General features: G+C 41.7%; 5 protein-coding genes and 1 long non-coding RNA gene across 11 annotated transcripts; 4 read left to right on the forward strand and 2 right to left on the reverse strand.

Moving 5' to 3' along the window:
* Nucleotides 1-13668: 13668 nt before the first annotated feature.
* LOC106605124 (CD2-associated protein) lies at nt 13669-34334 on the reverse strand. Of its 2 annotated transcripts, XM_014200457.2 has the most exons (17): nt 34149-34334; nt 32786-32943; nt 32442-32499; nt 31788-31897; nt 30706-30796; nt 30533-30594; nt 30377-30422; nt 29409-29503; nt 27784-27885; nt 27209-27260; nt 19488-19538; nt 19156-19279; nt 17524-17689; nt 16288-16341; nt 15849-16039; nt 15383-15446; nt 13669-15061 (listed from the first exon to the last, which is right to left on the reverse strand). In XM_014200457.2, exons 1-17 carry the CDS (start codon nt 34150-34152, stop codon nt 15023-15025), a joined length of 1467 nt encoding a protein of 488 aa, XP_014055932.1. In that variant the 5' UTR covers nt 34153-34334; the 3' UTR covers nt 13669-15022. The 2 variants fall into 2 exon arrangements, with proteins under 2 accessions (XP_014055932.1, XP_014055933.1); XM_014200458.2 differs by lacking the exon at nt 16288-16341.
* Nucleotides 34335-36599: 2265 nt separating this feature from the next.
* On the reverse strand, nt 36600-66718 carry LOC106605126 (thyroid hormone receptor-associated protein 3). 4 transcript variants are annotated; one of them, XM_014200459.2, is made up of 11 exons: nt 66221-66706; nt 58896-59017; nt 45043-45984; nt 43581-44315; nt 43033-43205; nt 42353-42464; nt 41809-41893; nt 39487-39668; nt 38924-39116; nt 38491-38640; nt 36600-38276 (listed from the first exon to the last, which is right to left on the reverse strand). In XM_014200459.2, the coding sequence occupies exons 2-11, from the start codon at nt 58985-58987 to the stop codon at nt 38010-38012; spliced, it is 2931 nt and encodes a 976-aa protein (XP_014055934.1). In that variant the 5' UTR covers nt 58988-59017; nt 66221-66706; the 3' UTR covers nt 36600-38009. The 4 variants fall into 4 exon arrangements, with proteins under 4 accessions (XP_014055934.1, XP_014055937.1, XP_014055936.1 ...); XM_014200461.2 differs by having other exon boundaries at nt 36601-38276; nt 38924-39104; nt 66221-66702; XM_014200463.2 differs by having other exon boundaries at nt 38023-38276; nt 38487-38640; nt 66221-66718.
* A 2334-nt stretch (nt 66719-69052) lies between these two features.
* On the forward strand, nt 69053-97048 carry LOC123743119 (uncharacterized). 2 transcript variants are annotated; one of them, XR_006769906.1, is made up of 2 exons: nt 69053-69112; nt 96197-97048. It is a non-coding gene; the product is annotated as an uncharacterized lncRNA (long non-coding RNA). The 2 variants fall into 2 exon arrangements; XR_006769905.1 differs by lacking the exon at nt 69053-69112 and adding an exon at nt 74919-75488.
* A 19647-nt stretch (nt 97049-116695) lies between these two features.
* Nucleotides 116696-122120, forward strand: LOC106605127 (complement C3). Its single transcript, XM_045718374.1, is given in 2 exon segments — nt 116696-117607; nt 117610-122120. Coding segments are annotated over 2 exon segments (4992 nt in total). The 5' UTR covers nt 116696-116737; the 3' UTR covers nt 121732-122120.
* Nucleotides 122121-127527: 5407 nt separating this feature from the next.
* LOC106597357 (complement C3) lies at nt 127528-132952 on the forward strand. The gene has a single exon (XM_045718375.1). The coding sequence runs from the start codon at nt 127568-127570 to the stop codon at nt 132560-132562; it is 4995 nt and encodes a 1664-aa protein (XP_045574331.1). The 5' UTR covers nt 127528-127567; the 3' UTR covers nt 132563-132952.
* A 5397-nt stretch (nt 132953-138349) lies between these two features.
* Nucleotides 138350-143777, forward strand: LOC106595495 (complement C3). The gene has a single exon (XM_014186867.2). It carries the CDS (start codon nt 138393-138395, stop codon nt 143385-143387), a length of 4995 nt encoding a protein of 1664 aa, XP_014042342.2. The 5' UTR covers nt 138350-138392; the 3' UTR covers nt 143388-143777.
* Nucleotides 143778-144179: the final 402 nt, after the last annotated feature.

Raw genomic sequence — 144179 nt, forward strand, 5'->3', positions numbered from 1 at the left:
AGAGCATGGGATCTCAAAGAATAAAATCCAGGTGGTTTTTCTTTGGATTGTCTTCTACCGTATCAATTGTGTTATAGTCTCATGCATTATTTTAACATTTCTACAAACTTCAAAGTGTTTTATATCCAATGGTACCAATTATATGCATATCCTGGCTTCTGGGTCCGAGTAGCAGGTAGTTTACTTTGGGCACATCAGTCAGGCGGAAATTCAGAAAAAAGGACCCTAGCCCCAAATAAATACCTGGCCCTCCAACTAAATATAATTATCAGTGTACCAACTGGGCACAGACATCAATTCAACATATATTCCACATTGGTTCAACGTAATTTCATTGAAATTACATTGAACCAATGCAGTAATTTATATTGATTACTGCATTGTTGGGTTTACAGCTTGCAAGAAAGACATTTCACTGTACTTGTGCAGGTGACATTAAAACTTGAAACAACATAGATTCAACCAGTGTGTGCTCAGTAGATATGTCTTATATCCATTAGACTTTTTGACCAACCTAGCAGCCAGAAGCCTTAGTACTGGAGTCTGACTGTGCTGGACACCCATGTATAAAGAGGCCAGGCTAACGTTGCGAGGAGGAAGGCATTGCTTGTAGAGGGAACCAGCCAAGAACTTCTGTAACATGTCTTAAACCTCCTCGAAGTACACAATGTGCTGGAAAAGCAGACAGGGTAGCAGGTTTGCCTTGGCGAGGTTTTCTCTGTTGAGGTCAGGGCTAAACCCTTATGTGGTCCAGGCTGTAGCTACATATAATGACACCGAGGTCTGGACCTCTGGAATTTTTTCGAATTAGAATTAATAATAATTGGGGTCTCAACTTGCTGTTGAGAGTTATAGTAGAATTCACAAGGTGCAATTTCGAAACTTCGTGGTGCATCAGCAGTTTTCCTCTTGTTATATGCCACTCACTGACAGTCACTCAATTAGCCCATATCAATAAAATAAAATGTAGATTGGTAAATTAGTATAGTTAGTCTAGCCAGCTACCTAAACTTGAAGTAATCATGTTCAAATTACCGACCGGGCACGAAGGGCACGTCCCCAGGTGCCCTGACCTCCAGAGGGCCCACATTGTTTTTGTTAGTCACTCTCACTCAGATATCATATTAAGGGCTGGATTCAACCAGTATCGCCGAAGTATCGCAGAAAATCTGCGTTAAAATGTTAAGGTAATATCCAACAGAGCTGACCGATTGAGCTCTCCGCAACTGCGGGAACATTGCCTTAACATGGCATAAGTCATTAGTCTGGCTGACACCTAACTCAAAGTCCTCCTGACTTCAGAGTCTGGAAAGGCTCTTTTGATGTTGTCAGCAGGATGTGTCGATAATGAAAGGGGCTGTGCTTCTATACTGATTGGTGCACCCCTGTGTCTTCCTCACTCAAATACCCACATGGACAGCCACTGAGGGGCACCCCCTTCCAATACAACTGTTGGATTTTCAAATCCAAACAATGTGAGGTCTCAACCCCTCTGAAAAACCTGAAACAACCAATCAAAGCTCAGCCAGAAATAAGCAAAACTCTGCCTGAATACTGCATATACAACGGCCTCCTGTCCATACCAGTGTCAGCTCTCCCTCGCCAGGCTAATACATCATCATCAAATGTGTAGAATTGCAGGAAATTAGCCTTAAAATTGCAAAAATGTCTCCCCACCCCACAGACCTCACTAAAACTCAGACCCTGGCTACGGCCCTGGGAAGGGACTGCAGAGATTTTTGAGAGAGGTGTTTTCTATCTTCCCTTGTTTCCAGTTGAGAGGACAAGATTCTAAAGACAGGTAGGCCTAAATTCCATTTCAAATAGGTAAACTGCTTAGCCTAAATCGAATTTGAATTAGGTCTGTCTTCAATACACTTTCCATTTAAAATTGCATTGCATTTTTATTAAGCTATTACATTGATGATGATTATAAAGCCATAACTTACATTGCTGGACAACACTTCTAAATGATAATGCTGACCTGGAGTGGGAGGAGTCTCTAATATCCATTCGGGCATGCTGATTGGTTGAAAGACCTTTTTTTACAATGATGATGATAATGAAGTTGATGATGATGATGGTAGTGGAGGTGGGGATAATTAGGATTAGGGATGAAGAATGTGATGGTGATGTCGTGATGATGATTATTGCATTGCACTATAAACAAATTATGATTATCCCCATTGCACTATAAACAAAACATATTATTTTCACACCCTTCAGTTATGGTTTGGGCTATTCCTCAGCATTGCGGTCGCATCCCTGCGTTCACCACTTCTGCCATGAGTGCATGGATTAGATGAAGGGGCTTGGCTCAAGTTCCAGTCCACAGTGTAAATCAGTATATTTGCTACTTTTGCTAGCTTTTCTATTCCAATGCTATTTTATTTTTAGTTTTTGGGATAGCTTACTGTGTAGTAGACCTAGAGGTCACAATCAATGAAATGAATATATCTTAATATAGCAATTCAGCTAAACTCCATCCAATATAAGCAACTACTTCAGAATATTAACAAATAGGCTTAAGCTATATGATGGAGTGGCCCAAAGGTCAGTATATCAAAAACAAATACTGCTTGAACTTCAATAAGCACTTCCAATCAAATTCCGCCCAGAAATTAATCTAATTCCAACCTCATAACTTGACCTTTAACCTTCAATAATTTACATGGCAGTACACAGGTCATTATTTTCATCTGCAATGTGCCCACGTGAACTAAAAAATAAACAATCACAGACAAAATTGCCACCTTTCAACCCCTTTATTGGTGAAATTTTGGCATAATTTCAAGATGATGTCAAAAGGAGTTAGATGGGCATGACACAGGTGAAACAGACAGAGGGGAAAGTTTTTTCTCATCTATGGTCTGAACCCAAGCTAGGGGGATGTTACGTTAGCTTTACTGGGGGGGAGGAGAGCCTTGGTCTGGTCAACCACGTTCTGGAAGACCTGCTCCATCTGGTCCTGGAAGTCATCAGCCAGAGGCTTGAACTGGGCCTGCATCTTGTCGACCAGGGCCATTAACTGGGCCTGCAGGTTGTCGGCCAGAAGACTGAACTAGGCCTGGATGTTGTCAGTAATGGGGTGGAAGTGGACCTGCTTCTCGAGTTCACTGATGAAGGGCTTCTTCTGCTCCTGGATCTTCTCAGCATGCTCCTGGATCTTGTCGGTCAGAGGCTTGATCGGAGCCTTACCCTCTGCCATGTAACCCGTATGGGGAGAGTGACACACTTAGTGAGCCATTTTCCAAAAGCTGTAGGCCCATGGAGCAAGCTAGCTTTATAGCGGACTCTATGGTACTGATGTGAAAACTGACATGTTGATTAAAATGTAATATCCCTGTTGAGTACAATGCTATGAATAAATAAAATGAATAGCAATATAATTTGAATGAGTAATCTATTTAGAATGACTTGATATCTTACTGTGGCTGATACAAGTTAACTGAAATTCCAATTCAATAATTGAAAAAGGGCATCTATTGTCAATGAGTTCTCAATAAACTGAAAAGAAGACACTATTTATGCCAAACGTTATAGAATTTTGGGACATTAAATTGAAATCACTTCCTGAATTCACTGAGTTTAATTTGAATTGACCCCAACCCTGGTGTAAACCCTCTTCTAAAGAGCTAGGGCTCTATTAAATCTGTAACAATGAAGCATTACAGAGTCCGCGACAGAAATGTAAAGGTAATTTCAGATGAATGTAGTCTGGTAAAGCGAGAACATTGCCTTTAAATTTCAATCACGCTGTAAAGCTGAACTTCCGCGATGCGGATTGAATAGAGCCCTTAGTCTTTATTACACAGCCATTGAACACACATTTCTCAGAAAAAGACTGATAGTAACACGACTAACAACGCCTTTTCTACTTTTCAGACTGGACATTCTCTTAGAACAGTAATGGAGAGTGGGGTAAGCTGAGCCAAAGGGGTAAGTTGAGCCATCTTTGTTTCTAGGAAACCATACACAAAATGTATATTTTGAACAAGCATTTAGGAACAGGTCATAATTTCATGGAGTCTGCGAAGGAAGAGGTTTCATGATGCTTGTATCTAAACCAAAGTAGATAATTGTAAGATTGTTCTATACATTAGTTGGGGTCTCCAATATGAGCTCCTAAACCTAGCATACAAGTGCATCCTTGTATCTGTGTAGGCTAATGTAGTCAAAGTGTTTGCCTTGGGGTAAGTTGAGCCAATGGCAATGGGGTAACTTGAGCCAATGGTTGAGCCAATGGCAAGTTGAGCAAATTGAAGTTTTCTTCACAGGAATAATGCAAAGTATTATTGCTGGGATATTAGGTAACAACAGGACCTGATCTAAGCAAAATGTTTTTTTTAAGGTACAAATGATGAAAATAAAAAAAGTGACTGTGATTGTGTTGAATTGTATTTGGGAAATGAAGATAGACGTGGTTTTGAAAAGGTAGTGGTAATATTTCATTCAGTACAGATTTTTGTAGGTGGCTTAACTTAGGCTGTCCTGAGTCTCAATACCCGGGGTAAGTTGTGCCAAGAGACTACTTTTATTGGACAAGCTATTTTTTCTGAACTGTAATGTTTACATCAATTCTGATGATTTCCAGGGATACACTTTATCCTGAAATATATGTAGATATCTTTGTTAGAAAGAATACTATGAATCAAATCAAATCAAATGTTATTGGTCACATACACATGGTTAGCAGATGTTAATGCGAGTGTAGCAAAATGCTTGTGCTTCTAGTTCAGACAGTGCAATAATATCTAACAAGTAATCTAACAATTCCCCAACAACTACCTAATACACACAAACCTAAAGGGGTGAATGAGAATATGTACATATAAGTACATGGATGAGCGATAGCCGAGCAGCATAGGCAAGGTGCCAAAGATGGTATAAAATACAGTATATACATATGATGTGAGTAATGTAAGATATGTAAACATGATTAAAGTGGCATTATTTAAAGTGGCATTGTTTAAAGTGACTAGTGATCCATTTATTAAAGCGGCCAGTGATTGGGTCTCAATGTAGGCAGCAGCCTTTCTGAGTTAGTGATTGCTGTTTAGCAGTCTGATGGCCTTGAGATAGAAGCTGTTTTTCAGTCTCTCTGTCCCAGCTTTGATGCACCTGTTCTGACCTCGCCTTCCGGATGGTAGCGGTGTGAACAGGCAGTGGCTCGGGTGGTTGTTGTCCTTGATGATCTTTTTGGCCTTCCTGTGACATCGGGTGCTGTAGGTGTCATAGAGTACAGGTAGTTTGTCCCCGGTGATGCGTTGTGCAGATCACACCACCCTTTGGAGAGCCTTGCGGTTAAGGGCGGTGCAGTAGCTGTACAGCCTGACAGGATGCTCTTTTTCCCTTGATGGAGGGATACTGAATGTAAAGAATGTCTCAACCTACCCCACTTTCCCCTAATATCTGGCTATCAGCCATTGCCTCACTACACCAAACTAATGTTACAGTACCTGGCAGAAACACGGAAGGCCTCAGAACGGTAGTTCTAATATTTCTTAGTAATACTCCTTGAATTACTATTTGATGTATGGTCTAATGATAAATGTTACTCACACTACACATAACATATTATGCGGAGGTTCTATTTTTTTCATCTCTGGCTAAGATAGACTTGATAAATTAAAGCTTGGACTATGATTGCTATAGACAGCTCGTAAGTCCCATAAGTCTAAACCTTTTACTGCAGTGGGCTAAATCAGGGACACACAGAGTGTTTCTTGGTAGTCATTAACAAATTTACTTTGAAACAAAAGCATGCACCTCACACACATGGTTATGGGCTAAAACAAAAGAAGAACTGTGTACCATGTCAGATACAGTTGAAGTTGGAAGTTTACATATACTTAGGTTAGAGTCATTAAAACTCATTTTTCAACCACTCCACAAATTTCTTGTTAACAAATTATTGTTTGGCAAGTCGGTTAGGACGTCTGCTTTGTGCATGACACAAGTACCTTTTCCAACAATTGTTTACAGACAGATTATTTCACTTATAATCCACTGTATTACAATTTCACTGGGTTAGAAGTTTACATACACTAATTTGACTATGCCTTTATACAGCTTGGAAAATTCCAGGAAATTATGTCATGGCTTTAGAAGCTTCTGATAGGCGAATTGACATCATTTGAGTCAATTGGAGGTGTACCATCATACCGCTCAGGAAGGAGACGCGTTCTGTCTCCTAGAGATGAATGTACTTTGGAGGATAAAGTGGGAGGCTTGCAAGCCGAAGAACACCATCCCAACCGTGAAGCACGGGGGTGGCAGCATCATGTTGTGGGGGTGCTTTGCTGCAGGAGGGACTGGTGCACTTCACAACATAGATGGCATCATGAGGATGGAAAATTATGTGGATATTTTGAAGCAACATCTCAAGACATCAGTCAGGAAGTTAAAACTTGTTCGCAAATGGATCTTCCAAATTAACAATGACCCCAAGCATACTTCGAAAGTTCTGGCAAAATGGCTTAACTTGTTATGGATAGGGGGCAGTATTTCCACGGCCGGATAAAAAACGTACCCGATTTAATCTGGTTATTACTCCTGCCCAGAAACTAGAATATGCATATAATTAGTAGCTTTGGATAGAAAACACTCCAAAGTTTCTAAAACTGTTTGAATGGTGTCTGTGAGTATAACAGAACTCAAATGGCAGGCCAAAACCTGAGAAGATTCTGTACAGGAAGTACCCTGTCTGACCATTTCTTGGCCTTCTTTGTCATCTCTATCCAAAACAGAGGATCTCTGCTGTAACGTGACATTTTCTAAGGCTCCCATAGGCTCTCAGAAGGCGCCAGAACGTTGAATGATGACTCTGCAGTCTCTGGCTGAAAAACAGTAGCGCATTTGGATAGTGGTCGATCTGAGAACAATGAGACGGGTGCGCGCGTGCATGTGAAGAGGCCATTTTACATTTTCATTCTTTGAACGAAAACAACGACTCCCGGTCGGAATATTATCGCTATTCTACGAGAAAAATCACATAAAAATTGATTTTAAACAGCGTTTGACATGCTTCGAAGTACGGTAATGGAATATTTAGAATTTTTTTGTCACGAAACGCGCCGGCGCGTCACCCTTTGTTACCCTTTGGATATCTTGAATGCATGAACAAAACGCCGCTATTTGGATATAACTATGGATTATTTGGAACCAAACCAACATTTGTTGTTGAAGTAGAAGTCCTGGGAGTGCATTCTGACGAAGAACAGCAAAGGTAATCCAATTTTTCTTATAGTAAATCTGAGTTTGGTGAGTACCAAACTTGGTGGGTGTCAAAATAGCTAGCCTGTGATGGCTGGGCTATCTACTCAGAATATTGCAAAATGTGCTTTCACCGAAAAGCTATTTTAAAATCGGACACCGCGATTGCATAAAGGAGTTCTGTATCTATAATTCTTAAAATAATTGTTATGTTTTTTGTGAACGTTTATCGTGAGTAATTTAGTAAATTCACCGGAAGTGTTCGGTGGGAATGCTAGTTCTGAACGTCACATGCTAATGTAAAAAGCTGGTTTTTGATATAAATATGAACTTGATTGAACAAAACATGCATGTATTGTATAACATAATGTCCTAGGAGTGTCATCTGATGAAGATCGTCAAAGGTTAGTGCTGCATTTAGTTGTGGTTTTGGTTTTTGTGACATTATATGCTAGCTTGAAAAAATGGATGTCCGATTATTTGGCTGGGTACTCTCCTGACATAATCTAATGTTTTGCTTTCGTTGTAAAGCCTTTTTGAAATCGGACAGTGTGGTTAGATAAAGGAGCGTCTTGTCTTTAAAATGGTGTAAAATAGTCATATGTTTGAAAAATTGAAGTTTTCGGTATTTTCGAGGAGTTTGTATTTCACGCCACGCCCTATCATTGGATATTGGAGCGGTGTTCCGCTAGCGGAACGTCTAGATGTAAGAGGTTTTAAGGGCAACAAAGTCAAGGTATTGGAGTGGCCATCACAAAGCCCTGACCTCAATCTCATAGAAAATTTGTGGGCAGAACAGAAACAGCGTGTGCGAGCAGGGAGGCCTACAAACCTGACTCAGTTACACCAGCTCAGTCAGGAGAAATGGGCCAAAATTCACCCAATTTGTCATGGGAAGCTTGTGGAAGGCTACCCGAAATGTTTTCCCCAAGTTGAACAATTTAAAGGCAATGCTACCAAATACTGTCACGGTTGTCGTCGGTGAAGGAGGACCAAAACGCAGCAGGTATGTGCAGGCTCATCTTGATGTTTATTTGCTTTCAAAATGAACGTACAAAAATAACAAAACACGAACAATCAACAAAAACAGTCTGGTAAGGCACAAGGCGAAACACAGAACAATCTCCCACAAAATACAAGACAAACACACCCAACTAATATAGGACTTCCAATCAAAGGCAACACCAAACAGCTACCTTCAATTGGAAGTCCAACCCCAATTAACTCAACATAGAACCAGACACACTAGACTAAACATAGAAATACCTAAACATAAACCAAAACCCGGAAATACTAAATCAAACACCCCTTTTAACAAACACACCACCCCGAACCACATAAAACGAATACCCTCTGCCACGTCCTGACCAAACTACAATACTAATTAACCCTTATACTGGCCAGGACATGACAAATACTAATTGAGTGTATGTAAACTTCTGACCCACTGGGAATTGTGATGAAAGAAATAAAAGCTGAAATAAACCATTATCTATACTATTATTCTGACATTTCACATTCTTAAAATAAAGTGGTGATCCTAACTGACCTAGGACAGGGAATTTTTACTAGGATTAAAGGTCAGGAGTGTATTTGGCTAAGGAGTATGTAAACTGCTGACTTCAATTGTGTATCGTTGAAATGTATTCAATATTGAGTTTACATCCCAATGTTACACTTTATATACATCACAGAAGACTGAAATATAACAAAACTGTTTACCATAGAAACACTGGATTTTCGGCATTTAAAAACAATTCATGTTTATTAATTATGAAATATTAAACATTTTAATAATATTCCACCCATGAGGGCTCTTGGTCATTTGACTGCAGGAAAGGGCTACTTAATAGTCACGTAATGGTTATCTTATAATACATGGGAATTGCATTGTTTTATGGTTGTAGTGGTGATGGCCTTTCAGCTGTCAGACTGTTGTTATTGAATTTGCAATGTTTCTAGGCATTTTTTCAATGATGTTGACTAGCGTTTACTGTAACTACAATTCAATGAGAGGGTATGTCAGTACATTACAGAACATTAAATTAGATGAAATAGTATGGCAATTAAACTGGAAATATATGAACGTTATTCAGTACAATTTTCACGGTCCAATGTTGATCATCGAAGACACTGAGGTATTTATTTTCATTTAATAAGGCCTTAAATGCTTAATGTATAACGAATGTCATACCATATAAAGGGTGGCAGAATGGTCATGCCACAATTCGCAATGTACCAAATGTGCAGACCAGTTATATCATCACCCTTACTGTATATAGTGACATTTGCTTGTAAATGATTCGTGAAGCATCTACGTAGGGCTTCATCAAGCTGAATAAGTTATTGTGTGACTAAATGTGAGTCAATTGCTATTTTTCTCTCCATCTGACATGTTATCAATCTCAGTAGTAGTAATCGAGTTGAGTTGAGAGTAGAGGTTTTTCACAGCAAATCTTCCCAGCAGACAATTTCTGGTTACCTTCTTATTCCCAGAACATTAGCAGTTTTGAGAATGTTAAAATGACAACGTTTGACAGAGGTTCCCAGGGATGATCCCATGACATAGCTATAACGTTTTCTCCATTAATGTCTCTAATGTTGTAGTTGTTATTGTTTGCTGGTTATGACTCATTCCGATTATACAACTGTGAAGAAAAACATGAAAAAAAAACAATGAATGAGACAAAGAGGAGTTTCAAAACGCTAAGATGAGGAAACTCCAATCAGGATGGACCACACAGAGAACCACAACACTGTGTGGGAAAAGTTTCTGACTAGCACACCGAGAGGATCTGAACATCGTAGAAAGGGTAAAACTGCAATTTGTGGTTCAGCGACCGATTTCGGAAAACACCACTTAAAAAGTAATTACAACCACAGTGGCGCACACGCTCTATTCCTCCCCAATGTAACTGGTTAACCCCTTCATATTGTTCACTGAACCACAGACGATTCTATAGACTAGCATAATAGGCAAATTTGCAATTGAGACACAAACCATACATCTCTGGAGTTCCATTGTTTCCTTGGAAAAACAAACCATGGCCCTGTTTGAATACTTTAGAAATGCATCCTTCCTTCCTCGTTTCCTGGAGCTAAACACAGATCTATAAGTGATTGGATAGGTGGAAGTAAGGTTACCACCCTATTAGTTTCACCAATGCAACCAAGTCAGATCTGTGATTACTTCAATGAAGATACGAAGGAATGTACAATTTTTTTCTTTTTTTGGGGGGGGGGGGGACTTATTCTAAAATTGATAAAATAAAAAAATCCTCAGCAATCTACACACAATACCCCATAATGACAAAGTGAAAAAAGGGTTTTTAGAAAAATAAAGTATTCAGACCCTTTGCTATAAGACTCAAAATTTAGCTCAGGTGCTTCTTGTTTCCATTGATCACCTTTGAGATAATTCTACAACTTGATTGGAGTCCACCTGTGGTAAATTCAATTGATTGGACATGATTTGGAAAGGCACACACCTGTCTATATAAGGTCCCACAGTTGACAGTGTCAGAGCAAAAACCAAGCCATGAGGTTGAAGGAATTGTCCGTAGAGCTCCGAGACAGTATTGTGTTGAGGCACAGATCTGGGGAAGGGTACCAAACATTTCTGCAGCATTGACGGTCCCCAAAAACATAGTAGCCTCCATCATTGTTAAATAGAAGAAGTTTGGAACCACCAAGACTCTTCCTAGACCTGGCTGCCCAGCCAAACTGAGCAATCGGGGGAGAAGGGCCTTGGTCAGGGAGGTGACCAAGAACCCGATGGTCACATCTGTGGAGACGGGAGAACCTTCCAGAAGGACAACCATCTCTGCAGCACCCCACCAATCAGGCCTTTATGGTAGAGTGGCCAGATGGAGGCCACTCCTCAGTAAAAGGCACATGACAACTCACTTGGAGTTTGCCAAAAGGCACCTAACGGACTCTCAGACCATGAGAAACAAGATTCTCTGGTCTGATGAAACCAAGATTGGAAGTAACAAAATGGCTCAGATTTTATTAGATTTTGATTGAATTATTTGGCCTGAATGGCAAGCATCGCGACTGGAGGAAACCTGGCAACATCCCTACGGTGAAGCATGTTGGTGGCAGCATCATGTTGTGGGAATGTTTTGACACTCTAATGTACTTGTCCTCTTGCTCAGTTGTGCACCGGGGCCTCCCACTCCTCTTTCTTTTCTGGTTAGAGTCAGTTTGCGCTGTTCTGTGAAGGGAGTAGTACACAGCGTTATACGAAATCTTCAGTTTCTTAGCAATTTCTCGCATGGAATAGCCTTCATTTCTCAGAACAAGAATAGACTGACGAGTTTCAGAAGAAAGTTCTTTGTTTCTGGCCATTTTGAGCCTGTAATCGAACCCACAAATGCCAATGCTCCAGATACTCAACTAGTCTAAAGAAGGCCAGTTGTATTGCTTCTTTAATCAGAACAACAGTTTTCAGCTGTACTAACATCATTTCAAAAGGGTTTTCTAATGATCAATTAGCCTTTTAAAATGATGAACTTGGATTAGCTAACACAACGTGCCATTGGAACACAGGAGTGATGGTTGCTGATAATGGGCCTCTGTACGCCTATCTAGATATTCCATAAAAAATCTGCCATTTCCAGCTACAATAGTCATTAACAACATTAACAATGTCTACACTGTATTTCTGATCAATTTGATGTTATTTTAATGGACAAAACATTTGCTTTTCTTTCAAAAACAAGGACATTTCTAAGTGACCCCAAACTTTTGAACGGTAGTGTGTGTATATATATATATATATACATCTTTTTTTCCTGTATTATTTTCCTCTAACCCTACCACCCCTCCCTTAATTGGAGTAAAATAATGAAAAACAACACTTAGGCTTCTACTTCCAGCTTATACATACTATATACATTTTACGGAAACAATCTATTTTCCGATAGTTATATTTTGTTCGTTTTTAGTCCTATTCTTCCTCTACCCTCAACCTCTCCCATCTATTTCTAATGTTTGACATTTTACATATATTTTTAACTATTCTGTTTCACAAAGGTTCTGAACCTATATAGGAAGGAATGATTGATTGATAAAGGCATCCAAAAAGGGCTCATGTCTTTTGAATGAAATGACAGTCACCAGTGACAACTGTACTATTTGTGACTTGTGGCTCCTTATCAACGCAATGACACATTTAAAAAATGGCTTTGTTGTCATTTCCTGGAGGTTAACCAGCTTATCTATGTAGCTCGTGCCCTCTCCTCATCCCTCATTTCCTCTCCACAGAAGAGGAAAACTGTTCTCTTTCTGTCCGTATCAGACCCTTTTTTTATGAAGGCTAATTTTAGTTTACATTTGACCCTCTTCCAAATCTTATTTCTGGCTCCATGCCTCCTGCTGATACCATTTCTCTCCTCCCAAATCCCTCCTTTTTTACAGTAACTGTTTCCCTTTAAAAAAGATTGTTCTGGACTAATGAAAAGGCTGTCTATTGTCTCTTTGGTTGATTATGGAGTTTCAAGAAGTTGCAAAATGTATGTGTTTAATGGAAATGCCTGTGCCGTAACAGTTATGATTAATGACCTATCAAATATGTTACATGAAGTACAGTTTTCAGTTGTCTTTGCAGGTCCATAAGGATGAAGGATCACTTTCAATAGGCCTTATGTGAAAGAAATTATGAAAATACTGCCGTACCAACAAACCCTATTTATTTACTTTAGTTTATTTCATGTTACACTAGCAGTTTAGCCCGAGAGGGAATATGCACTCCATCATGCATATTCAATGCCATTTTTAAAAATAGTTTTTTCCCATGGCAGTTTCAGAAGCCCACTCTCTCTAATGTGTTCCAGATGCTCTCCAGATGTGCTTTCCAGCTCACAGACTTCCCGGGCCATGCCAGAATCATGTCGCCAATGCCGAGACGGGGGAAACAGATCTATAGGGCTCACTCAAGAGAAGCCAAAGGCCTAAAATGGTACCAACAAATACTGATATCTTATCAAATATCCAACAGTAAATCTCTCCTTGTTTTTCTTCCTTCATCCTCTATTTTTGTTCATTGTGCTGAGTCAACTTGTTTTCAGTTTCAGTATGCTATAAGTTAATGTTCTGGTGTGACTGACGCAACCACTTTTATCCAGCTGCAAAAGTATAATACCGACATGTTTCACTGGCGGATCATTTAATTTCAGTGTGTTTGTATTTTCAAGGTTTTAATTAGTTTCACTTTACCCTTTATATCACTAATTTAACATTTAGATCACAAGTGTGACCCCCTGGCACCTATTCTAAAAGACACGTCCAAAAATGAGAAAAAGGTTAATTTATACGGAATTAACAAAATATAGTTTTGTTTTTGTGGACTGAAAGCCAACTACAATGCAGCACTGAATTCAGAACAATAGTACAAAAGTGCCTCCCAATGGATGCATGCAGCATTGCAGAATAATTGCTGAGTCACTGGAGTATTTTGGACAGGTTATATTTTATATTTTAAAAAAGAGACAAAATAGTTACTCTTATATACAATGGCAGTTTACACAAAAGATACAAGTAATTTGTTCAGTTGACTCATGTTCCGCAAACACTTATGCTTAAAATATTCCCAAACATGCTTATAAAAATAAGAAATATGCTTTTACAGGAAAATAATCACTGAGAAACGTGGCCCACATTCAATGTATAAAACCAGTCCTCTGTATTTTAGGTTGGTGTTGTTCTTTCAATGAAATATACAATGTCATCAATATAAAATAAAACATATTTTCTATCCAAAGGCCGGGATTCAATGCAAGACATTGAGTGCGCCGTGTTAAAGCACGGCACACTATAACATACTTTTAAAAGTGATTTAGGCTTGGTCCAACGTGTGCAGTGTTTACCATGTAAATATTGGGGAAAAGTCCTTTAAAAGACACATTGTCAGTTGTATTGTGTGCTGTGCTATAACCCACCTTGAATTGAATCCCGGCTACAAAGTATTTTGGTCGATATATACAAAGCATTTTGGCCCCTTGCCAATTTTGGTCCCTTGCCAATCAAGTCCAGAATGTCCTCAAACAAAATGGAAGACTACAATCTAGGGCTGTATTCAATCGTTATCGCGAAAGTATCGCGGAAGGTCCATGTTAAAATGTAAAGGTATACTTCGGGATTTTGGCAATGAAGCCCTTTATCTATTTCCTCAGAGTCAGATTAACTCAATGTTAGAGGTAGTTTTGTGAGCCAATGCTAACTAGAGTTAGGGCAATGGCTAGAAGTCTATGGTATCTACTAGCATTAGCACAATTTCTAACTAGCGTTAGTGCAATGACTGGAAGTATCTACTAGCATGCTATGACTGGAAGTATCTACTAGCATGCTAGTAGATACTTCCAGTCATTGCACTAACGCTAGTTAGAAATTGTGCTAATGCTAGTTAGCAAATTCTTTCAAACTGCACACAGAGACATAAAAATGGTATCCACGGGTTCATCTGACGCCGGGGAAGTAGATAAAAGACTTCATTGCCAAAATCCCAAAGTATCCCTTTAAAGGTCATTTCCGATGCAGCGTTTACCTTAAATGCAAACGCGGGAACATTGCCTTTACATTTTTAATCGAGCTATAAAGCGGATCTTCCGTGATACTTCAGAGATACGGATTGATTCCAGCCCCTAATGTGGCCTCAGCTGGTATGTCTGCAGAGGAAGCAGACGTATCCTTTCCATCTGCTCTTGCACTCCAATGCCAGGAACATTTTAATTTCACTTCAAGTTTGTGTTCAAGGGAATGACATTACAGAGCCTTACTTAGATGTACCGCCCGGTCACGGTGTCAGTTAGAATGAATGTTTAGTCCTAAGACCATGTACCTCCTCCTGCATAGGGGAAACATTGTGTTAATATTCAGTTAAATCAAAAGCTTGTGTTATGCTCCAAACATTGTATGTTTCCACTGTATGTTCAAAACTAGTCATGCTAACCTCTCACTATTACAATAACAGGGGAGGTTAGCATGTCTTGGGGGTATGCTATTTGTGCGATATTTGTGCAATATTTGTGTGATATTTAACAGTCTGCACTTTAACCTCAGTCATGGTATCATTTTAAATTCAAAGTGCTGGAGTACAGAGCCAAAAGAACCAAAAATGTGTCACTGTCCCAATACTTTTGGAGCTCACTGTAAATATTCCACATACCTGCAGCACCACACGTTTGTTTCTCTCGTCTCTCAGTTCCTCTTTCAGTTCCTGTATGTCTCGTCTACAAAGAAAGAACAGAAAATATATCAATCGATGCACTAAGAGGTCAAAGAAGAGTTCAAAAATGAAGGAATGGTTTACATTTTTGGCAGGAGAGATGTAGCCTGGTTAATCCATACTGAATTGTTTCAACAATGGTGAGCCCAGCATTCAGTCTGGTTTAACCAGGATATGTGAGGTCTGACTGGAAGTGTGCAGAGACGTTTTCCTGTCTTTCCAGTTTTGCATTTTGCCTTCAGCACCTTCACTAATCATTTTTTGGGTGCGCTGTAGATTTTGCCTATTATCAAAATCGTTGAAAATAGCTTGGTGGAACCATTGAACAAACGGGTTAATGTCCCAGATTCCTCAAGTTTTTAACCTGGTTATCTAGAAGTCTGAATAAATGTGTAATGCCACTTACTCATGTCTGTTTTGCAGCAGCTCCAGAGCCATCTTCAGCTCCCTGACCTCAGCGTGTAGGCTGTCCAGAGAAGGCTTCTCCTCCTGGGTTGCCCTGGTCTCCACTACAGCCTTGGGAAGCGCTAGCCTGGAGGGTACTGGATTCTTGGTAGGATGCTCAGGCTTGGATGGTGGTGAATGACTTTCTGAAATCTGCAATGTTTAGGCAAGGTATCTCTCAGTTTGATTGTCAAGGATTGACAGGTCCAGAATTCAAGCCCTTTAAAATCTATTCAATCTCAGTAAGCTTATTTCAAGTCAGTTGTTACTTTGTGGCTAATTGATACTTTGAGAGAGATACATTGCCGTTATGTTAATTTTGTCTTCTATGTTCGTGCCAGCAAGGCCTAACATGATGATAGATTATTCATGTATATGGAATCAAAGTCAATTTTGCAAACCTCCAGCAGTTTAGGCAATTTTTCTGCTTCTGTCTGGTCCCTGCCACTCAGAGCCTAGGGTTAGAACAACAACAATGACCTTAATGACTTTTTAAGAGTCATTCCTCACATCATGGCCTCACTAACCCTTCATGGCATGCAACTTGTCAAGCCACTTATGAACAGGCCATCTCTCTCTCTGGGCGGGTGAGTTAAGACTTAGTGGGCCAGATGGGCCACGTCATACGAACGAATAGTCTTCAGGGGAACTCTGGAGGAATGTAATCTAACAAGGGCCACTATTCTCCACTGATATTCCCCTATGACTGTGATGACAATGATTCCTCTAGGCAGATATGTACTTGTGGCGTGACATCAGAAAATGACATCAGACTAACCAGAGAATGTATCATCATCTCTATGTTAACCTGGGGTTGTGGGTTCATAATGTCACTACATGATGAGTGTTAGGCCACACTGCCCCCCTGTGGTTTCAGAGGGGGTGTGGAGTATAGTGTGCACCTTTGGGCAGATATGGACTGGTAGCGTCATGACAATAGACAAATCAGGGATTGTATCATCATCTCTATGATAACCTAAGGGTTGGGGGGGTCTACCCATCATGTGATGTGTCATGCGTCATGTGATTAAGCCACATTGTCTCCCTGTGGTTTCAGAGGAAACATAACTGTGTGTTACTCAAAGTAACTCTGACAGCTTCCATGGATGTGTGACTCTGTTCTAATATGTGAGCTGTCCTAAATCAAATCAAATACCATTCTTTTGGTTGCATACACATATTTAGTAAATGTCATTGTGGGTGTAGCGAAATGCTTCTGTTCTTAGTATGTCATAACATGTACACTGTACAGAGGTGCATTCTGTACCATAATAATGTAATACATTCACATTTTAGTCATTTAGCAGACACTCTTATCCAGAGCGACTTACAGTAGTGAATGCATACATTTCATAAATATTTTTCCTTCTGTACTGGTCCCCCGTGGGAATCAAACCCACAACCCTGGTGTTGCAAACACCATGCTCTACCAACTGAGCCACACGGGACCAAATATATTGTTGCCATACATTTTAGTAATTTAGCAGACGCTCTTATCCAGAGCAACTTACAGTAGTGAATGCATACATTGCATACATTTTTTTTTCTTCCCCGTACTGGTCCCCCATGGGAATCGGACCCACGACCCTGGCGTTGCAAACACCATGCTCTACCAACTGAGCCACACAGGACCATACCTGTGGACTGGTGACGAGGGCTGACGGGGGTCGTCTCTGTGGGGGTTTGGCTCTGTTGGCTGTGGGGTGACTCAGTTTCTCAGGGGACACCTCCACTCCGTCAAACTGGTCCGAGTTGCTCTCCTCTGAACATTTTGGTGAAAGGGGAGGGAGATCGCCATTGGCTCTAATGGGGGAAAATAGGTAGGCATTTTTTTTCAGAGAAATTAAACATTCATTATTTCAGGCCAACTGCTGTGATTTAGAGGAAGAAAACTGAAAGATATGCTTCATTTTCTACACTTGAGATGTTCTTTTGATGAAAATTGTTGTGGTTCAGTGTGGAAAAAGTGGCATCCTGTTTCCTGTTGCGTGCTTTTAGAGGCAAGTGCTGATGTACTGCATATTGAAACCTCAGTGAGTTAATGTTAAGCCAAGCATTAAGACTTCCCCTTTTAACGTCCACACCCTCACTAGAACAAAAAGACGCAATAGCTTTTAATAAAATATACAAACTTGTTTGACCTTTGCAAGTATAATGATTTAATCCCAAGGGAATTTTACAAATAAGCGAAATGCTTTTAGCCAAGGCCACACTATCATTGCATTGCCTCCAACATGTGACAGTTACTCGGAAAGAACATTCCGAATGGCTTTTTCTTTGTCAGTTGCCCCTTGGTAAAGACGGCCTTTTTTGTTTTCCCAGTCGTGTTTGTGTGTGTGTGTGCGCGTGTGTGTGTGTGTGTGTGTGTGTGTGTGTGTGTGTGTGTGTGTGTGTGTGTGTGTGTGTGTGTGTTGTTCAGGAAACAGGAAATGGGCTGCTCTCGTCTGTTTAGGCCCACACTGACTCATCCCAGAGTTTCCAGTGCACCGCTCAAGTTTTGGGAATCCTGGCAATTCAGCATTAAGACATGAAGACTATGTGCTATAGTAACCTAGGCACCAACCAAAACTCTCCTCCACACTCGCCTTCCTTGCCAGTTTAAAGAGAATCAACAGTTCCTGTCTTGACATAGACCTTTTGCTTTTCTTATTAGTGGCTTTTGCAATTATATAACTACTAAGGCTTCCATATGAGTGCCCTATTTGTCCATTCTGATCAGTAACAAAGTCTGAAAGCAATGCTTCATGAAGCAATCCTTCATTTACAAGTCTCACTATTTACGTTCATACTTGATACTATGGAGTGATATTAGTGTCAACATTGGATTAAGATTGCATTCATGTTGGCACTACTATACCTCCATACTTTACCTAAATAGTTGGTGTTGACTGAGAAAAAAATGTAGTTTGAGAAACAGACGCCTCACAAGTCCTCAACTGGCAGCTTCATTGAATAGGACCCGCAGAACACCAGTCTCAACGTCAACAGTGAAGAGGCGACTCCGGGATGCTGGCCTTCTAGGCAGAGTTCCTCTGTCCAGTGTCTGTGTTCTTTTGCCCATCTTAATCTTTTCTTTTTATTGGCCAGTCTGAGATATGGCGTTCTCTTTGCAACTCTGCCTAGAAGGCCAGCATCCCCGGAGTCGCCTGTTCACTGATCAATTTGATGTTATTTTAATGGACATAAAAAATGATATTCTTTAAAAAACAATGACATTTAGAAGTGACCCCAAACTTTTGAACAGTAGTAGATATTGTAGAATCACTCACTTGCTACTACCAAACTTCAGAGGCTTGTCCTTCACTGGAGGTGGTAGTGCAGGTCTACTTGGAGCAGGGAGCTTGACTTTGGTTGGGGGGTTGCTTCTCAGGTCTTTACTCTCTGGTTTCTCATCTGTGCGCACATGTGCACATTTAAGCATTACTAGTAAGCAAACTGTACTCGTACGTACTTGTTAACAACGCACACACCTTGGTATAATTGTAAAGCATCATCTCCTCTGTATTTTAAAGTATAATTTAATACAACATCTGGTTAAATGAGACTACAGACACAGTAAAACTGTACTTTAATTGAACGGTATCAACATACTGTATATTACCTTTTGCTTTTGCAGGGCTGCTCTTCTCCATCGCTGAACCCTCTGCCTTGACTAGAAGACCATAAGAGCACAAAATACACACCATATTATACACGGCCACAGCTATCTATCTTGCTACTGGTGTGTTGTTCTCTTCGCTATGACAACGGTGAGTGTACAACAGCATCAAGACGCAGACCCCCAGGGTTAATAATTCTCTGCAAAAATGTACTTAGCATAATTTCATTAAAATGCAAATGAATATTCATGTAGCGCAGAAACTTTGTTAATTTTCTTCCATTTGAGTTGATATTAAATTCTAACCAGCATAGTGGCATGCGAAGCCAAGATTCTGCATGTCATAGGAGCAGGCTAGTTCACAGCTGTGTCCAATAGAATCCTACAGAATCCAACATACTGTAGTTACTGCTCCAAATAATCTCCCTTGAGAAGGCCTTGGCTTGGGAGGTGAAACTAACTTATTTATCACAAAGGAGATCCCTCAAGTGTGAACAGCTATGTATAATAGACTTATGGGAGAGTCTTTTGACAATGCACAATATTCTGCCTTTCAATTACCATTAAGAGTTTACCAAGCAATCATAGTGTTTAATAAAAGAAGAAATGATCAACCAGAGTGCAGTTAAGGGAACGGACCACAATACAGCCAAGTCAATAACAACATGAATCTGCGTTATAGCTTTTAGCACATCTCTCAAGATACAGAGGAAGAACATGATGAGTGTCATGCTGACATTTAAGACAATAAACCACCGAAAGAGACTGGTGATGATGAATTCCACAGACTGAGTACCGATGGTAAATGAATGAGAATAGAGCCTACCTTCTCAGTTCAAAGCACATGTAAAACTCCCTGACCAAGCCCTTGCACCAATGTGAAGCACTAGTGTTGTTGCAGAGTTGGCTGCTTGGGCCGCTTGTGAAAAGCCACTGTGACAGACAGAGCTCTCTACGGTCCCTCACCCCCTGGCTTCCTCCAAGGCATCTCAGCCAGGTCATGTGACCAACTGTATTACATTCCCCTCTCCATCATGGTGTATGACTTCCTGTGACATAACTGCAACCCCCCAGTGACACTAGACGCCAATGGAGTAGTAGGAGCGATGGGGTGGGGTGGAGGGATTCAAGTGCAGTTTTGAGTTGGGATGATATTATCTCCAAATGACTGTTAGGCCTTTTAATGTTTGAACTCAAACTCAAACAGCAAGATATGAACGTTTGTTATTGTTCAGCAAGGGCCAGTGCCTCAAAACTTCAATCAAAGGGGTCTTGTAGCAATAACAAAATTCTTTGAGTATTTGTGCACAGATTTCATTATTAAAATACATTATGTGATTGAAATATTGCATCTTAATGTTGTGTACGCTTTGTATTCAATTAGAAAGGCTTGATTTATTTAAAGCTGGGAAGAAACATCCAGCCTAACAGCTAACTAACAGTTAGCGTCTTAAACACAAGTTGTACCGTCAGCAGAAGTGTGTGTTTGAAACAAGATCTGGTGCACTTAGATAAAAAAACCTGCTTGTGAACCACATCCTGCTATGTGTTCTACTGACAGTCTCAAGATTGGACTCCCACATCCGCTTTACCGTTTAAAGCAAAACATGTGTTACATGCTGTCTATCCCTCCCCACTGGGAACAAACTGGTTGAATCACCGTTGTTTGAATGTAATTTGTCAGCGTATTGTGACATGGAATCTACATGGAAACGACATTGGATTTCAAAGAAGCAATCCACGTCAACTGTTGTTTTGAGGGTGAAATTACAACCACAGGATTATGTCATCACATTTCAACATCAAATATGTTGCATTTGTATCTTTTAAACAATGTCAGATCATTAGGCTAGGCAGCACCTCATACTGGATAACTTATTTATAGCTCCCCTTTGGTCTCCCATCCAGGGTTTTAACCAAGCCCTGCTTACAGTACCAGCCAAAGTTTGAACACTCCTAATCATTTAAAAGGTTTTTCTTTAGTTGAACTATTTTCCGCATTGTAGAATAATAGTGAGGACATAAAAACTATGAAATAAATAACACATATGGAGTCATGTAGTAACCCAAAAAATATATTTTAGATATTAGATTCTTCAGAGTAGCCACCCTTTGCCTTGATGACAGCTTTGCACACTCCTGGCATTCTTTCAACCAGCTTCATGAGGAATGATTTTCCAACTGTCTTAAAGGAGTTGGAAAACATATGTTGGCTGCTTTTCCTTCACTCTGCAGTCCAACTCATCCCAAACCATCTCAATTGGGTTGAGGTCAGATGATTGTGGAGGCCAGGTCAACTGATACAGCACTCCATCACTCTCCTTCTTGGTCAAATAGCCCTTACACAGCCTGGAGGTGTGTTTTGGGTCATTGTCCTGTTGAAAAACAAATGACAGTCCCACTAAGCGCAAACCAGATGGGATGGCTTATCGCTGCAGAATGCTGTGGTAGCCATGCTGGTAAAGTGCCTTGAATTGTAAATAAATCACCAGCAAAGCACACCCACACCATCACACCTCCTCCTCCATGCTTCACGGGGGGAACCACACATGCGGAGATCATCCATTCACTTACTCCGCATCTCACAAAGACACGGTGGTTGGAACCAAAAATCGCAAATTTGGACTCATCAGACTAAAGGACAGATTTCCACTGGTCTAATGTCCATTGCTCGTGTTTCTTGGCCTAAGCAAGTATTTTCTTCTTACTGGTGTCCTTTAGCAGTGGATTCTTTGCAGCAATTCGACCATGAAGGCCTGATTTACGCATTCTCCTCTGAACAGTTGATGTTGAGATGTGTCTGTTACTTGAACTCTGTGAAGCATTTATTTGGGCTGCAATCTGAGGCTGGTAACTCTAATGAACTTATCCTTTGTAGCAGAGGTAACTCTGGGTCTTCCTTTCCTGTGGCGGTCCTCATGAGAGCCAGTTTCATCATAGCGCTTGATGGTAGAAACGTTCAAAGTTCTCGACACTTTCCGTATTGACTGACCTTCATGTCTTAAAGTAATGATGGACTGTCATTTCGTTTTGCTTATTTGAGCTGTTCTTGCCATAATATGGACTTGGTCTTTTACCGAATAGGGCTATCTTCTGTATTTCACACCTACCTTGTCACAACACAACTGATTGGCTGAAACGCATTAAGGAAAGAAATTCCACAAATGAACTTTTAACAAGGCACACCTGTTAATTGAAATGCATTCCCTGTGACTACTTCATGAAGCTAGTTGAGACAATGCCAAGAGTGTGCAAAGCTGTCATCAAAGTGTGGCTACTTTGAAGAATCTCAAATGTTTTGATTTGGTTAACACTTTTTTGGTTAATACATGATTCCATATGTGTTCATAGTTTTGATGTCTTCACTATTATTCTACAATGCAGTGGTGGAAAAAGTATTAAATTGTCATACTTGAGTAGAAGTTAAGGTACCTTAATAGAAAAGTAAAAGTGAAAGTCACCCAGTAAAATACTACTTGAGTAAAAGTCTAAAAGTATTTGGTTTAAAATATATGTAAGTATCAAAAGTAAATTGAATTTCTAAAATATATTTAAGTATCAATAGTAAAAGTATAAATCATTTCAAATTCCTTATACTAAGCAAAGCAGACGGCACCGTTTTCTTTCTTTTTTTCTTTCTTTTTTTTCTCCAAATGAAGCATTTGTGTTTAGTGAGTCCGCCAGATCAGAGGCAGTAAGAATGACCAGGGATGTTCTCTTGATAAGTGTGTGAGTTGGACCACTGTCCTGTCAAAATGTAACGAGTACTTTTCGGTGTCAGGGAAAATGTATGGAGTAAAAAGTACATTATTTTCTTTAGGAATGTAGTGGTAAAAGTAGCCAACAGTATTTTTACTTAAGTACTTTACACTACTGTTACAATGTAGAAAATAGTAAAAATAAAGAAAAACCCTGGAATGAGTTGGTGTGTCCAAAATTTTGACTGGTACTGCAGCTATGTAATTCATCACTGACTATTACCAATGTGCTATCGTGAGAACGATGGTTGAGTGTTCTCCACTTAGAAAATGAATAGATTCGCTGTTGCTATCAAAGTCATTCCAAAGGGTAGGTTGAACAGAACAAATTAAATGTGACCATACTTTACCACTCATTTAACATCAATGATGCTATTTAGGCCTATAGCATTTGCAAAGTCATCAACAGCTATTGTTGTTTATAATAGGCTTAGGGTTTCAAGCTCTGGTTGATTTCAAATGTAATGTAATATTGAATTGAATTGTGTTTGGTTGTCAACGCAACCAAATATTAACATTTGAAGGACAGTTTTTGCTTTGCTTCCATCTGTACGACTGACTCAATATGACTTTAATTCCAGTTTGTCTGATATGTTGGATTCACGACTCCATCTCAACCAAAAATCTAAGTTAAAGAATAGGGTTAAATCAAATCAAACTTCATTTAGTGCATTTAAAGTTTGATTTAATTTTATTTAGTCCTATTTTTAAATGTAGATATTTGGTTGCGATAGAGACGTGAATATAACATATCAATTATTAATTTGTAGACAAACTGGAATTAAAGTCACAAGTCAGTGGCACAGATGGAACTATCCAGGAGTTGACAACCAAACACAATATCATTTTTGAAATATAATAAATGATCTTGTCGACAAGGTAACAAATTATATGTTGGATTCACATCTCCAATTAAAAAATCAAAGTTAAAGAATGGGATTAAGCCAGTGACTCAGATGGAACTAACCAAGAGGTAGATGCATCTTTTTTAAATGTTAATGTTTGGTTGCGTTGTCAACCAAGCACAATTCAATATTACTTTTTTAATACAGTAAAAGTTAAGTCTATCTTACAAATGAATGTAACATTCATCCTAAAAATGATTAACACATCCATGGCCACTGTGAGGTTACTGTAGCTATACATTTCTTCTTATGTAATCATATGTTCAAGATAGCATGCAAAGGTTGTCGCAGGTCTGTGGAGAGCTTCACAATTGCTATAATCTTCTGTTCAGAATCTTGAACGCCATTGATAACTTTATTATCCACATTGAAATGATGTGGTGCGCCCAGTGGGTCTATTCCTTCATTGAACAACACGCAGTCATCAAAACGTTGAGACTAAATATACCACATATTAAAATGCTAGGACTTTAGGCCTTTCTAGGGAGTTTTTCCTAGGGAGTTTTTCCTAGCCACCGTGCTTCTTTCACATGCTTTGCTTGCTGTTTGGGGTTTTAGGCTGGGTTTCTGTACAGCACTTTGAGAATATCAGCTGATGTACGAAGGGCTATATAAAAATAAATTTGATTGATTGATTGATTTGATTTGATTGATTTAGACTTGATCAGGTCAAGAGAGGTCAAATTGAAACATTTGAACGGCTTTGAAACTTCAACAATGAACAATCATTTATGCTACCTGACTTCGTTGTATGATGTGTAGCTATAGATAACTGAGAGGCAAGAAAAACTAGTATCTGAAATAAGGATGATTGGGAGCTTCCATTTATATCATACAAACCACATTTTAGATTGTCCAAGTATCTAACCTGTTACCAGTTACATCCGTTAACCCCTGTGCGGCCTCCGTCCCTCCATCCAGCGAAAAATCATATCGCCATTAGCATAACAAAATTTTATTTAAAAAAAATTCAATATTTTTTCCAAATTATATCGTTTTATAGATACACCTCTCCTGAATCGAACCACGTTGTCAGATTTCAAAAAGGCTTTACAGCAAAAGCAAAACATTAGATTATGTTAGAGGAGTATATCGTAAAAGTAGCCACATAGCCATTTTCCGACCAACCACATGCATCACAAATAACCAAAAAACAGCTAAATGCAGCACTAACCTTTGACAATCTTCATCAGATGACACACCTAGGACATCATGTTACACAATACATGCATTCTTTTGTTCGATAAAGTTCATATTTATATATAAAAACAGCATTTTACATCGGTGCGTAACGTTGACTAACTATTTTCCCTCAAATGCATCCGATGAAACAGAGCTACAATTTACTAAATTACTATTCGAAAACATTTTTAAAATGTAATATTGTCATTCTAAGATTTATAGATGAATATCTCTTGAAAGCACCTGTAATGCCAGATTTAAAAATAACTTTACTGGGTAATCACACTTTGCGATAAAAGGGGATGCGATACTCAGAACAATAGGCTAGCAATAGCAATAGGCTAGCCATCTTGGAACAATCGCATATCACATCTAGTCTTGTATACTATTGTCAATAATCCCTTACCTTTGGTTGCCTTCATCAGAAAGCACTTCCAGGAATCCCAGGTCCACAACAAATGTATTTTCGTTTGAAAAAATGACTCCTTTATGTTCCAAGAGCTTGTTCTTGTTAACGCGTCTGAAGGCTGATCCAAATGCTTCGTCGGCCTCGGGACAGCCATTTCGAGAAAATGCATTTTTTTCCCATTTAGGTTCGTTCAAACATGTCAAACGTTGTATAACATAAATCTTCAGGGCGTTTTTCAACAAGAGAGCCAATAAGATTCGAGGGGGACGATTGCATTGTGTTTCAAAACGTTTCGAAATGGGAGGGTAACCAGGGGCGCCGGCGTCATAATGGTGATGGCCCTCTCCGTGTGACCACGTTCCACAGCGTCTCATTCATTCAGTTTTAACAGTAGAAGGCTCAAACCACTTTGTGAAGACTGGGGACATCTAGTGGAAGCAATAGGAAGTGCTCAATGAACCATAGCTCACGGTGTGATTAATAGGCAACGTGATGAAGTTGAGTTCGCAATTCAGAATTCCACTTCCTGTTTCCATCTGTCTCGGGGTTTTGACTGCCATATGAGTTCTGTTATACTCACAGACACCATTCAAACAGTTTTAGAAACTTTAGGGTGTTTTCTATCCACAAGTATTAATTATATGCATATCCTAGCTTCTGAGTTTGAGTAGGAGGCCGTTTAAAATGGGCACACATTTTTTCCAAAAATCGCTTTAGCGCCCCCTATCCTAGGGGAACGCCAAGAGGTTTTAATATAGGTGTGGTTGTGTGAATTTGACGCCAAAATAGCTGAGTATTCTGGGGCTTTCCTGCATTATATTGGTCTTTAGGGGGGGGGGGGGGGGTTTCACTTACATAAGATTTGCCTATGTGGTTTGGACTGAAGAAATTTGAGTGTGTCTGTGGTCTGGTTTGCTAATAAAAGTATAACATTTTTTGTAACATGCCTATGTTAATGTCTGTTTTCCATCTACAGGAACAGTATCTGTAAAATACAAAGACCTTGATTTTGAAATATTCAGGAAGCCATTTGGACCACGCAAAATCTCATATTCAGCTGCTAAAACAACAACCTCACACACCCCAAAACATGAACAACGTTCCAGACTGAACACCACCGCAGATGAAAACATTAGCAACCGTAGCCATTTCGTTGTGTGAGAATTCTCTAATTCAGCTCCCATTAGCATCTCTAAATCATATTGGTGTTCATATTGGTGTCACCATAGAATTAGGAATTAAAATATTAATACACTAATACTAATTATAAAAGTAATTTATTGGGAACTCTATGGGTGTCACAGTATGTTTTGTTGTACCAGCTATTCTGTTAAACCTCATTAGTTCCATCGTCAGCATCTAAATCACAAGACATTCTGTACTGTCATATTGGTATCATGGACTAACTGGTGTAACAGTATATCCTGTTGCACTGGTCTCTCTGTTAAAACAGGAAGTTGCTGTCTTTACCTGAGCGTCTTTCCGTGTCACGGCGCGCAGGTGGTTGGCTGGTGCTCCCAGACTGGAGGAAAAGGGACGGATAACACAGGTTGGCTCAGTCTCTCTTTACTCTCTATTTGCAGTAACACACACCCACTGATTAGATCACCCAGTGATGCAAGCGGCCATTCTTCTTGTCTTGTATTGTTTTATTTAAAAAAAATGATATAAAATGAATACAATTAAAAGTAAACTAACACACTCTTTCCACAGACAGAAATGTTTGTCAGTGACTCCTAAACTGCGGATGTTGAAGAGATCTTTGAGTCAGAAACCTTTATAAGCTAGTTATATAAGAAAGACCTGACTGGAAATGTATTTTTATTTTTATGTCAGCCAACTGTAGATGAAGGGCTTTGTTTTTATTGACATGTTGCGGTCTAATAAATAGCTCGTGTTCATTACTGGTTGGTGTCATAGCTGCTTAGGTCAGTGTAATGTAATGGCTAAACCCCCCTGGAATGTGTTGGGGGGAAATTCCCATTCACAGGGCTACAGCAAGACCATTGCTGGGAACATTTCCTTCATTCTTTGCTACAACTCACTTGGAGACCATCAGTCGTCGGTATCACCATGACGAAGTTGTCGGGGAAAAAACCTCTACGTCCGTTCATCTCTCCCTCCCACCAGCCCTCGTCCTCTGTTTCCTTCAGAAGAAGAGATTGTGTAAAAAGCAACTCAAAAAACTACACATAGTTCAAAAAACTACAATGTCCATGAGGACCATGGTCATTGCCCACAGTGGACACTATTATCTGATCTTCAAAGTTATCATAAACCTCCCTTTTCCACTTATAATTTGGCAGTGTGGGAAAAAAGTACTCAATTATCATACTTGAGTAAAAGTAAAGATTCCTTAATAGAAAATTACTCAAGTAAAAGTAAAGGTCACCCAGGAAAATACTACTTGAGTAAAAGTCGAAAAGTATCTGGTTTTAAATATACTTAACCTCTTTTAAGTACAGTGGTGGAAAAAGTATTCAATTGTCATATTTGTACAAGTCAAAAGTTTGGACACACCTACTCATTCAAGGGTTTTTCTTTATTTTTACCGTTTTCTACATTGTAGAATAATAGTGGAGACATCAAAACTATGAAATAACACATATGGAATCATTTTGGAACCAAAAAAAGTGTAATGATGGACTGTCGTTTCTCTTTGCTTATTTGAGCTGTTCTTGCCATAATATGGAGGCTTTTTTCTGTATACCACCCCTGCCTTGTCACAACACAACTGATTGGCTGAAACATATTAAGAAGGAAAGATATTCCACAAATTAACTTTTAACAAGGCATACCTGTTCATTGAAACTCATTCCAGGTGACTACCTCATGAAGCTGGTTGAGAGCATGCCAAGAGTGTGCAAAACTGTTATCAAGGCAGAGGGTGGCTACTTTGAAGAATCTCAAATTGTTTAACACTTTTTTGGTTACTACATGATTCAATATGTGTTATTTCATAGTTTTGATGTCTTCACTATTATTCTACAATGTAGAAAATAGCAAAAATAAGGAAAAACCCTTGAATGAGTAGGTGTGTTCAAACTTTTGACTGGTACTGTATATATATATATATATATATATATATATATATATATATATATAGGCAGTAGGTGTGACAATACATTATATTGATACTGTACATGCGTGAATTGGACAACATTATTGTCCTACCATGAACATTCGAAATGTAACAAGTACTTTTGGGTGTAAGGGAAAATGTATGGGAGTAAAAAGTACATATTTTCTTTAAAAATGTATTGGAGTAAAGTTGTCAAAAATATAAAAAGTCAAGTAAAGTACAGATACCCCAAAAAACTACTTAAGTAATACTTTAAAGTATTTTTACTTAATGTAGTTACTTTACACCACTGTAATTTGGAATATAATTTATACCATCAGATTTTTGGATGTTTTCCCTACTTATGTAATTGTGCATGCTTTGTCGTCTAGTGGCACATATTTTCACGGAATTGCTCACAAGTCACTTAACAGGTTTGTCTGGTTGAAGAGGAGAAAAAATATTTATGAAATTGTATAACCAGGTTTATTGTAGTCTGAAACTGGAGCAGAATATTCTTGATTTTGGTCCCAAAAGGCATAAAGTCATGAAGGTACAGTATATTGTATTGGGGAACATGGATGACAGCATTCGTACAAAGACCCAAACCTTGGTGATGATTGTAACAATGTCTCCCTTCTTCAGATTTAACTCATCCTCGGTCAAGGCTGGATAGTCGAACATGACTTGACAACATTCTTTCACTGAGTAGACATAAAAGAGAAGGGAGTGTTATAAAGAGAACCTAAGCAATGCATGGCTGGAATAGGTTAGTGAGTCTGCCAGATCAGAGTCAGTAGGGATGACCACTTGTTCTCTTGATAAGTGTGTGAATTGGACAATTTTCCTGTCCTGCTAAGCACTCAACATGTAATGAGTACTTTTGGGTATCAGGGAAAATGTATGGAGTAAAAAGTATATTATTTTCTTTAGGAATGTAGTGAAGTAAAACTAAACATTTTCAAAAATATAAATAGTAAAGTACAGATACACCAAAAAACAACTTAAGTAGTACTTGAAAGTATTTTTACTGAAGTGCTTTACGCTACACATCATGACTAACCAATTGACAAGGAAGAATATCAGTCCATACATCCATATCTTTTTCTGTGAAGGGTGTGAACTGTGAAGCTTTGAGATTAACCTGTTTGAACCACTGACTTCTTTCCACATTAAACTGTGACATCAAGCCAGGGTTAACGTCAAAGTTTCTGTGGGCCCACACCCACATAACCTATTGGGTAAACTGCGGGAATTACTGACTGTCACATGCCAATGATGTGGCTGTCTATTCTTTGTGGACACCTGCCTAAGTGGTAGTTTGGTCCAAAAATAGAACTTGTCACAAGCAGAGGTCTCACTGTTGTTGTAGTACGTCAGAACATGTCTATATTCAGCGGAGACATTGCTTTGCAGTTTCATTCAATGTATCAAAAAGTCTCTCCCACAAGGAGGATGAATTTGATGAGGGGTACAAGGATGGACCTTTTATTTTACAATTTAAAATGTATTTAAAAATGCAGTCCACTCATTTATACTACATACATAAAGTAGGAATAAGAACTATAAAAACTTACCATTTTTTGTTTTGTTCCTAACACTCGTCCTCTGAGGTAGCTTTGTCTTAACAAAAAAACAAATGTATTAAATTAATCAATGGCATCTCACACCTATGTTTTCAGGAGAAAAACATCCCATATGTATTGTATTTTGATTTATCTTGCATTCCATACCTCTTTACTAAACATTGTATCTGAGAGTTTGGGTCTTGTTTTGCTCTCATTATGCTTGACATCTGAAAAAGATTGAGAAGGAAGTTCTATAAGGATATATTGATTCAAGTCCACTCTCAGAACACGTACAGTAACTCCGCAGTGCAAAAAAAAAGGCCATTTGAAAATCCCACCTTTTGGAGAGACAAATATCTCTTTGGTGAAGTTTGATGGAAACGCTCCCACTTTACCACTTTTCATTCCCATCCACCACCCATCTTCAATCTGTCAGGTGTTAAAAGAGAGAAGAAAAAAAGAGAGAAGTAAAAAGAAACAGAAACAGAAATATAAGAATAGCACCGTATAACAGAGCATGTTTCACCAATCATCCACATGCATAGGAATTCTCAAAACAGGTTTGGTCAGCATAGTGTCTACAGATGTAGGATCTTAATTTGATCACCCTGTTGCAGGAGAACTTTCCTGCAATGCAGGAAATGTAAAACTCTGAGTGTATTTGAGGTTTAAAAAGGTTTCTGAAGTTTGTAATTTCTTGTGAAATATCCATGAATTCTAATCCACATCAGTGGAGGCTATATGAGGGGAGGACGGCTTATAATAATGTCTAGAACGGTGAAACCATTACCACGAGCCTGTGCTCCCCAATTAAGGTGCCACCAACCTCCTGTGATCCACATAATAACTATAATTTCCTGTTACTACTGCAGGATTATTTTCCTGCTGTAGCAAACTGGCTCAAATGAAGAGCCAACATCTGTACACACCTCAAAGTAAAGTTGTAATGTGTGCGAGAAACGTGATTGCTCAGGATAATCTTGGGGAAATATCACAATGAATATGCATTGCTGGAAATGTCTGTGCGACTTTTTGTTTTTCGGAGCTTTTGGAGGGGTAACATTTTAGTATCATATCTAGCTCGGCAAAGAAGATAAATGATTTGTGGTTGTTCCCTCATGCTCATGAATTTGCCATTAGAGATATGATACAAAGAAAGTAAATATGATATGACACTCCAATTGTTAAGTAAAAACATAAACATATCCTTCTAAATAGAGAAGCTAATGTTCTCTCCAACAACCTACAACTCATTTACACTGATACTCTATAGCAGGGGTCTCAAAATAATTTGGGTCTAGGGCCTCGTTAAATTGTCTTGTGGGATATTTGTTTGAGATTCCTTCTCTAGTATGTTTTCAAGTGTTTTCCCATCGATTGATAATCTAGTGTGTCAGTAATGATAAAAGCAGCACTTTACCTCTCTGAGGATCTCAATGGTCTCCCCAACAACCAGCTCCAGCTCGTCCTCATTCAAGGGACTGTAGGCAAAGGCCACCTCACACTTCCTTGTTGGTGTAATCATCCTTGCTGCATGAACAAAGCATTGTACCAGCCACAAAATTAGTCAAAACTGTTCTTATTATTGTAAAATAATAATTAAAACTAATGATGAATAGAAATTCAGTAGAGAAATTTAGAATTAAACAAATACAGAAGTCTCAATATGATAACTTATAGACCCCAGACTCAGAGCATGACTAGAAGAATGGAAGCTTCTTCGTGTTGTAACTAATTGAATCCCTCAAAGGGACTGTGCCATAACAGTAGACTCTGTGTGGTTTTCATCTGTTCCTTCTTTGTACATTATAATTAAGCTTGGTGCTAGCAGGCGAGGCTGTATATCTACACAAGTCCTTTAATTACTTGTTTCAGCCTGTCTTGCTGACAACGTGTGTGTATCTCGATGGGCACAAACCAAAACACTTCCATATTTCAGTACAAAACAGGGTTCATGTTTGATAGACTGGGAAACATATCTGGATACAGTTTTTGTTACGGATCAAGTTATGGGAAACACAATAAGCAGTGTATCATGGTAGTGGAGGTTTAAAGACATTGGAGAGTGACATACATTTCCGTAGACTTCTTGGTTCCCTCTTGCTGTCACCTATCAAATACACTGGCACCTCCTGTGTGGGAAATAAAAGATACAAACACATACAAGGAAAAAGCGAGTCAAGTAATACAGTATACAATGGGTAGTTCATGAAAATGCACAAACAGTAGGCTGATCAGAGTTGTGGTCAAATCGATTTCAAGTCAGTCAAGGAAGGAAGTAAACTGAAATAATGGAATTTCAGTTCCTTGACAGAATATCATTTCATCTGACTTCCTTCGTTGACTGAATTGAGATGGTATTAATCCTAATCCTGGGACTGAAGGCATGAAGGCAAACTCTTGATGGACATACCGTACCTTGACGAAGTTAGAGGGGAAGATGCCCCTCTTGCCCCTCAGTTCCCCCTCCAGCCAGCCCTCCTCGCTGGCATTGGTGACACTCGTCACTACGTCTCCCACCTGCACCGTCATCTCATCTCCCATTGTGCCCTCAAAGGCTATCAGCACCAGCACCTCTGAGACACACAAATAGGGGAGGAGGGGGAAGAGAATATGATGTTGCAAGTTTCATTCTCTTTTCAAACAGACCTAACAATATTGCTTGAGGAACTGCAGTTATTTAGAGTCATTTAACAAATAATGTGGCCCAACATCTAGAAGGTTAACACCATAGTCTGGTAACTCAAAGACACGGGGAGGGGGAGAGAGATTACGTGGACCCTTTTCACACTATTGTGCTGATCCAAACCGTACTGTGCTGGCATGGATATTGCCTTTCACATTGTTCTCTCTAGCATGGTTTTGGCAACTATGGTGGGTATATAACCAGCTTGTTTGACTCCGCTTGGCTGCATAGTGTGAGAAGGGTAATGGTATTGCAAGTTTATTTGGACTCATTAGACAGGTAATGTGCCCCAACGTCTAGAAAGGCAATGCTTGTTTCAACAGGCTATATGGTATGTTCCATGCATGGCTGGAGGACACTAGTAGAGTTGCAATGGACAACAATGTGACATCAAGATTATTGTGTTTGGAACGTACAGTAAATCACAGGCAAGAAAAGCTTTTGTTTTTTTCTGACTAAACACCAAGGCCTTTGTAAACCAAATCCGTCTCCTGCAGCATATTTGTGTTTGAACAACATGTATGTAAACCAAGGTTACAGTACAGTACTGGGGCAGCAAAATGGATACCAAACAGTACAGTTTGGAATTTGCCCTGGGATAGTGAAAAGGTTTCTGTTCAAGTAGTTTTTAGGCAAGGAATATAAAAAATGATTCAGTACCACACACACCCATTGCCTACAACCAACCTGTAAGTAAGAAAATAATGAAAAAATGTACCTTAGCCACTGCAAGTACTAGTGCTAACCTGTTTACCTGGCTTTAGGCATTTATGTCAATGCTAGCTAAGAAGCAACCCTGCAACACCAAATACAAAAGTATAGTGGACACCCAGAGACCTACTACCCCTTTGTTTTCTGGATAATAAAGAAGCAAGATCATTATCTCTGTCTGTTTTGTAACAAAGAGGGTGTATAATCTAGAACCATGAACAGGCCTACATATCTGGTACACTAAAAACACCTCCACTCGCAACTATTAATTGGGAATACAAATAATTTCCCTGAATATAACTGATTGATTGACAGACATTGTAAACATTCCCCAAAACCCTTCTAGACACTGCTGAACGGACAACACAGTTACAATGCACTTACCCATGACTTCTTAGAAAGCTTTACTCTCTCTTCTAGACTTGTATGTAAACCCTCTTCAGATCACAGAGACACATGCTACAGAAGGAGAACTGAAAGAAAGTATTGCCCAAGAAGCAAAGCTATATATGGCTAGCCAGGGCCCTCCTTCCCTCTAGTCAATCATTAACATCTACTTCGGCTAGTCATGACAAGCCACCAGCCAGGAAGAGGATGGGTCAGAGAGAGCAAGCGAGAGAGTAAGAGGAGAGAGAGAGAACAGGTGGGACAGGTTTCTATTTGGAGAGAGACGATTTTCAAGCGTGAAAAAAGAACATGACCACATATTTTCAGAAGTACAAGTAATTGTCATACATTGTATGGGAAAGAAACAAGACAGTCACAATACGTCAATGTGACGTAATTGTGTGTGTATGTGTGTGTGTACCCCTTATGGTAGAATAGGTGTCCATTCATAGAAAAGCTTACATTGGAGATTGCAGATAACGAGCATGCTTGACTAAACATGAACAACTCTGCAATGGCGTGCATGAAAAGGACATTGTTGCAGCAAAGAATAAATACATTGCATTACTCTCTCAAGGTATTGAAAATGTCTTGGAGGCTCCAGGCAGTAATATGTGAACATTTTCACCCTCTATTGCTAATAGTGTTTTACCTCATTGAATGGATTCCCGTTAAATATTATCTACCTGTATTGTCACAGAAAGAATACCACAGCAACAGAATTTACATGTTTAGTCCATAACGTTGATTGAATGGTGGTTAGGCTATTAGCTGGCCTAAAGTAGGCTACATGAACGTGCAATACTGTTAAAGACGTCCTACAGCGATTTTGAACTTTTACTGTTGAAGAGCGATATCCCAAGCATAAATACAGTAAAGTACACACACTAAAGGGTAACTGCAAACTTCAAGGAGTAGGGCATTCAAGGAGTTGGTTTGATGGGAATATGTGATGTCAACAGCCGCTTGAGGAACAATAGAGGAGCAATAGAGTAAAAGAGAAAGGCCCACCACCCCACGTGTGCCATGTCATGTAAATCAGGTGTTAAATGAGGTGAAAAGGAAACTGGAGTGCAACTGTGTTTTAGAGTGGGGTTTCAGTGAATCTATGTAAATTATGAAGGTTATCTGCAGCGCAGGAAAATTCTCAGCAACAAAAGAGGGATCGAATTAAGATCCTACATCTGTAAATCAAAGGTTTCACCACTTCTCCTCACTATACACAGAATGCAGTAATGAAAGTCAGTATAACGACTTATACGTCTCTGCACTTTTGTGTCTAGTGCATGTACTGTGTGGCCTATGCTCTGGCTCTTACAATCTTACCTTTCCAGTACAGTATAGACAGGTGTCAATAATGTAAATGTTAGATTTTCAACTCCTTATTGAATAAAGATACATAAAATAAGCAACACAGATGTACATGTAACAGATGTTAAATTAACCAAAGTTCTTTTTAATTTACATCTGAAAAACATTGGCTACAGGAACCATTTAAAAAAGTTGAACATGAATGTGTCAACCACAACGTTTATCATGTACATTAAAGAGCAGTGCCTCCCAAAGCAAGACATACAAATCCAAATAGTGCAACATTCTACTTTTTCTATCCTTTTTTTATATTTTCTTGAACAGCAAAAATGATTTCAGTTCAAATTCAAATACCTTAAAACGTATTTTATATTTAACCAAAGTTGACTGTGTTGCACCCCACACAGTCTACTCTACAATCCAAACTTAACATAGACGTAGGGTGAAAGTCCCCATTCAATTAAGAAAACCTATCACATCAAAGCATTGAGTGTGCCATGATCTAATCAATCACAATTTTTTCTTAATATACAAAAGGAAGCATTAATTGCTACAAATAATTACAAATTGTGTCGCCTAATCAAAAGTTAAATGAATGACTTTGCAAAGGTATTTCTGAGGCACAGACTTCAATGGTGAGACATTAATAAGTAGCACACACCCAACCCAAGACCAAGTTAACAGTTCTGAAATGTACAAGATATAACAATCCAATACAGGATTCTCAACAAACTAGACAAGATAACAAACGTCCAGGTAGCCCGTTGTGACTTTGCAGACAGGGTATGCCAATTTATGTATTTATTTATTTTGGTGTAAAGTACTTAGGTACTACTTTAAAAGTATTTTTATTTAAGTTGTTTTTTGGGGTATCTGTACTTTACTATTTATAATTTTGACTTCACTACATTCCTAAAGAAAATAACGTACTTTTTACTCCACACATTTTCCCTGACACCCAAAAGTACTCTTTACATTTTGAATGCTTAGCAGGACAGGAAAATGGTCCAATTCACGCACTTGAGAACGTTCCTGGTCAACCCTATTGCCTCTGATCTGGCGGACTCATAGAACACATGCTTTTGTTAATTATGTCTGAGTGTCGGAGTGTGCCCCTGGCTATCCATAAATTAAAAAACAACTAAATAGTGCTGTCTGGTTTGATTAATATAAGGAATTTTAAATGATTTATACTTTAAAAGTATATATATATTTTTAAATTAACTTTTGATACTTAAGTATATTTAAAATCAAATGCTTTTAGACTTCTACTCAAGTAGAATTTTACTGGGAGACTCAACTTTTACTTGAGTCATTTTCTATTAAGGTATCTTTACTTTTACTCAAGTATGACGATTGGGTACTTTTTCCACCACTGCTGTTTGCTCTTCTGGGGGACTGTGAGCCTCTTGTTTCACTCCACAATGCAGGTCTGTAGAATATAACCTTTGTCCCGATTTGGTCCCATTGTCAGAGGGGTCATTTGCAAGATGCTGGACTCGCAAGACCACTATAAACCATACGGTCTAAACCATATAGACCATTAGAAACTGGCCCAGTTGTCATGTAAAAAGGGGATTCGATTGCCTCTAGCTGTACTTTAGCCTAGTAGAATCCAAAAACATGCTACAAAGTTGAATGTTACGTAGTTGAATGTTACGTATTTGAATGTTACGTATTTGAATGTTACGTAGTTGAATGCTACGTGTTTGAAATCAACTACGTATGTTACGTAGTTGAACATGCAGGTTACGTATTTGAATCCGTAGGTTACATTGTTGAATCCTAAAACAGTATACTGCATTTTCTGGGGTTGACTAGTCTAAAAATATATCTACTGTATAATTGTGTACGATTTATCACTACTATAAAATAAATAAATAAAATGTTTATCTTCTAGTATAGTATTAATCTGTTTGGCCTCAAAAGTAATTTCATTAGATAAAAATGTGTCTGACATATTTGAACAAATCTAAGGCACAAAAATATCCTCTTGTCATGCTCTGCAAAAAAAGTGTGACTTTCTCGCATCAAGATATAAAAAAAGTGTTATGCAATGTTGCATCAGCCCTGTACTAAGAGGCATAACACCCCACAATGCACTGTTCATAGTGCTAACCTATCAAGCGCAGAGGTTGGTTATGTATATTTCCTATTCCAACACAGCAGTTCACTGTCTAACAGTGTTTCTACTATAAGCAGATAAAACACAAGTCAGCTATACCCTGACAAAAGTATAACATAATGTTGCGTAAAGATATTGTGTCAAAGAGAGTCCTGATTGATTCCTAATGTGTGTTTTTGTGCACGGGTAACTCTCTCCCAAGTGCAGCCATTGTGATGGATAAAGGCTGAGAGCAGGGTCTTTTCTTATTGGACAAGTCCAGGTAGTTCTTATTGGACAGTGTTCGTTACTGGACAAGTCCAGGTAGTCCTTTCCTCCCCTGTTTCAGTCTGTTTTCATCCATTTGAACACGACCCAGATGACTTGAGACAGTAGAACATTGCCACTGTGCTGGTACAATGTTTCTCTCTCCCTGAGCTCCCTCACTGCTCAGTGTTTTCCATGTCTTCAGACTTCTCCTGGTCTTTGTGGTCCTGCTCTGCTTCCTCCTCCTGGGGCTCGTCCTCCTCCTCCCCCCCGTTGACCTGGAACTTGTCATGTGTCCACTTGGGGCTGCTGTTGTTGTTGGTGTGGTTGTTGGGTGGGCCAACGCTGGCCTTCCGGATAATGAAACGGCCCCTGCTGCCACGGAGGAAGTTCCCCCGTCCTCGGTTGTCCACCCACTTCCTCTCGCCCTCCCTGTCATCATGCTGAAGGAGAAATGGAAAGACAGGAAAAGAGAGAAAGAGTTAATATCTTGAAGTGAGCTTGAAGGTAGTACCATTATTAGCAAGTTCAAAGAAGTTGTGAATTTGGTGAATTCACCGATTTGATTTGAGTAATGAATTCATTTGAGAATGGAATTTTATATATAGGCAAGAGGAAACAAAGATATAATTTATAATGGCATGGGTACAAACCTACCAAGTAGTATTTTCGGCTCTTGGGGGTGTACTCCGGGTCCCAGTCCTCATTCTTGGGGTGAACTGGTATGCCCATGTTAGGGGGATTACCGTTGGCATTGTTTCCCTGGTAATTTCCCCTGTTCCAGCCCCTTCCTCTTATTCTAAATTGCTGCAATATGAGTCAGACACAGAGAACCCAGATCATAAAAACAAGACAATTATTGCACAAATTAAAATAACTATCCATTAGTTTGATTTCCAGAAAAATCTTTCCAAGTGCAAAGCCAAAGAAGAAAATAAACTGCTATCATGGCATATTTTTCTATTCCAAATGTTTTTTTTTTCAGGTTAGTTGTGGTGGTACTTTGTCTTATTCTTTTAATGATTCTATTCTTTATCAGATCCTTTACTTTCCAAAATGAATATGAGTGCACGTCCATGAGCAGACTTACAAAGCCTCCGCGTCCTCGTCCCCTCTCCGTGGGGCCGCCATAGTCCCCCCGAGGCCCCAGCCTGGCCTTGTTAAAGCCCTCGTCTTTGAACTCAGGCTCCTTGTGGGGATAGTCTCCTCCCCTGTGAGATTCGGCAGATGAAGAGGAGGAGCGAGAGCGAGATTGCTTCTTCTTGTTTTTCCTGGAGGAAGAGCTTAAGGTTGAGGGACCAAAATAACTTTAAAAGTCAGTTTATTGTTAGCTCCATTGCGTGTCTTGTAAGACCCTGGCTAGTTGTAGATATGTACATGACTTGTAAAGTAAATGTAGTAAATGGAATGTAGTAAAGTGATAGTGTGATAGAGAAGTGGTTCTAAAACCTTTCAGGGACCATAAGACCTTTCACAATTTTGCTGTAGCTCTGAACTAACTCACCTGATTCACATAGTCAAAGGCTTGCTAATTAGTTGACAAGTTGAATCAGGTGTGCTTGCTATGTAATAAATCAAATACATGGAACTGTTGGGGGCTCCGATGAGAGGTTTGAGAACCACTGCTATAGAGTGTGAGTTGGTTGAACATACTTGGACTTCTTGTGGTGCTTGGAGGATTTCTCAACGGACCTCTCCCTGCTAGCCTCTGGGGAGTCTCCTGAATCTCTCCCCCCATCCTGTTTATAATCTCTCTCCCGGGTGGAATATTTTTTACGGCGCTCAATATCCAGACGAAGGTCCATTGAGTCACCCTTCATTTTTTTACCTTCGTCCTGTGCAGGTAAAAATAAAAACAACACGAGAACGTGGACATGCTATGGGTTAGCATTGAGAGGTGCTGTCAGTCTGCAATCTGTCTTGTTTGTACACTGCATGCGAGGGACCGGGAGAACTGTTAGAAGCACATAACTAACCAACAAACTCTGGGAACTGCCCGTTTAACGGCTGCTGTGTAACATTTGACCGGCATAAGTGAAAACAGACCATTCTGGAACTACACTGAACAAAAATCAAAACGCAACATGTAAAGTGTTGATCCCATGTTTCATGAGCTGAAATAAAATATCCCAGAAATCTTGTATACGCACAAATACGTATTCCTCTCCAATGTTTTGCACACATTTGTTTACATCCATGTTAGTGAGCATTTCTCCATTGCCAAGATAATCCATCCACCTGACAGGTGTGGCATATCAAGAAGTTGATTAAACAGCATGATCATTACACATGTGCACCTTGTGCTGGGGACAATAAAAGGCCATTCTAAATGTGCAGTTTTGTCACACAACACAATGCCACAGATATCTGAAGTTTTGATGGAGTATGCAATTGGCAGTCTGACTGCAGGAATGTCCACCATAGCTATTGCCAGAGAGAATGTTCATTTCTCTACCATAAGCCGTCTCCAACATCGTTTTAGAGAATTTGGCAGTACATCCAACCGGCTTCACAACCGCAGACCACGTGTAACAACGGCAGCCCAGGACTTCTACATTCGGCTTCTTCACCTGCGGGATCATCTGAGACCAGCCACCCGGACAGCTGATGAAACTGTGGGTTTGCACAACCAAAGAATGTCTTCACAAACTGTCAGAAAACATCTCAGGGAAGCTCATCTGCATGCTCGTCTTCCTCACCAGGGTCTTGACCTGACTGCAGTTCGGCGTCGTAACCGACTTCAGTGGGCAAATGCTCACCTTTGATGGCCACCGGCACGCTGGAGAATTGTGCTCTTCACGGATAAATCTCGGTTTCAACTGTACCGGGCAGATGGCAGAAGGCATGTATGGTGTCATGTGGACGAGTGGTTTGCTGATGTCAACGTTGTGAACAGATGGTGGTGGTGGGGTTATGGTATGGGCAGGCATAAGCTACAGACAATGAACACAACTGCATTTTATTTATGGCAATTTGAACGTACAGAGATACCACGATGAGGCTTTGAGGCCCATTGTCGTACAATTCATCCGCTACCATCACCTAATGTTTCAGCATAATAATGCACAGCCCCCTGTGGCAAGCATCCGTACACAATTCCCGGAAGCTGAAAATGTCCCAGTTCTTCCCTGGAAACCCATTTCATGAAGCTCCTGACGAACAGTTATTCTGTATATATAGTGTCTCTGTGACCAACAGATGCATATCTGTATTCCCAGTCATGTGAAATTCGTAGATTAGGGCCTAATTCATTTATTTCAATTGACTGATTTCCTTATATGAACTAGAACTCAGTAAAATCTACAAAATTGTTGCATGTTGCGTTTATATTTTTGTTCAGTGTACTTTCCCAGGTCTGCACAACACAATGTTGAACCTCTGCAACACAACTGGACATAATGCGGTTTGAAACTCCTGAAGGCTGAGTTCATTGACTCTCACGTTGTTTTATTCCCCTTAAAATGTTTCCGTTTTGAAGAGAGTTCAATTTAGCCATACTGCAAAATGGTCTCAGTCAGATGTCATCAAATGACCGAAGTTATAAGAAGGCCTAGAGACTGTATAAGCACTCTATAAGTACAACAGGTTTTGCTTTTGACTATATTTCCCCTTATTTGTTGAAGAAGAATACTTACTATGACATTTGTTTAGAGTCCTTTGAATGGCTTGGACACAGGAGCAATTGGCCGTTTCCATTTCTGACCCCTCATGTTTTTCGACTCAATGGCCTCAGGCAGGCTTGTACCCACAGTATAACCAAATCATCATATGTGGAGGGGGAGTATATAACACACAACAAATTGAATGTGCCTTGTTTTGCATTTGCTTTGCTTTTAGACGTTATGCATCTCCCTTCAAAGAAAAGCACAGGCTTAGACAGAGAACGCAGTCTAAAGGTGGAAGGCTGGCTCACTCGCTCGCTTGCTGTTGTCTCACTTTTCCCAAAATACTTCATATTTCAAAATGTTCAGTCACCTTGTAACTGCCATCCCCGGAGCTTTTCATCCCCTCAAACAGGTGAGAGTGTTTCTTAAAAGCACTGAGAGAAACATCAATTATCCTGCAAGAGAGAAATACACAAGGTCTAACTTTGCCACAGCTCAGGTGGCAAATATAACATAAGCAAGGGATTACTCTAAAACATTTTAGGTCAGTGCTGTTCAGATGAGGACTGAAATGACTGCAATGAATTACTCTTAGTTTCATGTCTGTGCTGCTCAGGTGAGAACTGAAATGAATTACTCCTAGTTTCACGTCTGTGCTGCTCAGGTGAGTACTGAAATGACTGCAAGGAATTATTCTTATTTTCAGTGATGATCAGATGAGGACTAAAATTAACTGTCTACGAGCAACGTATAGACCCGGATAACTCCAGGATATCACATAGCAAACAAGACCACCATTGAACGTGCACTGGATGACAAAATGTAAGATAAATACCTTTGCAAGCTTTGATAAAAACTAAAGGTGATGCCACAGCACACTGAAGGTGAGATGGTCACTCAGAAGGAGACTATACCTGTGTATCTCTGGGCTTTTTCTTGGCTTCATCATTTCCTTTTGTGCAGCTCTTCTTTGGTACATGGCAAATCGCTCATTTAGAGTAATTCCGTTGGATGGAAAGTGCTGTGCTGTAATCAACAGGAACCAGAACTTGTGTTACACAACAGATATGACCGTACATTGTGCCAATGCACTTTCCTATTACTTTAAATTCATAAGTTACGCATAGTGTTAGCTTGTGACCATAAAAACAATATTTTCAGCTGTATCAAAGGTTATATATATATTTTTTTTAACGTGAGTTTATTAGCCACAGAGTCATACAAGGTCTAATAACCATGCAAATGTTTCATAGCAATGAAAAACATTTTCGGAAAACTTCTCGAAACCAAATTCAATTAGATAACATTTGTGCCTGAAAAACGACTCCATGTTTTTTTGGTGTACAGCAATATTTTTCCATAATCATTCCCACACAGGATTGCAATGTGTGGCAGGGCTAGATAGGCATACTGGCCAAGCTATTTCACAAGCATTTGGCAACCCTTTTCAGTTTGACCTATCAAATGATATACTGTATAGGCTATATAAACCTTTTGATATCGCAATTGCACGTTAACTCGCACCTGTGTTAAAGCACAGCTAGCAGAGAGACTGGTCAGTTGCAAAGGATCAGGGGTGAGAGAAGTCAGTCACCTTTTATGTAGTGGACAATGGTGACAATGTGCTGTGCAAACAGCTCTGAGGGACTCCTTTGTAACTGTGTGGCCTGAATGTGCTGGAAGACAGAGCGAAACTCCTGCTCCTTTTTAGTAGGATGCACAAGATCCCGTGATAACCTTCGCTCACCAACCATAACACCAGAGGAGCTGGGGAAGAGACAAAACAACAACAAAAACATTTCATTTGATGTTTCACCTTTTCCCTTTATGGTGAAAATAAACAGAGAACAAAGAGAATGGGATCTTTCTCATGAGACTTTAATAAACAACACCTGAAAGATTTAATCGGGAGGAGTAATTTCATTATCTCAATTGTCATAGCACACATCTTTATTCATTTTGATAAAGCTCCTGGTTTCATAGAACTATGACTCAAAGAAGCTATAAAACATGGTCCAGGCCTGAGCCAGAGTGTGTCTCATGATTCATGGCTTCCTGCTAATGGAGATTGAAATCTATCCAAGGCGATAAGGCATCAGAGTCTCTATGTGAATCTATGTGATGATGGTGCATACTGCTTACCTTGCCACGTCATCTCTGAGAGAATCCATTCTGACACTGAACTCCGCTCTTCTTTTCCCAGAGGCCCTTGGGGGAGAGTCCTCCCGCCTGACTATGAACATCTCTCGGTCAGAGTTCCTCCGTGGTGCGGGTGTGGGGGACGGGCTGGAGGCTGCTTTCTCCTTCCTCCTGTCTTTGCTGACGTTCTCCGGGGAGAAGCCTCTGAGCATGCCCGCTATGGCCTCTCTCTTGGCCAAGGCCGCAGCTATGGCCGCAGCCTTCTCCTCCTTCCGGCTGCGGTAAATCTCCTCCGCCATGGCATCAAGATCATCGTCTTTGGCAGCCACCTGCAAGTAGGCCAGGTCCTCCCACTTGCCGAAGCGCTCCTCAAATAGCTCACGGGCCGAGAGGGTGACTTTGCTCTTGGGCTTGGGCGACTCGTCGTCCTCCCGGTCATGCTCTTTGCGGAGCACCTTGGGACGGGGCTTGGGTATCAACTCCTCTTCCTCCCCATCGCAGGAAAAGAAAGGGGAGGCTTTCAAGAAATGGTTCAACAACACGTTCCCTTCATCATCAAAGTCTTCCCTGTACTTGTACTTCTCATTCTCCCCTTTGTCGGGCTCTCTGTCAAAGATGCCCCCAGTGGCCTTCATGCCATTCCCTTTCTCCCACTCCACATCCCCACCATTGGTTTCCATCTCTCTGCCATTCTCCCAACCGGACTGCTTTTTCTTACGATTGTGCTCTTCCAAGAACCTAAACAATGGCGAAGAGAGAAAGAGAAACAACTGTGTTTAAATGCATCTTGAACAACAGTTCAGGTGAGTGCCCTGCAACTGTATTACAAAACAATGCGAAAGAAATAACGATGCTTGTCAATGGTGTAGGTAAAAATCCCACTTATTGTGGAAGACTTAGGGTAATGGATGATGAAGTTATAAACACAGAATATGACGGCCAGCAAAAGATCTCCCTTCTTCAAAGGCCCAGGCCATGAGGGATTTGTCATGGTTAGTGCAGCGTTGACTGGCCAAGAAAACACACATCTCAAAACTCCCAAGGGTCTGTAATGCCTTCTCAACTTACAAACTCCTGTTTCAGCATGCTATGACGACCACAACTTCCCCAAGGGCTTAGGGCCAAGAACAAATACCAGGGACAAATTATTCTATGTGGTGCATGACGCATTGGGAAAGAACCATGAATTCTAAATACAAATAAGAGACTCATACAATTGGCACATTACAACTATCTACTAACCTCACTAAATGAAAGGTTTTAAAAAATATGACAGATATTGCCTAGCCATGAAAAGGGTCTTTGACCAAAATGTTGACAATAATCGTGTGCTACAACGTGAACTTGGGGGCAGTAAATTCTTGCACCAAAAATGAGAAAAATATGGTAGTGCGTGTGTTAACCTTTCACTTCTAAAGATATTTCATAAGTGGCAAAGAGAAAAGGAGACAAATATTTGTATTACCTTTTGAACACTGAGGAGATAGCTGCTTTATCTCCTGCCAGGTTGTCGTCTTTAGAGAAGAAGCCAAAGCCAGAGAACACAGGTGTGGGGCTTTTCTGAGAAGGGCTTTTGGTGGAAGGTGAACTGTCCACCGTCTGTATCTGCCATGAGGGGGCACCATTGTAATTGGGGCCATTAGCATTAGTGCTTTTAGGAGAGGGACTAGACTGGGTCGAAGCTGGAGCGCCCTGACCAATGATAACAGCTGAGCGCACCTGAGGACTTGACCCCTTTGGGCTGCTGCTGTGATCCGTCACGCCCTGCCAGTCAGCCTTAGGCTTGTCCCCACTGGCGCCCCCATCAGGCCCTGCAGACCCCCCTGTGATCTCCACGGGCTCACCATGTCCTCCTCCTCCTCCTCCTCCTTTCTTCTGGACCTCCTTGGAGGCAGAACGCTCCTCCTTGACATCCTTAGAGTTCTGCGTAGTCGACCCAGAGCCTGACCTACGTGTGGGAGAGGAGGAATGTGAGGAAGAGGAGCGGTGGGAGCGCCGGGATCGGGGCGAGGAAGAGCGGTCCGAGTACTTGGAGTGGCTGTGGGAATGAGGGCTACCAGAGCGCTTTTTAGGGGTACGGGATCGTCCCCGTCTCGGGCTGTGGGGTTGTTGCTGCTGCTGTTGTTGTTGCTGCTGTTGTTGGGGGTGCTGTTGTTGGGGGTGCTGCCTGTAGTTCTGCCAGTTATTGGGGCGGTAGTTGTTATAGCCGCGTCCCCCACCCCTCTGGAAGCGTCCCCGTGGGAAGTAGCCACGCCCTCGGCCTCTGAAGTAGTAGGGCCTCCGGAAGCCTCGATGGTAGCCCCGGAACTCGCGGTTATTATTCTGGTACTCCCTTGGGTAGTTCCGCTCTCGGTTATTGTGGGATGGAGAACGAGATCTGGAGCGCGAGCGAGTGCGGGACCTAGAGCTATGAAAGTGGGAGAAAGAGAGAAGGCAGAAGGGATAGAGAGATGAAAGGGAGGGAAGACGAAGAGAAGATGACTGATTACACCTTCCTTTGTATAAATATCGTTAGAAAAAAGTACTTTGAGGAATAAAGTGTGCAATGCTGTTTTTCTCAAGACTATAAACAACCTTATAGCCTGAGCAATACATTTGTTTGTGTTGCTTAAGAAAGTGATGCTGTTCTCCTTCCAAGACCTTTGAAACAATTAGGCCAACACATTTTGTTTTCAAGTTCACATTGGGTCTACAGCTTAAAAAATAATCAAGTGCCTGCTGGTTACAGAAAAAAAAAAAGTGACAGATACTCATGTACTTAGTAGTTTTGTTTCTGTAAAGTACATCATAATCCCATGTACATGGCACACTGTGACGCATCTGTGTGCATCTGACAAATATATTAACAGAGGGAGCAAACCACATCTTAAAATGTAACTGCTGGGAAGTGGGAATACATGGGTGCACAATGGAGCAATGGAGAAAAACAGACTTCTCGATTCGTCTAGAGACATGGCTGTGAGGTCTACCCAGTCCACATGGTGGCTCCATAGCACCATGGACACTAAAGCATAACAGAAGTAGCCTTCAGTACCACTAGACACGTTTCTACAGTTCCTATAAACAATCTATCGCCTCTGTAAGTACTAAGATTTAGTTGACACATTTGGTCCATCTTAGCTACAGTAAAGAAAACAATCTCATTTAAAGAGGATGCATCTGAGACTACTCCTATATCAGCACGATCCGACAATAAATAGCCTGGTAAATAGTCAGAATCCTTTGATAATAATATGAGTTAAAAGTCATTCAAATCCCAAACTGCTCAGCAGCTTTGCACTGCAGTCAATATCCCTACGCAGGCAAAGATGGATAACTTGCACAAATAACAATGAGAAATTCAAACTACAGTCAGCATTACAGAGAAATACCTAAAATTACATCACTTAGACTAAAAGCACTCAAAATCGAAAAAGAAAACCACCATTGACAGAACAATCTAGTACTCCTAAGTAAGACCCATCTGGAAACCTTTGAAGAAAATAAAGCCCTGCAGTACTACTCACCCAGTGTGTTTTTTCATTGGAATAAAGAGTGAGTAGAAAAGGTAGTGCACCGAGCAGCATGGCACACTCACATTGAAAGCAAGACACTCTGCATCTCTTATGCTGAGCACTAGTGGAAAGAGGCAGTCACATGGGCCATATGGGAAAAATGTCTACTCTAATCCTTCTAAGCAAAAGGAGTGGGCTTGGCTTGCCAATTACCCTGGCTGGCCAGCCTGCCCAGAAACCTAGGCTAAAAGAAGAAATTCAGTCAGCCAGCTACTATATACAGGGATTTAGGACAGCTAAAATCACAATTTTATGATGGAAATGGTAAATTTCACTTGAAATGCTAAAGATCTGTGGGTAAATGCAGTAATTTTGATGAAGGAACATTTCACGGAATGCTTACATCTAAAATAAGTCATGCTTGTACTGCGAGAGGGTTACATTTCATACACTGTAAACAGTGATAGGCCAATCCAGGTCCAGCATTGACTTGCAGGTTCAAGCCATCTCTTTTCTGAACTCACAGAACTCAAGACCATGGCTTAATAGTGCCATGCAGCGCCACTCCACAGAGAAGAGCTGCCATGCATTTTAGACTCCACAAAACAATTCTGCCAGCAGCAAGAGTGGCCGGTGGCATCACACTCAAACAGGTTTCCCTTTCAAATGAATAACATTGCAGCCGACTGACAGATTCATTTCCATTTAGGGCTACCCATCCTAGTTAAAGCACTAGGTAGATGTTGAACATGTAGCCTATTAGGGAATGCCAATATCGTAGTAAGGGAAAAGGGGATACCTAGTCAGTTATACTGAATGCATTCAACTGAAATGTGTCTTCCGCATTTAACCCAACCCCTCCGAATCAGAGAGGTGCGAGTGATGCAAATAATTCTGAAATGTTTCTAGTGCAAGTCAAAGGTCTGTGTAGTAGTGGGAGAGCTCATAACAATAACCAAGAACCAAGTCTCACTGAGGCAAGTGTGCCATCACAGCACCAGAGCTCTTTCCCACACACATCAATTTCCTTTGTATAAAGTACACCAGACCCTGGGTAAGGCCAGTAGAAAGCCGTTGTCGCTCTGCAGTTAATATGAGCGCCAACTCACCATAAAGCACAGGAAATGCATGGGTTGAGGCAGGAAATCAAAAGGTGTATGCTTCAGCACCACTGCAACCCCTTCCAAGCACACTCAAATATTACACCATGAACATCGGCAGAAAGAATGTGGTGTCAGCTATGACATGACACCTTGACTGTAACGTGTCCACTGAGAGTCGGGAAGCAAGATCAGGGAGTGAGTGTTTTAATAAATAATCAAATAAACAAACCAACAAACACGAAACACAAACAACGCACCATCATGAAACAGAGTCAATAACACCTGAGGAAAGAACCAAGGGGAGTGACAGATATAGGGAAGATAATCAAGGAGGTGATGGAGCCCAGGTGAGTGTATTTTGGTTATTGAACTACAGTAAGTGAAGTGGATTTACACCCATTAACAGAATTGCGTTAAAGGAATTTCATCGTGGGTCTCTGATCTGACCTACACATAAATGCATAACTATGGATATGAATGTCATTCTCTTCATGGTGATGTATCCTGAATAGGTACACAAAGGTAGAAATATGCAATATCCTCCTTTGCATATTTGGATATTATTTTTAATGAGCTCCGCCACCAAACAAGACCCTATTTGGTTGGTCCGGACCAAATCTGAACCAATCATTGACATCTATGTTTCACAAGTTTGGACATCAAAGTACAGCACAGTAGAGCTCAGTAGAGTATAGTAGAGTACAGCACAGCACAGTAGAGTAGAATTCAGTGCAGTACAGTAGAGTTCAGTAGAGTAGAGTATATTAAAGTAGAGTAGAATTTAGTAAAGTAAAGTATAATTCAGTTCAGAACAGTATTCGGAACTGTACAGTTCAGTACAATTTATTTGTATTTATTTATTTCACCTTTATTTAACCAGGTAGGCAAGTTGAGAACAAGTTCTCATTTACAATTGCGACCTGGTGTAACGATCGTCTGGAAGATGGGACCAAGATGCAGCGTGGTAAGTGGTCATAATTATATTTAATGAAACACTTTAAAACAAACAAGAAAACGAAAGCCAACAGTTCTGCCAGGTGAACACACACAAGACAGAAAACAACTACCCACAAAACCCCAAAGGAAAACAGGCTGCCTAAGTATGACTCCCAATCAGCGACAATGGTCTACTTCTTCAGACAGCCGTTACACCTGGCCAAGATAAAGCAAACAGTTCGACAACATACAACAACACAGAGTTACACATGGAGTAAAACAAACATACAGTCAATAATACAGTAGAAAAATAAGTCTATATACAATGTGAGCAAATGAGGTGAGATAAGGGAGGTAAAGGCAAAAAGGCCATGGTGGCAAAGTAAATACAATATAGCAAGTAAAACACTGGAATGGTAGATTTGTAGTAGAAGAAAGTGCAAAGTAGAAATAATGGGGTGCAAAGGAGCAAAATAAATAAATAAATAAATACAGTAGGGGAAGAGGTAGTTGTTTGGGCTAAATTATAGATGGGCTATGTACAGGTGCAGTGATCTGTGAGCTGCTCTGACACCTGGTGCTTAAAGCTAGTGAGGGAGATAAGTGTTTCATTCCAGTCATTGGCAGCAGAGAACTGGAAGGAGAGACGGACAAAGGAGGAATTGGCTTTGGGGGTGACCAGAGAGATATACCTGCTGGAGCGCGTGCTACAGGTGGGTGCTGCTATGGTGACCAGTGAGCGGAGATAAGGGGGGACTTTACCTAGCAGGGTCTTGTAGATGACCTGGAGCCAGTGGGTTTGGCGACGAGTATGAAGCGAGGGCCAGCCAACGAGAGCGTACAGGTCGCAGTGGTGGGTAGTATATGGGGCTTTGGTGACAAAACGGCACTGTCATAGACTGCATCCAGTTTGTTGAGTAGGGTATTGGAGGCTATTTTGTAAATGACATCGCCGAAGTCGAGGATCGGGAGGATGGTCAGTTTTACGATGGTATGTTTGGCAGCATGAGTGAAGGATGAATTGTTGTGAAATAGGAAGCCAATTCTAGATTTAACTTTGGATTGGAGATGTTTGATGTGAGTCTGGAAGGAGAGTTTACAGTCTAACCAGACACCTAGGTATTTGTAGTTGTCCACATATTCTAAGTCAGAGCCGTCCAGAGTAGTGATGCTGGACGGGCGGGCAGGTGCAGGCAGCGATCGGTTGAAGAGCATGCATTTAGTTTTACTTGTATTTAAGAGCAGTTGGAGGCCACGGAAGGAGAGTTGTATGGCATTGAAGCTCGTCTGGAGGGTATACATTATAGTGTACTCAACTCTAGTGTGGTCTACTGTGTACTGTACTGAACTCTACTCCACTCTATTCTTGAGTACTGAACTATACACTGCTTTTCTTTACTTTTCTGCACTCTACTGTGCTCTACTGTACTGTACTGTAATGTACTGTGCGTTCCAATTTTGTGTAACACAGATATTTATGATTGGTTCAGATTTGGTCCAGTCTGGGCCAAATGAAGGATGATGCTGCTGGTTACAGTAAATGGAAAGAGAGGGGGCTCATGGGTAGGTGTCAGTAAGAGCAGTGAGAGGTGACATTAATTGGAGGTAGAGGAGAGAGAGAGGGACGGAGGGGTTGTCTGTGTCATGTCCTGACCAGTAAAGGGGTTATTTGTAATTAGAGTTTGGTCAGGACGTGGCAGGGGGTATTTGTTTTATATGGTTTTGAGTGTGTGTTTATGTAGAGGGGCATTTGATTTATGTTTCCGGGGTTTTTGGTTTAGTTCTATGTTGTATAGTTCTATGTCTGTTTCTAGGGTGTTTATTTCTATGTTTAGTAATTGGGATTGGGGCCTTCAATTGGAGGCAGCTGGTTATCGTGCCTCTGATTGAAGGTCCTATAATTAGGAGTATGTTTGTTTTGGGAATTGTGGGAGGTTGTTTTGCACTGCTAGGGTTAGCCTGCAAACTGTTATGTTGTCGTCCGGTTTCTTGTTTTCTTGTTTTTGTGAAGTGTTCGTGGTTATTTAAAATAAACGTCAGAATGAGCACTCAACCCGCTGTGCCTTGGTCCAATTCATACGACGGCCGTTACAGAACCTCCCACCAACAACGGACCAAGCAGCGGGCCCAGGAGGAGCAAGGATCCTGGGCCAGGGAAAGAAGGGAGCAGCACCTGGAGTGGAGAAAGCAGTGCGCTCGGGAGGTGATGGCATCCTGGTCGCTGGAGGTATTAGAGGCAAGGATAGACTGGACGTGGAAACAACTACTGGACCATTGTGACAGCCTGCCTGGGAAGCAGGTAGAGGAGAGGCACCCCCAATAATTATTTTGGGGGGGGCACACGGGTAGTTTGGCTGGGCCAGGGTTAAGCCCCAAGCCAACTCCCCGTGCTTATTGGAGGCAGCTTATTACTGGTCAGGTCCCGTGCTTTGGAGTGATGCGCACGGCGTTGAGGCCAAGTATTCACAGGCCAGTGTGCGCAGTGCCAGCTCCCCGCATTTGCCAGGGGGAAGCGGGCATCTAGCCAGTAAGGGTGGAGCCAGTACTGCGCTCAAGACCGCCAGTGCGTCTTCACGGCCCAGTGTATCCTGTTCCCGCTCCTCGCACTAGCCTTGAGGTGCATGTCTCCAGTCTGATACCTCCAGTACCAGCCCCACGCACTAGGCTTCCAGTGCATCAGCCCAGTCCAGTACGTCCTGTTCCTGTTCCTCGCACTAGCCCTGTGGTGCGTGTGCTTAGTCTGGCGCGCACTAAGCCAGCCCCACGCATCAGGCCTCCAGTGCACCAGGCCTCCAGTGCGTCAGCCCAGTCCCGAGCTTCCGGCGACAGTGCCTCGTCCAGAGTGTCCGGCGACAGTGCCTCGTCCAGAGTGTCCGGCGACAGTGCCTCGTCCAGAGTGTCCGGCGACAGTGCCTCGTCCAGAATGTCCGGCGACAGTGCCTCGTCCAGAATGTCCGGCGACAGTGCCTCGTCCAGAGTGTCCGGCGACAGTGCCTCGTCCAGAGTGTCCGGCGACAGTGCCTCGTCCAGAGTGTCCGGCGACAGTGCCCCGTCCAGAGCTTCTGGCGACAGTGCCCCGTCCAGAGCTTCCGGCGACAGTGCCCCGTAGAGAGACGGCCCACTGTCCTTAACCAAGAGAGATGGCCCACTGTCCGGAACCAAGAGAGACGGCCCACAGTCCGGAGCTCCCAGAGTTGCCCTACAGTCCGGAGCTCCCAGAGTCCAGTCCAGGGTCTACAGTGACAGGCTTCAGGCCGAGGTATTCAGTGGGGGTGGACTGGTCAAGTAGGGGACTAAGGCTTGAGCCTAAGCCACCTCCACTGTAGGAGGTTTGGGGAGGGGGGGGGGTGTAGCACGGGAGCCGTCGGTGACGGCAGCCACCCTCCCTTCCCTCCCTTTTAGTAAGGGGTTTATTTTTGTATTTATTTTTTGTCAGGTGCATCCGGGGTCTGCACCTTTGGGGGGGTACTGTCACGTCCTGACCAGTAAAGGGGTTATTTGTAATTAGAGTTTGGTCAGGACGTGGCAGGGGGTATTTGTTTTATATGGTTTTGAGTGTGTGTTTATGTAGAGGGGCGTTTGATTTATGTTTCCGGGGTTTATGGTTTAGTTCTATGTTGTATAGTTCTATGTCTGTTTCTAGGGGTGTTTATTTCTTTGTTTAGTAATTGGGATTGTGGCCTTCAATTGGAGGCAGCTGGTTATCGTTGCCTCTGATTGAAGGTCCTATAATTAGGAGTATGTTTGTTTTGGGAATTGTGGGAGGTTGTTTTGCACTGCTAGGGCTAGCCTGCAAACTGTTATGTTGTCGTCCGGTTTCTTGTTTTTGTGAAGTGTTCGTGGTTATTTAAAATAAACGTCAAAATGAGCACTCAACCCGCTGCGCCTTGGTCCAATTCATACGACGGCCGTTACAGTCCGACTCTTCACACTCTTGCTTTGACCACATGACGACAGAAATAGAAAGGAAACCGTTATCAGCTGAACATAACCATATTCCAGTGGAAGGAAGGACAGTAGCGGGTGACCCAACTGTGGTTTGTTACTACTATGATTTCCCATTTTAGCCTATTAAAATAGCAGAAATTCTGTTACCGATCTTTCTGAAATTCTGTTACCGATTTGGTAGCTGAATTACAAGTTTTATCCACTTAATAATTCATAAACAAAGTGTATATTAGTAAAAACACTAACTAATTGATAGGTCTACTTTTACTTGTTATTTCTGTGAACGTTCATTATCCTCTCTCCTCGTATTAGAAAATTTCTTAAAGATAGAGTATGTGGGATATTGGTAACAATTTTAAGCCACAAGGCAATGTTTCTTAACATGTTTTCTGCCTTCAGTAAGTTTAAGTGTTGATATTATTTGGCAGGGGTCTTCAACATTATTGTGTTTTTATGTATTTCTAATACCTTTTACGACTTTTTCTGGTAGATGTTTTATAAGACCCCTTTTCCATGTTTGACAAGAAATCAAAGCCTTCGCTTATTCCACCTTTAAATGACGTGCAGCTTATAAAGGCTTCATAAAGCCTTCATAAAGCGTTCATAAACACTACATAAATGTGTTACAAATAATCTATGTCATGCCTTATAAAGGGTTCATAAATGTGGCATAGCTATGTGACATAACCACCAATGTCAAATGTGACATAACCCCACTATGTCAAATATGACATAAACCTGTGCATTATAAAAGGTGGCATAAGCACTGCTTAATAAAGGCCTTATATATCATATTCAATTGCAGTACAAGTCAAGTCAAGCATCTTGGTAGAGCATTGCAATGCCAGGATAGTGGTTTCGATTCCCGGGGCCACCCATACATAAAAATGTATTCACGCATGACTGTAAGTCTCTTTCATTAAAAGCATCGGCAAAACTTGATATATTACATTATTCTAAAACATTTCTAGGATGGCCCAGCTTATTTCCCTATATTGGATCTGACCTCCCACAAAATGCAGTCATGCACAGCCAAAAAACATTGGTGTGGCCTTTTAAAATCAATTTGAATTTTCACCTCATTCCATTTTCTCAGTTTAGTTTATCCAGGTTTCGGATTTCCACAATACTTTCAAGTTTTCCCTCAGTTTTTTCCCACTTTTTTAATAGAAAAACAACAAACTTAGATTTTCTGTGTCCACAACAATGCTCAAACCACATCAGGGGATGAGTTTTTAGATCTGTGAAAAATCTAAGAAACTTAGATTTTTTTGGTGTAGTTGCCCTTTAATTCAGCGCTCATGCCCTGCACTGTTGTTTGGTTAGAGGGTTTTCTGTAGTGCAGTAATCGCACATGTGATGATTATGTATTCCATATACAATGATTCGTATTGTGACCGCCAATGGAATGGGTGTAGTAAATGGCCAGCAACACTTCATATTATTCAGAGCCTCAAGAAATGACACCATATATACAGTACCAGTCACCTACTCATTCAAAGGTTTTTCTTTATATTTACTATTTTCTAAATTGTAGAATAATAGTGAAGACATCAAAACTATGAAATAACATTGTGGTAACCAAAAAAGTGTTAAACAAATCAAAATATATTTTATATTTGAGTTTCTTCAATGTAGCCACTTTTTTCCTTAATGACAGCGTTGCACACTCTTGACATTCTCTCAACCAGCTTCATGAGGTAGTCACATGGAATGCATTTCAGTTAACAGGTGTGCCTTGTTAAAAGTTCATTTGTGGAATTTCTTTCCTGCTTAATGCATTTGACCCAATCAGTTGTGTTGTGACAAGGTAGGGTTGGTATACAGAAGACAGCCCTATTTGGTAAAAGACCAAGTCCATATTATGTCAAGAACAGCTCAAATAAACAAAGGAAAACGACAGTCATTCATTACTTTAAGACATGAATGGACATTAGACCGGTGGAAATCTGTCCTTTGGTCTGATGACTACAAATTTGAGATTTTTGGTTCCAACCACTGTTTCTTTGTGAGACAGAGTAGGTGAATGAATAATCCATCCATGTGTGGTTCCCACCATAAAGCATAGAGGAGGTGTGATGGTGTGGGGGTGCTTTGCTGGTGACACTATCAGTGATGTATTTAGAATTCAAGGCACACTTAATCAGCAGGGCTACCACAGCATCTTGCAGTGATATGCTATCCCATCTGGTTTGCACTAAAAATGGTAAAAGACTCCATACACCCTAGTCATACTCTTCTCTCTGCTACCGCATGGCAAGAGGTACTGGAACGCCAAGTCTAGGTACAAAAGGCTTCTCAACAGCTTCTACCCCCAAGTCATAAGATTCCTGAACAGCTAATCAAATGGCTACCCACACTTTTTGCATCGCTACCACAGCAGGGCTACCACAGCATCTTGCAGTGATATGCTATCCCAACGCCAAGAGTGAGCAAAGCTGTTTAACACGTGCTATTTCATAGTTTTGATGTATTCACTACTATTCAACAATATAGAACATAGTAAAAATAAAGAAAAACCCTTGAATGAGTAGGTGTGTCCAAACTTTTGACTGGTACTGTACATTCTATAGACCCTGCCAAGTACTCCCTACAATACCTTTACTGCGGCACCCAGAATAGTTCTTGCTCTATAAGCCAATATGTATTCCATAAACAGTGATTCGCATTGGGGGAATTTAATTGACCTTGGAACATGTTAAAAACCCAAAATTAATGCATATGTCACTTAAATATGAACAAATATTGTTAATGTTTAGACAATAATCTTTCATATATCATTAATAACATGTATGTTGTTGACACTTTTATACTGTTATGTGGGAGGACTTTTATTTTTAAACTTTTTGATATTCAGTTACCCGGAAGTACTTTTTTAGTGTTGCTGATGAGACGCTGGTCATGTGATGAGTTCGCAAATCAAATGCCCAATTGTGGTGCCAACCGGGCAGCAAAAAACAAGCAAATTAACCTTTATTTACTGTAATTTAAAGTAGTTAAGGGTCGTGTTAGATTATATACTGTAGCTACCTCAGTCGTTATTTAAAATAATTTCGGTAACTTTACAGCAATTGCTAGCTAGATTCAATTTAGCAAGCTAGCTAGCAGGCTCAGCTAAATAAAAATCCCCTTAGATACATCCACGTCTCATAGTCACGTCATGAAATTTGTCAATGAAAGAGGAATATAATAATATGAATCGAATTTCCCATCTCCCCATTTAGTTTCTGGCGCTGCACAGAAATGCCCTTATCCAGATGGTGTGACAAAGGCATTTCCTAACAGACACGCTAACAGACATGCTAACTTTTTGTTGTTGTTACTTTTAAGGTTGGAACCAACATTCAGTACCTCCATGAGGCACAGAGGCAAGAACCATTTGTCCGCCATCTCAGGGACAAGCTGCACTATTCACAGTTCTGTGTAATGTTCAATGTAATTGCATTGCTGGACTTGAAACTTTAAGTATTTGTATTGTTAAAAAAATATGCATATGAAAGGACATGTATGGGTTAAACATGTCTTTGATGTTAATTTGTTAGTGATAATTCATTTTGTGTTTACATCATTAAGCCTTGATGTATGTGTTAGGAATGACCAAAGGTGTCTGACTTTATAGTAAGTACAGCATCATATTACTTTATTTTTCTTTAACTAGGCAAGTCAGTTAAGAACAAATTATTATTTACAATGACGGCCTAGGAACAGTGTGTCACGTCCTGACCAGAGTAAGATGTTATTTTCTATGGTAGAGTAGGTCAGGGCGTGACGGGGTGTTTTGTGTTTTTCGATGTTTTGTATTTCTATGTTTAGTTTCTAGTTTTCTATTTCTATGTTGTTGTTTTTTGGGATGATCTCCAATTAGAGGAAGATGGTCTTCGTTGTCTCTAATTGGAGATCATACTTAAGTAGGGTTTTTTTCCACTTGTGTTTGTGGGTAGTTGTCTTCTGTTTAGCCTATGTACCTGACAGAACTGTGCGCTTTCGTTTTTCTCTTTGTTATTTTTCCTTTAGTGTTTTCAGTTCTAATAAATATTAATCATGAGCAATCAACACGCTTTGGTCCCCTCTCTACGACAGCCGTTACAGTGGGTTAACTGCCTTGACAGATTTTTACCTTGTCAGCTCGGGGATTCTATCTAGCAACCTTTCAGTTACAAAATGTGTCTGACTTTAAATTAAGGAAAGCATCATGTGATATAGTCTTAATGGATGTGCTATGAATGACCGAAGATGTCTCACTTCAAAGTGTTACAGGACACTACATAGTGTCAATAAATAGGTTATTAACGTTCTGCTGATTTATGAAGGTTCTCTCATGATCCACAGGTTACTTTGAGGTATTTAAATGGGTTAATGGACCTGCAAAGCTTTTGTGTGTGTCAGAGCCAAGATGATTTGGAGTAGTCCAACCTGAGACCACCGCAACGCTCTTCTGTTCCCATGCTGGAGACCAGGGCTTGATTACAATGGTGCCAACATTTTGTGGCTGATCTTTCAGCGGGGGAGTGGGTGAATGTGTCAAAGACCTGATGGACCCAACACCGCACGGTATGGCTCGTTTTTGTTGTGTGCGTGTTTGTGCACTGAGGAACATGTAACTTGTTTCCAGAAGAAAGACACTTTCAATTTCTTTAGGTTGGGAGCTTTCATCAAGATAAGTGTTTCTTGGTGTAACATCGTCTCCAGGCTATTGCACACACAGCACATATAAGCCTGGGATATCAACCATTCAAAGTTGGCCTTAGTGGGAGTGACCTTACTGAGTAAAGTATTTGTCATTGTCACTAGTTAACACAGTAAAAAATAAATAATTATGGCAAAACCCTGCCCACTTCCACAATTTATCTTCTTAAAATTAGATTTTAAATCTAACCATAACTAATAAAAGCGAAGTTTGATGCGTTGGTCCTCCAGAACTTCCGCACATTTGGGTGGAAGGGTCTGCGAATGAGATTAGGGGTCTTGTGACTAACATGACTTTACTTTAGATCGTAATCCAATCCTTCGACCCTACATCTCACCCTTTATAAAGCACATGGTTATATCACATTCGACATAGTGATTTATGTTACATTTGACATTGGTGATTATGTCACAGTCATGCCACATTTATGGACCCTTTATAAAGCATGATATAAGGTAATAGATACTTTGTAACACATTTATGACTCAGCTTTCATTTGACACCCAATTTGACATGCTCCTATGAACTTCACATGTTGGTGATGACAAATGAAACATGCCATGCACACAATTTGACATGCTCCAATGAACTTCACATGTTGGTGATGACAAATAAAACAGGTCATGCATTGAGGCCCAAACATAGCATGCGTAGGTCCACACATAACTGTTGAAGGTCAGCAACCAATCAGGAGCATTTAAAACCTTGACTAATCAACATAGCAACAACCTTTGATGGGTCAAAAGCATTTCTTACAATCTATGTGTTGCATATCTGTCAAGACGCTGTCAGCAACTCTTTTCTCGTTTCGATTTATCACTCGTTGTTTTCCATATAGACAGAAAGACGGAAACAATCTTTCTCAGAAAAAGTGTTACCTCCCCTCTTGTTTCCGTTTCAAAATCTTCTTCAGGCTCTCTACGCATGTAATGAACTTTTGTGAAATTTAGACAGAAAAAAAATACTTCATAAGTCCTTATAAGGTGGAATATGTTGCCTCATCCCTCTTAACCTGTTTATAGACAATTATTAGACAAAATAATATGAATTCATAACAATGCCCTAGTTTGAGGTGGTCCTAGTTTGAGGTGGTCTGTAATTTATAGGTAAGCAAGTTAGCTAAGTTACAGTAAGTTACGTTGTTAGCCACCTGTAGCAATGTTTCCGAGATCTGGATCGTGAGCTGCTTCTGGAGCGGGAGTGGGACCGAGACTTGGAGGCTGACTTCGTTGCCTTGGACATCACTGCAAGCTACCTCTTTGAGACAACAGCCTGTCAGACAAACAGAGATCAGTGATCAGTGATCATGAGCATCTACTCAATTTCAACATTTCACCCACATTTTCATAGGCCCACATAGGCAACATTGAATAAGTACAACAAGGAAAAATGTAATCAGCTAAAGTGCTGGTCATAGGATTAATAAACATGATTGACTATGATTTAATTTTTGCGTACAAAAACGGATATTCTTCAATGAGGCCTACTACATAGGAGATACCCACAATTTAATACAACTTAACAAGATAAAGGATTCTTCACAACATATTTGATGATTCAGAGCAAAATGGCTGTCAAAGAGTAAAAGTGGGCAAATCTGTAAATCACTGTGACCGAAGTGTCAGGTGGCAAACTACAACCAGACGGCTAGGCCGCTGAATGATTATCTACAGTCACTGCAGAAACAGAGGGATTAAGATAAAGAGCTGTGACTCCAGAAAACCATGACAACAATACCTCCAAGAGATATAAAGCTTTTGTGCAAAAAATGTGCAGTGAAGCAACTTTAAAAGAAGTGCAAAAAAGCTACTAGCACAAACTAACTATTGCTGCCAAAAAACTGTTGGAGAACAGGGTGGATACTGCAGCAAGTAACATAACCACTTTCATGTAGTCAGTCAAACCAGTTTCATGTAGTCGGTCATTTGCATTAAGGAATCTGTTTCATTCCAGTGATGAGACTGAACTTTTGACTTGTATTGGTCCCAAGAAAAGATGAGGAACCTTACACTAAGTCTGCTTATGTCTAGATTTCACTATAATGGGATAGATGCATTCTAGGCTCAAGCCTCTATACACACTTTATTCATTCCACTAGCCTATTACATTGTCTCTAATTATTGTGCTAGTCTAAGAATGGTTGATGGGAATGTTTATTCTCCCAAGAGAGAAAATCCTTATAGCCAGCTGTTCAAAAATAGACTAATGGCAGCTTTCAACAAAGATACAAGAGGAGAGTAGGGGTTGTTTCACTACTATCTTTCTTCTTACCAAACACCCATCAGTCTCATTGTTAGGACAGCATTCTATGGTATCTACCCGGCACAGAGTCATACTGAAAACTCATTCATCATTCCAATATTTAATAGTATTACAACCCAGTTTTTGTTCACTTGTAGACGATTTTAGAACCACTTTACGTGCAAAGGTGGAAAATAAAAAGAGAGAAGGAGTATGAGGAGTGACAGCAAAGGCTTTATGGACACGATGCGACCAATGAAGAAATAACAAAATACATGACTGATGTTTATAACAAGTTTATAGCATACAAATCAGTCTCAGCTCTAAATGGAATGTAATAGAAAATGACAGCCAACATTTACAGGTCAGGGGTGTTACTATATCATCATTATACACGACAGAACAAGATGGTGCCGACAGACCCGGTCGCCCTGTTTCTAGCTCCTAGACAACTTTGCAGTATTTTTGTTGTTGTTGTGTTATCTCTTACATTATTTGCTCAGAGCGCTTGTTGGATTATTACCTACAGCTGAAAAAAAATACTTTTGGACATTAGATCAGCGGTCACTCACCATAAATTTGAGCAGAAATTTGACTTCCCTGACCTGAATCCTTTGTTTGATCTTTCCGAGGGAGCTCTATTCATCCTGGGGGCTGCACCAAAATTCTGATGTCGGAGAAGAGGAAGAAGTCCAGAGAAGTGGAAGAAGAAGTGGGGCCCTAGTCAGACTCAAGCGGCGTGTATACCATCCCTGGACAATAAAGTAAACAAGTTCAGGGCGAGGATCTCCTTCCAGAGAGACATCAGGGAGTGTAACATACTCTGTTTTACGGAATCATGGCTCTCTCCGGATACATTGTCCCCATCCATTCAGCCAGCGGGGTTCTCCATCCATCACACAGACAGGAAGAAAAAACTCTCAGGGAAAAAGAAAGGCAGAGGGGTTTGTTTCATGATTAACAACTCATGGTGTGATTGTGGTAACGTACATGAACTCAAGTCCTTTTGTTCTCCCGATCTGGAATACCTCCCCATCAAATGCAGACCACATTACCTCCCAATATAATTTTATTTGGTCATCATCACTGCAGTGTATATTCGACAGTACAGGGACAAAGTGGCGTTGCAATTCAATGGTCAGGATTTGGCATAAGCAGCATGAGTCCATGGACCCATCATGCCTGGTACAGGCTGGTGTCAGTGGTGTACTGGTGTGGGGAATGTTTTCCTGGCACACTTTAGGTCCCTTGATATAATTTGAGCAACAAACGTTTCCGACACCTTGTATGCCCCGAAGAATTCAGTATGTTCTGGAGGCAAAGAGGGATCCGACCCGGTACTAGATGGGCGTACCCAATAACTCTGACATTGCTCGTTCTGATATTTTAAATATTTTTTTATTTTACTTTTTGGATTATGTGCGTATAATTTCATATTGCTAGGTATTATTACTGCACTGTTGGAGGATTTCACTGCACCTGCGATAACATCTGCAAATATGTGTACATGACTAATAAACTTTGATTTGATTATACAAAGTTACAAGACATTACTGGAGAGCTTTATACGTTTCACAGACTGAACAACTGGGCCGGCAATAAAGAGAAGGGAAGAGGTCACTCTGGCTCACCTTGAATGTCAACAATGTGTGAAAAACACTCTCCGAAATAAACTAATTGAAAGGATAACGGGCATATGGTGCCAGACCAGCAAGTGGATTGGCTCATGAGAGTTGAGAAGATGATCTGATTATTGGGCCTAATGCAACTGCCAATCAGTGGCCCGAGAATGTCCATTCTAGAATAGCACAATCAGTGCCTAACATCTTAACATGTTCCTTACCCCTGTGGAGGGTAAATACGATTCCTTAAGGGGATTCTGGCTATATTCTGAGAATGACTCATATGATCCAGCAGATGAGGTTATTCAGTCTATGGACACTCTCCATGGCATATGATCTTCGGTCTAAGTGAGTAGGGATCAAAACATTTATTTTTCATTTTGAGAAGCATCTGAGGGGGAATGCCGTGAGGAGGAAATTGCAGACTAAACATTGAGAGGACTTCAAAAACGGTGCACCGGCATCAAGCAGCACATGGTGGTCGCAGAGTATATCCCTGCTACTATTTTGGTGAGTACTGAAATGGATCCCTCCTCCTGCTACTCCTCTATGGTGCTCCTTCCGTCACTTTTCTTCATTGCAGACTGCGCTTGTTATTTTTGGCTTCCAAGGCTAATTTCCTGAAGGCACTGGAATATACTTTTATTCTTACCGGGCACATTTCATGACCAGCATTCAGAGCGTGCTCCCGTATCCACATTTGGAAAATAAAGGGAACCTAAACCCTGGTCAACAGATGGTATGGCATATTATGAAATTAGACATTTTGCAAAGTACTCTCTGCAGAAGACCTTTATCTCCTAGTCATACACAGGTGAGTTAATACCCGTAGCCTATAGCTGTATAAGTGCATATACTGTAATACAAAGAATTTGTTAAAAACTCATTAAACAAACAAGAAAAGGGGTTCTCTCGGGACAGGTTTCATATGGCTGAGAATAAACCTTTCTAAAAGCTCTCAAATGCCTGTCAAATGAAACTAAACAAGACGGGGGCCATAACTGTGCATTCATCCACTAGGTAACTAGAGTATAATCACTTCCTTCACTTAATTTTGTGTGACTGGTTTATCTTACTGGTAAAACCGTGTAGCGCATTGCTGGGGCCAAAACTGGGCAAACTGGGCATTCACTAGGTAACTATTGTATCGTGTATCATCATCTTTAACTTAAATAGATGCTCCCCTGAATTGTGTGTGACTGGTTTATCTTACTGGTAAAATGGCAAGGATATGTGTAGCCCATTCCAGGTGTAGTTAACTGTAACTTAATAAGTAATAAGTGTCAGTACAGTGTGATGAATCATGGGTCCATTTCAGTCAGAGCACAGTGACCCACTTCCAACTGATAACCAGAGGCAGCTGCCTGTCTCCTCCTAACAGAGTGTGCTCCCCAGCCTAATCACTAGGATTTAAACATCCAAAAGGCTGTAACAAGCATCTACACTAATTATGTACCCTCTACTGACAGACACACAAAAACACCCACCCTGGTGCAAAGAGTGATAGCTGCTCAAGCCCGGTCAGCTGTTCATTTTATTAAAGGGCAGAAGTTGTTGCGAACAATGGTTGGGCAACTCGATACAGCAGCAAGAATATAAGCAGACACACCCCGCTCAATCAACTACTCTATCATTAAGACCTGGATGCCTCAGAAGCAGCTGGAATCACATTTGGCAACTATATGGACCACTGAGACAACACTCCCAACAGCAACTGTCACTGAAATGTGGGCATCGTTGTCAGAGTGTCAGAGTTTTCCCTCAAGACGTGGCTTTGTAGAGGCGGTTCATGGATTGCCAAGCGGACCCTGCTGCTGGAGTCAAGATACACTATGTAGCTTCCTTCCATACAGTTCCATGGACATCATAGGATAATTATTATGTTTCTTAAAGTCGCCTTATTACCAAATAGGCCTATTGTAACTTGATTTAGGCCTATTAATAATGGAACTCTCAGATAAGAATGAACTCAACCATGACTGCGTCATTGTGATTTTCTGAGGCAAACTCAACACTGATTTTCTGACAAACCAACATTGAATTGGACAACGCAACAATAATCATTAATACCAAACAACAACAACAACAAAAATCACTTAATAACTGAAAGGCTGAGAAAGTTATGTGGTTTATTTTCTCAGAGTGAGAAAATACAGGAACCCATAGCAGTGTCCTCACTAAAAGTTCAGTGTCTGTCTATGTGAGACAGTCCCTCTATTGGGTGCAACCGCCAAAGCTAATTCACATCCACTCCCACCAATGGAGTAGGATCCATGAACACCACATATAATCACTCTTTGTTCCTACTTGAGATTTCTTAAAAACCTCCTCAGTCAGCACTATAATCAGTATGTTAATTTCTTGTTTATTTCTTGCTGTAAATAGGTGGAAAGTTAATATCTACGTGAGCTTTTTGATTTACACAACTGTTGTCCTGAAAATACATAGTAGAACTTTACTGAGGCATCCTCAAATTGTGAGGACATGCTTCTCAACTTGCTGCTATCAAGATGGAACTCAACAGCTAAAGGTCCTCTCTATTTTGGTCCGTTGTGAACAGCATGGCAAATGGCAAGCTATCGTTCCTTATATCAGCAATGTGATGAGATGATGTATATGTTAGGTCTTGCCCATTGACAGACATCTTCATTCAAATGTAGGCTAAAGCTGTAGATATCTGATGTATTTGGTCAACTTTCAGTGTCAGCCATTCTACCAGGGCCAGAGTCGTTACATTCACACACAAGTGATGTTATATCGCCATATCAAATTGTCGACTTCTCCTGTGAACTCCACCTTTTCTCATCACATTTTGCGACTGTCTGAAAAGAAATGTCACGTAAGTTGTGAATCCTGTGAAAAGACAAGTGTTGATACAACGTCCTGTAGATACAACACCTTGACACTGGAGAGTGCCAGTTACCGGGGTGTCCTCAAATGTACACCACACAGAATTGAAGGCATCACCCATGCATTCACAGCATCAACTGTAGACTAGTCAACAACATCCTATTGCTTTACAATGATCCCCATTAACAGCAAATATAAAAGTTATTCTTATTAAATAAACAAGTGACAGTACAGTACAGCCTCTTTGTTATAAGGACCTGTGCCAGGATACCTGTGGGAATGTGGTTACACCTTTCTTATCTGTGTACATTTGAACAGATATTATTTGCATTAAGAGAACAATAAACCAGGATTTTAGAGCAAACTGCAACAGGATATGCTATGATGTAGTGATTATTTATGCAAAGTGCGGCGCAATCAACCATGTCCCATTTTTTACTTAGAAATAATTAGAAATGATAATTGGGGGGTGAACTATGAACTATGAACGGGTTTTGCTCTATGCAACTGATGCATTTATGAAGAAAGCTGGATACCTCACTGGCTGACTGAACTCTAGCATTGCTCTAGCATTGCTGATCAATCAATTGACAACATGAAATGCATTTAAAGTGACATCGAGCTGTTGACTTTCTGTAGCTTGTGGTGATGGGCATTCCGGCTCTTTTCAGTGAGCCGGTTCGTTCGGCTCAGTTCACCAAAAAGAGCCGGCTCTTTTGGCTCCCAAACGGCTCTTTAAAAAAATATGTTTTGTATTGTTTCAAGTCAAAACATTTTGCGATAGTTTGACTATGATTGGTGTTAAAACAATTCTAATTACATTTTGAAATGAAACCATCTCTACCTTAACCACAATGTATTTAAAAATGCATTGGTTTGTTATGAAAAAGAATGCTATTAAACATTTGCATTTAAAGTATAACGTTTTAATGTATATAAACAAAGTGCATATAAATCTAATCATTCAAAACGAATACAATCTGAACAGCATAATATAACATTGCACCATATCAAAGAAAAATAAATAACAATGTGCAAAACTGTAGCATCCCACTTAAAACATTAAACTGGTCCCTCTTTTCTCTATCTTCTTTATTGCCATGTTATAACCAGCAGCACACAGCAATACTGACCATATTTTGCTTTTACGAGAGATTTGCATTCAGAAATGCAAGCTGCCTCACTTTCGAGGGGCTGATGCGGTTTCTTCTCTCAGTAATTATTTGTTTCAAGAAGACCCTCTGAGGGAACGGATGTGGCAACTATGCAGAGTCTCCCTGTCATGACTTTAGTAAGCCGTGGGTAGACAGAGGCCTTGTTCTTCCACCAGCTCAGATCTGCAGCTCTTTCAGAACGAATGTGTGCACTTGAGTATTTAGGCCTAAATTATTTTCTTTATTTTTTCGTTCTTTGAATAAGTTAATTTTATTCATTTAAATCTTTTGATCATTCATATCTTATTTTTAAAATATTTTTATAAATAGATTCGGCTCTTCTGATATGCGAGCCGGCTCTTCCAATATGCGAGCAGGCTCCCAACGTTCACCTACAAGAGTCGGCTCTTAGAGCTGACTCGTTCGCGAACGACCCATCACTAGTAGCTTGACAAATGGTGTCGAAGAAATCCCAGAGGAATACAAACATAACATTACACTGTATCATGCCATGAGAACAACCTCACATGTAATACATTATAGCATATATAGTAGCTGGTGGGGATAAAAGGACATACTACAGCAGGGATAGACAGGCTATAGCTTACCTCCGATGTTTCTGGGGGGTTTTTCCTCTGGCGGGTCCGGGTCGTATAGCTTCTTGGGTGACAGAGGATCCGTTGCTGTCACACTGTCAACCAAGTCATTTTCGATGATAGGTTGCAGTCCGAATAAACAGGCCAGTTGAGCTAACTTTGGCTACTGTGTGTCAAGCATCTTATTGACCAAAAAATGTGCGGGAATGACGTTTATCAGCTCGTTCAACAAGCCTTTTATCAGGTCCGTTTTGTATTCAGGTCACATTAAATAACTAGAGCAGTTGTAATGAGACACTGCGCTGTGCGCTCACGAGGAATGAATTCAAAGTGGAGAAATTCTCCGAGAACGCATACAATACGAAGCTATAGTACTGGCTACAGTAGAACCTTCCTTCGCAGCGCAGCAGGGGGTGTGAGTGCTGCTCAGTGCTCAGCGCACGCAGGTCAAATTTCCTTCCTGGTATTCCCTCGTCAAGCATACACTGAACAAAAATATATACGCAACATGTGAAGTGTTGGACTCATGTTGCATGAGCTGAAATAAAAGATTCCAGAAATTTTCCATACGCAAAAAAAACTTATTTTCTCTCAAATATTGTGCACAAATGTGTTTACATCCCTGTTAGTCAGCACTTCTCCTTTGCCAAAATAATCCGTCCACTTGACAGGTGTGGCATATCAAGAAGCCGATGAAACAGCATGATCATTACACAGGTGCACCTCTTGCTGGGGACAATAAAAGGCCACTAAAATGTGCAGTTTTGGCACACAACGCAATGCCACAGATGTCTCAAGTTTTGAGGGAGTGTGCAATTGGCATGCTGACTGCAGGAATGTCCACCAGAGCTGTTACCAGATAATTGAATGTTAATTTCTCTACCATAAGACGCCTCCAACGTTGTTTTAGAGAATTTGGCAGTACGTCCAACTGGCCTCACAACCGCAGACTACGTGTATGGCGTTGTGTGGGCAAGCGGTTTGCCGATGTCCACGTTGTGAACAGAGTGCCCCATCGTGGCTAGTAGTGTTATGGTATTGGCAGGCATAAGCTATGTACAATGAACACAAGTGCATTTTATCGAGGGTAATTTGAATGCACAGAGATACCGTCACGAGATCCTGAGGCCCATTGTCGTGCCATTCAACCGCCGCCAACACCTCATGTTTCAGCATGATAATACACAGCCCCATGTCGTAAGGATCTGTACACAATTCATGGAAGCTGAAAATGTAACAGTTCTTCCATGACCTGCATACTCACCAGACATGTCACCCATTGAGCACATTTGGGATGCTCTGGATCGACGTGTACGACAGCATGTTCCAGTTCCCGCCAATATCCATCAACTTCGCACATCCATTGAAAAGGAATGGGACAATATTACACAGGCCACAATTAACAGTCTGATCAACTCTATGCAAAGGAGATGTGTTGTGCTGCATGAGGCAAATGGTGGTCACACCAGATACTGACTGGTTTTCTGATCCATGCCACTACCTTTTTTTTAAAAGATATGTGACCAACAGATGCATATCTGTATTCTCAGTCATTTGAAATCCATAGATTAGAGCCTAATGAAATTATTTCAATGGACTATTTTCCTTAAATGAACAGTAAAACTCCGTAAAATCTTTGATATTGCTACATGTTGCGTTTACATTTTTTGTTCAGTATAGTTACACTTTAGCAAAATGTTTTCTGTTTCATCAGCAGCTGCGAGTTACACTGTAACAAAGTCCAGGGGCGGAAATCCCGGGGGGGACGGGGGACACACGACCCCCCCATCCTGGGAAAAATATGATTTGTTCCCCCCAATATATCACTGAAACATAACTATGTAATTTAAATAATATTAATAATACGCAATGAAAGCTATTGTGCTGATTATAGACACTTAATAGCGCGTTTTTAAGTTTCAAAAGATTGCGACCCCCCCACCCTTTGCCTCACAATGGTTTGATCCACTGCCAGGTCCTTAGTTGGCAAGGTAACAGAGGGGTCGTGTCTACTGTCTGAAAGGCACTCAATGAACGTAACTGACATGAGGTTAATCCAGTCAATTGCGCACACACTAGCTGAATATGCAGAGCTAGCGCGCAAATATGAACTATTAAGCTAGCTAGTACCTATTCCATTTATGTGGCGTCATCAAAGATGGAATCTTTGCTATCGTCAATTTATTCCAAGATCAGCATGCAGATGATGTAAATTAGTGCTTCAAAGTCCCTGTGATAAGGTTAGCGATAAACTGAAGTCCAAACTGAACAGAACTACACTCTCTTCTACCATTGTCTTAAATATATTTAATGGTCTCGTTGCAAAAGCTAAATTGTCGCAAGGGAACTTTTATTTATTTATTTTATTTCACCTTTATTTAACCCGGGTAGCAAAGATTATAGCAAACACCACTGAAACTGAATTGGTGCTCGCTAGCTTTGCAAATTCAGCTATTGTTGGAAGCCAGCCAATATGAAACAAACTATTAAAATTACAAAAGGTTGCAGCATATGTTGTGTAAATGGTGAACTCATACAGCTGTCAACTCTTGTCATTTTAATCCGTTTCACATTTGCTAGCTACCTTTTAGATCGAAGCCCAAATAGAATGATAGAAGCCCATCTCCTACTGTAAATAACCTACACACTGTGTGTGTGTGTAGCCAGCCAGCCAGCCAGGTAGAAAAATGGCAGAAAAATAAATACACCAAAACGCATAGTAAGAACCCTAGTAGCCTAATATCTCAAAGACTAGTTGATAAAATGTTCATAAGAAAGAAATGAAATTCTAATGGCAATGTTCCACAATGATGTCATTAGGCAGAGCAGGCAACAGATGGCACACAGACAGCAGAGTTGGGGACAGATATGCAGGGACAGACTGGCAGAGACAGGGAGTCTCAGGTAAGTTTGTTGAGTCTTTGTTTGGCAACATTATGAAAGGTTCTCAATTTTTTTTACTTGTAAAATAGGAACATAATTGGAAAATGCCATGGATACCCCCACTCTCAACTTAAACTGGTGACTGAACTAAGATTTGTTAAAGGCAATGGTATTGCTGTTGTGATTAGTTGTGTAGTTTTGGGTACCGGTAGTTAGGAGTACAGCAAACACCTTATTTCTTTGGTTCCTCAATATACGTTTACCATATTACAATGTAGGCTATGTGTTACACCACTACTTTTGGTGTCCCCCTCAGGAATTGCTCTTGAGAAAATGTCATGTAATTGTCCCCTCCAAAGTTGATATCAGATTTTCGCTCCTGACAAAGTCCACCACAATTGTTACAATTTGCAGTCACTACAGCGCTTCTGCAGAAATGTCATTGGTCATGTACGCTGCATATACAGTATAAGAAAGAATCTTATTGGCATGTTCCATAATTTGTTGCTATACTACAGCATGTTATTTCTGTCCTGGCAGAAATTGGACAGAAGGAAACATCATTAGTCTTGATTAAGATATACCAGAGTCATAAAGACTGAAATGATGAAGGTGGCATGAACTTTGCATTAATTGTTCAATATCTACCATAGACATTCATTTATCAACAGACCTGAGTGCTTGGACCAACTGGATGCACTGACCGTTCAGATGCCGGAATTACAATGACATTGCCTTTAGCTGTGTATTTGCAAGGCAAATATTGGTATACATTAGGATGAATCAAGCTAACAGTCTGGAAAAACAGGGAATAAAACAACCCCTTAGGCAAAGTTCTGTTGAGTAGTACTGAGCCCATTCAAATCACAAGAACCACAACCCCAAATACGGACTTCTATTACCAGGGGATGAGACAACACAATGAATCCATCATACAATGATACATAATTCATAGGTCATGGTTAAGGCAACAATATTTTTTTCTGACCATGTGATCTAATCCTGGGAAAGGAAAAACACCTGGCCCTAGCAATGCCAAAGACAGTAGCCAGATGAATTGAAGCCAAATGAAATGAATTGTCTTCCAAAAAAAAAAAACAGGAGGTAGAGATATAACATCAGCATAATGCATGTAGAACTATACTTTACAGTAGACTAACGGCAACCATCAATTGCTGTGAGACCTTTTCATCAACTGTTGGCTGTCACACTTCCTTTTAATCTTTGCTTTTTATCTTGACATCGACCAGATAGAATGTACAGTACATAGTGATAATGTTCCCCTGCCAAGTAGACTTACAGCGTTCCAGTGGTAAGCCTACAAGTAACCCACAAGTAACCTACAAGTAACCCATAAGTAGCCTACAAGTAACCCATAAGTAGCCTACAAGTAACCCACAAGTAACCTACAAGTAACCTACAAGTAACCCACAAGTAACCTACAAGTAACCCCTTGCGTAGACCCAGCTAGAAGACAATACCCAAATAGTAACTAGCCAGTGGTGGAATAAGTACCCAATCGTCATACCTGAGCAAAAGTAAAGATACCTTTAATAAAAAAATGACTCAAGTAAAAGTGAAAATCACCCAGTAAAATACTACTTCTGTCACGGGTGTCGTAGGGTGTAGACCAAAACGCAGCGGGAAAAGGTATACTCATCTTTTTTATTAGTGAAGGAGGAAAAACACAAACAACGTATACAAAAAACTAACGAACTAGATAGTCTCGTCAGGCATACAGCAAAACAAGAAACAATCTCCCACAATTCCCAAAACACACTCCTAAATATAGGACCTTCAATCAGAGGCAACGATAGACAGCTGCCTCCAATTGAAGGCCCCAATCCCCATACCTAAACATAGAAATACAATACCCTAGCACAGACATAGAACTAACAACATAGAACTAACCAAAAAACCCCGGACTAATAAATCAAATACCCCTCTACATGAACACATACTCAAACACACCCTGAACCACATAAAACAAATACCCCCTGCCACGTCCTGACCAAACTAATAAGAACAAATAACCCCTTTACTGGTCAGGACGTGACAACTTGTGTAAAAGTAAAACAATATTTGGTTTTAAATGTGAGTATAAAAAGTAAATGTAATTGCTCAAATATACTTAAGTATCAAAAGTAAAGTATATTAAGCAGACCAGATGGCACAATGCTCTTGTTCTTTACATTTACAGATAGCCAGGGGCACAGTCCAACACTCAGACATCATTTACAAATAAACCATTTTCCCTATTCCTGCTAAATATTTGAAATGTAATGTACTTCTGGGTGTCAGGGAAATGTATGGGAGTAAAAATTATATATTTTCTTCAGGAATGTAGTGGAGTAAAAGTAAAAGTTGTCAAAAATACAAAGAGTAAAGTAAAGTACAGATACCCCCAAAATCTACTTAAGTAGTGCTTCAAAGTATTTTTACTTAGTTACCCTACACCACTGTAACTAGCAAAGGGAAGTTAGACTTTTCCACTCATAGCAAAAGCTTTTTGCTCAAGATGCAACACAGCCTATAACAGTGCCTGCTAGCAAATCACCTAAAGACACTAGTTGCTTCTGTCTTTGCGTCCTGTTTTCTACTGTGTAACACTTGTTCTGCCAGGAGGAAAACTCATTGTGGGAAAACCACATTATGAGAAACAGAAAAACATACCTGAGTACAAAATTAACCTCCTTGTGAAGCTTAGTGTAGCATTACTGGCATTTGTGGCATGTCATTATCAATATTTAAAGAGCAGGGCCTGTATTCATAAAGCCTCTCAGAGTAGTAGTGCAGATCTAGGTTCAGATCCCCCCCCCCGTACATGTAATGTTACACATTATGATTTTGAAGGCAAAACTCATCCTACTCTGAGATATTTTGTGAATATTATCAAATTATCCTCATGTGTGATAAAATAAGAGAACTTGGAAGGTTTAAACCTTGAAACAGATGGCCACTTCTGCCAGAACCTTGGACAGCGATAATGAACCAATTTTGCATTGCAAAGACAAATTCCTCTAACCAAATGTGTGGCATGTATAGCACAAGTCAATCTCAAAACAAATAGTACTATCTGAGAGCTTATTTGATTAATTTAAAACAGGAAGCCAAAAGCAAACGCCTACAGTACATTGTTCACCTCATGAGTAGATGTGAGAGCAGGCAAAGTAGAGGTCAGTGGTTGTAAAGTGGTTAAAGTGTCAAAGAGAGATGTCTCTCCATCACGCAGGGGTTGTTATGCAGTGTTTACGGTTGTAAGGGGTCACCAAAAGGCCTCACTATCCTACTCTTTATCCACTAAAATAATTTAGCTGCAATACTTTATTTAATACACTATCTCTGTCAGAATATTTTTTGGGGGTTGGGAGTGAAATGTAGTGTAAAGGTGTTAAACTGTCTTCAGGAACACCTTCCAAAAACGTTTAACACTGTAGTTTTACCAACATGAGTTTTGTGCACTCATATCTAAACAAATATTCTATATGATTTACTATCCAATTGACAGAATTCATTTGTATGTGTTCAGAGCCCAGTCTATGGTTCAGAGCAGTATTTTACTAGTTCAAATCAAATCAAATTTATTTATATAGCCCTTCTTACATCAGCTGATATCTCAAAGTGCTGTACAGAAACCCAGCCTAAAACCCCAAACAGCAAGCAATGCAGGTGTAGAAGCACGGTGGCTAGGAACAACTCCCTAGAAAGGCCAAAACCTAGGAAGAAACCTAGAGAGGAACCAGGCTATGAGGGGTGGCCAGTCCTCTTCTGGCTGTGCCGGGTGAAGATTATAACAGCACATGGCCTAGATGTTCAAATGTTCATAAATGACCAGCATTCTCAAATAATAATAATCATAGTCGTTGTCGAGGGTGCAACAAGTCAGCAACACAAGAGTAAGTGTCAGTTGGCTTTTTCATAGCCGATCTTTGAGACTATCTCTACCGCTCCTGCTGTCTCTAGAGAGTTGAAAACAGCAGGTCTACATAAATAGAGACACATTTGTCTTTATTGTAAATTAATGAATAGTTATCCAGTGATATATCGATTCCAAGGATATTTGGGTTCTCTTTGACTGAACAGCGCACACTTTACAAACCTTTTTGGACAATACCAAACACAGGCCACATTCCCTCCTCAACTGTTGTGTGGGTGTGTGTGTATGTACTAAAGAGTGGTTTTGCATTAACCCTTACAGTTGAATAGTTGCCCCCTGAGTCACGCCCCTCATGGACTTCCCCACGTACCCTATTAGCCCTGGACTGTGACCCACAGAATTGGTATAACCCACGAGTGTACAGACAGCAGGGAGGTTTATTTTTGGGCGACCCCTCTGACACCACTTTCTTAATCTGTGCCTGGATAAAAGAGGTCTCACTCCCCCACATACAGCCCACCTGTTGGAGCCGTTTACTCCCTAACTGACAGGTCAGGACACACAGGTCTTTACAATATCCAAACTAAGTTCCATAAAACTGCCCTCATCTGCAGGGGGCCACAGACAGTGCAGCTTTCGTAGTAAAGAATAATATAAGATACTGAAGTAGGAGATGCTTATGGATGGCAAGTACAGACTCAACCAACACCTATTCTGAACCTCAAGAAGAAAATCATCTCAACTCTACTGTGCAGAGTGTAGTGTATAATGTCAGAACATCTGCTGTCTCAGCCACTACCTGTCACCAAGGGTGTACCCCAAGGCTCGATCCTTGGCCCCACGCTCTTCTCAATTTATATCAACAACATAGCTCAGGCAGTAGGAAGCTCTCTCATCCATTTATATGCAGATTATACAATTTTATACTCAGCTGGCCGCTCTCCGGATTTTGTGTTAAATGCTCTACAACAAAACTTTCTTAGTGTAAAACAAGTTTTCCCTGCCCTTAACCTTGTTCTGAACACCTCCAAAACAAAGGTCATGTGGTTTGGTAAGAAGAATGCACCTCTCCCCACAAGTGAAATTACTACCTCTGAGGGTTTAGAGCTTGAGGTAGTCACCTCATTCAAGTACTTGGGAGTATGGCTAGACGGTACACTGTCGTTCTCTTAGCACATATCAAAGCTGCAGGATAAAGTTAAATCTAGACTTGGTTTCCTCTATCTTAATCACTCCTCTTTCACCCCAGCTGCCAAACTAACCCTGATTCAGATGACCATCCTACCCATGTTAGATTACGGAGACGTAATTGGACAGTTTTATCTCAATTTCTTCATTCAAAGACTCAATCATGTACACTCTTACTGACAGTTGTGGCTGCTTTGCGTTATGTATTGTTGTCTCTACCTTCTTGCCCTTTGTGCTGTTGTCTGGCCCAATAATGTTTGTACCATGTTTTGTGCTGCTACCATGTTGTGCTGTTGCCATGTTGTGTTACTACCATGTTGTTGCCATGTTGTGTTTTTACCATGCTGTGTTGTCATGTGTTGCAGCCATGCTATGTTGTTGTCTTATGTCTCGCTTGTTGTGATGTGTCTTTTGTCCTATATTTTAATTTAATTTATTTGTATTTTTAATCCCAGCCCCCGTCCCCACGGGAGGCCTTTTGCCTTTTGGTAGGCCATCAATGTAAATATGAATTAATTCTTAACTGACTTGCCTAGTTAAATAAAGGTTAAATAAATTAAATAAAAAATACTGATTGAGACCAATGATTAACCAGTACCTTACTAGGGATCAAGGACACACTTTGAATAGAAAGTGACGTGTTTGGCAGCTGTGTGATTTCCCAACATTGCTGTGTGGACACTAGTATCATAAATGGGCATGCAGTCTGAACCAAACATGTTTTCTCAGAAGCACTTCTGAACTTGACTATTTTCCCAGTGTCTCTGTGCCAGTGATGTTGCATGATATTGATTTTAAAGCCTTTTGACCATCTGTTAATGGTTACAACAGCATGGCGGGATCTACAGTTTAGCAATACAGTTGGCCATGTTTCGATTATTAAACTACGAAGCATTGTGATGACATGAAGGCATTATAGATTTAGATCTCGTTGTATGTATTTAAACAACGTTCTCAACATTCAGATCAATTTCTCTGTAAAGCCCAAACTATGTAAGTGACGCATAGAGCAGTCATACATAGAGTACATAGTGCTACACACTTTAACGGTTTCCTGCCCGGTAATGGCGGCGTGGGGAGACGGGGTTGGTTGGAGCCAAGACGCTATGCTATCGTCAAATCCCACGTCAACTCCCAAATCCAGCCTCTACTCACTTTCCTACTCCACGCTGACACAACCATGGCACCTGTTCCACCCTCTACAAAACACTGCTATTCAATTACAGGCCTTTTTATGTGAGCCTCTTGCAACTATCCAGCTACCCAGGAGCCCAGAAAGGTCAGCTTCAAAGGAGAGGCCAATGAATTTAAATTGGATTTAAAGGATTCGAGGTGAGTACCCATAAAGGTAAACCTTTTCACCTAAGTACAGAGGCCTTTAACCTTTCTAACCAAGATTAGAACAACTAGAAGTTGAAATCCACAGATTTCACAATGTCACATACAAATGAATAAGAGAAAACAAACAAATGAAACACTAGTTCAATGTCCATTACCCTCCATTGACTGTCACTACTATTCAGCCCCCAAAGAACATTTGATTATGGTTGTCTGATCTGTTGTTGTTTGCAGTGCATTGAAGGATGGGTTCTTTTTGTGCCACAAGGCTAGAATTAGTGACTTCAATAATATAAATGTCAGTGTGGAGGAAAGTACATTTCATCATTTCAGTTGTAAATCCCTAAAGCCACAGACCTCCATCAAATGTGTTAAAAAATATTTATATTTCAGGATGGTAGAGTTAGTTAGATGTCATATTTGTTCATAATGAGTCCAGTAAATTGATATGCGATGTCTCTACCATCTGGCCAGTTCTATTGTAGTCCACAATCAGTCTGGACATCTCACACTTTACCAAGTCGGGCTCTATGTCTCTCTCAGTCTCTTCGTCCTCTTCGTTGAAAGACAGGCCGGGGCTGACCTGAGGTTGGGCTAAGAGGATGATACCGTTTGGGGTGGGCAGCTGCCCATGACTCCAGACTGATTCCAGAGGTGGTGTCATCCCTCTGTTCAGAACCTCTTATCACCCTCTAGATGTTTCCACAGACCTGTGGGCTCGGACCTCCTCAGGCCACATCGATCTGTGTCAGCACTCAAGGGAGACGAGGGTCGGAAACACAAGAAGGTGCCATCTGATCTAAGATTTTATCGACCCTGTCATTATAATCAACAGTCCAAATTTGATGAGCAGACAGATGACACGTAAAGTTGACACGCAGATTTACGATCATCTTAATTGACACAGTTCTTTGTCATTCCATATTAAGAAATGTGGAACACAAATTAAACCTACACACTGGTATATGCTCCCAAAGAGATAGTGTAATCGGAAAATATTTAGACCCTAACTGGGTCTGCACCAGCATAAACTGGTCACCAGCACAACATCATAAACCAGCATCGAAGTGCTTAATTATTTAAGACAGTACATTACATACAGTGCATCATGAAAATATTCTGACCCTTTCACTTTTTCCACATTGTGTTACGTTACAGCCTTATTCTGATATTCCTCATCAATCGACACACAATAACCTATAATGACAAAGCAAAAACAGGTTTTTAGAAGTGTTTGCAAATTTATTAACCTCTATGGCAAGCGTCCCACCTACTCAACACCCAGTGTAATCCCGTGGGGGGTTATTCAAATACCTTAGAAATGCAAAACCTTCAATTTAAAAAAAATATGACTATTTTACACCATTTTAAAGACAAGACTCTCGTTAATCTAACCACACTGTCCGATTTCAAAAAGGCTTTACAACGAAAGCAAAACATTAGATTATGTCAGCAGAGTACCCAGCCAGAAATAATCAGACACCCATTTTTCAAGCTAGCATATAATGTCACATAAACCCAAACCACAGCTAAATGTAGCACTAACCTTTGATGATCTTCATCAAATGACAACCCTAGGACATTATGTTATACAATACATGCATGTTTTGTTCAATCAAGTTCATATTTATATCAAAAACCAGCTTTTTACATTAGCATGTGACTAGCATGTGACTAGCATTCCCACCGAACACTGCCGGTGAATTTACTAAATTACTCACGATAAACGTTCACAAAAAGCATAACAATTATTTTAAGAATTATAGATACAGAACTCCTCTATGCACTCGATATGTCAGATTTTAAAATAGCTTTTCGGTGAAAGCACATTTTGCAATATTCTCAGTAGATAGCCCGGCATCACAGGGCTAGCTATTTAGACACCCAGCAAGTTTAGCACTCATCAAAGTCAGATTTACTATAAGAAAATTTTTATTACCTTTGCTGTCTTCGTCAGAATGCACTCCCAGGACTTCTACTTCAATAACAAATGTTGGTTTGGTCCAAAATAATCCATCGTTATATCCAAACAGCGGCGTTTTGTTCGTGCGTTCAAGACACTATCCGAAAGGGTAAATAAGGGTGGCGAGCATGGCGCAATTCGTGACAAAAAAATTCTAAATATTCCATTACCGTACTTCGAAGCATGTCAACCGCTGTTTAAAATGAATTTTTATGCCATTTTTCTCATAAAAAAGCGATAATATTCCGACCGGGAATCTGCGTTTAGGTAAACAGACAAAAGAAAAGAAAGCATTCGGTCGACTCGGGCATGCGCCTAAGCCCATAGTACTCTGAGCGGCCACTTGCCAAAAGCGATAAAGTGTTTCAGCCAGAGCCTGCCTCGATATCGTTCAGCTTTTTCCCGGGCTCTGAGAGCCTATGGGAGCTGTAGGAAGTGTCATGTTATTGCAAAGATCCTCAGTCTTCAATAAAAAGAGCCAAGATGAAACACTACCTCTCAGACAGGCCACTTCCTGCATGGAATCTTCTCAGGTTTTGGCCTGCCATATGAGTTCTGTTATACTCACAGACACCATTCAAACAGTTTTAGAAACTTTAGGGTGTTTTCTATCCAAAGCCAATAATTATATTCATATTCTAGTTACTGGGCAGGAGTAGTAACCAGATTAAATCGGGTACGTTTTTTATCCGGCTGTGTCAATACTGCCCCCTAGCCCTAACAGGTTAAAAACAAAAAACAGAAATACCTTACATAAGTATTCAAACCCTTTCCTATGAGACTCGAAATTGAGCTCAGGTGCATCCTGATTCCATTGATCATCCTTCAGATGTTTCTACAACTTACAACTCCGTGACAGGATTGTGTCAAGGCACAGATCTGGGGGAGGGTACCAAAAAATGTCTGCAGCATTGAAGATCCCCAAGAACACAGTGGCCTCCATCATTCATGAATGGAAGACGTTTGGAACCACCAAGACTCTTCCCAGAGCTGGCTGCCTGGCGAAACTGAGCAATCAGGGGAGAAGGGCCTTGGTCATGGAGGTGACCAAGAACCCGGTGGTCAGCCTAACCAGCTAGTCAGACCAGCTTGACAAGCATAGACCATTATGAACCAGCATAGACAAGCTTGAAATTTTGGCTAGTCTAATGCAGTTTTTTTCAGCCTGGAAGTCTGTCTAAGGTAGTAGTGAGTTGGTTATTGTTCCGTCGCTGGCATTGCTATGGTTCAGATTCCCAAAACTGCCCAAATTTCATGCTGCTGTAAATCTGGATTACATCTGGCATAGCGCCAGATTAAATATGAGTCCCTATTAACATGGCTACCCTTTTCCTGAAAGCTAATTCAGGAGTCCACTGGTGAAGGTAATTAAGGCTGCCAAATCGCTTACATTTTTACTGTGCTACACTTGTCAAACCACTCTGAATCTAAAGACATGACAGACATAATTGCTGTTACAATAGTTTCAGAATTGTTCTACTTTGATACATTCAAGGCATACAGTAAGATGAGTACAGCTCAGCTGTAATGGCATATGAATGTCAACAAGTCTGCTATTGTGTAAATGGTTACATGCAGCAGAAACAAAAAATAAATATATAGTACTGTCTGTACAGTGGGGGAAAAAGGTATTTGATCCCCTGCTGATTTTGTACATTTGCCCACTTACAAAGAAATGATCAGTCTATAATTGTAATAGTAGGTTTATTTGAACAGTGAGAAACAGAATAACAACAAAAAAATCCTGAAAAACGCATGTCAAAAATTTTATAAAATGATTTACATTTTAATGAGGGAAATAAGTATTTGACCCCTCTGCAAAACATGACTTAGAACTTGGTGGCAAAACCCTTGTTGGCAATCACAGAGGTCAGACGTTTCTTGTAGTTGGCCACCAGGTTTGCACACATCTCAGGAGGGATTTTGTCCCACTCCTCTTTGCAGATCTTCTCCAAGTCATTAAGGTTTCAAGGCTGACGTTTGGCAACTCGAACCTTCAGCTCCCTCCACACATTTTCTATGGGATTAAGGTCTGGAGACTGGCTAGGCCACTCCAGGACCTTAATGTGCTTCTTCTTGAGCCACTCCTTTGTTGCCTTGGCCGTGTGTTTTGGGTCATTGTCATGCTGGAATACCCATCCACGACCCATTTTCAATGCCCTGGCTGAGGGAAGGAGGTTCTCACCCAAGATTTGACGGTACATGGCCCCGTCCATCGTCCCTTTGATGCGGTGAAGTTGTCCTGTCCCCTTAGCAGAAAAAGATCCCCAAAGCATAATGTTTCCACCTCCATGTTTGACGGTGGAGATGGTGTTCTTGGGGTCATAGGCAGCATTCCTCCTCCTCCAAACACAGCGAGTTGAGTTGATGTCAAAGAGCTCCATTTTGGTCTCATCTGACCACAACACTTTCACCAGTTGTCCTCTGAGTCATTCAGATGTTCATTGGCAAACTTCAGACGGGCATGTATATGTATTCTTGAGCAGGGGGACCTTGCGGGCGCTGCAGGATTTCAGTCCTTCACGGCGTAGTGTGTTACCAATTGTTTTCTTGGTGACTATGGTCCCAGCTGCCTTGAGATCATTGACAAGATCTTCCCATGTAGTTCTGGGCTGATTCCTCACCGTTCTCATGATCAATGCAACTCCACGAGGTGAGATCTTGCATGGAGCCCCAGGCCGAGGGAGATTGACAGTTCTTTTGTGTTTCTTCCATTTGCGAATAATCGCACCCACTGTTGTCACCTTCTCACCAAGCTGCTTGGCGATGGTCTTGTAGCCCATTCCAGCCTTGTGTAGGTCTACAATCTTGTCCCTGACATCCTTGGAGAGCTCTTTGGTCTTGGCCATGGTGGAGAGTTTGGAATCTGATTGATTGATTGCTTCTGTGGACAGGTGTCTTTTTTATAGGTAACAAGCTGCGGTTAGGAGCACTCCCTTTAAGAGTGTGCTCCTAATCTCAGCTCGTTACCTGTGTAAAAGACACCTGGGAGCCAGAAATCTTTCTGATTGAGAGGGGGTCAAATACTTATTTCTGGCATGCGTTTTTCTGGATATTTTTGTTGTTATTCTGTCTCTCACTGTTCAAATAAACCTACCATTAAAATTATAGACTGATCCTTTCTTTGTCAGAGGGCGTACAAATGTACAAAATCAGCAGGGGATCAAATACTTTTTTCCCCCACTGTAGGTACAGCTGTGAGGCAGTTTTGGCCAGTCATTAGATGGATGGACTTCCTGAGGATGCTTTCATCCAGGGACGTGATGTTAAAAAAATACAACTCAAGTGGTTTGACAAATGTGATAGAAGCTGTAGGCAGGAAAGAAAACAAAGGACGCTACTGTATTTAACTGGGCCAAGGACAGTGTATACAGGTGAACACAGTATCAGTAGGTTTGTGGATTAGCACTGGTTTCACTATTTATTCCCTCATGAGAATAACCATCATACCAAGAATTTCCGGGTTTTAGAACTCTGATGGAACAAACAGAACTTGTTTAATGTTTTTCGCTTTGGAAAAAACTGTGAACTTGGCTTAAAATGAATGATGTTTCTGTTTCGAATTGTGACAGGGATGAAAAGGGCTAATACATTCGAAGTTAACAGCGTCATTAGAAAAATAAGAAGTCCATACAAGGAAGCTAATGTGTTTTCCAAAATATACCCTTTGCATTGGAAACACGTGGGAGAAAATTAAAAAATAGTCATGTTTTGAAGAGAACCGGCCAACCCATAATAAGACAGGCATTTTATGCACATTTACAGTATTTCATTTCCTCTGTAGACTAGACCCACATAGTTTGGATTTCAGACTTATAAAATAGACTTTGTCATGTTGAACCTGAGCTACAGTGCCTTCAGAAAGTATTCATACCCCTTGACTTATTCCACATTTTGTTGTGTTCCAGCCTGAATTAAAAATGTATTACATTTGTTTTTTTTCTCACTCATCAACACACAACACCCCATAATGACAAAGTGAAAACATGTTTTTAGAAACTTTTGCAAATGTATTGAAAATGTAATATGTAATTTACAAAAGTGTTCACATCCCTTAGTCAATACTTTGTAGAAGCACATTTGGCAGCGATTACAGTTGTGAGTCTTTCTTGGTACATTTTTAAGAGCTTTCCACACCTGGATTGTACAACATTTGCCCATAATTCTTAAAAAAAGTATCCAAGCTCTGTCAAATTCATTGTTGATAATTGCTAGACAACCATTTTCAAGTAGATTTTAGTCAAAACTGTAACTCGACCACTCTGGAACATTCAGTCCTTAACGATTACAAGAATACCCATAACATGATGCATCCACCACTAAGCTTGAAAAGATGGAGAGTAGTACTCAGTAATGTGTTGTATTGGATTTGCCCCAAACATAACAGTTTGTATTCAGGACAAAAAGTGAATTGCTTTGCAGTATTACTTTAGTGCCTTGTTGCAAACAGGATGTTTTTTTGTGGAATATTTGGATTATGTAGAGGCTTCCTTCTTTTCCTTCTGTCAATTAGGTTAATATATGGAGTAACTACAATGTTGTTGATCCATCCTCAGTTTTCTCTTATCACAGCCATTAAACTCTGTAACTGTTTTAAAGCCATCATTGGCCTTGTGGTGAAATCTCTGATCGGTTTCCTTTGGTGTCCACATCACCAACAAACTAACATGGTCCAAGCACACCAAGACAGTCGTTAAGCGGGCACGACAAAACCTATTCCCCCTTAGGAGACTGAAAAGATTTGGCATGGGTCAGCTTCTACCCCCAAGCCATAAGACTCCTGAACATCTGATCAAATGGCTACCCAGACTATTTGCATTGTCATCAGTCCCCTCCCCCCTCCCTTCTCCACACCACTGCCACTCTCTGTTGTCATCTATGCATAGTAACTTTAATAACTCTACCTACATGTACATACTACCTCAACTAACCGGTGTCCCCGCACATTGACTCTGTACCGGCACCCCGCTGTATATATTGATATTTTTTACTGCTGCTCTTTAATTACTTGTTACTTTTATCTCTTATTCTTATCCATATTTTTTTAAACTGCACTGTTGTTTAGGGGTTCGCAAGTAAGCATTTCACTGTAAGGTCTACACATGTTGTATTCGGCGCATGTGACTAATACAATTTGATTTGTTTTGATTCCTCGCCAGCAACTGAGTTTGGAAAGAAGCCTGTATCTTTGCAGTGACTGGGTGTATTGATACACCATCCAGTGTAAATGTAATTTAGTGTAATTAAGAACTTCACCATACTGAAAGGGATATTCAATGTCAGCTTTTTTTATTTTTACCCATCTACCAATAGATGTGTAAAATTACATGACATAATTTATAGATCGGTAGGTAAGGGTGCTCTCAAGCATTCGGCCATCAGATTTGCCACCAATGCGCCTTATAGGACACATCACTGCACTCTATACTCCTCTGTAAACTAGTCATCTCTGTATACCCGTCGCAAGACCCACTGGTTGATGCTTATTTATAAAACCCTCATAGGCCTCACTCCCCCTTATCTGAGATATCTACTGCAGCCCTCATCCTCCACATACAACACCCGTTCTGCCAGTCACATTCTGTTAAAGGTTCCCAAAGCACACAGATCCCTGGGTCGCTCCTCTTCAGTTCGCTACAGCTAGCGACTGGAACGAGCTGCAACAAACACTTAAACTGGACAGTTTTATCTCAATCTCTTTATTCAAAGACTCAATCATGGACACTTTTACTGACAGTTGTGGCTGCTTTGCGTGATGTATTGTTGTCTCTACCGTCTTGCCCTTTGTGCTGTTTTTGGTGCCCAGTAATGTTTGTGCCATGTTTTGTGCTGCTACCATTTTGTGCTGCTGCCATGTTTTGTGCTGCTACCATGTTGTGTTGCTACCATGCTGTGTTGTCATGTGTTGCTGCGTTGCTATGTTGTTGTCTTATGTCTCTTTTTATGTAGTGTAGTGTTGTCTCGCTTGTCGCGATGTGTGTTTTGTACTATATTAATATATTTAAAAAATATATATTTTTAATCCCAGCCCCGGTCCCCACAGGAGGCCTTTTGCCTTTTGGTAGGCCGTCATTGTAAATAAGAATTTGTTCTTAACTGACTTGCCGAGTTAAAATAAAGGTAAAACTAAAAAATATGTATATAATAATAAATACATCCCCTTTTTGGCGAGGCATTGAAAAACCTCCCCGGTCTTTGTAGCTGAATCTGTGTTTGAAATTCACTGATTGATTGAGGGACCTTATAGATAATTATGTGTCGGGTACAGAGATGAGATGAGGGAGTCATTCAAAAATCATGTTAAACACTATTGTCTATGCAACTTATTATGTCACATGTTAACAAACTTATTTAGGTTTGCCATAACAAAGGAGTTGAATACTTATTGACAAGACATTTCAGATTTTCATTTTTAATTCATTTGTAAAAAATTGGAAAAACATATTTCGACTTTGACATTATGGGGTATTGTGTGTAGGCCAGTGACAAAAAAAAACTATCAATTCAATAGATTTTAAATTCAGACTGTAACACAACAAAATGTGAAGGGGTGTGAATACTTTCTGAAGGCACTGCATATAACATGTATCCAAACAAAATGTTCACATGCTAGAGACAAATTTGAGTTGTTAACTTCTCCCATTGCTCTAATTGCTCTGGGGCCTCACATGGGCTCTATCGTGGCTCTTTATTGCAGAACGTAGAACAATTCATGGCAGAGTCAGAGAGCTCTGTAACATGGCACAGCCATGGCACAGACTATCCACATTCCAGGAGCTAGCTTTGACAGAGATGAAATAGGCCTTTGAGAACACTACTTAAAGACTGCTGGTATAATGCTTCATTACTTGTATGAGCTTTAATAACCGCTTCAGAATGCCTTATACTTGAACGTTTCAGTAAAGTGTTAGCAGGCCTTTTTGTGCACAGAGTCAGCGGCTTGAGAAGGCTTAGTAACAGAGGAGATTCTCTCTCTCTCCTGGCCCAGGCCTCTTTCCTCATCTAAGTTTGGTACTTAAGCCCCTACTTAGAGGTCTCTGCCAAGAGCCCAGACCTAAATAGACATCCCTCGTTATAATGCACTACGGTGCACTCATAAAATAAGAACTCTCCCGGCGTGTTACTCACACACACACAGCAGCTGAGTCAGTTGGAGTTACTGCTAAAGAGCAGTCTTTACGTCAAGCAGGGGATGAGGGGAGTGGTGGTATTGAGGGGTACAACCATTTCCCACCTGGGGGACTTAAGAGGGAAAGCGTTGAGCTAAAATTGAATGGCAAAATATTTGAACTATATGAACCCCCCCCAAGGTGGAAAGGCCTGTGAGCGGGTAGAGGGGAACATGGGGGAGGCGGATTCTGCCGTAACATGATTCGATTTATGTTGTTTATGGCTTTGTGCTTTAGCTGTAGTCTTAACTCATCTCAACGGAAATTCAAACCTCTCCACCGATGACCAATAAATGATCTGAACCTGAACTCAGAGGTGTCCAAGGCTACATGACACCTCTTGTGGTGGATTCTTCCCAAAGTAATTAATGAGATGTGAAATGAAAACATGCTGTCTGGTTGCCCAACTTACCTTCCACTGCCTTTGCAATGGAGTTCCTCCAATTTGATAGATCCTCGACCATGGAATACCAGGCAGAGTAGCGTCACCCCATGATCAACTGGAATGTTCATCTTCAGACCCAAAATTCAAGGAAGCACTTTGGCGTGTCCCGGGCCTGCTTCCATGTAAGGAACAGATAATATGGCACAGATGTGAAGCATGATATTGCACAAGTAGGAAAACCCAGCTGATCCATATCAAACTCAGATCAGACCAAATGGAATGGGATTAGACATACTTCTGTAATTGACGGAATGCTTCTGCAACAGCCTCCTTCCACAACTAATAAGGCTTCAGCTTCTTCATAGTCAATATCTACGTTTCTGTTGAAAATGTTAGAGCTAGTCTCTGGAGAGTTTGTGTGTAGAGAGAAAAGAGAACAACGCACACTTCCAGCATAGAGCTGACATTATGCAAATAGTTATGGTTTTGTGAAGCTCATTCCTCTGAGGGCGGTGAGTGTTGTAAACAATACAGGTGGGGCCACACAAAGGACACAGTTCTCCAGTTGTGCAGGTTGTGAGTACGTGTGCATAGATGCATGTGAGTGTGTGTTTGTAAGGAAGAATGTGGAAAACATGGTACAGTACAAACCAGCTGCCTTCCCAAACTCCTAGGAAGAGCCAGAGACCCTAGGGGAGAGAGATGCCCGGGGTGGGTAGCTGAGACCTTCATTCTACGAGGGTTAACAAACTGAACCGTTTGCTCTATAGCGATAGGCTCAATCCCATGGTGGGAAGGTTGTGATCTGTTATTTCAATAAAGAAGAAAACAAGCAGGCTCTATGGTTTGATGCTTTAAACAGGTTTCTCTTCGCTTGATGTGAAACATCACAAAGACATCCCTGATGGAACGCCATCTGCCTACACATTCCACACGCACACACATGCACACACACGCAAACACTCCACACAGACCCTCATCACAGGTGCACCCCAATTCCCTATCCCACCACCACCCATGCACAATTGGGTAAAATGAGAGCCCACGCAAATCCTACCCTGCCTCGGACACCCTATCTCCCAGGCCTGTCTGTCAACATTTCAGGCTATTAACGGTCTCGCTTACCGTTAGTGTTCCAGAGTATCACTGGTAACCGGAGATCGCGGTAGAGGGATGGGACAGTGAACGCTCCTATGGTTTCCATCATAAAACGTTCATATGGCCTTTGCTGACACCCGAGAGTCCAGTTTGCTTTTTTGTCTGGGAGGCTTGAGAATCATATAGCACATCGCTAATGCACTTCTAACACACACAGAAAGAGGTTCAAGGGGAGTTCATTTAAACTTAGTTTGAGAATCATTTAGTCTGTGAATCTACTATCACACCACAAGTTGTTTGTTTTTTCTTCGGGTCCCCTCTGCCCTCTAGAAGTGGCCCCAGAAGTCAATCAATCTCACTCTCTCTCTCTCTCTTTCTCTCTCTCTCTTTCAACAGAAAACATTCTGCTCTTTTCTTGTAACGGTGAAACTGATTTGGCGGGGTGGGCATGCAATAAATCATGTTTATTTGTTGGTCTTTTCCCTCTCTCATTTATTAGACGGCATATTTTCAAAAGGCCATCTCCTTAGCCGTAACTTAATCGCAGCAATCAATGGCTGACATACAGTACTTTATTTATGCCAGTCTCTAGGAGCTGAGGGCCTATGCCCCAAGGTCCTAAGACATGGCCTGACAAGCTCAACACCAGCACATAGACAGAGCCTCACACTCTCAAGGAAAGCTACATTAATAACTTAACAGTTCAACTGCCGTGAAATGCATTCAAACACGACAACTATTAAGCACCACTATTACTGAAAGTTACAAAGGCATTGAAAGGGACCTAAAAACTTAGTCGCTATAAGAAATATGTTCTGCTGTGTGTGAAGACATTAGCTGCTCTGCTACTCTAGCAGACCCGCTTTGGAAAAGTGATCAGTCTAAAGCAGCAACCAAATATATGTCAACCACATAAAGGGGAACCTTTTTAAAAATCCTAGAACCCTCTATGAACCGTCTGTAAATGGTTCTACCTAGAACCCTATTAATGGTTTGCACCTGACGTCGTAAACAGTGGTGCTGCCGTGGTGCCCGCAATACTGATGCCCAACTCGTTAGCATCGTTCCATTAAAATCAGTTGCAGAGCATTAGCATTCACACTATTTTCCTCAGTAGTTTTATCTAAATCGCTGAATTAGCAAACATGCCTGTAATATGTTGTGCTGTTGAGTGTAACAATTGCACCTTAATGGAAAGGGTTAAATTCCATCGTATCCCAACTGATTTAGACTGTCAGCAAAGGTGGCTTGCTGCCTTATGGAGGATTGAATGGACACCCACAAAGCACTATCAGCTGTGCAGTGTACATTTCATGTCTGGTATGTCTTGTCACAGTTTGCTGCCTAGCTATGTTTTCTGTTGTAAATTATTAGTATTCTTATTTAATTTTTTCCACCTTTATTTAACCAGGTAGGTAAGTTGAGAACAAGTTCTCATTTACAATTGCGACCTGGCCAAGATAAAGCAAAGCAGTTTGACACATACAACAACACAGATTTACACATGGAGTATAACAAACATACAGTCAATAATACAGTAGAAAATAAGTCTACATACAATGTGAGCAAATGAGGTGAGATAAGGGAGTTAAAGGCAAAAAAAGGCCATGGTGGCGAAGTAAATACAAGTAAAACACTGGAATGGTAGATTTGCAGTGGAAGAAAGTGCAAAGTAGAAATAGAAATAATGGGGTGCAAAGGAGCAAAATAAATAAATACAGTAGGGGAAGAGGTAGTTGTTTGGGCTAAATTATAGATGGGCTATGTACAGGTGCAGTAATCTGTGAGCTGCTCTGACAGCTGGTACTTAAAGCTAGTGAGGGATATAAGTGTTTCCAGTTTCAGAGATTTTTGTAGTTCGTTCCAGTCATTGGCAGCAGACAACTGGAAGAAGAGGTGGCCGAGGGAGGAATTGGCTTTGGGGGTGACCAGAGAGATATACCTGCTGGAGCACATGCTACCGGTGGGTGCTGCTATGGTGACCAGCGAGCTGAGATAAGGCGGGGACTTTACCTAGCAGGGTCTTGTAGATGACCTGGAGCCAGTGGGTTTGGCGACGAGTATGAAGCGAGGGCCAACCAACGAGAGCGTACAGGTCGCAGTGGTGGGTAGTATATGGGGCTTTGGTGACAAAACGGATGGCACTGTGATAGACTGCATCCAATGTATTGAGTAGGGTATTGGAGGCTATTTTGTAAATGACATCGCCGAAGTCGAGGATTGGTAGGATGGTCAGTTTTACGAGGGTATGTTTGGCAGCATGAGTGAAGAATACTTTGTTGCGAAATAGGAAGCCAATTTTAGATTTAACTTTGGATTGGAGATGTTTGATGTGAGTCTGGAAGGAGAGTTTACAGTCTAACCAGACACCTAGGTATTTGTAGTTGTTCATATATTCTAAGTCAGAACCGTCCAGAGTAGTGATGGATGGGCGGGCAGGTGCAGGCAGCGATCGGTTGAAGAGCATGCATTTAGTTTTACTTGTATTTAAGAGCAGTTGGAGGCCATGGAAGGAGAGTTGTATGGCATTGAAGCTCGTCTGGAGGGTTGTTAACACAGTGTCCAAAGAAGGGCCAGAAGTATACAGAATGGTGTCGTCTTTGTAGAGGTGGATCAGAGACTCACCAGCAGCAAGAGTGACATCATTGATGTATACAGAGAAGAGAGTCAGCCCAAGAATTTAACCCTGTGGCACCCCCATAGAGACTGCCAGAGGCCCGGAAAACAGGCCCTCCGATTTGACACACTGAACTCTATCAGAGAAGCAGTTGGTGAACCAGGTAATGCAATCATTTGAGAAACCAAGGCTATTGAGTCTGCCGATGAGAATGTGGTGATTGACAGAGTCGAAAGCCTTGGCCAGGTCAATGAATACGGCTGCACAGTATTGTTTCTTATCGATGGCAGTTAAGATATCGTTTAGGACCTTGAGCGTGGCTAAGGTGCACCCATGACCAGCTCTGAAACCAGATTGCATAGCGGAGAAGGTGCGGTGGGATTCGAAATGGTCATTAATCTGTTTATTGACTTGGCTTTCGAAGACCTTAGAAAGGCAGGGTAGGATAGATATAGGTCTGTAGCAGTTTGGGTCAAGAGTGTCCCCCCCCTTTGAAAAGGGGGATGACCGCAGCTGCTTTCCGATCTTTGGGAATCTCAGACGACACGAAAGAGACGAAATCATCAACTTCATTAAATTCAACTTGTTCAGCATTGATACTGTCATCAGCCACAATTGCTTTCTGATTACCAATCTAATATTAGCTAGCTAGCCATCTTTACATGACAACTGACACCTGAGGAAAGCCTGAGAGAATGACAACAAAAGCTTCACACTGACTACAGCCAAAATGAGGGCCCTCTATATGTGTTTATCTACTATATATTTGCATTTTAATGAAATAACCTGCTAATCTATCTCTATTTTAAGAGTGGAAATTGGAGTTGATCTTTTGATTTCACTGTTAGACTGCTAGCTACAGCAGTGTTGCAACTATTAAACTTACTCTGAACTATATACTATAAGAATAACAGGAAGCAGATTACGTTTGCTGATACCAACTTCTGAATCTTTTCACAAGGAAAAGTTATAATCCACTGAGCCCAGACTACGTGTCATCTGTCTTCGCCCACCTTACATCCCATTAGAAGACACCGGTCTCTAAATCCTTTATCAAATTTGAAAAAAGACAGGAGACGAAGAGGAAAACGAAAAGGGGTAAAGGCCCCGCTAGAGGCAGAGGAAGAGGCAGATGTCACAGGAGATCGACCTGGAGGTTGGTGTCACAACAAAAACTCATCAAAAATGGTGAATAACTCACCACGGGTTAATGAGAAGGGTGTGCTTGAAAGGATGAACATAACTCTGCAATGTTGGGTTGTACTGGAGAGAGTCCCAGTCCTAAATCATTTTCCACACGCAGTATGTGCCTGGATTTAGTTTTCATGCTAGTGAGGGCCGAGAATCCACTCTCACGTAGGTACGTGGTTGCAAAGGGCTTAATGTGTCTTAATTCAGACAGAGAAGAGCTCCAACTTCTTGATCATAGCCTCAATTTTGTCCCGCACATTGAATATAGTTGAGGAGAGTCCCTGTAATCCTAGATTCAGATCATTCAGGTGAGAAAAAACATCACCCAGATAGGCCAGTCGTGTGAGAAACTCGTCATCATGCAAGCGGTCAGACAAGTGAAATTATGGTCAGTAAGGAAAACTTAAAGCGTGTCTCTCAATTTTAAAAAAAACATGTCAATAACTTGCCCCTTGATAACCAGCACACTTCTGTATGTTGTAAAAGCATTACATGGTTGCTGCTCATATCATTGCGTAATGCAGAAAATACACAGGAGTTCAGAGGCCTTGCTTTAACAAAGTTAACCATTTTCACTGTAGTGCTGCCAAGGCATTCCCTTGGCAGCAAGAGCCTCTCGGTGGATGCTGCAGTGTGCCCAAGTGGCATCGGGAGCAACTGCTTGCACGCGCGTTACCACTCCACTATGTCTCCATGTCATGGCTTTTGCGCCATCAGTACAGATACCAACACATCTTGACCACCAAAGTCCATTTGATGTCACAAAGCTGTCCAGTACTTAATAAATATCCTCTCATGTTGTCCTGGTTTCCAGTGGTTTACAGAAGAGAATGTCTTCCTTAATTGACCCCTCATAAACGTAACGGACATATACCAGGAGCTGTGCCAGGTCCGCCACATCTGTTGATTCATCCAGGTGTAACGCATAGAATTCACTGGCTTGTATGCGAAGCAGTAAATGTTTCAAAACATCTCCTGCCATGTTACTGATGTGTTGTTTGATGGAGGGATTGTCTGTATAGTTTTTAGGGCCTTTTCCCCCAGCATTTTCCCAGCCATATCTGCAACTTCAGGAAGAAGTCCTCCACAATACTATGGGGCTTGCCTGTCCTAGCCACTCGGTAGCTCACCATATAAGACGCTTCTAACCCCTTCTTATTAAAGGTATCTGATGCTTTTATACATGTCTTACTACTCGAAAGTCGTCTAAATTCTCGCTCAAAAAACTCCCGTGGCTTATTTTTCTAATTACCATGTTTCCTGTGAGAGAGTAACGGTTAATGTGATTGGATGTTAATTATTTGACTAGGCTACCTGTATTTGACATTGTGTTGTTATTTCGCTGAACACTAGATGGCTTAATTTGATTTTTGGCAGTAAAACGAGGCTAATCAGACGAGAGGAAAACGTCACCCAAATGTATATCCCTGTTGGATAATCAAAATTGACTGTTTAAAAATGTGTCGTACCCCCGACGGCATTCCGCGTTCCACTGGGGGTATGTGTACCTCAGTTTGGGAATAGCCGGTCTAAGGTATCAGGTAAGGTGGAGTTGGTATGGTCCTTAACTAGCCTCTCAAAGCACTTTATGATTAGTCATTTAGTTCAGTTACCTTGCTTTGCTTCTGGGCCGGCAGCCTTGCGAGGGTTAACACGCTTAAATGTCTTACTCACGCCGGCCATGGAGATCGGGAGCACGCGATCCTCGTAAGCGGAGGGGGCCCACATTGGTGGCTTGGTGTCCTTTTCCTCAAACCAGATTCTGTGCAGAGGAATTATTTACAGTAATAAGTAGTTTTGTAACAAAATGACAAAATAATTAAATAAATGTATGCCTTGTTCACATTTTAGCCAACAGTCTTTTCCAGAGTGACTAGGATTAAATGCCTTGCTCAAGGGAACATTGGCAGATTTTGTCACCTAGTGAGCTTGAAGCAGCAACCTCTCAGTTACTAGCCCAATGCTCTTAACCGCTAGGCTACCTGCCACCCTTGTCTTGTGCTAAAGGAATTCAATCTGTAGGTCAACTACTTTCCAATAGGCTATAGTAAAGCTGAAAATGTAAGAAATATGGCTGATTAACCTTTTCCTTGTGAAAATGGTCCCATTATTTTGAGTTAATCGAGTAGAAAGAGAATGTTTTAGTCAAATGCCAACTCTGGAAAGGCAGCATGGATCTGCTCGTCCAGAAACACCACATCAAACATGAAACGGCATCTGGAGGGGGGTGCACAAATGCACAAAGCTGGTTACCAAATGCGTGAAAGAGGAGAAATCTATACACATTATGATAATAAACAGATATGCATCAGTAATATTTCCAAGTGTAACTAAAAATGACAATAATTAACATACACGGAGTGTACAAAACATTAGGAACATCTGTGAAACCTATGATCCCTTATTGATGTCACTTGTTAAATCCACTTCAGTCAGTGTAGATGAAGTGGAGGAGACAGGTTAAAGAACTTTTAAGCCTTGAGACAATTGAGACTGTGTTTTTCATGCTCATCAGTTTCCTGTGTGTATCAAGAATGGTCCACCACCCAACTATCAACACCTTGTAGAGTCCATGCCCCGATGAATTGAGGCGGTTCTGAGGGCAAAAGGAGGGTGTGCAACTTGGTATTAGGAAGGTGTTCCTAATAGTTGGTATAGTCAGTGTACGTGTACCATTCAGAAGGTGAATGGGCAAGATAAAATATTTAAGTGCCTTTGAATGGGCTATGGTAGTGGGTTCCAGGCACACCAGTTTGAGTGTGTCAAAAACGGCAACGTTGCAGGGTTTTATACGCTTAACAGTTTTCCGTATCAAGAATGGTCCACCACCCAAAGGACATCCAGCCAACTTGACACAACTGTGGGAAGCATTGAAGTGAACATGGGCCAGCATCCCTGTGGAAGGCTTTTGACACCTTGCACAGTCCATTCCCCGACAAATTGAGGCTGTTCTGAGGGCAAACTCAATATTATGAAGGTGTTCCTAACATTTTGTACACTCAGTGTATATCGCTATAAATGTGAGAGTAGGGTGACTCAACTAGGTAGCAGGTATCGAACCCAGGCCACCACACTGAGGCCACCAGCATCTTTAACTAACTCCATAAAGATTATTTAGCATTACGGAAGAGACTATGTTTGAATTGCAGGAGTTGGAAGGTCAAGAAAGTCTGAGAAGGGAATTCTAAATGCAAGTGTATTTAATTAATATTATAAAATGTATGTATTCACATACAAGACATACATCTTAAGTTACAAAGCATTAACAAGCATTACAAGGCATTATTTTATGCATGATCAGAGACGGAAAGAGAGAAAAATAATCCATGGCTTGTGCCATGGCCCAAAGCTTTTGGTGGAGAGAGAGAAAAAGAAAGCGAAAGAGAGAGAGAGTGACCACATCAGGTCAGGAACAAATAGAGAGTGAGAGACAATCAACCCTTTTATATCCATTTTACCATGTTTAGATTCTAGATCTGAGCTGTTGACCAATAGCATTACTGTTAACTTCCAATCCAACATCAGACCTACAGGATGTTATCACAACAGAGATAGCACAGAGAAGGCTGAATTCCTGAGAAGACAATAAAACCTCTTGCATAGAGTGTTGATCAGAGTCACTTCCAACATTAGACAACTATACAGAAAGCACTTACATTGCTGAAGTAAGTAAATATAATCAATGATGTGAGATTAACTAATACCTGTCATGGACATGGTCGCGTAGCAGGAAAATCAGAGTACCGTGAACTAAGAAGTTGTGAGTTCAAATCCCAGGGGGAGACATGTTGAATAATAATAACTGCATAAATGAACATGCACAATATAGTTGAGGTGTGTCAAATATGTACAGTAAATTGAAATCACTGTGTGCGTGAGTATTTCTAATCTTGCCAACAGACAAAGAGCTATCAATGGTTCACCAATCAGGGCCTTAATTGGCTTGGCAACAGTAACAAGACTTGATGTGTAAAGTAATTTTTTACACAAATGTTCTTGCAACGTTCCAATGAAACATGTCTTGAACATTTTATGTTCTAAGAACATGACAACCATGTTCTGGGTATGTTTGCTGGGACGTTGATGGAATATTCTCCTAACCCACAGAAAACTGGACACATTAATGGTTTTGCCATGTTCCCATGAAACATGTCTAGAACATTAATATCTTATATTCTGAGAACATGGTAACCACGTTCTGGGAAAATTCCATTTGACATTAAGGGAATGGTCTCTTGGAAACATTTCCTGCACATCACAGGAACATTCCTATGAAAACGTTAGTGAATGACCTAATGAGAATCTTAAGGGAACGTTCTCTAAAGTTGTGGGAACGTTTGTTGTTAATTGGGGAGAGAGCCGTAAAGAATCTTCATCTCATAAAGACGATACAGATGCCCACTGGGCTCTTATCTAACCACTTAACAACAGGAGACAAACAGAATAAATGACCAAATAAAAGAACAAAGCTCACAAACAAACAACCGAAACACCCAGAAATAAATATTCCAAAAACAAAAAAAATCAGATGCAGCTGTATTTAACAATCGCTGGCATTAAACATACACCGGTTGATATATGCCTACTGCATTTAGAAATAGCTTTTATGATATTCAAAACATTGCTTCAGTGGTTTTCCTCTCTCGAAAGTGTGTGGCTTTTGGAGGAAATTAAAATGGCCGCTCCCTCCAGGAGACATAGGGTCAGAGAGGAATGCTCTTCGGAAAACCACAATGCAAGTCCCTTCTAGAATGCTCCAGGGCTGAATCTCCGTCTCCGACCGCATTTTCAAATAGAGAAAGAGAGACAGAGAAACAACAAAATGAAAAAGATATTTGGTTCCGATTATGCCACGCTTCCTGTCCCAATCTTGCCAGTCATGGGATGGGATTTAGAGGCGGGCATGCATAGAAATTAGAAATTAAACATTGGCGTCAGTCATGGCACTGGAAATAGCATCTGGAAGATGGCCAGACCATTCCAGTATCCGCTGGTGTGGATCCGTTCAGGCTTTAGCCGGTGGTAAAACTTGTGAGAAGAACACAATGGCTTTTGGAACACTGAAGTCATGCCATGTTTCCTCCAATGATGGATAAACAATATTTGTATGTCTATGGTTTTCTCTGTTAAGGCACACAATGGCTCTCTTGGGCCTCACAGTGGCTGATAGAGAACATTGTTGTGTAGACCCTAGTTGTGTAGGGCTCTGAGCCTATTCTAACCAAACCAAATCATTCTGAATCTGATCAGTGCTAAATTATCCCAATTGGAGAGCAGAAAAATGGTGGATGAAAGAGGCCAAAGCCAGAGACCACAACCTCAATGAGGAGGGAGGAGATCACATTTCTGGGTCTCGAGTCAACATGGTAATAAGAAATTGGAGGAAGAGAAATCCTCCTAAACAATAAAATGAAAGAGGAATCTTCCTTCAACCATTATAAACCTCAGTTCACAGTGATATAATATTGCAGTAAAATGTTGCATTTCAGCTGATAATACAAAGTCTATTTTCCATCCAGGCTCATTAGTATTCTTCAGTGTGGACTGTTCCATTTAGCTTGGCTTTACGGGTATTGTGCATAGCTTTGGGCTGAGACCTACAAATGTAACCACCCTAGCAACTCCAGAGCCAAAGCAGGCATACATTTAGAAGTGTTTGCCAACTTAAACGGCACCTCTCACAAGTGGTGGCTTTGCCACTTCAAAACGTTTCCATAACACCAACTCCCTCAGACACAGAGCACATCACAAATAAGTGTATAATTTTAGGTCTTATGAAATGTTCTAAAATTCACCCCTCTTCATATCACACTCTGTAAAGATGAATGAATAGATCAATGGACACTACTGTGTGGTCCTGTAGTTTAAGTTGCTGGAGTGGAGCTCAACCTGCAACTGTAACCAAGGAGACATTAGTTTCAGCTGACTGGAGTTGTTTACAGTAGTTGCCCCAGGCCTCTCCATAGCACTAAGTGGAAACTGTCACCCTTGAAGTGAGACATCGCTCTCCCTATGGTTGTTTGTTCTGTTTTGGTTTGATCAATCTCATCAGATTGGGTCAGATGGATGATCAGCAAAACATCATGACTCTGTGACTGATCCTATGACTGGGATGAGGTTGACAGTGTGAAAAGGGAGTATAAGCTAATTTCAAACATTGTTTCAACAGAATGTGATATATATATGTGTTTTAGAGATTTTCATTAAGAATATTGCTAGTAGTAATACTTTTTCATATGAACTGAACTGAATTGTTGTTCTGATTTGTCCTTTCTTGAGGTTATGGTGGAGATGGTATCTCGATGCATAGGAGGAATAATTTGACCAAACACGGTGTGGACCTGAAAACCCCCTCTAACCGGTTGAAGAAATGGCGTTCACTATGGCCCTGTCCTGCACCACTTCTATCGAGAGACCCGAGTCTGAGCCAGCAACCGGTGTACAGCATCCAGTTGAAGTTATCAACTGCCTTTTCTCTCAGGAGTGAAACAGAAGTCCACGTGGAGTGAGCTGGTATACTGGTTGGCAAATGGATGGGACATAATGAGTTGTGGTGGGGTTCAGGTGAGACGTTGAAATTGGTACATTATCATGGGCCATCCATTTTCAACTGTGAAGCTATCTGAAGAAAAATTCCGGAGAAGGGGGGGGGGGTCGGGGGGTTGGTCAACTTTACCCATCATTTATTTAGACTAGATCTATACACTGCTACATTTATAGTGATTTAGGCTAAGAATGCATTGAGATACTGATCTGGAATTATAGCCCTGATGAGGAATGTAATACTATAACAATGACATGAATATATTGTATGGTAATATAAATGTACATTCTGCCAGTGTTAAATTGAGTTTTTTTTATTTATTTTGGGTGATAAAGCCAATGTGAATCACTGAGCAATGTCATTCTAAATTTTGGTTGGATATTTAATTGGGTTTTGATTATGATTTGGGAATTTAATGATTTCCCTGACCTATTCCTGACTACATCTCTGATGAGGACCACAATCCTGAGCATAAGGACCATGATGTACCCAGAGAGGGGTGTCTGTCATGCTGACCCCTATCTCGTGCATAGTGCCAGTGTGATGACTGTCCTATTTGCTGTAATGAAGCTTGTGTGTGATTTCTATTTTTAATGTTTCATTTTCTGTTCCAGATTGACTATGTTAACCTGTTAGGGATAGGGGGCAGTATTTTCACGGCCGGATAAAAACGTACCCGATTTAATCTGGTTATTACTCCTGCCCAGAAACTAGAATATGCATATAATTAGTAGATTTGGATAGAAAACACCCTAAAGTTTCTAAAACTGTTTGAATGGTGTCTGTGAGAATAACAGAACTCATATGGCAGGCCAAAACCTGAGAACATTCTATATGGGAAGTGCCCTGTCTGACCATTTCTTGGCCTTCTGTAGCCTCTTTATCAAAAATACAGGATCTCTGCTGTAACGTGACATTTTCTAAGGCTTTAATTGGCTCTCAGAAGGCGCCAGAACGTGGAATGATAACTCTGCAGTCTCTGGGCGAAAAACAGCAGGGTTTTGGAGAGTGGTACTTCTGAGAACAATGGCACTGGAGCGCGCGTGCATGTGACGACTCCATTTTCTTCTTTCAGTGTTTGAACGGATACAACGTCTCCCGTCTCCCGTCTCCAATGAGGAGTGAATAAGGTTCATGGTGCTATTCGCATACACCCGAAAAAGAGACCAACGTTTTTCTCGCTCTCTTGTCCCCATAGCTATGCCATTGCAGTGAAGCAAAACTGAACTGTAAGAGACAATAACCACTGCTGAGCTGCTGTTTTGGAAAGGAAAATACTTTCTTTTCCTTTCACGTCACTTGACGTTTTTTGAATGTGAAAGAAAATGGTGGTCTCATTTTATATAATTTCCGAATACTGGAGGGTGAAAATAGTTGGTTTGAATAGACCCACTGTTCTGCTCTGCTTGGCTCTGTTCTGTGCAGTCTCACTCCCACTAGAAGTCTGTGATGCTGGATCCAGAGCTCTACTCTTGTGGCTCTTGGGCGCAGTCCAAAGTTAAGTTAAGCAGCGTTACCACCATTCCTCACCTCTGCACCATGGTGCAGACACATGTACCGTAAATGCACTCTCCGTGACACACATTCTGTATAGTGCAGACAGAAATGTTCACATGCACACACACTCACTCCCCCTACACGTACATGCGTACCCACACCCAAATGTGTGCACATACAAGTAAGCGCGAATGCACACACACAGACAGAGACAGATAGACAGACACACACAGACACACACACACATTACACACACATATTCAAGTTTACTCGCGATATCACACAGACACATACTGTACCCTCACTGTATACATTTACATTTAAACTCATTTCCACACACTTAAAAAAATGGTTCTGACAGCTCCAATCCTAGGGAAACAGTCTACAGTCTCCTCCCTGCATACTGTATGCTTAGACGGGGGACCATCCAGGGGCCAGATCGAGAGGGCAAGTTTTCTGTCAATAGACAGAGGGCTCAAAGGCTCCTGGTCTTCACAAAGTAGCTGTGTCGACATGTGACACCATTGTAAACTCGCCAGGCACTCTTAAAATCTTGCCTCTCATAAATGGCTTTAAGATCTGAACGATGAAATAGTATACTCTACATCTGGTTCAATCTAAGGCCAGATATACAGTGCTTTACCTCTTTTAATTTGGCTCTATCACGTACACATACACAGGCACACACCTACACACACACACACACACACACACACACACACACACACACACACACACACACACACACACACACACACACACACACACACACACACACACACACACACACACACACACACACACACACACACTGCTTTCATTTTCAATTACCTCAAAGCAACACCAAATCACAGACAACACCATGTTAAACTTCCATTCCCATTAACTCTGTTTCATAGATCCCATAGCTACATCCCATACCTTTTAGTCATCATGGCCATTGTATATTATATTAATTCAACCACACAGCCAAGCCTTGGTTCTTTATAGACTAAATCTACCATACACAATCATGCACTGAACCACACCCAGTATACTTTGTAGGCAACATCCCACACATGCAACTACCCACTAACAACATCTGCACTCCACAGCTGAGTCATACTACTGGCAACGAAGATGTTGAAGAACACAACACTACATGAATCTGGTCTTCCTCCAGTTTGCATAATGTTAGACTGTTACCCCAGTCCCTTGATCCTACTAAAAGACAAGATGTTGCGCAAGTCGGACATCTCTCTGGATTCACAATCATCTTTATTCAGGCTGATAATTCTTTACACTAGTGATATGGAGAGTTTTACTACCATCATGTGCAAAGAGGTTTGGCTTTGCATGGGTATGTTATATTACAAATGTAGGATATTAATTTGATCCCCCTTTGCAGGAGAACTTTCATGCGATGCAGGAAATGTAAAGCTTGTATTGTATTTGACATTTAAAAAGGCTTCTGAAGTTTGTAATTTCCACTTTGACACTACACACTTGATTTTCCCTTAGGAAAAATGTATCAACCCCTACAAAAATGTCCATTAATTATAATCCACATAATAATTCACATTTCCAGTTGCTGCAGGATTATTTTCCTGCTGTTGCTAACTGGCTCAAATTAAGATCCTACGTCTGTATTATGTGACTGTCCTGGAGATACAGTAGGTGGACTTGTAGATTGCAGGCCAGTTCTTATCCATTCTCTCCAGTCTGACTTCCTGAGTCCCAATGCCTGTGGAGATTGCCTCTCCCAATAGAATACTGATTTGGTGCCTCTTTAACACCAGATGAGGAACACATGTCTAGAAATCCAGTTGTTCTCTCTTCCCAGTTCTTTTCTCCTTCTCTTTTTATGGAAAAGACAAACAGATGACAGAACAGAACAATTATATTTTCTGTAGAGGAGGGAGCATTCTCCCATGGTCATTTTAATAGGCTCCTGGACAGAACGAGGCCCATGAACTTGAACTTAAGCAGGTTTATTGATTTTTGTACAAGATGCCTTGTGAGTGGCAATGGTCTGAAATAACCTGCTCTTAGCATTGCCCTGCTTAGCCTGGTCCTTTAGAATGACAAATGGCCTTCAGACCTACAGTACAGTGGTCCTTGTTGACCTTTTTACGTGCAGTAAAGTGCAGATTTACTGCACGTAAAAAGGTCAACAAGGACCACCGTAGTGTAGGTCTGAAGGCCATTTGTCATTACTGCACGTAAAATTGCCACAAGATATTCTCAACAGTATACATTACAAGTTGTCTATTACAGAGCACTTTTTTCTCCTTCTATAATTTATTCAACATTTATTTAACCATTTAACTTTCTTAAGTTAAAGGGATACTTCGGAATTCATGCATTAGCACAATGACTGGAAGTATATGGGTATCTGCTAGCATGCTAGTAGATACCCATAGACCTCCCGTCTTTACGCTAATGCTAGTTAGCATTGGATTGCGAAATTACCTCTAACTTCATACGGGACACAGAGACATAAAACTCTGGGGAAGTAGATAAAAGGCCTCGTTGCCAAAATCCTGAAGTATCCCTTTAAGGCGATCAAAATGCGAAGAGGATTTTTGGGTGGTAGATCAACAGGTGAGACGTTTCCAAGAAGGCAGAGGGATGGGGAGAGTGGAATGCTGTGACACAATAAGGTAGACAGTTTGTGTGCTATGTCTTTCCATAATTGTAGGTTAGGTGGACAGTGCCAGGTGGCATGAAATAACAAATTCTTATTTACAATGACAGTATGGCTAAACTGTTCAAGTCTCCTACAACTCAAACAGAATGCAACACAGCCAAGACAACAACATCACTCTGATAACCTATAATCAAACCCCCTCTGTTTTCTCCCCATTGATCTCTTTTGTTATTCAGTTGGTGTTTGTTACATAAGGGGAACCAGATCCCCTTGGGAACACGTGTTGCTCCTTTGTATGTCTGATATCAACTGCCCCGCTTCTCGCGAACACTGTGTCCTATCCACTTGCAACCCTACTTTACTTTATTTACAGATGATCTTCCTAACAGCAAGGCCAATAGGCCATGCCAAAGGCCACATGTGTGATTGTGTGTGTTCTATGTGTGTATCAGTGGAGGCTAGTGGGCAGAGCTAAAGGAGGATGGGCTCATTGAAATGGCTGAAGTGGAATCAACGGAATGGAGTCAAACATGTGGTTTCTATATGTTTGATATCGTTCCATTTATTCCATTCCAGCTAATACAATGAGTCTGTCCTACTATAGCTTCTCCCACCAGCCTCCACTGGTGTGTATGTCTGTTCATATGTGAATGCATGATGCAGCGTTTCGCAAGTGCACAAGTGTCTATGAATCTGTGTATTTGTATCCCATCCTTCCGTGCTCTGGATTGGCTTGACATCACCCAGCTTGGCAGCACCAGAGGCTCCTCGACGATTCAATTGAAGTAAATCAAGTCCAGACAGCAAAGCAGCTAGAGGGTCCACAACATCCAATGCCAACCATACTGCTTTATTAATGCCAACCATCAGTAGTTATTTATTAGCTTGGCAAATTCAGCAGTAGAACAACTCCACTATAAACCATAGGAGTCTGGAGCCTATTTATGATGAAAATGTTCTGCTCACAACATCTAGGCAGTGTACAACATCCATACTAGGGTCCCTGTATTGCTTCCAATGTGAGTGTACAAAAGAAGTAGGTTGTAATATTTTGAAGGTGTAAGTACATCTGTAATAATACTGAGCCAGACACAAAATTAGAAAATAAAATGGAGGGTGGTGCTGAGAGAAGTAGAGAAATAGCTGAAGAAACCTTGTCGCCGGAGAGGGGTCAGAATGGGCCCAAAGTTTGGGGGGTTGCTGACTGCTGATGGCATTTCTATGAAGACACAAGCTTCATCCAATGTATTATTTTCCCAATGTATACTTACTTGTGTATCCTAAAGAAGAAGGCCTGCATTTCTTAGCCCTGTGGGAGAAACTTGACTTGTGGCCCCAGGACTCGCCACCTCTCTTGGTGTAGAGCCTGCCCTGAAACTGTTTATTTTTAATTAAGTGGGGCCCGCCAATTTGGGGGAGTAAAATTAACCAAGGGGTTCTGTCTAGATATGGATGGGATCCATTGACAGGCTTTACTAGGTTGCCATGAGGTTATCTGAGGCACTTTGGTGGTTCAATTCTCTACCCTTGGATTTGGACTCCACCTCATAGATTTAAAAGCATTGGAATGGTGTGAGCATGGGGTAGAGGGAGTTTCCACCATATTTCCTACACCAATCGCATACTTTTAAATCTATGAGATGGAATGAACGAGTGCACACTTAGGGGAGAAGGGTACTATATCAAACCGCAACCAGTGTTTAGACGTTTAGTTCGAAAGGTTTACCTGATAAGGACACTCAGCAGCTGGACCCTAATGAGAGATAGTTGGGAGAACTGGGGGGAACCAGACTCAGACACCATCAACCAGACTCAGACACCATGTGTGTATGTATGTATGTGAAAATTCCACTCAAGTCCATTTGGGTTAAATGTGAGGGAACAACGGTGCTGTATTTTTTATTTCAAAAAATGAGGTTAATTCTAAATTCGAAGTCTTACATTCACTATAGTATTATTACCCTGACCTGCCACAGAGACATACAGTACAGTCGTGGCCAAAAGTTTTGAGAATGACACAAATATTAATTTTCACAAAGTCTGCTGCCTCAGTTTGTATGATGGCAATTTGCATATACACCAGAATGTTATGAAGAGTGATCAGATTAATTGAAATTAATTGCAAAGTCCGTCTTTGCCATGCAAATGAACTGATTGCCCAAAAAACATTTCCACTGCATTTCAGCCCTGCCACAAAAGGACCAGCTGACATCATGTCAGTGATTCTCTCGTTAACACAGGTGTGAGTGTTGACGAGGACAAGGCTGGAGATCCCTCTGTCATGCTGATTGAGTTTGAATAACAGACTGGAAGCTTCAAAAGGAGGGTGGTGCTCGGACTCATTGTTCTTCCTCTGTCAACCATGGTTACCTGCAAGGAATCATGTGCCGTCATCATTGCTTTGCACAAAAAGGGCTTCACAGGCAAGGATATTGCTGCCTGTAAGATTGTACCTAAATCAACCATTTATCGGATCATCAAGAACTTCAAGGAGAGCGGTTCAATTGTTGTGAAGAAGGCTTCAGGGCACCCAAGAAAGTCCAGCAAGCGCCAGGACCGTCTCCTAAAGTTGATTCAGCTGTGGGATCGGGGCACCACCAGTACAGAGCTTGCTCAGGAATGGCAGCAGGCAGGTGTGAGTGCATCTGCACGCACAGTGAGACGAAGACTTTTGGAGGATGGCCTGGTGTCAAGAAGGGCAGCAAAGAAGCCACTTCTCTCCAGGAAAAACATCAGGGACAGACTGATATTCTGCAAAAGGTACAGGGATTGGACTGCTGTGGACTGGGGTAAAGTCATTTTATCTGATGAATCCCCTTTCCAATTGTTTGGGGCTTCCGGAAAAAAGCTTGTCCGGAGAAGACAAGGTGAGCGCTACCATCAGTCCTGTGTCATGCCAACAGTAAAGCATCCTGAGACCATTCATGTGTGGGGTTGCTTCTCAGCCAAGGGAGTGGCTCACTCACAATTTTGCATAAGAACACATCCATGAATAAAGAATGGTACCAACACGTCCTTCGAGAGCAACTTCTCCCAACCATCCAGGAACAGTTTGGTGACGAACAATGCCTTCTCCAGCATGATGGAGCACCTTGCCGTAAGGCAAAAGTGATAACTAAGTGGCTCGAGGAACAAATCATCGATATTTTGGGTCCATGGCCAGGAAACTCCCCAGACCTTAATCCCATTGAGAACTTGTGGTCAATCCTCAAGAGGCGAGTGGACAAACACAACCCCACAAATTCTGACAAACTCCAAGCATTGATTATGCAAGAATGGGCTGCCATCAGTCAAGATGTGGCCCAGAAGTTAATTGACAGCATACCAGGGCAGTTTGCTGAGGTCTTGAAAAAGAAGGGTCAACACTGCAAATATTGACTCTTGCATCAACTTCATGTAATTGTCAATAAAAGCCTTTGACACTTATGAAATGCTTGTAATTATACTTCAGTATTCCATAGTAACATCTGACAAAAATATCTAAAGACTGAAGCAGCAAACTTTGTGGAAATAAAAATGTGTGTAATTCTCAAAACTTTTGGCCACGACTGAATATCTGCCAGTCATTCATTCCAGCTGTCAAAGCAAATTAAGATACAGGAGAAGATGAAAGACATAAAGTGGCCATACGTTTATAACTTCAAATCCAACAAGTAAACTGTAATCTGCAATAGAAACATGTACTGTATATTTATCCAGTTGTGTTGTGGCCAAGTAGTTACCAAAAATGCATGTTGAATCAGAGTGGCCAATCAGAGAGGCCAATCTGTGAAGGCGAATCTGTGAAGCAGGATGCCCCATATTCAGATACAGTAGTGCAGCTCCTTGAGGTTGTGCAATACACTCTGGTTACTGATATGAAACATTATATTTTTATTTTTATTTTATTTTTTAAAATGTTCACCTTTATTTAACCAGGTAGGCTAGTTGAGAACAAGATCTCATTTACAACAACACATAGTTACACATGGAATAAACAAAACATATAGTCAATAATACAGTAGAACAAAAGAAAACAAAAAGTATATATACAGTGAGTGCAAATGAGGTAAGTTAAGACAATAAATAGGCCATGGTGGCGAAGTAACTACAATATAGCAATTAAACACTGGAATGGTAGATGTGCAGAAGATGAATGTGCAAGTAGAGATACTGGGGTGCAAAGGAGCAAGATAAATAAATAAATACAGTATGGGGATGAGGTAGGTAGATAGATGGGCTGTTTACAGATGGGCTATGTACAGTTGCAGTGATCTGTGAGCTGCTCTGACAGCTGGTGCTTAAAGCTAGTGAGGGAGATATGAGTCTCCAGCTTCAGAGATTTTTGCAGTTCGTTCCAGTCATTGGCAGCAGAGTACTGGAAGGAAAGACGACCAAAGGAGGAATTGGCTTTGGGGGTGACCAGTGAGATATACCTGCAGGAGCACATGCTACGGGTAGGTGCTGCTATGGTGACCAGTGTGCTGAGATAAGGCGGGGCTTTACCTAGCAGAGACTTGTAGATAACCTGTAGCCAGTGGGTTTGGCGACGAGTATGAAGTGAGGGCCAACCAACGAGAGCGTACAGGTCGCAATGGTGGGTAGTATATGGGGCTTTGGTGACAAAACAGATGGCACTGTGATAGACTGCATCCAGTTTGTTGAGTAGAGTGTTGGAGGCTATTTTATAGATGACATCACCGAAGTCGACGATCGGTAGGATGGTCAGTTTTACGAGGGTATGTTTGGCAGCGTGAGTGAAGGATGCTTTGTTGCGATATAGGAAGCCGATTCTAGATTTAATTTTGGATTGGAGATGCTTAATGTGAGCCTGGAAAGAGAGTTTACAGTCTAACCAGACACCCAGGTATTTGTAGTTGTCCACGTATTCTAAGTCAGTGCCGTCCAGAGTAGTGATGCTGGACGGGCGAGCAGGTGCGGGCAGTGATCGATTGAATAGCATGCATTTAGTTTTACCTGCGTTTAAGAGCAGTTGGAGGCCACGGAAGGAGAGTTGTATGGCATTGAAGCTCGTCTGGAGGTTAGTTAACACAGTGTCCAAAGAAGGGCCAGAAGTATACAGAATGGTGTCGTCTGCGTAGAGGTGGATCATAGAATCACCAGCAGCAAGAGCAACATCATTGATGTATACAGAGAAGAGAGTCGGCCCGAGAATTGAACCCTGTGGCACCCCATAGAGACTGCCAGAGGTCCGGAAAACAGGCCCTCCGATTTGACACACTGAACTCTATTAGAGAAGTAGTTGGTAAACCAGGTGAGGCTATAATTTGAGAAACCAAGGCTGTCGAGTCTGCCGATAAGAATGTGGTGATTGACAGAGTCGAAAGCCTTGGCCAGGTTGATGAAGACGGCTGCACAGTAATGTCTCTTATCGATGGCGGTTATGATGTCGTTTAGGACCTTGAACGTGGCTGAGGTGCACCCATGACCAGCTCTGAAACCAGATTGCATAGCGGAGAAGCTACGGTGGGTTTCGAGATGGTCGGTAATCTGTTTGTTAACTTGGTTTTCAAAGACCTTAGAAAGACAGGGTAGGATAGATATAGGTCTGTAGCAGTTTGGGTCAAGCGTGTCACCCCCTTTGAAGAGGGGGATGACCGCGGCAGCTTTCCAATCTTTGGGAATCTCAGACGATACGAAAGAGAGGTTGAACAGGCTAGTAATAGGGGTTGCAAAAATTTGAGGGGTGGTCGTTTGGTCGCAGACCCATTACGGATGCAGGCAATGAGGCAGTGATCTCTGAGATCTTGATTGAAAACAGCAGAGGTGTATTTGGATGGTGAGTTAGTTAGGATGACATCTATGAGGGTGCCCGTGTTTATGGATTTGGGGTTGTACCTGGTAGGTTCATTGATCATTTGTGTGAGATTGAGGGCATCAAGCATAGATTGTAGGATGGCCGGGGTGTAAAGCATGTCTCAGTTTAGGTCCCCTAGTAGCACGAGCTCAGAAGATAGATGGGGGGGCAATGAATTCACATATGGTATCGAGGGCACAGCTGGGGGCAGAGGGAGGTCTATAGCAAGAGGCAACAGTGAGAGACTTGTTTCTGGAAAGGGGAATTTTTAGAAGTAGAAGCTCGAATTGTTTGGGTACAGACTTGAATACTAATACAGAACTCTGCAGGCTATCTTTGCATTAGATTGCAACACCGCCCCCTTTGGCAGTTCTATCTTGGCGGAAAATGTTATAGTTAGCAAATGTTATAGTTAGATTTCAGGGTTTTTGGTGGTTTTCCTATGCCAGGATTCAGACACGGCTAAGACATCCGGGTTGGCAGAGTGTGCTAAAGCAGTGAGTAAAACAAACTTAGGGAGTAGGCTTCTAATGTTAACATGCATGAAACCAAGGCTTTTACGGTTCCAGAAGTCAACAAATGAGAGCACCTGGGGAGTGGGAGTGGAGCTAGGCACTGCAGGACCTGGATTAACCTCCACATCACCAGAGGAACAGAGGGGAAGTAGGATAAGGGTACGGCTAAAGGCTATACGAACTGGCCGTCTAGCACGTTTGGAACAGAGAGTAAAAGGAGCAGATTTCTGGGCATGATAGCATAGATTCAAGGCATAGTGTTTCAGACAAAGGTAAGGTAGGTTGTGAGTACATTGGAGGTAAACCTAGGCATTGAGTAATGATGAGAGAGATATAGTCTCTAGAGACATTTAAACCAGGTGATGTCATCACATATGTAGGAGGTGGAACAACATGGTTGGTTAAGGCATATTGAGCAGGGCTAGAGGCTCTACAGTGAAATAAGACAGTAATCACTAACCAGGACAGTAATGGACGAGGCATATTGATATTAGAGAGAGGCATGCGTAGCCAAGTGAACATAAGTGATTGGTTGGGCTGACTGGGGACACGGCGATTCAGACAGTTAGCAGGCCAGTGCTAACAAGCTAACAGTTAGTAGGCCGGGGCTAAACAAGCTAGCAATTAGCAGACCGGGGCATGCAAGCTAGCAGTTAGCAGACCGGGTTAGCAAGCAAGCAGTTGGCAGACCGGGGCAGGCAAGCTTGCAGTTAGCAGACCGGGGCTAGCAAGTTAGCCTTTGGGGGAAGTCGCGATGGGGGTAAGTCTGTTTTTGTTTTCGTGTGGTGACGTCGATAGACCAGTTGTGGAATTAGTAGGGTTCAAGTAGCTCTAGATAGCTAGCAGGCCGGTTAGAAGAATGGGCCTTCAGCGGACGTCGCGCCTGAGGAGCCTGTTGGAATCCTCGGGCAGATTATGTCTGTATTCCAGTCGTAGAGGATCGGCGGGGTTCCGTGCCCCGTACCGGCAGTAGAAGGGGTCCGGATATTGTAGCCCAAGAGTGGGCTTCGGTGGTAGCACAGGAGCCCTGGCCGAGCTAGTTTCAGGCTAATTGGTGCTTGCTCCGGGATGGAAACGCTAGCCAGGAGTAGTCACCTGGGATTGCGGTTAGCTAGTTGCGAAGATCCAGATGAAAATGTTCAGAGTTTGCGGTAGGAATCCGGGGATATGGGGAAAAAAATATATAAAATAATAATAGGTCCGTTATGCTCTGGTTTGAGTCACGTTGTTCGAACTGGCGAGAGCTTTCTGAGCTAAAGGTTAGCTGATGACCGCTAGCAATGGTTTGCTGACTGATAGCTGGTAGGTAGTTAGCTGGCTAGCTTCAGTTGAGGGATTCCAGATTCGAAGTAAATAGAAATACTTTAGAAAAAAATAAATAAACAGATCCACGCCACATTGGGTGAGGCGGGTTGCAGGAGAGTATTTAGAAGTTGAGGTTTAGGAAAATATTTTTAAAAGATATGCGAAGAAAAAGATGTAAAAATATATATACAAGGGACACGACAGGACAAAGACGTCTGACTGCTACGCCATCTTGGAAAACAAGATGGCTTAGCATACTATATGCATACTATACTATATATATATATATATACTATACTATATACTATACTATATACTATATATATACTATATGCTTGAGAGAGTTCTCACTGCACATTTCTGTCACACTACTCCCATTCCCTCTTAATAACCTCTTAAAATGGTATTAACATACTGTACATTAAGAAGATCAAATAAATTGAAAAGAAATTGGCCGGTCTGCAATGTTGAAACATTTTCATGTCCAATCATGTGCACGTGTTGCTTATGTAATAATCTCTTTTTTCTCAGCATCAGATTTGGCCAATGAAGGATAATGTGGCAGTCAGTGACAATAAATCTTTGTCTGTACGAAGGCCATATGTAAGGACGGCCATGTCACACCAAGGCATATCATCACACCAAATACTCAGACCAGCAGACAGCCAGCCCCTGTCTTTTTGGCAAGATTACTTCCTTTCCAATCACACGTCAACAAGAGAGAGCGAGAGAGAGAAATGAGGAGAGGAATGCCAGGGGGACATTCCATTTTTAAGTTAGAAGCAACAGTGTCACAATCCCCATTTGGGAGACGGTGCAGAGCATTAATTTGGAAGGAGAGAGAGGGGAGAAAGACTTTTCCATGGATCAGTGGAGGAAATGACAGGCCGGGGGAGGGGTCATCCTGATTTTATACCCTGAGTGTCCCTCTTTTGTTTCTGTTTTTATTGAAATGTATTCCTATGGAAATGCATCCACATTGGACAACAGCATCCAATGAAACATTTAACTGAATGGACGAACAGACGGATACACTGATTCGGTGACTGAGTTCATCAGGAAGTGTGTAAGAGATGTTGTATCCACTGTGACTATTAAAACCTACCCTAACTGGAAACCGTGGATAGATGGTAGCATTCGTGCAAAACTGAAAGCGCGAACCACCGCATTTAACCATGGCAAGGTGACTGGGAATATGGCAGAAAACAAACCGTGTAGTTATTCCCTCCGCAAAGCAATCAAACAGGCAAAACGTCAGTATAGAGACAAAGTGGAGTTGCAATTCAACAGCTCAAACACGAGACTATGTGTTTGAGGACACCGACGTCTTGCTTCCAGACAAGCTAAACACCTTCTTTTCCCGCTTTGAGGATAACACAGTGCTACCAACGCGGCCCGCTACCAAGGACTGTGGGCTCTTCTTCTCCTTGGCCAATGTGAGTAAGACATTTAAGCGTGTTAACCCTCGCAAGGCTGCCGGCCCAGACGACATTGCTAGCCGCATCCTCAGAGCATGCGCAGACCAGCTGGCTGGTGTGTTTAGGAGCATATTCAATTTCTCTCTATCCCTGTCTGCTGTCCCCACATGCTTCAAGATGACCACCATTGTTCCTGTACCCAAGAAAGCAAAGATAATTGAACTAAATGACTAAACGTCTCAATTCTGTCATCATGAAGTGCTTTGAGAGACTTGTCAAGGACTCACTTCTGTCATCATGAAGTGCTTTGGAGAGACTAGTCAAGGATCATATCACCTCTACCTTACCTGTCATCCTAGACCCAATAGATCCACAAACAATGCAATCGCCATCACACTGCACACTGCCCTATCCCATCTAGAGGAAAACATATGTAAGAATGCTGTTCATTAACGATAGCTCAGCATTCAACACCATAGTACCCTCCAAGCTCATCATTAAGCTTGAGGCCCTAGGACTGAATCCCGCCCTGTGCAACTGGGTCCTGGACTTCCTGGCGGGCTTCTCCCGGGTAGTGAAGGTAGGAAACAACACCTCCACATCCTCAACACTGGGGCCCCACAAGGGTGCGTGCTCAGTCCACTCCTGTACTGCCTGTTCACCAATGACTGCGTGGCCAAGCACGCCTCCAACTCAATCACCAAGTTTGCAGATAACACAACAGTAGTAGGACTGATTACCAACAATGATGAGACAGCCTACATGGAGGAGGTGAGGGCTCTGGGAGTGTGGTACCAGGAAAATAACCTCTCACTCAACATAAAAAACAAAGGGGATGATTGTGGACTTCAGGAAACAGCGGAAGGCGCACCCCCCTATCCACATCGACGAGACCACAATGGAGAAGGTGGAAAGCTTCAAGTTCCTTGGCGTATACATCACTGACAAACTGAAATGGTCCACTCCCACAGACAGTGTGGTGAAGAAGGTGCAATAGAAATCAAAACTGGATGGTCTTCAGAGATAGAAGGGAGGGGTTGAGGGTAGAGGAAGGATAGGACAAAAAAACTCTCAAACCATGAAAAAAAAGATTCTCTGGTCTGATGAAACCAAGATTGCACTCTTTGGCCTGAATGCCAAGCGTCACATCTGGTCAAAACCTGGCACCATCCTTACGGTGAAGCACGGTGGTGGAAGCATCATGCAGTGGGGATGTTTTTCAGCGGCAGTGACTGGGAGACTAGTCAGGATCGAGGGAAAGGTGAAGGGAGCAAAGTACAGAGAGATCCTTGATAAAAAACCTGCTCCAGAGCGCTCAGGACCTCAGACTGGGGCGAAGGTTCACTGTCCAACAGGACAACGACCTTAAGCACACAGCCAAGACAATGCATGAGTGGCATCGGGATGAATGTCCTTGAGTGGCCCAGCCAGAGACTGGACTTGAACCCGATCGAACATCTCTGGAGAGACCTCTGCAGCGACGCCCCCATCCAACCTGACAGAGCTTGAGAGGATCTGTAGAAAAGAATGGGAGAAACTCCCCAAATACATGTGTGCCAAGCTTTTGGCGTCATACCCAAAAAGACTTGAGGCTGTAATCGCTGCCAAAGGTGCTTCAAGAAAGTACGGAGTAAACGTGATATTTGATGAGGGAAAGAAACTATTTAATCCATTTTAGAATAAAGCTGTAACAAAATGTGGAAAAAGCCAAGGGGTCTGAATACTTTCCGAATGCACTGTACTTCCTTTCATTTTTTTAACTGGTACCGGGTTGCCTTGATGCGAATCTTGTAAGGCTTGTGGACGTGTTCGTGAGAGACTCACCTGTCCATAGAGGTGTCATATTAGTGTTTTGGGATGTCTCATGGACTGAATAAAGCTGTACTGTAGCTCGGGCCAGCTTCCACCACAGATATCTCTAGCTGAAACAGACTGTTTTATTATGCCAATTAGTTTTCCACAGGGCCACAGAAATTGACTCAAGGCTGATTTTGTGAAATAGCACAGTTACAAATAGAAATCAAACTGGATGGACATCAGAAATAGAGGAAGGACAAAAAACAAACGAAATATAACTATTATAAAATAGATTGTGTCTGTAAAATGTGTATAATATGTATAAACTGAAAACAGAAGCCTAAGTGATATTGTTTATTAGTTTACTCCAATTGGGGGAAGGGTGGTAGGGTTTACGGGGAATAATAAAGTTATATTCTAAAAATAAGTATGTATGTGTATGTATGTATATATGTATGAATGTTAATATATATATATATATATATATATATATATATATATATATGTATGTATGTATGTATGTATGTATGTATGTATGTATGTATGTATGTATGTATGTATGTATGTATGTATGTATGTATGTGGATATATATATTTACCCAAAAATGTATGGGGGATTGGAAATGATGCAGACAATTACACTGATGGAAGCAACAATCTATCCGCAATATTAATGCTGATCCACTCCTTTATAAAAAACATTTTTTTATAAGAGGGTTAAGGGAGTTGGACTTTTTGGAAGCAATTGAGAACATCTGTGTTGTTGATCTTAGCACGTATTGATGGTTTGAAGATGCACTATGCAGAAATCGCTCCTCCTTTTCCTGGTTGCTGAAATTTTAATAGTTTGCTAATTTGAGTTTGTGACAAAACAAGCAAGTATAGTGCAGAGAATCATTGCACATTCTAAATATTTTTTCCATAACCAAAAATGTGTTTTTTCAGCTGCTTGAAGCTGGTGTTCAAAAGTAAAAAACAAAATTTAAGCACAGGAAGCATAAAAATAGCGCACATAGAACAGATCTACCGCTTGTTAGAATTGCTTTCAATGGGAATGACATATATATGATTCACATTTCTCTGTGGATTTGGTCACATATTAAGTTACATAATGCACCCCCCTCAAAAAATTGAGTCTATCAATGAACCCCAGCGTCAATCTAAGTAGCATAATAAAGAAATAAAAATATGTCAGATTAAACTAGAGATATCTGAATCGAACGCGTCTGCGGTGGAAGGTGGGCGAGCTACAGTGGTGTTTGTCAGACCCTGAGACATCCCAAAAATCCCAAAAGTCTTCTCACGAAAATGTCTGTACCATTCAAACAGTTCGGCCTAGAAACTAATATGATCACTCTATGGAAAGATGAGACTAACATGAACATGATAGTTTTGCGGTACAAGTTTAAAAAATGAAGTTTTGTGCCTGCCCAATAAAAGGGGTTAAATATGCATCTCCTAGAATTTTAAGAAATGGGCTATAGTAGTAAAGTAGAGTATTTTATCAAATAATGTATTTTTAAAAATAATGGGTCCTAAAATTTAAGAGCTATATAAGAAAGCTCAGGAAATAAAATAGTTTTTATTTCTTTACACATATTTAACCCCATTTTTGGGGTAGGCACAGAACTCCCTCTATAGTTCCATTCATTTTTTTAACTTGGCGCAGAGCAAAACAGAGGCCACCGTCTTGTTCGTGAGAGTCTCATCTTTCCATAGAGACAGACACTTCAAAACCGTATTCCTTATGATTCATTTTTTTACTGTCTTTTTTGCCATTTATGAATATGTTATTCAATTAGTTTCTGTGGGCTATAGTAGTAAAGCCCCCTCAACGGCTTAGACTTTTAGAGGTTAACGAGAGATCACCTCAAGATAGAACTGTGGCTAACATAGGCTCAACATAGGCCCTTCATGTTTTGGTTCTTGATTTGAAATGGGCCTTCTAAAGGCTGTAACTTTGGCAAACATGAAGTCCAACTAATATAGACTTAAATGTAAACTGATATGCTTTGTGAAACAATGGGTTTCAGGCTACTAACAGCCCATCTATTTGCAAAAATGTCTAAAAAGTTGTTTTCACCTTGTCATTATGGGGTGTTTAGATGGGTGAGAATTTTTCATTTATTTAATCCATTTTGAATTCAGGCTGTAACACAACAAAATGTGGAGTAAATCAAGGGGCATGAATACTTTTTGCAGGAACAGTAGTTAATTATAGTAGCCTTGGTGAGTAACCCCCACACATCAGACTTTGCCATATAATCCACCCACCCAACCCATCCCTGTCCCAATCACTATCTAATAGTCCCTCTCGAGGATTGTTTAACTATTACATTGAACAAAACCCTGCTAGTGCCAGGGGTGAAAAGGTGACATTGACACAGTGTGTGTGGTTACGGATCTTCTCGTCACTGACAGGAATAGGTATCTCAGTTTGGCCTGTTATCAAACACAGGCTGACCCAAAGATTGGGTGTACCTTGGGTTGCAAGTTTTCCAGGTGGATGTTTCCCGATAGGTCTTGTACTATGCATCTGTAGGCCTCACAAAATTATGCAACCACACAGTGTGTGTGTGTGTGTGTGTGTGTGTGTGTGTGTGTGTGTGTGTGTGTGTGTGTGTGTGTGTGTGTGTGTGTGTGTGTGTGTGTGTGTGTGTGTGTGTGTGTGTATTCCACATCTGTTGCTATGGGGTAATTATGTTAGGGACAATACAGGATGAATCACAATAATTGTTTTTTCCAAAATAATAGTAAGAATTGTACGCTTTGTAATGCCAATCCTGATTATAGGTAACAATCTTTCGTATGAACTGCCTACGTTTTTACACATATTATCCGTTAATTGTGGAAATGCATTAAGATTTGCAAGATTTTTTATTATATACTGAACAAAAATATATACGCAAACATGTAAAGTGTTGGTCCCATGTTTCATGAGCTGAAATAAAAGATCCCAAAAATGTTACACACGCAAAAAAAAAAAATCTCTCAAATTTTGTGCACAAATTTGTTTACATCCCTGCGAGTGAACATTTTTCCTTTGCCTACATAATCCATCCACTTGACAGGTGCGGCATATCAAGAAGCTGATTAAACAGCATGATCATTACAGAGGCGCACCTTGTGCTGGGGACAATAAAAGGCCACTCTAAAATGTGCAGTTTTGTCACACAACAAACTCAAAAGGGGTGATGATATTAATTAACAATAATTTTGTTCCGAATGTGCCAATTTTTCAACCAGACCCGCAAGGTAGATGGATTCTTTTAAATATGTTATTGAACCATAAACAGATTTGGCTCATTAATCAATACGTTCCAAATCATAAAGATCAACGCTTCAATGGAAATATATATAATCATTTATTAAGCCTACAAGCAATACAAGATTATATTATTATGGTGAGAGATTGTAATACGGTTTTAAATACCTCAATTGACCGAAAAGAAAATCACACTACAAACTATCACCCTTATGCACTTAAGAAAATCTCAAATATCGTAGATATATTGGAACTAGGCTAAATATTCTGACCTATTGAGATATACATGGCGGAGGCTCAATATAGCTAGTCGTATTGATTACTTTCTTACGTCATTCTCGATGGCACCAAAAGTTTAAAAAGTGTTGATAGGGGACAGAATGCGGTTGTCGGACCATCAAATAATTGGCGTATACATTACTGTTACAGAATGTCCACGTGGGCAAGGATGTTGTAAAAAAAATTGGATGACAACTTGTTTTTAACCAGGACAGAATATTTTATAACTGACTTTTTCCGACATAACGAACTGTAGGTATAGCAGATCCCCTTATTGTATGGGACATTTTTTGATGTGCCTTTAGAGGCCATGAAATTCAATACTCATCTTTTAAACAAAAGCAATTTAGGTCAAAATAATTCAGAGACCACCATCTTGTTCGTGAGAGTCTCATCTTTCCATAGAGACAGACACTTCAAAACCTTATTCCTTTTGATTCATTTTTTTACTGTCTTTTTTGCTGTTTATGAATATGTTACTCAATTAGTTTCTGTGGGCTATAAAGCCCCCTCAACGGCTTGGACTTTTAGAGGTTAACGAGAGATCACCTCAAGATAGAACTGTGGCTAACATAGGCTCAACATAGGCCCTTCATGTTTTTGGTTCTTGATTTGAAACGGGCCTTCTAAAGGCTGTAACTTTGGCAAACATGAAGTCCAACTAATACAGACTGACTTTTAAATGGGTATGCTTCGTGAAACAATAGGCTACTAACCCCAATAGGCTACTAACCCCATCTTTTTGCAAAAATGTTTTCACCTTGTCATTATGGGGTATTGTGTTCAGATGGGTGAGAATTTGAATTTTTTGAATCCATTTTGAATTCATTTTGTAACGCAACAAAATGTGGAATAAGTCAAGGGGTATGAATACTTTCTGAAGGCAGTAGTTAGTAGCCTTGGTGAGTAACCCCCACTCATCAGACTTTGCCATATAAGTTTTCCAGGTGGATGTTTCTCAATAGTTCTTGTGCTATGCATCAGTAGGCCTTACAAAATTATGCAACCAATTGACTGTGCAGATAATGAAGAAAACATGGCAGTTGGTGTTCAGTAAACAGGTACATTGTTTCGGCTTGTTTCAGCTAATTGTTCAACGTTAGTTGATTGCAAGCACTTTCATAGCAAAGCCATGGTAACAAGATTATTTGAGCAATACATCCATATAGTACTGAGGGTGTGTGTGTGTGTGTGTGTGTGTGTGTGTGTGTGTGTGTGTGTGTGTGTGTGTGTGTGTGTGTGTGTGTGTGTGTGTGTGTGTGTGTGTGTGTGTGTGTGTGTGCGCGTGTGTGTGCGTGCTGACTCATTATGAGATGCACCGAACTCTCCTTGGCATTTAGGGTGTTTCTGTTGTTTTGACAGTGATTGTATCATGCATGACCAGTTAACTTGTCTTGAAACCAGATCTGAACTAAAGGAGTTAGTTAGCTTTGGCTTTGATAATAGCACGTCCATGTCCATTTGCTGATTAATAATATATTAAGTTGTTTGTTTCAGTGGTTAAATATAAATCACAGTAGTTCCACAGGTCCAGTACATTTCCAACCTGTATATCTCTCTGATAGATTTTGAGCTGTTTGTTTTGCTTAACAGTGGACTTTCCAACTACTGTTATCAAGCCCGCTGGTTTCCCAACTCTACTGCTGGGAAGTAACGCACCCCACAGGGGATTCACCCCTGGAACTCCTCCCACAGATTGAGCTAACCCTAGACAGGATAAAAGCCAGGGTTGGAGAGGGAAGGCACTATTACAGACCCAGAATAAGCGGTGGAGATGTGGGTCGGCAACTTGCTGTGTCTGGCCGCTCTGGCTGTAGCCCTCTCCTTACCTACATTATCTGATGGAGCTGCACTGCTAGTGTTGTCAGCTCCTAACCTGCTGCGTGTGGGCAGTAATGAGAACATCTTTGTGGAGTCTCAGGACCATGCAGGTGGTCCCCTAAATGTTAAGATCATGGTGAAGAACCACCCTACGCAGAGCAAAGAGCTAGCCTCTAAATCAGTGGTTCTGGATCAAGCAAACAACTTCCAGGCTATGACACAACTGGTCATCCCAGAGGGGGACCACTTTGTGGACGACCCCAAGCAGAAGCAGTATGTGGTCCTGCAGGCCCAGTTCCCTGACCGCCTCCTGGAGAAGGTTGTCCTGGTCTCCTTCCAGTCTGGATACATCTTCATCCAGACTGACAAGACCATTTACACTCCGGCCAGCACCGTCTACTACAGAGTGTTCTCTATGAGTCCTGGCCTGGAGCCTCTGACCAGGGAGATATTTGTGGACAAGGAGGTCGCCAAGAACAAAGAGATCGCAGTCTCTGTGGAGATCATGACTCCTGAGAACATCACCATCTTCAGGGAGATCGTCAACCCAGACAAGGGAGTCAAATCTGGACAGTTCAATCTCCCTGAAATAGTCAGTTTCGGGACATGGCATGTAGTCACGAGGTTCCAGAGCACTCCTCAGAAGACCTTCTCATCTGACTTTGAGGTCAAGGAGTATGTTCTGCCCAGCTTTGAGGTTAGTCTGACCCCAGCTAAAGCCTTCTTCTACGTTGACGACAAAGACCTGACTGTTGACATCACCGCCAGGTATCTATACGGTAAGATAGTGACAGGGACAGGCTATGTGGTGTTTGGTGTCATCACAACAGAGAACGAGAAAAGAGCTTCCCTGCCTCTCTGCAGAGAGTAGAGATCAAAGAAGGTAAAGGAGTGGCTTGTCTGAAAAAGGAACACATCACACAGACTTTCCCCAACATCAATGATCTGGTCAAACAGTCCATCTTCATATCAGTCAGTGTGTTAACGGAGGGTGGGGGTGAAATGGTAGAGGCAGAGAAGAGAGGGATCCAGATTGTCACTTCGCCATACACCATCCTCTTCAAGAGAACGCCCAAATACTTCAAACCTGGCATGCCCTTCGACGTCTCGGTTTACATTACGAATCCCGACAACTCTCCAGCAAGTGGAGTGGAGATTGAGGTGACTCCAGATAATGCTAAAGGGGTGACCAGGGACAACGGTTTTGCCAAAATTTCACTTAACACCGTGGCATCAGCTAAAGAGCTGGCAATCACTGTGAAGACCAAGGACCCGGCGATCCCCGACAACAGACAGGCGGAGGCCACCATGAAGGCTCTCCCCTACAGAACTTCCACCGGGAACTTTCTCCATGTCGGGGTTGACTCTAATGAGCTGAAGATTGGAGACCCCATTAAGATCAACCTGAACCTGGGACCCACCCCCATACAAATCCATGACCTTACATACATGTTCCTGAGTAGAGGTCAGCTGGTGAAAGTGGGCAGATTCAAAAGACAGGGGAACGCGCTGGTGACACTCTCAGTGCCTGTCTCCAAGGAGATGCTTCCGTCGTTCCGCATCGTAGCGTACTACCATGTGGGAGCAGACGACCTGGTGGCAGACTCTGTCTGGGTTGACATCAAGGTCTCCTGCATGGGCTCACTGAAAGTGACATCGACCAGGCCCAAGGCATCCTATGAGCCTCGTAAGGCTTTCAGTCTGACCGTCACTGGAGACCCGGGAGCTAAAGTAGGACTGGTGGCTGTAGACAAGGGAGTCTACATTCTCAACAGCAAACACCGTCTCACACAGGCCAAGATCTGGGACACCATAGAGAAGCATGATACAGGCTGTACAGCTGGAGGGGGAGCAGACAATATGGGGGTGTTCTACGATGCTGGTCTGGTATTTGAGACCAACACTGCTAAAGGGACTGGGATCAGAACAGACCCCAGCTGTCCTGTTAGTTCTAGGCGGAGACGAGCAGTGACCATCAGTGACGTCATCACTAGTATGGCCAGTAAGTACAATGGTCTGGCCAAGGAGTGTTGTGTGGACGGGATGAGGGACAACACCATGGGATATACCTGTGACAGACGGGCCCAGTACATCACAGATGGGGACGTCTGCATCCAAGCCTTCCTTGTGTGCTGCACTGAGATGGCCTCCAAGAAGACAGAATCCAAACAGGATGCACTGCTGCTTTCACGCAGTGAGGAGGATGACGATGATGAGTACATGCGGTCTGAAGACATTGTGTCTCGTAGTCAGTTCCCTGAGAGCTGGATGTGGGAGGACACCACTCTTCCTGAATGCCCTGACCAAGACAAGCACTGCGATTCCACATCTGTAATAAGGAACAACTTCCTAAAGGATTCCATCACCACCTGGCAAATAACAGCCATCAGCCTGTCTAAAACTCATGGCATCTGTGTGGCAGATCCGTTTGAGATGATAGTTCTAAAGGAGTTCTTCATCGACCTCAAGCTGCCCTACTCAGCCGTCCGCAATGAACAGCTGGAGGTCAAAGCAATCCTCCACAACTACAGCGAAGACCCCATCACTGTGCGTGTGGAGCTGATGGAGAATGGCGAGGTGTGCAGCTCAGCAAGCAAGAAGGGTAAGTACAGGCAGGAAGTGAACATGGATGCCATGTCCACCCGGGTTGTCCCCTATGTCATCATCCCTATGAAGCTGGGCATGCACTCCATTGAGGTCAAGGCATCTGTGAAAAACTCTGGCAGCAATGACGGAGTGAAGAGAGATCTGCGCGTTGTGGCTGAGGGAGTGCTGGTTAAGAAGGAAACCAATGTACTCCTGAACCCGGCTAAACATGGTGGTGAGCAGACGTCACACATACCCAGTGGAGTGCCCCGAAACCAGGTGCCAAACTCTGAAGCTGACACACTGATCAGTGTGACAGGTGGAGAGCAGACCAGTGTGCTGGTGGAGCAGGCCATCAGTGGAGACTCTCTGGGCAGTCTGATAGTTCAGCCAGTCGGGTGTGGGGAACAGAACATGATCTACATGACCCTGCCTGTCATTGCTACACACTACCTGGACAACACCAAAAAGTGGGAGGATATTGGCCTGGACAAACGGAACACAGCCATCAAGTACATCAACATCGGTTACCAACGTGAGCTGGCCTACCGTAAAGAAGATGGCTCCTACGCTGCCTGGGTCCAAAGACAGAGCAGCACCTGGCTGACAGCATACGTGGTGAAGGTGTTTGCCATGTCCAGTACATTAATCAGTGTTCAGGAAAACGTGCTCTGTAGTGCTGTCAAGTGGCTGATCCTGAACACACAACAGCCAGATGGCATCTTCAATGAGTTTGCTCCTGTCATTCACGCAGAGATGACGGGTAACGTGAGGGGATCGGACAATGACGCCTCCATGACAGCTTTTGTTCTCATCGCCATGCAGGAAGCAAGCTTACTGTGTGAGCAGTCTGTCAACAGCCTACCAGGCAGTATGGTTAAGGCAGTAGCGTACCTCGAGAAGCGTCTGCCCCACCTGACTAACCCTTATGCTGTAGCTATGACCTCCTATGCTCTGGCCAATGCAGAGAAACTCAACAAGGAGACGCTACTGAAGTTCGCCTCTCCACAGCTGGACCACTGGCCTGTCCCTGGTGGTCACCAGTACACACTGGAGGCCACGTCGTACGCCCTGCTTGCCCTGGTCAAGGTGAAGGCCTTCGAAGAGGCCGGTCCCGTAGTCAGGTGGCTCAACAAGCAGAAGAAGGTGGGAGGGGGATACGGATCCACACAGTCCACCATCATGGTGTTCCAGGCTGTGGCTGAGTATTGGAGCCACGTGAAGGACCTGAAAGACTTTGACTTGGACATCAACCTAGAGGTGGCCGGCAGGGCATCAGTCACCAAGTGGTCCATCAACAACAAGAACCAGTTCCACACTCGTACAGATAAGGTCAAGTCCATAGACAAGGACTTGACTGTAAAAGCCTCAGGAAATGGTGAGGCGACCTTGTCAGTGGTGACCCTGTACTATGCCCTGCCAGAGGAAAAGGACAGTGACTGTGAAAGCTTTGACCTCTCTGTCACCCTCACTAAGATGGACAAAACAAGCCACGAGGACGCCAAGGAGTCATTTATGCTCACTATTGAGGTGTTGTATCGTAACTCAGAGAGAGATGCGACCATGTCTATTCTGGACATCGGCTTGCTGACCGGCTTCATTGTAGACACAGACGATCTGAAAAGGTTGTCCAAGGGGAGGGAGCGCTACATAGAGAAGTTTGAGATGGACAAAGTTCTGTCTGAAAGAGGATCTCTCATCCTATATCTGGACAAGGTGTCTCATAAGTTAGAAGACAGAATATCCTTTAAGATCCACAGAGTACAGGAAGTGGGAGTTCTACAGCCAGCTGCCATCTCTGTATATGAATACTACAACCAGAAGCACTGTGTGAAGTTCTACCACCCACAGAGGGAGGGTGGTACTCTGAGCAGACTGTGTCTTGGAGACGTGTGCACGTGTGCGGAAGAGAGCTGCAGTATGCAGAAGAAAGGTGAGCCAGATGTCCAACGCATAGACAAAGCCTGCGGCGCGGGACTGGATTACGTTTACAAAGCTACGGTGGTGGACTCGAAGCTGACGACACACACAGATACTTACACCATGAAGATCGATTTGGTCGTCAAGCCAGGTACTGACGAGGGAGTGGAGGGGAAGAATCGTGACTTCATGGGACTATCCTACTGTAGAGATGTTCTGGGTCTAAAACAGGACAAAACATACATGATTATGGGGAAGTCTGAAGACCTGCACAGAGTGGAGGATAAAGGACTGTTGCAGTACAAGTATGTCCTAGGTGAACAGACATGGATAGAGTACTGGCCCTCACAACAAGAGTGCACATCCAGAAACTACAGAGAAGTCTGTCTGGGCATTGATGAGTTCATCAATCAGATCACAACCTTCGGCTGCCCTGTTTAGTTTCTCTTCTTGCTTTGTTAAATTTAAAATGTTTTAATATTGCAATCCAGGTTGCATGCCCTGTCATAACTCATTGTAACCTATAGAGTGTATGGAGATGAGTTTGCACACTTGGAATATATTCTGTTAGAAACTGACCAGTAAATTATGTACACCGTGGATAAATAATTTTCTCTTGAAAGTTAACATATGATGATGACGACTGCAAATGTCACACTTAAACCTTTAAGTGTACCATTTGTAGTTGTCATCGTCGTGATTACAATGACATGGTCACATTACTATGACATGGTCACCTCACTCTCTTCTTGGCTTTATTTTAGCACTAAAATGACCCTGCCTGCTGTAATAAGCATGAAAGAAATGCATTAAAGAAACATATTGTCTAATTCCTTTGTGTGCATATCACCAGTCATTATGGGGATTTAATTGTTAATTGGTTTTAAACACCATGCAAAGACATTTAAGTTTAAGGTTGAGTGGGATGGTAACTGTTTTTGTTCACTATTTGAGCACCAAAATGTCCAAATATCTCATTCTGGTCCATATGGCAAGTCAGTCAGAGTACTAAATATCTTTCAGCACTTCATCATTGTTTTTACCAAATGCGATCAGGATTAGCAAACATTTCTCCTGCCCCATATGGCACTAAGCAAATAAGATGAACTGTATAGAAATTAGTCAGGGTAATAGACACTTTCATCACTGCTTTTACCGATGTGGAAACTTGTTTATAGAAACAAGATTATTTATAATCAGTGGTTAATTTATTATGAACAAGGTTTTGACAAAAGGGTTGCAGACAAAGGACACTGATCCTTACCAGGAGGAAGTGTGTCTCCGTCACTGAGCTTTTGTTTTACAGACATGTCATCATGGGAGATATGCAGTATGTATTTTAGCAGACAACAGTACTAGTGGGATCACACACACACATGTGTGCACACACACACACACTGATGCGGAACCTTTCATGTCAGCCTTGGGGATGACACAGCTAGAGGGCTCTGAGTGTTTGAAGGACATTTCAGTCTCAATCGGTGAAGATTAAAGACAAAAACACCAATAATCACCCCACATTAACCATAGCCCAACATCCTCATTCTCTTCCTGAACCCAGATGACAAAGCCTGGTGCTAACATGCGTCCATTGGCGTGATTTTGTCAACATTCTAATTGTGTCCACATTTTTTGACAGGTGTAGACAATCAAAATACACATTGTGAACTAATTGTAATCAGATCTTTCTGACCACATCCGGAGGTAGTCAGGCATGCATTGAATTTTTTGTATTCTTTTTTGGACCATTATTTAACTAGGCAAGTCAGTTATTAAGAACAAATTCTTATTGACAATGATGGCCTACACTGCATTGTATCTGGACATCTTACAAGTGTACAGATCTGGTTGGTAAAACAATTTAACTCATCAATATACTGTAGCAAAAGTAAAATTATTGACTAAGCATGACATTATTTTGAACAATAACTCTCTTTAATTTTATTTAACTAGGCAGTTAAGAACAGTTAAGAACATATTCTTATTTTCAATGATGGCCTAGGAACAGTGTGCCTTGTTCAGGGGCAGAACAGATTTTTTGACCTTGTCAGCTCGGGGATTCGATCTTGCAACCTTTTGGTTACATGTCCAACACTAACCACTAGGCTACATGCCCATGGAAGGACCAGGAAATCTGGTCACAATGCCGAGAGAATGGAAAGATAACACATTGTAATACTATTTATTATTTTAACAAACCTAACGCAATGGTAAATCTAAGAGTAGGTAATATTGCTACAGGTTCAGGTTTGTGTCAAAAATATTTTTGCTATCTTCCCTATCACAATTATCGGCTCACTTGCTGGAGTTGGCACAAAAGGGCTGAGTTTTGATGAGTAAACTAGTTGTCGGTGTGTCGAGGCTTGGCCCCTCACTGGCCAATCAGAACATGCTCCATGGCGAAATGTGTGGTTGCTTGAGGTTATGTATTTACAGTTTTTTATGTATTGCCATGGAATCAACTCCAATTCCAATGTTAGTCCGTTATAGTTTGTTAAATGGCGTACATAAACAAAATAACAAACTATAGACCTATCCTATCTTTGTTAAATAGGCTAACTAGAACCAGTTTGCACATTGTTCTAAGTAATTGCATGGCCTCTATATCATTCACACTGATATAGGGGCTAGGCCTACTGTAAACTGCATTATGGCTGAGCATGGACATGCCAAACATTGTCAATAGGCAAGATTAAATTCATTACTGATGAGGCCTAAAAAGAGAACAAATAATTTGAATCAAATTCTAATCAAAACTAAACAAATTGTTTTAAATAGGAAAATGGTATGTTTGAATCAATGTCATTGTTTCAACGTCATAGCTTGAGTAAAATAACATACAGTTCCAGTCAAAAGTTTGGACACACCTACTCATTCATGGGTTTTTCTTTATTTTTACTATTTTCTACATTGTAGAATAATAGTGAAACATCAAAACTATTAAATAACACTTATGGAATCATGTAGTAAGCAAAAAAGTGTTAAACAAATCTAAATATATTTTAGATTTGAGGTTCCATATTAGCCACCCTTTGCCTCGATGACAACTTTGCACTCTCTTGGCATTCTCTCAACCAGCTTCACCTAGAATGCATTTCAATTAACAGGTATGCATTGTTAAAAGTTAATTTGTGGAATTGCTTTCCTTCTTAATGAGTTTGAGCCAATCAGTTGTGTTGTGACAAGGTAGGGTTGGTATACAGAAGATAGCCCTGTTTGGTAAAAGACCACGTCCATATTATGGCAAGAACAGTTCAAATTAGCAAAGAGAAACGACAGTCCATCATTACTTTAGGACATGAAGGTCAGTCAATCCAGAATTTATTTTTAACTGGTACCGGGTTGCCTTCAGGCAAGTCTTGTAAGGCTTGTGGACGTGTTCGTGAGAGACTGACCTATCCATAGAGGTGTCATATTAGTGTTTGTGAAAATGCTTTTTTTTGGGATGTCTCATTGACTGACAAATACTGCTGTACTGTAGCTCGGACAGCTTCCACCACAGATATCTCTAGCTTAAACAGACTGTTTTATTATGCCAATTAGATTTCCACAGGGCCACAGAAATTGGATGGACATCAGAAATCGAGGAAGGACTAAAAACAAAAGAAATATAACTATTGTAAAATAGATTGTGTCTGTAAAATGTGTATAATATGTATAAACTGAAGGTAGAAGCCTAAGTGTTATTGTTTATTAGTTTACTCCAATTGGGGGAAGGGTGCTAGGATTTGCGGGGCATAATAAAGGTATATTCAAAAAAAAAAGTTTGTATATGTATGTATGTATGTATGTATGTATGTATGTATGTATGCATGTATGTATGTATGTATGTATGTATGTATGTATGTATGTATGTATGTATGTATGTATGTATGTATGTATGCATGTATATATGTATGTGTATGTATGTATAAATGTGAATATGTATATATATATATATATATATATATATATATATATATATATATATATATTAATTCCAATCCCTCATATATTTTCTGGGTAAATATATATATCCATATACATACATGCATACATGCACGTAAATAAGTATATTTTCCATAACCAAAAATATTGTATTTTCAGCTGCTTGAAGCTGGTGTTCAAAACCAAAAGTAAAAAACAAAACTTAAGCACAGGAAGCATAAAAATAGCGCACATAGAACAGATCTACCACTTCTTAGAACTGCTTTCAATGAGAATGACAGATCGATGACTCACATTTCGCTGTGGATTTGGTCACATATTAAGTTACATAATGCATCCCCCCCAAAAATTAATGAACCCCAGCGTCAATCTAAGTAGCATAATAAAGAAATCAAATTCAAAATCTGTCTGTTTAAACTAGAGATATTTGCATCAAATGCGTCTCAATCCACCGCATCTGCCTATAGCGGCCTTACCCATCTGCGGTTGAAGGTGGCCGAGCTACAGCGGTGTTTGTGAGACCCTGAGACATCCCAAAAAATGGTCTTCTCACAAAAATATCTGTAGAGTCCAAACAGTTTGGCCTACAAACTACTATGATCATCCTATTGAAGGATGAGACTCTAAAGAACATGATGGTTTTGCGGTACCAGTTTAAAAAATGAGGTTTTGTGCCTGCCCAATAAAAGGGGTTAAATAGGCATCTCCTAGAATTTTAAGAAATGGGCTATAGTAGTAAAGGCCAAATTCAATCTAAAGGGGTCTTAAAATTTAAGAGCTATATAAGAAAGATCAGGAAATAAAATTGTTTTTAGTTCTTTACACGTATTTAACCCCATTTTTTGGGAAGGCACATTTGTACTTCCATTCATTTTCTTAACTGGTACCGGTCACCTTCAGACAAGGCCAGTGATACTTGTCGCAGAGCAAAACAGAGGCCACCGTCTTGTTCGTGAAAGTCTCATCTTTCCATAGAGACAGACACTTCAAAACCTTATTCCTTATGATTCATTTTTTTACTGTCTGTTTTTGCCTTTTATGAATGTGTTATTCAATTAGTTTCTGTGGGCTATAGTAGTAAAGCCCCCTCAACGGCTTGGACTTTTAGAGGTTAACGAGAGATCACCTCAAGATAGAACTGTGGCTAACATAGGCTCAACATAGGCCCTTCATGTTTTTGGTTCTTGGTTTGTAACGGGCCTTCTAAAGGCTGTAACTTTGGCAAACAGGAAGTCCAACTAATACAGACTGACTTTTAAATGGGTATGCTTGGGTGAAACTATAGGTTCCAGGCTACTAACCCCATCTTTTTGCAAAAGTGTTTTCACCTTGTCATTATGGGGTATTGTGTTCAGATGGGTGAAAACTTGCATTTTTTTAATCCATTTTGAATTAATTTTCTAACGCAAAAAATGTGGAGTAAATCAAGGGGTATGAATACTTTCAGAAGGTACAGTAGTTAGTAGCCTTGGTGAGTAACCCCCACTCATCAGACTTTGCCATATAAGTTTTCCAGGTGGATGTTTCTCAATAGTTCTTGTGCTATGCATCAGTAGGCCTTACAAAAATTAGGCAACCACTTGACTGTGCAGATAATGAAGTAAACATGGCAGTTGGTGTTCAGTAAACAGGTACATTGTTTCGGCTTGTTTCAGCTAATTGTTCAACGTTAGTTGATTGCAAGCACTTTCATAGCAAAGCCATGGTAACAAGATTATTTGAGCAATACATCCATATAGTACTGAGGGTGTGTGTGTGTGTGTGTGTGTGTGTGTGTGTGTGTGTGTGTGTGTGTGTGTGTGTGTGTGTGTGTGTGTGTGTGTGTGTGTGTGTGTGTGTGTGTGTGTGTGTGTGTGTGTGTGTGTGTGTGTGTGCAGACTCATTATGAGATGCACCGAACTCTCCTTGGCATTTAGGGTGTTTCTGTTGTTTTGACAGTGATTGTATCATGCATGACCAGTTAACTTGTCTTGAAACCAGATCTGAACTAAAGGAGTTAGTTAGCTTTGGCTTTGATAATAGCACGTCCATGTCCATTTGCTGATTAATAATATATTAAGTTGTTTGTTTCAGTGGTTAAATATAAATCACAGTAGTTCCACAGGTCCAGTACATTTCCAACCTGTATATCTCTCTGATAGATTTTGAGCTGTTTGTTTTGCTTAACAGTGGACTTTCCAACTACTGTTATCAAGCCCGCTGGTTTCCCAACTCTACTGCTGGGAAGTAACGCACCCCACAGGGGATTCACCCCTGGAACTCCTCCCACAGATTGAGCTGACCCTAGACAGGATAAAAGCCAGGGTTGGAGAGGGAAGGCACTATTACAGACCCAGAATAAGCGGTGGAGATGTGGGTCGGCAACTTGCTGTGTCTGGCCGCTCTGGCTGTAGCCCTCTCCTTACCTACATTATCTGATGGAGCTGCACTGCTAGTGTTGTCAGCTCCTAACCTGCTGCGTGTGGGCAGTAATGAGAACATCTTTGTGGAGTCTCAGGACCATGCAGGTGGTCCCCTAAATGTTAAGATCATGGTGAAGAACCACCCTACGCAGAGCAAAGAGCTAGCCTCTAAATCAGTGGTTCTGGATCAAGCAAACAACTTCCAGGCTATGACACAACTGGTCATCCCAGAGGGGGACCACTTTGTGGACGACCCCAAGCAGAAGCAGTATGTGGTCCTGCAGGCCCAGTTCCCTGACCGCCTCCTGGAGAAGGTTGTCCTGGTCTCCTTCCAGTCTGGATACATCTTCATCCAGACTGACAAGACCATTTACACTCCGGCCAGCACCGTCTACTACAGAGTGTTCTCTATGAGTCCTGGCCTGGAGCCTCTGACCAGGGAGATATTTGTGGACAAGGAGGTCGCCAAGAACAAAGAGATCGCAGTCTCTGTGGAGATCATGACTCCTGAGAACATCACCATCTTCAGGGAGATCGTCAACCCAGACAAGGGAGTCAAATCTGGACAGTTCAATCTCCCTGAAATAGTCAGTTTCGGGACATGGCATGTAGTCACGAGGTTCCAGAGCACTCCTCAGAAGACCTTCTCATCTGACTTTGAGGTCAAGGAGTATGTTCTGCCCAGCTTTGAGGTTAGTCTGACCCCAGCTAAAGCCTTCTTCTACGTTGACGACAAAGACCTGACTGTTGACATCACCGCCAGGTATCTATACGGTAAGGAAGTGACAGGGACAGGCTATGTGGTGTTTGGTGTCATCACAACAGAGAACGAGAAAAAGAGCTTCCCTGCCTCTCTGCAGAGAGTAGAGATCAAAGAAGGTAAAGGAGTGGCTTGTCTGAAAAAGGAACACATCACACAGACTTTCCCCAACATCAATGATCTGGTCAAACAGTCCATCTTCATATCAGTCAGTGTGTTAACGGAGGGTGGGGGTGAAATGGTAGAGGCAGAGAAGAGAGGGATCCAGATTGTCACTTCGCCATACACCATCCTCTTCAAGAGAACGCCCAAATACTTCAAACCTGGCATGCCCTTCGACGTCTCGGTTTACATTACGAATCCCGACAACTCTCCAGCAAGTGGAGTGGAGATTGATGTGACTCCAGATAATGCTAAAGGGGTGACCAGGGACAACGGTTTTGCCAAAATTTCACTTAACACCGTGGCATCAGCTAAAGAGCTGGCAATCACTGTGAAGACCAAGGACCCGGCGATCCCCGACAACAGACAGGCGGAGGCCACCATGAAGGCTCTCCCCTACAGAACTTCCACCGGGAACTTTCTCCATGTCGGGGTTGACTCTAATGAGCTGAAGATTGGAGACCCCATTAAGATCAACCTGAACCTGGGACCCACCCCCATACAAATCCATGACCTTACATACATGTTCCTGAGTAGAGGTCAGCTGGTGAAAGTGGGCAGATTCAAAAGACAGGGGAACGCGCTGGTGACACTCTCAGTGCCTGTCTCCAAGGAGATGCTTCCGTCGTTCCGCATCGTAGCGTACTACCATGTGGGAGCAGACGACCTGGTGGCAGACTCTGTCTGGGTTGACATCAAGGTCTCCTGCATGGGCTCACTGAAAGTGACATCGACCAGGCCCAAGGCATCCTATGAGCCTCGTAAGGCTTTCAGTCTGACCGTCACTGGAGACCCGGGAGCTAAAGTAGGACTGGTGGCTGTAGACAAGGGAGTCTACATTCTCAACAGCAAACACCGTCTCACACAGGCCAAGATCTGGGACACCATAGAGAAGCATGATACAGGCTGTACAGCTGGAGGGGGAGCAGACAATATGGGGGTGTTCTACGATGCTGGTCTGGTATTTGAGACCAACACTGCTAAAGGGACTGGGATCAGAACAGACCCCAGCTGTCCTGTTAGTTCTAGGCGGAGACGAGCAGTGACCATCAGTGACGTCATCACTAGTATGGCCAGTAAGTACAATGGTCTGGCCAAGGAGTGTTGTGTGGACGGGATGAGGGACAACACCATGGGATATACCTGTGACAGACGGGCCCAGTACATCACAGATGGGGACGTCTGCATCCAAGCCTTCCTTGTGTGCTGCACTGAGATGGCCTCCAAGAAGACAGAATCCAAACAGGATGCACTGCTGCTTTCACGCAGTGAGGAGGATGACGATGATGAGTACATGCGGTCTGAAGACATTGTGTCTCGTAGTCAGTTCCCTGAGAGCTGGATGTGGGAGGACACCACTCTTCCTGAATGCCCTGACCAAGACAAGCACTGCGATTCCACATCTGTAATAAGGAACAACTTCCTAAAGGATTCCATCACCACCTGGCAAATAACAGCCATCAGCCTGTCTAAAACTCATGGCATCTGTGTGGCAGATCCGTTTGAGATGATAGTTCTAAAGGAGTTCTTCATCGACCTCAAGCTGCCCTACTCAGCCGTCCGCAATGAACAGCTGGAGGTCAAAGCAATCCTCCACAACTACAGCGAAGACCCCATCACTGTGCGTGTGGAGCTGATGGAGAATGGCGAGGTGTGCAGCTCAGCAAGCAAGAAGGGTAAGTACAGGCAGGAAGTGAACATGGATGCCATGTCCACCCGGGTTGTCCCCTATGTCATCATCCCTATGAAGCTGGGCATGCACTCCATTGAGGTCAAGGCATCTGTGAAAAACTCTGGCAGCAATGACGGAGTGAAGAGAGATCTGCGCGTTGTGGCTGAGGGAGTGCTGGTTAAGAAGGAAACCAATGTACTCCTGAACCCGGCTAAACATGGTGGTGAGCAGACGTCACACATACCCAGTGGAGTGCCCCGAAACCAGGTGCCAAACTCTGAAGCTGACACACTGATCAGTGTGACAGGTGGAGAGCAGACCAGTGTGCTGGTGGAGCAGGCCATCAGTGGAGACTCTCTGGGCAGTCTGATAGTTCAGCCAGTCGGGTGTGGGGAACAGAACATGATCTACATGACCCTGCCTGTCATTGCTACACACTACCTGGACAACACCAAAAAGTGGGAGGATATTGGCCTGGACAAACGGAACACAGCCATCAAGTACATCAACATCGGTTACCAACGTGAGCTGGCCTACCGTAAAGAAGATGGCTCCTACGCTGCCTGGGTCCAAAGACAGAGCAGCACCTGGCTGACAGCATACGTGGTGAAGGTGTTTGCCATGTCCAGTACATTAATCAGTGTTCAGGAAAAAGTGCTCTGTAGTGCTGTCAAGTGGCTGATCCTGAACACACAACAGCCAGATGGCATCTTCAATGAGTTTGCTCCTGTCATTCACGCAGAGATGACGGGTAACGTGAGGGGATCGGACAATGACGCCTCCATGACAGCTTTTGTTCTCATCGCCATGCAGGAAGCAAGCTTACTGTGTGAGCAGTCTGTCAACAGCCTACCAGGCAGTATGGTTAAGGCAGTAGCGTACCTCGAGAAGCGTCTGCCCCACCTGACTAACCCTTATGCTGTAGCTATGACCTCCTATGCTCTGGCCAATGCAGAGAAACTCAACAAGGAGACGCTACTGAAGTTCGCCTCTCCACAGCTGGACCACTGGCCTGTCCCTGGTGGTCACCAGTACACACTGGAGGCCACGTCGTACGCCCTGCTTGCCCTGGTCAAGGTGAAGGCCTTCGAAGAGGCCGGTCCCGTAGTCAGGTGGCTCAACAAGCAGAAGAAGGTGGGAGGGGGATACGGATCCACACAGTCCACCATCATGGTGTTCCAGGCTGTGGCTGAGTATTGGAGCCACGTGAAGGACCTGAAAGACTTTGACTTGGACATCAACCTAGAGGTGGCCGGCAGGGCATCAGTCACCAAGTGGTCCATCAACAACAAGAACCAGTTCCACACTCGTACAGACAAGGTCAAGTCCATAGACAAGGACTTGACTGTAAAAGCCTCAGGAAATGGTGAGGCGACCTTGTCAGTGGTAACCCTGTACTATGCCCTGCCAGAGGAAAAGGACAGTGACTGTGAAAGCTTTGACCTCTCTGTCACCCTCACTAAGATGGACAAAACAAGCCACGAGGACGCCAAGGAGTCATTTATGCTCACTATTGAGGTGTTGTATCGTAACTCAGAGAGAGATGCGACCATGTCTATTCTGGACATCGGCTTGCTGACCGGCTTCATTGTAGACACAGACGATCTGAAAAGGTTGTCCAAGGGGAGGGAGCGCTACATAGAGAAGTTTGAGATGGACAAAGTTCTGTCTGAAAGAGGATCTCTCATCCTATATCTGGACAAGGTGTCTCATAAGTTAGAAGACAGAATATCCTTTAAGATCCACAGAGTACAGGAAGTGGGAGTTCTACAGCCAGCTGCCATCTCTGTATATGAATACTACAACCAGAAGCACTGTGTGAAGTTCTACCACCCACAGAGGGAGGGTGGTACTCTGAGCAGACTGTGTCTTGGAGACGTGTGCACGTGTGCGGAAGAGAGCTGCAGTATGCAGAAGAAAGGTGAGCCAGATGTCCAACGCATAGACAAAGCCTGCGGCGCGGGACTGGATTACGTTTACAAAGCTACGGTGGTGGACTCGAAGCTGACGACACACACAGATACTTACACCATGAAGATCGATTTGGTCGTCAAGCCAGGTACTGACGAGGGAGTGGAGGGGAAGAATCGTGACTTCATGGGACTATCCTACTGTAGAGATGTTCTGGGTCTAAAACAGGACAAAACATACATGATTATGGGGAAGTCTGAAGACCTGCACAGAGTGGAGGATAAAGGACTGTTGCAGTACAAGTATGTCCTAGGTGAACAGACATGGATAGAGTACTGGCCCTCACAACAAGAGTGCACATCCAGAAACTACAGAGAAGTCTGCCTGGGCATTGATGAGTTCATCAATCAGATCACAACCTTCGGCTGCCCTGTTTAGTTTCTCTTCTTGCTTTGTTAAATTTAAAATGTTTTAATATTGCAATCCAGGTTGCATGCCCTGTCATAACTCATTGTAACCTATAGAGTGTATGGAGATGAGTTTGCACACTTGGAATATATTCTGTTAGAAACTGACCAGTAAATTATGTACACCGTGGATAAATAATTTTCTCTTGAAAGTTAACATATGATGATGACGACTGCAAATGTCACACTTAAACCTTTAAGTGTACCATTTGTAGTTGTCATCGTCATTGATTACAATGACATGGTCACATTACTATGACATGGTCACCTCACTCTCTTCTTGGCTTTATTTTAGCACTAAAATGACCCTGCCTGCTGTAATAAGCATGAAAGAAATGCATTAAAGAAACATATTGTCTAATTCCTTTGTGTGCATATCACCAGTCATTATGGGGATTTAATTGTTAATTGGTTTTAAACACCATGCAAAGACATTTAAGTTTAAGGTTGAGTGGGATGGTAACTGTTTTTGTTCACTATTTGAGCACCAAAATGTCCAAATATCTCATTCTGGTCCATATGGCAAGTCAGTCAGAGTACTAAATATCTTTCAGCACTTCATCATTGTTTTTACCAAATGCGATCAGGATTAGCAAACATTTCTCCTGCCCCATATGGCACTAAGCAAATAAGATGAACTGTATAGAAATTAGTCAGGGTAATAGACACTTTCATCACTGCTTTTACCGATGTGGAAACTTGTTTATAGAAACAAGATTATTTATAATCAGTGGTTAATTTATTATGAACAAGGTTTTGACAAAAGGGTTGCAGACAAAGGACACTGATCCTTACCAGGAGGAAGTGTGTCTCCGTCACTGAGCTTTTGTTTTACAGACATGTCATCATGGGAGATATGCAGTATGTATTTTAGCAGACAACAGTACTAGTGGGATCACACACACACACGTGTGCACACACACACACACTGATGCGGAACCTTTCATGTCAGCCTTGGGGATGACACAGCTAGAGGGCTCTGAGTGTTTGAAGGACATTTCAGTCTCAATCGGTGAAGATTAAAGACAAAAACACCAATAATCACCCCACATTAACCATAGCCCAACATCCTCATTCTCTTCCTGAACCCAGATGACAAAGCCTGGTGCTAACATGCGTCCATTGGCGTGATTTTGTCAACATTCTAATTGTGTCCACATTTTTTGACAGGTGTAGACAATCAAAATACACATTGTGAACTAATTGTAATCAGATCTTTCTGACCACATCCGGAGGTAGTCAGGCATGCATTGAATTTTTTGTATTCTTTTTTGGACCATTATTTAACTAGGCAAGTCAGTTATTAAGAACAAATTCTTATTGACAATGATGGCCTACACTGCATTGTATCTGGACATCTTACAAGTGTACAGATCTGGTTGGTAAAACAATTTAACTCATCAATATACTGTAGCAAAAGTAAAATTATTGACTAAGCATGACATTATTTTGAACAATAACTCTCTTTAATTTTATTTAACTAGGCAGTTAAGAACAGTTAAGAACATATTCTTATTTTCAATGATGGCCTAGGAACAGTGTGCCTTGTTCAGGGGCAGAACAGATTTTTTGACCTTGTCAGCTCGGGGATTCGATCTTGCAACCTTTTGGTTACATGTCCAACACTAACCACTAGGCTACATGCCCATGGAAGGACCAGGAAATCTGGTCACAATGCCGAGAGAATGGAAAGATAACACATTGTAATACTATTTATTATTTTAACAAACCTAACGCAATGGTAAATCTAAGAGTAGGTAATATTGCTACAGGTTCAGGTTTGTGTCAAAAATATTTTTGCTATCTTCCCTATCACAATTATCGGCTCACTTGCTGGAGTTGGCACAAAAGGGCTGAGTTTTGATGAGTAAACTAGTTGTCGGTGTGTCGAGGCTTGGCCCCTCACTGGCCAATCAGAACATGCTCCATGGCGAAATGTGTGGCTGCTTGAGGTTATGTATTTACAGTTTTTTATGTATTGCCATGGAATCAACTCCAATTCCAATGTTAGTCCGTTATAGTTTGTTAAATGGCGTACATAAACAAAATAACAAACTATAGACCTATCCTATCTTTGTTAAATAGGCTAACTAGAACCAGTTTGCACATTGTTCTAAGTAATTGCATGGCCTCTATATCATTCACACTGATATAGGGGCTAGGCCTACTGTAAACTGCATTATGGCTGAGCATGGACATGCCAAACATTGTCAATAGGCAAGATTAAATTCATTACTGATGAGGCCTAAAAAGAGAACAAATAATTTGAATCAAATTCTAATCAAAACTAAACAAATTGTTTTAAATAGGAAAATGGTATGTTTGAATCAATGTCATTGTTTCAACGTCATAGCTTGAGTAAAATAACATACAGTTCCAGTCAAAAGTTTGGACACACCTACTCATTCATGGGTTTTTCTTTATTTTTACTATTTTCTACATTGTAGAATAATAGTGAAACATCAAAACTATTAAATAACACTTATGGAATCATGTAGTAAGCAAAAAGTGTTAAACAAATCTAAATATATTTTAGATTTGAGGTTCCATATTAGCCACCCTTTGCCTCGATGACAACTTTGCACTCTCTTGGCATTCTCTCAACCAGCTTCACCTAGAATGCATTTCAATTAACAGGTATGCATTGTTAAAAGTTAATTTGTGGAATTGCTTTCCTTCTTAATGAGTTTGAGCCAATCAGTTGTGTTGTGACAAGGTAGGGTTGGTATACAGAAGATAGCCCTGTTTGGTAAAAGACCACGTCCATATTATGGCAAGAACAGTTCAAATTAGCAAAGAGAAACGACAGTCCATCATTACTTTAGGACATGAAGGTCAGTCAATCCAGAATTTATTTTTAACTGGTACCGGGTTGCCTTCAGGCAAGTCTTGTAAGGCTTGTGGACGTGTTCGTGAGAGACTGACCTATCCATAGAGGTGTCATATTAGTGTTTGTGAAAATGCTTTTTTTTGGGATGTCTCATTGACTGACAAATACTGCTGTACTGTAGCTCGGACAGCTTCCACCACAGATATCTCTAGCTTAAACAGACTGTTTTATTATGCCAATTAGATTTCCACAGGGCCACAGAAATTGGATGGACATCAGAAATCGAGGAAGGACTAAAAACAAAAGAAATATAACTATTGTAAAATAGATTGTGTCTGTAAAATGTGTATAATATGTATAAACTGAAGGTAGAAGCCTAAGTGTTATTGTTTATTAGTTTACTCCAATTGGGGGAAGGGTGCTAGGATTTGCGGGGCATAATAAAGGTATATTCAAAAAAAAAAGTTTGTATATGTATGTATGTATGTATGTATGTATGTATGTATGTATGTATGTATGTATGTATGTATGCATTTATGTATGTATGTATGTATGTATGTATGTATGTATGCATGTATATATGTATGTGTATGTATGTATAAATGTGAATATGTATATATATATATATATATATATATATATATATATATATATATATATATATTAATTCCAATCCCTCATATATTTTCTGGGTAAATATATATATCCATATACATACATGCATACATGCACGTAAATAAGTATATTTTCCATAACCAAAAATATTGTATTTTCAGCTGCTTGAAGCTGGTGTTCAAAACCAAAAGTAAAAAACAAAACTTAAGCACAGGAAGCATAAAAATAGCGCACATAGAACAGATCTACCACTTCTTAGAACTGCTTTCAATGAGAATGACAGATCGATGACTCACATTTCGCTGTGGATTTGGTCACATATTAAGTTACATAATGCATCCCCCCAAAAATTAATGAACCCCAGCGTCAATCTAAGTAGCATAATAAAGAAATCAAATTCAAAATCTGTCTGTTTAAACTAGAGATATTTGCATCAAATGCGTCTCAATCCACCGCATCTGCCTATAGCGGCCTTACCCATCTGCGGTTGAAGGTGGCCGAGCTACAGCGGTGTTTGTGAGACCCTGAGACATCCCAAAAAATGGTCTTCTCACAAAAATATCTGTAGAGTCCAAACAGTTTGGCCTACAAACTACTATGATCATCCTATTGAAGGATGAGACTCTAAAGAACATGATGGTTTTGCGGTACCAGTTTAAAAAATGAGGTTTTGTGCCTGCCCAATAAAAGGGGTTAAATAGGCATCTCCTAGAATTTTAAGAAATGGGCTATAGTAGTAAAGGCCAAATTCAATCTAAAGGGGTCTTAAAATTTAAGAGCTATATAAGAAAGATCAGGAAATAAAATTGTTTTTAGTTCTTTACACGTATTTAACCCCATTTTTTGGGAAGGCACATTTGTACTTCCATTCATTTTCTTAACTGGTACCGGTCACCTTCAGACAAGGCCAGTGATACTTGTCGCAGAGCAAAACAGAGGCCACCGTCTTGTTCGTGAAAGTCTCATCTTTCCATAGAGACAGACACTTCAAAACCTTATTCCTTATGATTCATTTTTTTACTGTCTTTTTTGCCTTTTATGAATGTGTTATTCAATTAGTTTCTGTGGGCTATAGTAGTAAAGCCCCCTCAACGGCTTGGACTTTTAGAGGTTAACGAGAGATCACCTCAAGATAGAACTGTGGCTAACATAGGCTCAACATAGGCCCTTCATGTTTTTGGTTCTTGGTTTGTAACGGGCCTTCTAAAGGCTGTAACTTTGGCAAACAGGAAGTCCAACTAATACAGACTGACTTTTAAATGGGTATGCTTGGGTGAAACTATAGGTTCCAGGCTACTAACCCCATCTTTTTGCAAAAGTGTTTTCACCTTGTCATTATGGGGTATTGTGTTCAGATGGGTGAAAACTTGCATTTTTTTAATCCATTTTGAATTAATTTTCTAACGCAAAAAATGTGGAGTAAATCAAGGGGTATGAATACTTTCAGAAGGTACAGTAGTTAGTAGCCTTGGTGAGTAACCCCCACTCATCAGACTTTGCCATATAAGTTTTCCAGGTGGATGTTTCTCAATAGTTCTTGTGCTATGCATCAGTAGGCCTTACACAAATTAGGCAACCACTTGACTGTGCAGATAATGAAGTAAACATGGCAGTTGGTGTTCAGTAAACAGGTACATTGTTTCGGCTTGTTTCAGCTAATTGTTCAACGTTAGTTGATTGCAAGCACTTTCATAGCAAAGCCATGGTAACAAGATTATTTGAGCAATACATCCATATAGTACTGAGGGTGTGTGTGTGTGTGTGTGTGTGTGTGTGTGTGTGTGTGTGTGTGTGTGTGTGTGTGTGTGTGTGTGTGTGTGTGTGTGTGTGTGTGTGTGTGTGTGTGTGTGTGTGTGTGTGTGTGCGCGTGTGTGTGCGTGCAGACTCATTATGAGATGCACCGAACTCTCCTTGGCATTTAGGGTGTTTCTGTTGTTTTGACAGTGATTGTATCATGCATGACCAGTTAACTTGTCTTGAAACCAGATCTGAACTAAAGGAGTTAGTTAGCTTTGGCTTTGATAATAGCACGTCCATGTCCATTTGCTGATTAATAATATATTAAGTTGTTTGTTTCAGTGGTTAAATATAAATCACAGTAGTTCCACAGGTCCAGTACATTTCCAACCTGTATATCTCTCTGATAGATTTTGAGCTGTTTGTTTTGCTTAACAGTGGACTTTCCAACTACTGTTATCAAGCCCGCTGGTTTCCCAACTCTACTGCTGGGAAGTAACGCACCCCACAGGGGATTCACCCCTGGAACTCCTCCCACAGATTGAGCTAACCCTAGACAGGATAAAAGCCAGGGTTGGAGAGGGAAGGCACTATTACAGACCCAGAATAAGCGGTGGAGATGTGGGTCGGCAACTTGCTGTGTCTGGCCGCTCTGGCTGTAGCCCTCTCCTTACCTACATTATCTGATGGAGCTGCACTGCTAGTGTTGTCAGCTCCTAACCTGCTGCGTGTGGGCAGTAATGAGAACATCTTTGTGGAGTCTCAGGACCATGCAGGTGGTCCCCTAAATGTTAAGATCATGGTGAAGAACCACCCTACGCAGAGCAAAGAGCTAGCCTCTAAATCAGTGGTTCTGGATCAAGCAAACAACTTCCAGGCTATGACACAACTGGTCATCCCAGAGGGGGACCACTTTGTGGACGACCCCAAGCAGAAGCAGTATGTGGTCCTGCAGGCCCAGTTCCCTGACCGCCTCCTGGAGAAGGTTGTCCTGGTCTCCTTCCAGTCTGGATACATCTTCATCCAGACTGACAAGACCATTTACACTCCGGCCAGCACCGTCTACTACAGAGTGTTCTCTATGAGTCCTGGCCTGGAGCCTCTGACCAGGGAGATATTTGTGGACAAGGAGGTCGCCAAGAACAAAGAGATCGCAGTCTCTGTGGAGATCATGACTCCTGAGAACATCACCATCTTCAGGGAGATCGTCAACCCAGACAAGGGAGTCAAATCTGGACAGTTCAATCTCCCTGAAATAGTCAGTTTCGGGACATGGCATGTAGTCACGAGGTTCCAGAGCACTCCTCAGAAGACCTTCTCATCTGACTTTGAGGTCAAGGAGTATGTTCTGCCCAGCTTTGAGGTTAGTCTGACCCCAGCTAAAGCCTTCTTCTACGTTGACGACAAAGACCTGACTGTTGACATCACCGCCAGGTATCTATACGGTAAGATAGTGACAGGGACAGGCTATGTGGTGTTTGGTGTCATCACAACAGAGAACGAGAAAAAGAGCTTCCCTGCCTCTCTGCAGAGAGTAGAGATCAAAGAAGGTAAAGGAGTGGCTTGTCTGAAAAAGGAACACATCACACAGACTTTCCCCAACATCAATGATCTGGTCAAACAGTCCATCTTCATATCAGTCAGTGTGTTAACGGAGGGTGGGGGTGAAATGGTAGAGGCAGAGAAGAGAGGGATCCAGATTGTCACTTCGCCATACACCATCCTCTTCAAGAGAACGCCCAAATACTTCAAACCTGGCATGCCCTTCGACGTCTCGGTTTACATTACGAATCCCGACAACTCTCCAGCAAGTGGAGTGGAGATTGAGGTGACTCCAGATAATGCTAAAGGGGTGACCAGGGACAACGGTTTTGCCAAAATTTCACTTAACACCGTGGCATCAGCTAAAGAGCTGGCAATCACTGTGAAGACCAAGGACCCGGCGATCCCCGACAACAGACAGGCGGAGGCCACCATGAAGGCTCTCCCCTACAGAACTTCCACCGGGAACTTTCTCCATGTCGGGGTTGACTCTAATGAGCTGAAGATTGGAGACCCCATTAAGATCAACCTGAACCTGGGACCCACCCCCATACAAATCCATGACCTTACATACATGTTCCTGAGTAGAGGTCAGCTGGTGAAAGTGGGCAGATTCAAAAGACAGGGGAACGCGCTGGTGACACTCTCAGTGCCTGTCTCCAAGGAGATGCTTCCGTCGTTCCGCATCGTAGCGTACTACCATGTGGGAGCAGACGACCTGGTGGCAGACTCTGTCTGGGTTGACATCAAGGTCTCCTGCATGGGCTCACTGAAAGTGACATCGACCAGGCCCAAGGCATCCTATGAGCCTCGTAAGGCTTTCAGTCTGACCGTCACTGGAGACCCGGGAGCTAAAGTAGGACTGGTGGCTGTAGACAAGGGAGTCTACATTCTCAACAGCAAACACCGTCTCACACAGGCCAAGATCTGGGACACCATAGAGAAGCATGATACAGGCTGTACAGCTGGAGGGGGAGCAGACAATATGGGGGTGTTCTACGATGCTGGTCTGGTATTTGAGACCAACACTGCTAAAGGGACTGGGATCAGAACAGACCCCAGCTGTCCTGTTAGTTCTAGGCGGAGACGAGCAGTGACCATCAGTGACGTCATCACTAGTATGGCCAGTAAGTACAATGGTCTGGCCAAGGAGTGTTGTGTGGACGGGATGAGGGACAACACCATGGGATATACCTGTGACAGACGGGCCCAGTACATCACAGATGGGGACGTCTGCATCCAAGCCTTCCTTGTGTGCTGCACTGAGATGGCCTCCAAGAAGACAGAATCCAAACAGGATGCACTGCTGCTTTCACGCAGTGAGGAGGATGACGATGATGAGTACATGCGGTCTGAAGACATTGTGTCTCGTAGTCAGTTCCCTGAGAGCTGGATGTGGGAGGACACCACTCTTCCTGAATGCCCTGACCAAGACAAGCACTGCGATTCCACATCTGTAATAAGGAACAACTTCCTAAAGGATTCCATCACCACCTGGCAAATAACAGCCATCAGCCTGTCTAAAACTCATGGCATCTGTGTGGCAGATCCGTTTGAGATGATAGTTCTAAAGGAGTTCTTCATCGACCTCAAGCTGCCCTACTCAGCCGTCCGCAATGAACAGCTGGAGGTCAAAGCAATCCTCCACAACTACAGCGAAGACCCCATCACTGTGCGTGTGGAGCTGATGGAGAATGGCGAGGTGTGCAGCTCAGCAAGCAAGAAGGGTAAGTACAGGCAGGAAGTGAACATGGATGCCATGTCCACCCGGGTTGTCCCCTATGTCATCATCCCTATGAAGCTGGGCATGCACTCCATTGAGGTCAAGGCATCTGTGAAAAACTCTGGCAGCAATGACGGAGTGAAGAGAGATCTGCGCGTTGTGGCTGAGGGAGTGCTGGTTAAGAAGGAAACCAATGTACTCCTGAACCCGGCTAAACATGGTGGTGAGCAGACGTCACACATACCCAGTGGAGTGCCCCGAAACCAGGTGCCAAACTCTGAAGCTGACACACTGATCAGTGTGACAGGTGGAGAGCAGACCAGTGTGCTGGTGGAGCAGGCCATCAGTGGAGACTCTCTGGGCAGTCTGATAGTTCAGCCAGTCGGGTGTGGGGAACAGAACATGATCTACATGACCCTGCCTGTCATTGCTACACACTACCTGGACAACACCAAAAAGTGGGAGGATATTGGCCTGGACAAACGGAACACAGCCATCAAGTACATCAACATCGGTTACCAACGTGAGCTGGCCTACCGTAAAGAAGATGGCTCCTACGCTGCCTGGGTCCAAAGACAGAGCAGCACCTGGCTGACAGCATACGTGGTGAAGGTGTTTGCCATGTCCAGTACATTAATCAGTGTTCAGGAAAAAGTGCTCTGTAGTGCTGTCAAGTGGCTGATCCTGAACACACAACAGCCAGATGGCATCTTCAATGAGTTTGCTCCTGTCATTCACGCAGAGATGACGGGTAACGTGAGGGGATCGGACAATGACGCCTCCATGACAGCTTTTGTTCTCATCGCCATGCAGGAAGCAAGCTTACTGTGTGAGCAGTCTGTCAACAGCCTACCAGGCAGTATGGTTAAGGCAGTAGCGTACCTCGAGAAGCGTCTGCCCCACCTGACTAACCCTTATGCTGTAGCTATGACCTCCTATGCTCTGGCCAATGCAGAGAAACTCAACAAGGAGACGCTACTGAAGTTCGCCTCTCCACAGCTGGACCACTGGCCTGTCCCTGGTGGTCACCAGTACACACTGGAGGCCACGTCGTACGCCCTGCTTGCCCTGGTCAAGGTGAAGGCCTTCGAAGAGGCCGGTCCCGTAGTCAGGTGGCTCAACAAGCAGAAGAAGGTGGGAGGGGGATACGGATCCACACAGTCCACCATCATGGTGTTCCAGGCTGTGGCTGAGTATTGGAGCCACGTGAAGGACCTGAAAGACTTTGACTTGGACATCAACCTAGAGGTGGCCGGCAGGGCATCAGTCACCAAGTGGTCCATCAACAACAAGAACCAGTTCCACACTCGTACAGACAAGGTCAAGTCCATAGACAAGGACTTGACTGTAAAAGCCTCAGGAAATGGTGAGGCGACCTTGTCAGTGGTAACCCTGTACTATGCCCTGCCAGAGGAAAAGGACAGTGACTGTGAAAGCTTTGACCTCTCTGTCACCCTCACTAAGATGGACAAAACAAGCCACGAGGACGCCAAGGAGTCATTTATGCTCACTATTGAGGTGTTGTATCGTAACTCAGAGAGAGATGCGACCATGTCTATTCTGGACATCGGCTTGCTGACCGGCTTCATTGTAGACACAGACGATCTGAAAAGGTTGTCCAAGGGGAGGGAGCGCTACATAGAGAAGTTTGAGATGGACAAAGTTCTGTCTGAAAGAGGATCTCTCATCCTATATCTGGACAAGGTGTCTCATAAGTTAGAAGACAGAATATCCTTTAAGATCCACAGAGTACAGGAAGTGGGAGTTCTACAGCCAGCTGCCATCTCTGTATATGAATACTACAACCAGAAGCACTGTGTGAAGTTCTACCACCCACAGAGGGAGGGTGGTACTCTGAGCAGACTGTGTCTTGGAGACGTGTGCACGTGTGCGGAAGAGAGCTGCAGTATGCAGAAGAAAGGTGAGCCAGATGTCCAACGCATAGACAAAGCCTGCGGCGCGGGACTGGATTACGTTTACAAAGCTACGGTGGTGGACTCGAAGCTGACGACACACACAGATACTTACACCATGAAGATCGATTTGGTCGTCAAGCCAGGTACTGACGAGGGAGTGGAGGGGAAGAATCGTGACTTCATGGGACTATCCTACTGTAGAGATGTTCTGGGTCTAAAACAGGACAAAACATACATGATTATGGGGAAGTCTGAAGACCTGCACAGAGTGGAGGATAAAGGACTGTTGCAGTACAAGTATGTCCTAGGTGAACAGACATGGATAGAGTACTGGCCCTCACAACAAGAGTGCACATCCAGAAACTACAGAGAAGTCTGCCTGGGCATTGATGAGTTCATCAATCAGATCACAACCTTCGGCTGCCCTGTTTAGTTTCTCTTCTTGCTTTGTTAAATTTAAAATGTTTTAATATTGCAATCCAGGTTGCATGCCCTGTCATAACTCATTGTAACCTATAGAGTGTATGGAGATGAGTTTGCACACTTGGAATATATTCTGTTAGAAACTGACCAGTAAATTATGTACACCGTGGATAAATAATTTTCTCTTGAAAGTTAACATATGATGATGACGACTGCAAATGTCACACTTAAACCTTTAAGTGTACCATTTGTAGTTGTCATCGTCGTTGATTACAATGACATGGTCACATTACTATGACATGGTCACCTCACTCTCTTCTTGGCTTTATTTTAGCACTAAAATGACCCTGCCTGCTGTAATAAGCATGAAAGAAATGCATTAAAGAAACATATTGTCTAATTCCTTTGTGTGCATATCACCAGTCATTATGGGGATTTAATTGTTAATTGGTTTTAAACACCATGCAAAGACATTTAAGTTTAAGGTTGAGTGGGATGGTAACTGTTTTTGTTCACTATTTGAGCACCAAAATGTCCAAATATCTCATTCTGGTCCATATGGCAAGTCAGTCAGAGTACTAAATATCTTTCAGCACTTCATCATTGTTTTTACCAAATGCGATCAGGATTAGCAAACATTTCTCCTGCCCCATATGGCACTAAGCAAATAAGATGAACTGTATAGAAATTAGTCAGGGTAATAGACACTTTCATCACTGCTTTTACCGATGTGGAAACTTGTTTATAGAAACAAGATTATTTATAATCAGTGGTTAATTTATTATGAACAAGGTTTTGACAA

The sequence above is a fragment of the Salmo salar genome, chromosome ssa05, assembly GCF_905237065.1.
Source record: "Salmo salar chromosome ssa05, Ssal_v3.1, whole genome shotgun sequence".
Taxonomy (NCBI): Eukaryota; Metazoa; Chordata; class Actinopteri; order Salmoniformes; family Salmonidae; genus Salmo; species Salmo salar.

What these genes read in the sequence shown, in the direction of transcription:
- LOC106605124 (XM_014200457.2), bottom strand. An exon ending in ATACAATGTTTAGTAAAGAG is followed by an intron (nt 30,423 to 30,532) that starts GTATGGAATGCA and finishes TTTTTTGTTAAG; the next exon opens with ACAAAGCTACCTCAGAGGAC. An exon ending in TGACACGGAAAGACGCTCAG is followed by an intron (nt 19,539 to 27,208) that starts GTAAAGACAGCA and finishes ATGGTCTTCTAG; the next exon opens with TCAAGGCAGAGGGTTCAGCG.
- LOC106605126 (XM_014200459.2), bottom strand. Translation starts at nt 58,987, where the DNA reads ATGTCCAAGGCAACGAAGTCAGCCTCCAAGTCTCGGTCCCACTCCCGC. An exon ending in AAAAGCCCAGAGATACACAG is followed by an intron (nt 41,894 to 42,352) that starts GTATAGTCTCCT and finishes TCTCTCTTGCAG; the next exon opens with GATAATTGATGTTTCTCTCA. An exon ending in AAGCACCACAAGAAGTCCAA is followed by an intron (nt 39,117 to 39,486) that starts GTATGTTCAACC and finishes CTCAACCTTAAG; the next exon opens with CTCTTCCTCCAGGAAAAACA.
- LOC106597357 (XM_045718375.1), top strand. Translation starts at nt 127,568, where the DNA reads ATGTGGGTCGGCAACTTGCTGTGTCTGGCCGCTCTGGCTGTAGCCCTC.
- LOC106595495 (XM_014186867.2), top strand. Translation starts at nt 138,393, where the DNA reads ATGTGGGTCGGCAACTTGCTGTGTCTGGCCGCTCTGGCTGTAGCCCTC.